Consider the following 141,568-nt stretch of genomic DNA (forward strand, 5'->3'; position numbering starts at 1 on the left):
AATCCATGAGGTTGTCCTTATTTTTTGTATTTTGAGGGAACTGTGAAAAAACTATCAGTTGCCAAATGCCCTCTCTGCCTCCAAATCCAGAGTGCTGTTGCCTCTGCCAGACAAACCACCTGTAAGGGCTTCTGCTTACTTCTGTGGGATCTTCATCAGTCTCCAGAGCAAGAGAAATGGTCCAAAAAGTCTTTTGCATGCTGGTGATATGGCAGAGAATGAATGGTATAAATGTCAAGATTATGAGCAGTACTCCAGCCAAATGATGACTGCTTGGAAAGAAAAGAGCCTACAGAGAACACATGGGTTCTCTCAAAGGCAGTGTGGCTCAACTGCTCAAGAGAGCCATTTTGAGTTAAAAGCACTCACCTTTATGTTCAACGTTGTTATCCCCGTCCCAGTCACTGCTGGGAGGCCACAGAGGCCAATCCTGCTTCTTAAGACTACACTGGGGTTTTTTTAATGTCTAAGATTTTAGTATGTTTAAGCACAGAGGTGTGCTTCATAAACTCCTTTGCTCAACCTGAAACCCCTGACAGTGTTTGTGATGAAAGCAGAGCTCCCACCCAAGGATGGACCCTGCAGGCAATGTCTAAGTGATGGGAGATTGAGCAGGATTGAGAGTTACAGAGGCTGTTGGCCAAGAAGGTGTTGGCCACAGATGTGCACTTTGGGGTGTGACCAGGGGAGACATCCTGAGAGAAACTATTCACTGCCACAGATACATGGTATGTGAGCAAGCTCAGATTTCTCAGGAACCTGAACTGGATCTGTTTTGAAACAGACAACTGTCCATCTAGGAAGGGATAGGGAATCAGCTTTTAACACCATTCACGGTTCAGACAGAAATTCAGTATCCCCAAGCCTCATCTAAAATTGAAAAGCGCCTCCAAAGGAATTGTTTGTTGCTTTGTTTGCAGAAAGTGCAAACAACACATCAGAGAAGCAAAAATGCCTTGGTGGATTGTTTGGCTGCATACTTAGTCAGGGTATATTGTAATGAGCCATATGCTAGCTTTGCATAGTATTATGGGGTAAGCCAGCTGCAACGTGCAGCTGATTAGTCTGGTTGGAAAAAATCTTCATTTTCCATAACAGGGGGCCAGCAAAGGCAAGCATTGTGGCAGATACTGTCAACCCTCTGCTCCTGTCATCTTGCTGTGGACCAGATGAAGATAAGAGGTCAAGAGAACCTCTGCTTCATTTTCATCCTAGAGGAGGGACCTCCTCTTAGCCCTGGGCTTGTTTAATAGTAATGGGTTTTATGAACCATAACCCTTTAATATTACTGTGAAAGAGATATCCACCACTCTTCCCACAGCTGCCATTCTCACTGCTGCAGTCAGAGCTCAGTCTTTTACCATTCAGTGTTCAGCATTCAGCTCAGCTGACGTGGTGGAAACCTCCTGTAAGGTAGGGGGATGGAGGCCACAAGGGGATGGGAACCTGATGAAGTGCAAGATCACAAAAGTGACTGTGCAACAGGACAGACAATGTCCTTTCTGGCCCAAATGCCATCTCTTGCTGTGGCCAAAAGCTAATGCCTCCACAGGAGTAACACAAGAGAGGTTAAGTATTTCCTTCAGATATCAGCTTTGCACATTTTGTGTCCTGGGGACTTTTCAGAGACAGAGGTGTTTCCTCTTTTAGATAAACCTCAGAGGAATTTTGTACTTGTTGGTACTTGTTGATCCTTCACTTGAACCCACTTATCTTCTGTCATCCACAGCAGCCTGGGCTACAGAGTTTCATATCTAACTCAAAATATCCACTCATGGATGACCTGAAATTTCCTCCATCAGGAACAGAACTTCTTTAGATCTCATCTGTGCTAACTGCTGAATCAACAATTTGTGTGGACACCCTTTGAATGGATAAGAAATCCCCAGCCAGAAGGTGGGAACATCAAAAGTCCTTTTAAGGTCTTTTTTGAAACTACTATTGCTCATGTTTCCAAAGAAAAATTACCAGCTGTTGTCAGAATCTACTACTAATGAATATAGAAAATCTGGAAACACAATGTCAATGAACTAGAATGAGTTTTTAGCTCTAAGGTATCTAATTTCCTCTTTTTTTTTTTTTTTTTTTTTTTTTTTTTTTTTTTCCCCCAGAGAGGAACATAGCTTAGGATTATCCCTTTGCATTTACATATATCTAGTACTTTGAATGCTCTGGGTCATCATTACATACAGACAGAAAAAGGCAGAATGTATCTGAAACAGTTATTTCAGAAAGGCTGAAAAAGAAGCCATGCAGCTGTCTCAGTTTTGGGATGCCCAGATGAATTTGATGTGTAAGCCTCTAATGGCAACAAACCCATGAAGCAGCAGTAACAGAGAGAGGGTTGGGAGTGATGTGGAAAAACCTAGGGGGCACCGTGTTTCTGGCTGAGTAAGAAGCCTGATTTGCTCTCATTAAAAGAAAAATTCCCCACAGACAGGATTATTAAGAGTATTCTTATTTGACATGGTTATTAATGAGGAGGGGGAGGGAGCAAATTGTACATTAATGAACTTCACAGACAATAATACTCTGAGAAGATCTGAGGGCTCCAGCAAGGACAGATCATTGGCTAGGTGGAGTGCTGTTGTTATGTTGACTGAAACCTCTAAACATTACATCCAATCCTCTCCAAAACCACTGGCCTCATAGGACAAACATCTTTTATTACCAGTGAGGTTTTTTTTAACTTGTCCCCATTGCCTCTTGTCCTGTTGGAAGGCAGCACTGAGAAGAGCATGGGCTCCTCCTCTTCATTCCTTTCCATCAGGTTATTTACACACATTGTGAAGTTCTTCCCTGAGCCTTCTTAGCTTTAGGCTAGACACTCCCAGTCTTAGCCTTTCCAGTCCCTTAATCACCTTCACGGTTCTCTGCTGGACTCAGTTTGGGAAGTAGCAGCACAAGAGGAGACAGCTCCCTGACAGCTGTCTTCCCCAGGCACAGGGCATTGTTGCACGGTTGACATGCTTAAGGCCAATGCTGTAACTTCCGCATGGTCAGGACTGGAAGCTGCGGGAGTCAGAGGTGTTACCTGAGCAGAGCAGAAGCATCATCTGGAAGGCAGCACCCCATGAAGGTGAATACAGAAAGCTGACAGTTCTTAATTGTTGCCCATATAGCAGGCAGAGCCTGGAGCTTGGGTGGCTGTAAGCAAGCAGGGAACATAGGGAGGAAAGCCCCAGGCAGGAGTGCTGGAGGTCCCAAGTGAGACAGAGATGAGAAGAGCCTGCGGAATGCAGGGTGCACACAGCAATTCGGGAGGCAGTGCCATCCCGACAGGGAGCCATGTACCACCTCCTTCCCTAGGGTCTGTTCACCTTTGCTCAAGAGTCAAGGAGGAGCTGGGTGTTGAAGGTAAAGGCAACAGCCCTCCCTGTTGCTGAGCAAGCTGGAATAAAGCTGTGGTTGCCATAGAGTGTGGCTGAACTGGCTTGGAGAGTGGGAAGGATGCAGGGGAGACGAATGCAGAGCTCCCAAATGCTAGAACATCTCCTCCACATCTTAGCTGAGCAATAAAATGAAACAAGCGCAGTTGGGTGAACAGCAGAAAGGTCCTGACATTTCAAAAATCCTTTGCTGTTTTGCCTTTAATCAATCTGTACTAAGCCTCAAATATGAAAAGAAGTGCTTAGGGCAAAGGTGAATTTAATTTTAAGAGTAAATTGCTTTGATGATTGTCAATTTGCCAAGATTTTTTCAGCCCAGAAATGGTATTATTTCCCAGGCTTCTGGCATGGTCCTAAAGGTCACAGCTCACAACAACTCTCTTCCTTTCTGTTGTTCATACAATAAAAGCTACAAGCATAAAGATGTTGCTGCTGCTTCTTGGTATCACTAGGTAAAAAAAAATCTCAACAATCTAAATTGTTTCATGTTCCTGGAGCTTTATTGTAAAGGTGTAATGAAAATGGACCATGAAAAGCTCATTGCCATTTTTCAAGATTACTATTTCACATGTATTTATCTCCCTTCCCTTCTCTATGCAGTAGAGTTCATGCTCCCTCCCAAACCAGTCCCATTACTTCTAAGTGAGAACTTCTACCCCATGTTCACAATGAAGGCTCTCCAAATTCTTTTCATAAAATACACAACTACAGTTTCATGGAGACTGGTGTAATGGAGAGAGGCATGTCCTCACCAGGCATCAAATCAAGAACAGTAAGATTTGTGTAGGTCCAGAACTGATCTCTAGTGGCACCTACACAATAGCCTTATACCAGATTCGGCTTTCCCCCCCAACTATTGGCAGGTAGAAGATGAAGTATCACTACAGAATATTCCACAGCTGAGGTGTGTCAGCATTTTGGCGTCTCTGTGAACTGACAGAACTTAAGCAGCGTGCACTATGTGTGTACAGCTTCCCAGACACAGGGCTAACCCCGTTCAGTACGGTGCAAACCCGCTGAGCGCACACTGTAACTCCACTGTGCTTGATGGACGAAACCTGACGATGAGAGCCCAGCTGCCATAAAACCCGAACACCTCGCCAGCACGGACCCAGCGCAGGCTTCTCGCCCAGCCCGCAGGGCCAGCGTGCTGCCTTGGTCTAACCGAGGGTCCAGAGATAGCAGCTCTCTGCCCTTTCCCCTTCCCAAGAGCTGTGACCAGGTGTGACCTGAGCAGGTGCATCGCCCCCCGCACCTGGCACGCACCTCCCCAGTGCCCAGCCCGCTCACTGTAAGGGACCCGGCCCGAGGCACCTCGGCGCTGCCCCCCTGACAGCGCTCTCACACAGCCCCATCCCAACCGCTCCACGCACAGCTCCTCACGCAACCCCATCCCAAATAATTTAATCCTGGGCCGTGCGCCTGCGCTAAGGTTGAGTGCGTTTCCGCTTCCCCAGCGGCCGCCCGGGAAGGAGGGAGGCGGCCGCATCCCGGCTGCTCTCCCCGGAACCTGCGCATGAGCACCGTATCTCGCCTCCCGCCCTTCCCTCCTCTTTCTCCTCCTCCTCCTCCCTCTCCTTCTGCTCCAGCTTCGCGAGGGCCCGGCCGCCGCTCCGCGCCCCGCCTCGCCCCGGGGATGCGCTGCTCGGCGGCCGCTCGTAGGAGCTGCGCGGCGGGCGGGGAGCGGGATGGAGGTGGAGGAGGCATTCCCGCTGGTGGGGCAGATGGGCCCTTATCAGGTGTACCTGTGCGTTCTGCTGGCCTTGCTCCTCCAGGTGAGAGGCCGCCCTTCCCGCCCGCTCTTGTCCCGAGGGGGAAGCGGTGCCGGGAGGGGGATGCTCTGGGTGCAGTGGACAGCTGTTCCCAAGGTGTTGGGTGGATGTCCATGCGGTGAGTGCTGCCTGGTGCGAAGGCTGGTGTGGGAGGGCTTCTGCTGAGGGCTGTTGGTGGCAGTAACAAGTCTTCCCCTCTGGGTCTGTCCTGCAGTAGCGTGCTGTGCTCCTGGGACACAGGTGGCCTCTGCCCAAAGGCAGTGCTCAGTTCTGCAGAGTGTATTTGGGGCAAGCAGCTAATGCTCTCTCTGCCGCATTGCCTGAGCGGTTACACCTTGTGTCACTCGTGGAACATGTTAGGAGCTGGTCAGGTGAAGGGCTGGGTGAAGTTCAGCTGAGGCTTTCATGACCTGGACTGGACGACATTGACTTCTGCAAGAAGCTCTGCTGGGAATCCTGCGCAACCTGGAGTTAATGGCCTAGACTGGGGATTTCTAGGTTGTGTGTGGTTTGATTGTCACTGATAAAGTGACAGGTGGCCACTGAGACCTCTGTGTGCAGAAGCTCTCATGTAACCAGCTGACAGGTGATGATTGCTTATGGTGCTTTGATTAGCCTCGACTTAACTCTTGGAATACAGGGACAGTGTCTCCATTAGTTATTTGGATGAAGCCCTACATTTTGGGTAGTCAGGTTTGGGAGATACAAATCTGGAACTCTCTTAAACTTTGTGATAAAAGTGGAGTCCAAAGTAACAGTAGAGTGCTAGAAGAGAGCACTCTTCTAGTGCTCTAGAAGAGACTCTCTTTGGAGAGAGTTTCAGAGATTGCATGAGCAAGTGATGTGCTCTGCAACCATGTTTGTTGCCTTTCAGTTTTGCTTCATCTTTGTGAGGACAGGGAAGGAAGACAAGAATAATAAGTATACCTTCACAGTCAGGCCTAGGACTGAAGTATGGTTTGAATCTGGCAAAAGTCTGGTTTACTCCATGTTAGCATCAAAATCTTCATTGTCATGAATTCAGCGAGGCTGACAAGTGCTGGGTTACTTCCACTGTGGAAGTTTAATGGTTGCAGGAAGGAAGAGGGAAACTTAACTTTCCTCCCACCTCTGCTGACCCATATTTTGTAGTAATCAAGAACTTCCAGTCGTGAGCTGTGAGACTGAAGATGTCTTCTGGCAACCCCTACTTCCCCTAGACTGACTGAAATATTAAGAAGCTTTATGAGATGACCAAAGAAATTTCAGATGCCCAGTCCTGTTGGATGGGAACTCTATACTTGGTTGTAAAGTTACGATGATAATCAGCAAAAGCTTTGTAGGTTTCTATTTCCTTGTACTGTTGGGGTTTTTTTTTTGTTTTGTTTTGTTTTTTTTTTTTACTGATTTAGCTATTTAATTCCTTAATATTAGACATTGCTTAGAGCTTGTTCTGCTGGCTGGCTGGCTAGCTAGAAAATGTATATGTTCACTGAAGATTAGGAATCAAGGAAGCAGTAGTTATTTTTTCTTCCAGTGCTGGTCATGTTCTGGAATGAACTGCAAACCCTGACAAGTGCTCTGTGTTTTCAGAATTTTAAGTAGTATGGGTCAGCTGTTCTGTAATGTTTGTGTTCGTTTGTTTTGTTTTTAGTGGATTAACTTGCATTTCTCATGGGAGAAGTAAACAGAAGGATCTTTGCAAATCCTGGAACTAATTCAGAATAACTAAAGAAGAAAAGATAGCAGGTTTGCAGGTCTGCTTTTTTTTCTTCTCATGTTATCTTTAATTCTTGAACTGTACCAATGAGGATCATCCTCTGACTGGTAGGTTTTCTTCAGATCATGCAGGCACAGGAGGCTGTAAAGAATTTACATGTGAAGCTTGTTGTCTTTCAGTTCATGAGTAGATGTGGACTTTTTCAGCTGGTTTCTGCTTGGGTGGTTGATTGCTTTTTGTGTTCCTTTATTGGGGCCAAGTTACGTAATGTGTCACTGGGATGTGTGAGAGCAAGACTGAAGGCAGGTTTCACAACTGGTGTTAGTGTTTTGTCTGGTCCAGCCTTTGGAGGATGGACCCGAAGGTAAGTAATGTATCTTGTGTGTGTGGTGTAGATCTAGGTAGTCGTGGGCTCCTTCAGTGGATTAGATGCAGCATATGGCAGCAGAATGAGAACTCCTGGTAGTCTATGTCACTGGCTGTGCCACGGACTGATTATTCCATTTTATTGCTAGTTTCCTTGTCCCTTTGCATGTGCTCCCTCAGTTGGCCTATATTTTCATATGGGCCTGTAGGTATAAAAAATATTTTTACATTCTTAAAGTTAAGAATACCTGATGTGTGAAAAATATTTGTCTGCTGTGTCAAGTCCCTTCATCTTCGTTGCCAATATCCAGAGCTTAGACTCTGTGCTTTCCCTTCCCAGTAAGATTCCCAGCAGGTGCACTTGCTTTCTTTGTGGGCTTTTGTGCTTTTTCATCTCTGCATGTTACTAATCTCTTTGAGTTTCATACTTTATAAGTACTTCCCCTCATTTTAGTGGGTTTTTTTTAAATATAAATTTCTACAGTAAGCTACTTCCACCATGTAGCCTTACTGATATGCCAATGTGTCTAGTCTCTGAATTCTAACTACAGACATGGTTTAGCTTCTTTGAGGCAAACTCTACCAAACAATTCTGTGTGTAGGGGTGAGACTTTGCCCATGAGTCAATTTTCACGTGGGCTTGAGTGAACTCGTTCTTAGTATGTGGAATGAGCTTACTGACAATTCTGACAAAAACCTCCAGGTTGCTTGTAATTAGAAAAATGTTCTTCTATGTTATCAGTGTAAAACTAGATTAAGTATGTCTTGCAGGCTCCTTCTTTCATCTTCCCTGATTTCTGTTATTCCTCTGCTACCTGCTGCTGTTATTTGTTAACCTGCTGAGCTGTTACTGTATTAAGGTATGCCTGGCTTATCCACTACCAACTTAACAGGAATTTGGAAGATCTTTCGGCATATTCTGTAGCAGTGGTTGCTAACTTTATAATGGACTGACAACAGCTAATGTAGAGAAAAAATTTTACAAATTATATGGAATTACACAAAGACCGGACTTACCTGAAGAATGTGAAGATTGACTAATGTGAATTTGAGGCTGGATTAGTCTTGCATTTCTAGTATACCTTTAAGAAAGTGAGGAAGAAACAAAGGGAGCTGATAACACTTAAAATACTTAGGAGTTTATTTTGAGCTAAAAGTAAGTACTTGATACCTGTTGACTACTGGTTGTCACAACCTTTTGAAGAAATTATGTTGAAGTATTATTAAAGAACAGTCTTGGTGTTTGTTGAGTGTGTGTAGCAACGTGGGACAAAATCTCACACCTTGATCAGACACTTAAGAGCACACAAACATATTTAAAAATGAAAAGTTTCTTTGTCTCTTGTGATTCAAAATATGTGGTTGAACGAGTCTGGCCTTTGCCAGTTAATCTGAGCCACAGGATTGCCCAAGTCCAAACTGCGAATGGAAATGTGCTCTTACTGTATTTCTACTGAAAGGCTTTTAAAAACACGTTTAAGTTTAAAAGGGAGTTCTTGTTTGCATAGCTGAAAAAGGCTTTGCCTTAATTTGAGTAATGTGCATTGCCCAGCAATATGGATAATTACCAAGGGTGGCTGTTCCATCCATCTTGGGAACTCCTTACTAACAGAAAGGAGGATGTAAAAACAGTTAAGATAGTTGTATCAAGTTGCTTGAATTATACCTTTGCCTTGAAACAAACTATTTGTGATGCAGTGCAGCTGTAATGAGTGGTGTTGCTAGCATCACTTTACCTTTGACAACAATATCATGTATGACTTCTATCATTACAATATTCCAATGCAGAAAGATGCAGAAAGGTCTTTAATCATCCCATCTGCACAAATGTGTTGAGGGAAAGCTCATTCTGGGGCATGTGGCTTAAGTAAGGAAGGCTTCCACATTCCAGATCTCTAGAAATAATTCAGAAGAAATAGTGTGTGTTTTGAGACAGGATGCAGATGTGATCTCCTATGTAGCCTTGTTTAATTGTTTCTTGACATTTCTTATCTACACCCATGGTATGAGACATCACGCTGTAGTTGCAATGACAGTAATGAAATACTTTGTCAGTGAATCTTCTTTTAATATTTACATTTGCATTAATCTCTTAAACTGTTCTTTGAACTAGCCAGATTTGATCTGACATTGAACAGCTCATTCCCAATCCTTGACGATGTATGCTATTCGGACTTTATCTGAGCAGGAAAAGCAAAACAAATTGGAAATGTAATGAACAATTTAAAATTAAGGAAGGAGAGGCATACTACACAAATTGCATTACAACTGATGGTGTATTGTGCTGCAGTTGTTACCAGGGGCATCATGACAGGTATGGTGTTTATCCAAAGTTACATGTGCTGTAACTTAGACACAGTTCAGCTACGAGTGTCTGTAAGTGAGTGAGCAATGTGGCAGGTAAAAAAGGATTTTCAGAATTTCTGTGTAATCTTTTTTGAGTTTGATTACCTCAGTGTTTGGGGGGTTTTTTGTATGTCTGTGGGAGAAGAGTTTCAAGTCCCTCTGATTCTCAATAAAGCAGTTGCAGAATGTGTGTCAGACATGTGCAGCCACTTCTGTGGGGGAAGGTTTCAAATGTGGCATGAATACAAACATAAGAAGTAGGGACCCAAATGTTCTTCTTGAGGAAAGCTTTGTATTCCCACGTCTTTTTGTGCTTTGTATCTTACTCAGAACATGCTTATGCTGAAGGATGGTGTTGCTTTCCTTGTAAATGTGATAAAGGCTTTTAGAGTACTTGCATCACTGCATATAAATCCTTGATCTGGTATAGCATACTTCTGTTTGGGAGGACAAATAAATGAGGTGGGTATGAGTATGTAAACTGTTGATGCATAAAGATGTGCTGCTACTCATTTAGCTAAGAATATTTCCATCTGAAAGTTGATGGAACTTCTAAGTGAAGACAAATCCTACCATTTACTTCAACTGGGTGGGGGAAATCTTTCAAGAAAAAAAGGTAGTACTTTGTTCACGTGTGACATTTGATTTCAGTGGTGCTAACCAACAATCCTTGGTCTCTTAGTCCTTTACTTCTTTCATATCCGTAACTAATTGTCCCTTACGAGAGACAATCACCTACCTTTAATGATACCACATTTATAACCTTAAAAACATGAATGCAGCCGATGCAGACATTGCACTATTTTCTGCAGAAAACCTGAACTAACAATGCTGGGCTGTAACATGCCTTATTAGGAGTGGGGTCCTTAACTCTCAGATACAGCACAGAAGTCTGGATGCTAACAACAGCTTCCTTACTGATTGCTTTGAAATAGCTAACTTGCTTTTGTTTGGTTTTTTTCCAAAATAATTCTTAGTGGAGGGAAGGTAAAAATACCTAATCAGCTGCCAACATCTTCATCTTCCCTCCAAGTTATGTTGTGTCTTAATCAAGCCAGTGCATCATTCACATATCTAAGCTTTACATTTATATGCAGGAGTATGGTCAGAGCAAGCTTGAGGTAGAGAAGAAATGTTAGTTATAACTCTAAGACCTTCCCTTCTTTAGCTGCATCTGAACATGCTCATATTTAAGTGTTTTTAAGTGTCATTTACAGTTGCTGGGTGTTCTTGCTCTTCTAATGACCACAACATTCACTCTGACACTAAACCACACGTTCTATGCATGGGTATCTGTATCAACACCTCTACTCAGCTTTTGCAATTTAACTTAGAAGGCTGACATCAGCTTCTGTGCAGTTCAGTCCGAGAAGATGCCTGTTCAATGTGCTGTTGTGAAGACCTTAACAGAATTTTTGCTGATGGGCATAGCAAGAAGCATGAGTTTTGGGAGAGGCACAGAGTAGGCATTCTGAAGGCTTAACAACAGAGGGAAGGTAGCAGAGTATTCTGCCTATTTAAAAAAAAAAAACAAAAGCAACCCCAAAAGCAAACCAAAACCCAAGTTTCTTTTTTATTTAAAGGAAGGTGGCTACATACTGTGTAAAGTGACGTTATCAGAAGGAACTTGCTGTGGGCTCTTTACTGGAGCTGTGGCTGAATGCCTTGATTTTTGCAAAGTCTTTTTAACAACGGGGAAGGGAAGGTGCCAGGGAGGCACTGTGCCAATAGTGATTGTCGTCTTTGTGTAGGCTGTGGGTAAAACATACGGGGAGATTTTTTCAGATTATTAATAATAAAGTTATTAGGTATAATGTTTGGTGCAATGGGATGGTATTTAGATTCAGTGGGAGCTGAAGCAATCCTGTCTTCTGCTATTTGCCTTTCAGCCCGGCAAACTACAATCCATCTAGCCAGTCTGTCCTCTGAGCACCCTTGGAAGAACAGCCTGGGAGTTAACAGGCATAATTCTACTATGTAGCAAACACTGTGGGTTAAAAATATTTGTATTATGACACATCATTTCCCATTCCTTCTTTCCTGCCTCTGTGTACACACAGTTTCTAACTTCCCATGTTTTGTAGGCAATAAATTACCTGTGTTTTTCCACTAGCAATATCAAGGCACTGCTCACTGACACGTCGCCATTTTAGAGGCTCTAATTTCCTTTCCTCTTGGGTGAGAGAATTAGTAGGTGTGTAATTGAACTCAGAATAGTTGTTTCCAACCTGAATGAGATAGTTGCTCCTTATTTCTGACATAGATAAAGTTTTGTGTTCTCAAATATCTTTGTTATTTTAACTGGAGCAGTTAATATAACTACTTCTGCAAGATAGTGCTTCATGTGTATTGTTTGCACTAAGCAAAACCTCTGTTTGCTTTTTCCAAGTGTTAGCCCAGTGGGACTGGAGTCCCTCTGGAGCAATAACATCTGTTTTTTAGGTCTCGTCTGTTTACTCGTCTGAGTTTGATCTCTGACTAAGTTTGCAATTTAACCTGGTTAAACATTGTGTTTACTTGGTCATTTTCAGGCTCAGGATGAAAGAGTGTTAAGAATTTGCCTTGGAAGGCTCAGTGAAACTTTTGAGATCTTCATATTGGGGAAGATAGAAAGAGTTGTATGTATAGCTTATCAGACTTTGTGATGTTTAGTTACTGGTGTCTTAAAAATAGATAAATACCAGAGTTCTTTAATGTATTTTAATTTGTAGACCCCTGATGGACTTCCTACTGAAGAGGTTAAGAGCTTTTACAGTAAATTTAAGAGTGCTGAAATTTGTAATTCTTAATTATTTTTCTGAACACTTTTAAGAAATAATTCTGGGAATTCTGAGGCCTGTAGGCTCTGAGCTTAAAATCAGTGGTTTAGCAAGTTCCACGATGAATCTGGAAAAATATATCTTTTCAGTTCTGGAGCATCATGTTGCTCTGAAATAGTAGTAAACAGAAGATATTTTTCACTTTAAAAAAACCCACAAACAAAACACAAGTAGATCTAATTGCTTACCTTCAGACATGTCCTTAAAATGAATAAATAAATCAAAGTAGCTTGTACAAATGACAGCATTGTTCTTTAGTCTGGATACTTAAACAAAAACTTTGGAAGTACTCAGTAAATTACCAAGTCAAATGCTTTAGCCAAGAATGTGCTCTTATAGTCTTAGGAGAACTGCCTCTGTGGGACCAGGATGCTCACCCAGTATTCCTTGGCAGTGTCCTGAAACAGCATGCAAAGATGAGGACTTTGATCTCTTAAAATACTGCCTGTGACTCAGATAAGTTCATAGCCAACACAGGCTGGAAATTATGGAAAGAAAGAGGGTCAAACATGAAATGCAGACAAAAGAATAATCATGCTTGTGGAAGCAGGACTAAACCCTGATACTTATCAGCCCACAGTTCCTGCTTTTTTTTGCCAGCAGTTGCTGACTTTTTTTTTCCTGTTATCCTATAATGCAATTGAGACAGTCCAATCCTGGGCTGCTTTGCATTGTATTCATAAATTGGAATAGAACCTTACAGCGCTTCCTTACTTCGTCCTGTTGTAAGTCCTTTTCCTCATAGGAAGAGGGGAGTGGCACTTTCAATGTGATATTGGTGAAACTATATAGAAACTATGTATTTGACTGCAGAGCCTTGGCACTTGAGTGCACATGAATGTAGTTTGACTTCCTTGAATATTCCTATTGAAGCAGAGGTAGTGTTAATAGTGCATTTTGTAGTTTTGGTTCATATGTATTGCCTTCGTTCTCTAGCTTATCTGTCTGTGAGCTTTCTTTTTGCCTTGTGTTTTTAAAGGCAGAAAAATAACACTTCCAGCTTCATTGTTCGTGTTCAGAGGCCTGTCGACCTGTGATGTGAGTGAGGGTGCTGGGTTCCCTTGGCTCTGTCGGACAGAGGTGTGTACCTCTGACTGAGTCACTTGGACTGCTGTTGCAGGAAGCTTGTGCAATGAAGGTATTTGCTCTTCAGATGCCAGTGTTTGCCCCTGGAAAGTAAACCAGCCCTTGTCTGTGTATGGCAGCAGTCGCCTGACTAATGGGCACATGCTCCTGCCAGGCTGAGCAGGAGCAACAAATCCCTGCTGCTGCCACTGCCCACCAAAATAACACTGAGCATGAAACAGAGCTGAGAGGTGTGTGTTTGGATATTTGGAACACGAAGGGGAAGCTAGAGGGATATTTTCCACAAACCTGTAGGAGGGGAGGCTCTAAGAGTTGGTGTCTGTTGTGCAGAGTTTGTCTTCATTGCAGATGTTAAAGAATTTCTAGAATGAAGTTATATAAGGTTTTGGACAGACTTTGGACTTTTTGCTGTGGATTCTGGAGGCCAGCAATTTCAGGCTGAAAAACTCTAAACTGTGTAGGTTTTCTCTGTGTCTCTGCAGAAACCCTAAATTCTTTCAAAATCTGTGTCTGCTCTGTCATGATAAGTCACAGGTAATAACCAACAATGGTTCCATTCTTCATGGGAAATATTCCCTGTCAGACTGGGTCTGGGCTTGGTAAGTAACTGAGATGTGATGTTCTTCTGCACATGGGGGTTCTTTGCTTTAACTATGACAGCCTTTCCTTCTGTCTTACAGTGTTCTCTTACCATGCCACTAAGAAGGGAAGGATAGTCTCATAGAGGAATATGTTGTCAGCAGCAAATAATAATTTTGCAGCAAGAAGACATTTTAGGGCTTTTCTACATAGGAGTTATTGAGGAGAAAAAATAATGTGAATTTAAAGCCATATCACCCTTTGGAAATGACTTGGAGCAGATGAGATCATCAGATTTTCAGAAATTAGGTTGCCCTCCAGCTTTTCAGCTGCTCGTCATGGGTTCAGAAGAAATTACTCTAATCCTGAACTGTAACCATGTCTTTATCAAAGGCCTCTACCAGAGCAAGGTCATTCATTGTTCTTCCTTAATTTCTGTCTTTCCTCAGGGTGCAGTTTTAATGTTTCTGTATTCCAAAGGTCAGAAGTTACTGTCTTACTCATTTTTTTGTTCAGCAGTGAATGCTTCAGCTGATACTTGTCTAGAATGACCAGGCTAGTTGGGAATTGCTGATGAGCTGACTAAAAACGTTGAAAGCTCCTCTTCCTAGAATTGAAGTCTTGCTTTTGTTTTTTCATTTGTGCTTCATAATGGGTAAATTCTGAGCACTAAAAGACTTTCTTAAATTATTTTTGTGTTCGTTTTCACTATACACAAGTGAAGCTTTAAATTCATTCTCCCCCTTCCTTGCTAGTCTTATTAGAGATTCTACATCTTTCTTGCATATAATTTATTATGAAAGCGAACATCAGGAAAGCTGGTCAAGACATGTCAGCCACTTCTATTAATAATAATTTTAAGTTAATTTCAAAATAAGTTAGTGAAATAGCTTTGACTGGCTAACTAAAATCCCTTCTACTTAACAGGGAATGTGAAAGTTCACAGGTTATTAGGGCATTGCCTTGTAATAAATTCCCTAACACCACAGTCTTCTAATTTAGGCAGACTATAAAATTATAACCTAAAGAGAATTTTAACAAACAGGAGGAACCTCAACTAACAGAACTCTAAGCATCTCATCATCAGTGACTGAGAGTGGCTGCCTTGTCCCCATGTGCTTGGTATTCATCTTGATTAATACAGATCAGTGTAGGGAATTTGGTAGGGAACTGTTAACATCCATATAGAGCCAATTAAAATGTTCTATGAATAGGAACTATAGACTAAATGACATATATTTGACTTGACTTGGGTTACAGAACAAATGAAAAATGAAGGGCTTTGTTTGCCGCAGTGCATATAATGTAGCCATTTTATACAGCTATTATATAACATTTCTATTTGATTTGTTAGTGTTTTGTGTTGTTCACCAGTCTGCACAACTATGTTACTGTTAAGTGCAAGCATTTAGAATTCTTAAAGGAGGAATCTTCAGATTCATTAGCACAACTCTTACTTAAATGAAAACTTTATTTTGTAATTAAGCCTAAAGTTTCCTTCATCATGTTTTTAAGATCACTTCTAGAAACTATTTCTGACCTTCAGAATTGTAAATGAATTTTTGGGGGTGTTTTGTGGGCTTCGGTTTGTTTCCACAATGAAATTAATAGGGTTTACTGTACCTCTTACCCAAAATAAAAGGCAGGTGTTCACTAGGAAGGAGAATTTTGTGTCAGCAGTGACTTAGTGAACTTAAGTATAGAGCAGTACTATTTGATAACATCAAAACACGTCTCCATCTTCATATGGTTTGCTGATTGCACAAACCAATTGAAAGTATTTCTATCTTTGTGATATCCTTGGTTGCTGCAGCCACTAGGATGCTTAAGGCTGATTGTTGGCTTTTTTAATAGAAAAAAGCCCTGTAGTGTTTCTTCATGTGCCTGCAATCGCTTATTTTTCTATTCAGTTTTCTGTAGCTAGAACGGGTTTCACCTAGAGCAAAAATGAAAAGTGTTACGATTTCCTTCTTTAAACCAAGCGCCTTGAGGACTTCATTTCCTGATCTACTTCAAAAGTATGTTTATTATTTCACAAGACAAAAGCAAGTATGTTTTCCCTTTGTCCTGACACGTAAGTGTCTGAGCGAGTCAGAGGAGGGATGCACCACACATCATGACCTGTAATTCTCATTTCTCAGTAATTTCAAGCTGTTCTTGAGAGTACCTTATCCACACATCCCTAGCAACATGGCCACTCAGCTTTTTAAAACCTCTTTTCCCATGTGATCTTAGTCCTTGCCTTCTTTCCCAGATGAGTTCTTTTACTTTTCATTGCTATTGATTTAGAAGTTGTTCTTTAGCTTAAATAAATAGCAGTTAACTGTTTTTTTCCCAATTTCTTCTGATATTTGATCATTTTAATGGAAAATGGAAGAAGAATTATTTAAAAAAATATTTATCTACCTGCTGCTACTAAAGTAGCAGTTTCTCATGTAGAATACAAAAAGGGGCTGATGGGGAAAAATGCTTTTCGGAGGGGTTCTGTTTCAGTTTAATAATAATCCTCATTTAGATCTGTGTGTAAGTCCAGCTGCTCAGCTGTTGTACAGAACAGAGCAGTATTATCTGGTGTTGCTTCCATCAGAATTTAGAGGTCTTCAGGCTGCTTTTTTTGTACCTATGGTCCTCCCGGTTTTGCCAATTATTTGTGTAGCAGTCTTCAAAGAGAACACACTTCTTGTGGATACATTCTTCCCAAGAACATGGGGAGGAGAGGCTGGGAGCAGAGCAGGGACTATTCAGGTGGTGCCTAAGTAGGGTTTGTAGAATGGAGAGGGTTGGAATGAGGGTTTTTTTGTGGAAGAAGGGTGGGTTTTTTTGTTTGTTTGTTTTGTCAAGAACCACTGTGCCGTGTTACAGTTCCTCAGTGAGGGCTTGAGACGAAGCAGTTTTATTTGAAGAGTGTGTGGCGTTGTTACTAGCAACTCCTTTCGTCTCTCTGAAGACTTAATGATCCGTCTTCTGTTGCAGAATTTGTGCCACTTCTATCTTCAAACGGGTCTCAAACCACCACATTTTAAACTGTAGTTGTAATGTGACCTATGAATGTTCTTCTGAGCAAGCAGCAGTAACCCAGCTCTACATCAGGCTTGAACTGTCTGGGTTTCCAGCAGTTTTATTTATTCTTTCCTAAACAAAAGGTGCTGTTGATCACTATTTAGACCTTGTGTGTATCTGTAAATGTGTAGGTATATAAAAAATGCATATGTGTGTTCACGTGGTTGTCTCTGTCTCTGTACTCTGTCTGAGAGTAAAACAGGTCCAGAGAAGATAGACAGCCAGCAAGGAATTAATTTTGTTAAAACTGGGAAAGATTAGATATGAAACCATGGGGAGGAGATCTATTCCAAATACCAAACTAGAGGGAAGTGAACAACACAGGTGGAAGGAGAGGATATAAGAGTAATGTACTTGCATTAAAGAATAGGGTTTTTTTCCTCCTTAGGACTTCTAATGACTCTTCCTCCATCCAGGATCTATACCTGCTGTGGGTGGGAGTTTGGGGCCCTCTGACTGAGTGAAAGGTGTCAGTAGGGGAACTTCTCTCAAATATCCAACACATAAAACGTGCAAAAACCACTTTGTTAAAGCTGTGGTTCTTCAATGTGTGCTGTTTGATAAGACAGGGGCTATACAAGACATCTCGTAGTGGTAGAAGGCAAATATAAAAATAGGAATATTTTTAATACTAATTTGATCCAGTGGAGGAAACTGCTTGGATGTAAGTTGAGCAATGATGTTTTTTGTCTTTCATGCCAGCTCTATGTGGCCACTGAAGCCATCCTCATCGCATTGGTGGGTGCAACTCCTCCCTACCACTGGGATCTCCAAGGGCTCTCAGCTAATCAGAGCCATGGCAACCATTCAGTGAGCGAGCAGAGAGCTTTTGGGGAATGGCTTCTGATTGCCAATGGCAGTGAGGTGCATAAGCACGTACACTTTGGCAGCAGCTTCACATCCATAGTCTCTGAGGTAAGTCTGAAATGTGTTTTGCAGCCTCGTGTGTAAATCTTACTGAGGTGGTTCTGGGGGACTCGTTGTACTGCTTTTGTCTTGCATACTAATGCGTGTTTTGATTAGCAAATGAAACACGTGCTACCTCCAGTTAGAGAACAGGTAATGTGCTCATGTCTTTACTGGCAACAAAAGCTAGCTTTATATAGCTCTGCAGATCTTGACCAGCGTTGTGCTCCGAAACTTTCCACCTTTTCTGTGTGGAAGTTACATATTGCATCCTGCAGCCTGGTTCCACGTTTGAGCTGGAATCATGGCATTCATTTTACTAACATGTTTAAAATGCTTTCTGGACCCTGAGCTTTTTCTGGGCACCTCTTGAAATTCCCCTGCTGAGCTCCAGTGCATGTACTGCATCCATCATGGAGTTAGCAAGCACTGGAGGAAGTGGCTCCTGCAGTCTTTGCAACTCCAGATATGAGAATATTGGCAGTGGGGAGTCAGGTGGACAAAGCAGCTCCTTCACATTCTGTTCCAAAACAAGCTTTAGCTTCGTTGGCACAGCCTCTGTGTGTTTTAAGCAATTTCTCTCATGATCTAGCCACAGTCCCTACAGGAATGATTCCAGACTCTGCATTGATGTGTGTAGCACCTGCCCTTCCTGGGGCTGTCAGTATCAGTTAATGTCAAATTGTTCTGTACAACAGCCCTGAGTGCATTGGTTACAAGGCCTGAATGTAGAGCTGATCTGTGGAGTCAAGTGTAGTACCACTTGATAGTTTGTGGCTATTGTCCAGAGGTATTACTGCTATCCAGATTACTCCTGTGAAGCACTTTATTGGTTAGGAGCATATTAATAAAAATGGCCAGCTTTGGAATAGTACCAAGCCATTGTGTACAAAAGGCATTGCTTTGTATTCTGGCAATAAAGAGGATGAGTACTTATGATACCATTTAAATTAAAATTTTAATGGATGGCGGATTTCTTAAGCATTATTTAAAATTCAGTAAGGTTTTTGAATTTTCTCTGGGGTTTTTCTTTTTTGTTTTTTTTTTTAACTTATCCAAGAATCTTTTACTCTCTTAAACTTGACAAGTCAGACATGCTGGTACACCCTAGCATATGACATAGATTTTGTATAGATTTTTATACATTTTGGTTGCATAAGTAAGAAATGGAGGTAAAGAACAAAACCTGCATGAGCAATAAAAAAAACCTAAAAAATCTCCCCAACCAAAACAAGCCAAAAACCCCAAACCCAAGGCAACTTGTGTAGATTCTGCTTTCTAATTCTTTAGCATGTGTTTTAGTAAAGGCCCATTTGAATAAAATCTTCTTACATCTTTTGTTTCCCTCTATTAAAATACAGCTTTTATTAATTTGTTAGCTGAATATTTGGTATATTTGGAAGTTATGTGCTAAGCACAACAAGATTTTGAGAGAGAACATATATATTTGGGGAATATTTCACCACTAATTCGTTATTAATCTAATTTTGTGAGTGATTGTAAAGAAGTTTTTTCCTACATTTGAGGAGGACGTGTCAGTGCTTAACCTTGTGGCATCACTGATAACATAACCATTACGAATTTACACTGAAAAATATTCTGATGTAAAAAGCTTGATTTGTGAATAAGCATAAATGCAGCATGTTTTTTGTAGAAGAGAAAAGCCTTGAGCTCTCTAAAGGGCTTAGATGTTGAGATAAATTTTCAGAACAAATTTTGCTTTGCAACCAAATTATCCCTTAATCCCTGAATGATTCAGAAAGCATCTCATGTCAACAATTTTCTTGTTGCCAGCTTTTTAAATTTTTATACAGAAAGTTAGGGCATGATTCTTGCAGCAGTTCTAAAACAAACTGACTGTGTTATTTCAGGATAAAATTAATCTCATATGCAATTATTTTACAAATGTATTTTTCTGAGAATTGTTTCTAAAGTCTGCAGAAGCTACAAAAGCTGGTTTATGGTCATGTTGGTTTCAGTTGAATTTTGTCAGTTTTGGTGCTTTAGGGGTGCATTTCCTACTGTATTAGTAACCACCTCCCTGTTAAAGTAACAATTCAAAATGAAGCAGTTTTAGAAAGTAAGCAAGTTATTTTCTTGGAGCTTATGAATGATGTTTTGTTAGCATCCTAATCTTTGTGAAGTTTAATTGCATCGCTCTGTTCTCCTGATGAGGTAGTTTATAACTGAGCTTTGAAATAATATAAGCTTTTCTAGAAAGGATATTTAATGGGATTTTGGTAGCGGAAGAGGAGATTATGAGGAGAAGATTAGAGTGTTATTCCAGGGATAATGACATAATCACCAGCTTACCAGCACAGGAAGAAGAGTTGGTTGTCACTAAAAGGAAACATTATCTCAAGGTGCAAGAGGAATAGAAAAAGAACAGAAGATGTGGAGTATTTAGAATACAAAAGGAAATAACTTTTGAACAATGAGAGCATGGCATATTTTCATTCTACACTTCTGAGGGACAAAGAATTTTGTGAGGTTCAACTTGAGACATTAAGCCTGTAAGAATCAAACATTTCAAGATCAGCTTTGTATTTGGAATTGAAAAGAACTGGAAATTACAAAGTACATTGTAAAAAAGATGTGTGTGCAGAAAACATGACTAACCTGTCTAATTCTACCGAAGTATTGCTCAGGGACAAGACAGTTCATAAAGAGGAGCTTGTGCAGGATTATCTTCAGACATAAACCACAACTACTTTTTTCACACTGTGTGCCTACACACTGAAGTGACACGTCAATAGGTAGAACTGAGTCTGTTTAGATTAATAGCTTTATGTGAAAGAAGGCAGAAAAAGGGAAAGTGGGAGAAAGCTGCAAAAATTAGAGTATTGTGAGGAATCTGTTCTTGATTTCAGATTCAAAGACTGCATTTGATTTGGGAGAACTGTGCAGTTGTTAGTATCCTGCAGTGACTTTGGGAGACAGCAGTGGGGACTGGTGATTTACTGAATATGATGCTTAGGAGATTTATGCAGAGTTTGATCTTCTTTAAAATATGTATCATCCCCTCCAGCTATTAGCTGTTGGTGAATTGTTTGGATTCTGGTTAATTTGCCTTTTTGTTGTTTTGTTATTCCTGGTTTTTTCTTCCCCCTCCATCCAGTGGTTTTTAATTGGCAATGCATCATACAAAGTCAGTGCTGCCAGTTCTTTCTACTTCAGTGGTGTGTTTGTTGGAGCCATCTCCTTTGGCCAGCTCTCCGATCGCTTCGGGAGGAAGAAAGTCTATCTCACAGGTAACCACTGCCACTCGACAAAATGAATGATGTGGAGGTGTCATGTCCCTGAAGATCAGTGGCAAGAGCCCAGTTTCTGCTGGGAGTTTGATATGCAGCTGTAAATCATGTGCTGTGATTTTGGTTTTTTTGGTATTCCAATATACTGGTGCCATATAAGTTGAGACAAATTAATATTTCACTATTCAGTTACTGTTTGAATATCCACGAGGTGTTCTGGCTTTGTGAGTCATGCCATAAAGGCTTTCACTCATGCAACTTCGTGCTCATGGGATCTCTGCAAGTTATAATTACTATTTTTAGTAGTTTTTTAACAGCATCCTTACATGTATAACCTGTCAGGAATTTGTTGCACCTTTTCTTTCCTGTCTGCATGATTTAATTTTTATGTATTTTTGATCCTCATACTGTTTTGAAGCTCATAAGCTTTCTAACTGTCCCTGGATCAAACAACATTTGAAACAGCACGTTTTGTGTTTGTATAAAGTTGTGTGTCAATGGATGAGCATGTAGAGTTTAAAAAATGTTTTATGTTTGTTGTTTTTCTTTTAAGGAACAACCTTCATTCAAAGCACGTAAAGGTGGGCCTGCTGTGCAGTGCAAACCCACCATGTATTGTCCCCTGGCAATCTTTCTCTTCTCCGGTCTCTATACACTGGTCTCTGAAAATGAGGAGAGATATTTGGTCATATATTTAACCTGTGGCTTCTGGATCAGGGATAAATATAAAGCCATCTTTAACAGGAGTCAGACAGTGGTTCTGAGTGTATAAAAAAAATTGTCTGCCATGAACTGAATTTAAAGGTTCAAACTGCAAGCTGCTTATCAAAAAAACACTCCTTTTGTGTCCCCTCCTTTTCTGATATTGACTCTGTGTATTTAAATTTTTTTGGAAAAAATACTACCTGCAATAGTATTGTTCACTGTGATGGCTTAGGACAGATGCCAGTGGGGATCTGTAAAGATATCAGTAAATGCTTCTGCTTCTTCAGGTACCCTTCTAAAATGAAACTTTTTGCCTTATTTTCCAGGTTTTGCTCTTGACATCTTGTTTGCCATTGCAAACGGATTCTCACCCTCATATGAATTCTTTGCCATTTCTCGGTTCTTGGTAGGGGTGATGAATGGTGGGATGTCACTGGTAGCCTTTGTTCTACTGAATGAGTGTGTGGGTACGGCCTACTGGGCATTAGCAGGTAAAGTGCCTTCATTGTCAGAATTCATAGATTTCAGTCTCACACACCATTTGAAGCACACAAAGCTAACACCATAGCAGTTGCAAATTCAGCTCCACTTGAGCATATCTGTGATCACAGTCTTTGAACTCTGCTTGTTTAATATGAACCATGGACAAGCAGAGTAGATGACGTGGGGCCATCCCGATCTCTGCATCACTCAAGCTGACAAAGATCCAGCTGAAATATCTCCCATGAATGTCACCCAGCTAAATACTCATCCAAAGGTTGCCACAGCTGAGCTGTATCAGACTGTTGGACTCTGCTAGAACTAAGTGTTCGTATGCTAAATATCAATTCTTTCCTTCCTGGCAGTTCTTAAAAAGAAATCAAAAGTGTTTTTATATCATAGGAGGATGAGACAACTCTTGCTTATATGTTAAAAAAAAAAAAAAAAAGTTGTCCCAGGCAGTAATTGCCCTTAGAATTTAGAAGGTACAGACACCCTTAACTGTTTCAGTTGCTAATGTTGGACCTGTCCTTCACATATGGTGTGTGTAACCTGTACTGCTACAGCTCCAGGGCCTGACTTACAGAGCCCGAGTAGTGCTATGCTGAGACTGTTTTAAACAGGGTATCTTACAAATCATGGGATCTACAAATGAATACTACATATTCCTAAAACTAGCAGTTTTTCAATGTTTTGTAGTATTTAGGTTTACACATAGAAAGCTGCATACTTATGCTGCATACATACACATACTCGTATTTGGAATTAGAAGACTTAATTGTTCACAGGGCTTTGTTAGGTGTGGAGGATGTAGAAGAGCACTTTTTGAGCTTTTATTGATCTTTCCAATTAGATGTAATACCTCTGCTCTGCATGAGTGAAGGACAGGGTATTCTTTGATCAAAGAGCCGTGGTTTTGCCTGAATTGCTGAATGAATTTTTGTTAATGAAGAGTTAGTTCTTGTCTGATCGCATGTGTTGGGATTTGCTAATGTTTCTTACAGAAGTGATAATGTTCTGTTTTGTTTTTAATTGTACATTAGGTTCTATTGGTGGCTTGTTCTTTGCAGTGGGAATTGCCCAGTATGCTTTATTAGGGTACTTCATTCGTTCCTGGAGGACTCTGGCTGTTGTGGTTAACCTGGAAGGAACGCTCGTCTTTCTTCTCTCTCTGTAAGTTGTTTTTCAAACTGAGTTTCATAAAGAAAGATGTCCAAAAAAACCCCAAGACAGCAAAACAGAGTAACCAAACTATTAAGTCAAGTGCCTTTCTAGGATGGCATGAAATGATGTAAATAAGGTATTTCTTTCAACTTGTAGCCCTCTCCCTCCCCTCCCCCAATGGTCTGTGGTTTCTTCAAATAGTAGTGCTGCAATGTTTGAGCTTGTAAGTCTATATTGTACTGTATGTGGAGTACTACTGTAGATGGGAACAGTCTCTAGAGTGGGAGAGAAGCACATCCTATTCTTCAGCTGGTGTATGTAGATGATCTAAACTGATGTGCTCCAAGGCACTATAAATACGTGGGAAAAGATACAGGAATTGTTTCATGGTTTTATGATAATGTGATGCTTCTCTTGTGTTCATATAGAAGGAACAGCATCAAAATTGCTTGCCTTTTCAGTCTTAAAGGTGGCATGCAAAAAAAAAAAAATTGGCAGCTCCCTTTAATTTTTCAAATGTGATCTTTTGGAAGATAGTAGGGACTTTGTGTTTGTCAATTTCAACACTGAAAGCTTTGTGACGCAGTGTGCTCCTTTCTTACATACTTCCTGACATCTGAATCACAGTAACTGAAAGAATGAAATTACTTTAGCTGCTGTTTAAACGAGAGGATTTTTCCTTTCCAATATCTATTTCACTTCAGTAACTCTTTGAATAAAGGGTTTTTTGCTTCTCAGAAAGTCCTCACACCCTTTCAAGGGAAGCATCAGAACTCAGGGAAAGGTCTTTGAGGCTGTTCTTGAGGTCAGAAGCAGAGATGACACATTAGATATTTCAAAACCTTGTGGTGCTTGGAACCCTTGGGGAAAAAAATTAACTTTCAGATTGATATGTTCAGCTTTTTAAAGTGAGTTATGCTTGCGACTTCAAAGCTGTGCTCAGAGGCCTATCTTTCCTCTAAGAAAAAGGTTTTTTCAATTCCAAACGTCACACTGCCTCCCTGCCATATTGCTTAAAAATTACTCTATGTAGAAAATACTATCAGATTTTTATCCTGGGGAAGAAAATACGTTCCTTTCTAAGCCTTTTTCTTTGGTGAAAACACAGAATCACATTCTTTTAAACTTAGAGGAAAAATATAATTTTTGATCAGAGGCGAAAATCTTAAAAAACTTCTGGCAAAAGGCTAAAGTTTAAATTAGTCCTGGAAGTCTGAAAGTAATAGAAGATTTGTTTAGTAGACAATGCTGGAGTAACAGACCTGTCAAGTCAACAGTGCACATAAGGAGCATGACCTTTGCAGAGTTTCTGCCTTCTTGTCTATGGGAGAGAATTTGGGAAAAAGCTGGAAAATGGGAAATGGAAGTTGGTCTAATGGAAAATGAGAAATGGGTCTTACAAAAACATCCTGTGTTACTTGTAGTAATGTGTCCCTCCTTAATTCTGAATTCTCCAAAGACAGGATCCTAATCATACTATATACTATACATACTTGTAATATTGTGCTATGTGTGTATATGTGTATACACTCAATGTAATTCCTTGGTATCTAAATTAGGTATGACATATGTTTCCTTTCAACATCCTTTGCTTCTGTTTCAGTAAGTGAATTTTATACTTGAAGGGTTGTTTGAAAAACTCTTTATTATACTGAAGTGTATTTCAGCCTTATTCCTTTAGACAAGTTCAGCTTCGTAGAGAAGAAAATCCCTAAAGGTGTCTGTGTGTGTGTGTGTTTCAGATTCATTCCCGAGTCTCCCCGCTGGCTCTATTCCCAGGGCCGTCTGAACGAGGCAGAAGATGCCCTCTACCTCATTGCAAAGAGGAACCGCAAGCAGAAATGCACTTTCTCATTAAAACTCCCAGCAGAGAGGAGCTCCAGAGAAGCTGGCAGCTTTCTGGACCTGTTCCGATACAGGATTCTCTTGGGACGCACCTTGATCATGATGTTCACCTGGTACTTGAAATACTTTGTAGGCCCAGCTGTGCTACTGCGACCTCTTTAAGTCTTTGAGAGAATATGGTGCTGAGAATTGGCTCGTCCTACAGATTGTTAGGGGCAACGTACCTAAAAAGGATCCTAACACAAAGCCGTTTTCACAGTCCAGTTCTGAGGTGTTTTGTGTCTGCATTTCTATCTTGCTTTTTGAGTATCAAAATAGTTGAGAACTACCTCTTCTGTTCTGACCCTCAAGGCTGCTGAGATTAGTCACACTGTCCTCCTCTTAGGCCCAGTGCTGTCAGTATCTTGTCACATGGATTATTCCTTGTTTTGTGAGTAAGGAGCCCATTAGCAGGTGGGTGGCCTACCTTGTCTAATGAGCATGTTTGTTTTCTTAAGAGAAAGTGCTGCCAGTGCTGGCAGTTGGTGTAGTGAGGAGCAGGAGCCTGTGATGCTCCCTCTAGTCACTAGCAGAAATTTAACTCCAAAAGCGCCTGGTTTTTTTCAGATACCTCGCTAGCCCTGAGGTCTTTTGGTGGTACTTTGAAGAAATCTTATGTGGTACATGGTATGCAGGTCCTCAGGCATTACTGCTCATATAGTTGCTTTTATAATGCATATATTTGGGAAAGATGTATTAAGAATAAAAATTATTTTGCCAGCATGCAACACTGAGCTGTTTTCCTGTTGCTTTTCCAAATGCTTACTACAGAATAAATAGCTGATTGTTCTCTTCCTTAAATGAGAATTGCTGATTTACTGCAGAATGAATTAGTGACCAGTTTCTTTCCTCTCTGTAAAGACAACTGCCTTTACAGGGGCTAACATGACAATAGGGTTACAAAAGAAAAGTTAAACAGTTGGAGAATGAGTAAAACTGGATCAGGGTGTAGAAATTAAAAGGTGGGTGAAGTGTTATTTGAACTGCTTGAGAAATTTGGTTTACGCACAATTGGAAAAAGTGTGGATGAAAGTGTAACCTGATAAAAACAAAAGGGACAAAGACATTTCTGAAGTCAAATAATACAGTTGTGATTGTGTTTTAACTGTATTCTGGTTATGCACATTCTTCTTAAGTGTAGTCTTAAGTTTTACTCAGTAGTAAGTCAGGAATTGGGTCTGTGCTGAGACATAATGGTTTATTTGCCTAGAAAGCATCATACAGAGAAACATTTTAGACCTATCTGCTGAACACTAAATATAGTTTGTCATATATTCTGCCAGACCAGTGCTTCAATTTGGCAGGCAGTGTCAGTTTTGATTTTACTTTTTTTTTTCCTGTCTTTTGCAGGTTTGTGTGCAGCTTGGTTTACTATGGTCTTACCCTTAATGTGGGTGACTTAGGTGGAAGTATTTATGCCAATTTAGCCCTGTCAGGCTTGATAGAAATCCCAGCGTACCCAATCTGTATTTACTTGATTAACCAAAAATGGTAAGTATGGAATTTATTAACCCATTCAGGATTTCATTATAACTTTTCTCAAAGATAGGTTTTCTGTGTATCACACCTCCTAGCTTATATCTGTTGTGTGGGGCTTCCCACTTCAATGGGAAAGTGCCACTGATTTATCTCTATTTCAGAGAGCAGTTTAACTTGTTTTCAGTTGCTCATCTAATGGTGAGGCATGTCCCTGGCTCAGATGGGGTTGATGTAGCTCGGTGGAAGCTGCGCTGACTGCAAGCTAACGCTAGATAGCGTCCTTCCCACCGCTGCCCCGTGATCCTGTCCTCTCTGCTGGGACCGAGCTATCGCCACTCCACTCTGCTGGAGCTGTGTGTGGTCTCCTGGAATAGCAGTACCTGTGTGAACTACTGTGTGTGGAGAGCAGACACTCAGCTTTTTCCTGAACCACGATACTCTGGACAATGTCTCTCAGTTTCTTCCTCCCAACCTCTCTTCTGTGTCTCCTGAGGAGGTTTACAAATGTCACACACAGCGGGAGGCAACTCCAAATCCTAGAAATTGTCAGTCGCTGTATAAAGTTGGCACTCATTTTGTTAAGTGTGCAGCAGAAGCTTGTTTAAAAACGGTGTGAGTGGAAGTGTTGGTGGAAGATGGTATTCAGAATTCCCAACTGCAAATAAAGAGTCAGTGTGAATTTAGAGGGTTCATTACTTTGCAACGCACAAACCCAATGCAGAATATAAACCTTTGTTATCTTTGCGTATCAGGTCTGGTCGGAAGCGAACATTGAGTGCATTTCTGTTCCTGGGAGGATTGGCTTGTCTTATTGTCATGTTTCTGCCTAAGAAGAAAGGTAAGTATTGTTTCATTTCTGGAGTATGTGGTAACAATTGGTAAAGGCAGCATCCTACAGCCTAAGAGTTTGATGGTTGCTGGAAGATTAGGCTCATACCACATGTGAGTCTCAATTTTTGAAGCCAGAGAAGCCAACTCAAAAAAAGAATAAGCAGTAACCTTCTAAGACCTTAGATAAAACTTGTATTAGAAAGGTTTGGATTTGAATTTTTGCCTTTGGATTCTGCCCTTTACTTCTGTTCACATCAGTTGCTCATTTTGAGTGTTCCTGATGTAATCGCAATGAACGATGTTTCTTGTGGTATCTCCATTAGCCAAGGGATATCTTAGTGTAAGTAGTACCCATGCAACTTGGATGTATCTCTCCAAATGGAAGATCAATGTCAGAGGATCAGAAGAACTGAGTGATGGGGCAAGTCTCCATCTTTCTCTCACTGCTCTGTAATGTTCAAGAGTAGTGTGATTGTTGTAATAGTAATGTGGCCACATAACTTACAGCTCAGAGAACATTCTGATAAACTTCTGAATTGGGGGGTTCTTTAAGAAATGTGAAGTTAAACTCGAATTGTTTAAAGATGCACTAATGTTAATTTTCAGATTATGTAGCAATTTTTCTTTTTAAAACCAGATAGATAAATTCACCTTGCTAGTAAGATTTGTGGATGTATATTACCTTTCATAAAGTGAGAGAATCTTTCAAACACTTGAGGAGTGATTCAAGAAATTAAACATCTATGACAGAGTACAGAAGTTGCTCTAGATGGCAGTGGGTCTAATAGGTAAAGCTTTTTTAAAGCAGTCCAACTCAAGTTTTCAGAAATATTCCAGATGCTAGAGCGTGGACACTTGGAGATATTCTGGTTTGGCTGGTACCAGTCATCAAGTAGTTTTTGCATTTCGTTCCAAACTTAACATGTGAAAAGAGGGGACAGGACTGTGAGACCCCAGGAAATCAGCTGTATACTGGACTGCCCAAGTCAGGCAAGGGTGAAGTGCCTTAGGAAGTGAAATGGCTCACTGGCCAGAAGGAGGCACCTGTCTTCACTGGGCATGAGCTCCGATTTGCCTGATATAAGCAAATAAGCACTGGCTGTTCTGACAAACGAAGCTGGCTGGGAAATTTGGTATGGTTCTTTACAGCATCTTCCTTTCAATGTAAAAATGTTAGAAACATGCTATCATCCTATAGAAATGACAGTGAACAGGACTCTTGTTAAAAAAAAAAGTGGTAACTTTTGGAAAATGTATGTTATACTTTTCTTCAACTTTCTGATAGAATTAATTTAGTATCTAAGTAGTGGTAGACTCTGAAAATACTGAGTTGTAGTTTCAGCTTTTAGATTCTTCACTAAATTCCTTTTCACACCATACTATTGTGTGATTGAAATGATTAGAGGTGTATTTGAGTGCTCAAAAGCCTTACAAGGGTCACATTTTCTCTCTCAGATACTGGAGTGTTTGCAGTGGTGAATAGTCACTCTCTGTCTTTGCTGGGAAAACTGACAATCAGTGCTGCTTTTAACATTGTCTACATCTACACATCAGAACTTTATCCTACAGTCATCAGGTAACACAAGTTAATTTTAAGTCTTCATTTTTCTGGTTCTCTTACATGATCATCTTTTATTTGTCTTAATTTTTTTCTATTAACAGTAATTTTTAACTTGAATTTTTCAGTTACATATAATGATTATATGTAGTTTTACATCTGAGAGTTCTTCCCTTATCCTCTTCTCACTTCTTCTTCCATCAAATTTGCAGTGTTCTTTTCAGACTAACCATGTTTTTATGTAACAGTAAAATAGACCTCTAGCTGCTTGGCCTGCTTACAACTCCCCTTCTAGTAATGAGGATAACAATAACACTGCTGATATTTCTTTTAATTAGTGCTTTATAAAAGCAGACAACTCTATCATCATACTTGCTAAACCAGGAACATTGAAGATGACTGGTCAGTAAGCTTTGTAAAAGTAACTTGATGCTTCTTCATAGGCTGTGTGTAAGCAACAGTAAGGTTTCATTCACTAGAGGCAAAAGTACCCTGTGCTTGTGCTGACAGAGCAGACAGAAGCTTCTGCCATATGGGTGCATATGATGGTCAGCCACCAGTGAAACTATACTGTGGTGTTTTTCACGAGTGGGTAAATCTGCTGATAAATAGGATTTGGATAAATACATTCTGCCAGAGTTTCAGACAGAGGCAAGATGCACGAATTGAAATCACACTTGTTCTGCCTCACTATGTGTGTATGTAAAAATTCTGAATGTAAAGGGGATTTTTGCTTCATTTTAATCACAAAAACATGTTTCATTCCTGTCCTCAGATGCTTTCAGTTGCATTTGACTTTTCTTTGCCAGTTAATGTGCTCAGGGTGATGACTGATGAGTCTTTTTCCTTGCTCAATAACACTTTGCAAAAGATTAATTATTTTTGGTTTTTTTCATAGGAATGTTGGAATGGGTGCCTGCTCCATGTTTTCCCGTGTTGGTGGAATCATTGCGCCTTTTGTCCCTTCATTGGTTTGTCTGAACTTCTGTTATGTATATTTTTGTTTTGTGGCTCTGGTGCATCAGAGGCTTACAGAGATGGGGATGTTTGGGATAAATGATATATATGAACTAAGATACATAAATTGCCTGTCTTAACAGTATCATGGTAGGCCAAAGGCATTGCAGTATCATCTGTGTGATTAGACAAAATCTCAGCATTATTTAATTTAGAAGGTATTTTAGCTCTGTTAGAATTTTGGGACCTAGCTGGGGACCTTAAAATATAATAATTTCAAATCACCAAGATGGTGATACCAATTTCAAACGCTACGTAAGCGATAGCAAAAGACCCATGTGGTTAAAAGAATTACTGCATCAAAATTAAACATATGGGCTCAATAACTCATATTTTTGAGAAAAAATGAGTTTTACTGTCAGTGCACTTCATTAAATATCCATGGATTATTAAATATCAGCCAAGCAGTTAATCTTTCAGTAAATGAAGATGATGTGGAGATCTGATACACTGGCAAGACAAAGAAGGATTCTGAAGAACAAAATGTGGGGATGATACTGTTACTTTCCTCAGCTTAGACTGTTAAGTGTATGCAGGTAAAAGTGTGCCAGTTTTTCCCAGCTGTTTGCTGAGGCCCAGTGATAATTCCTTTAATGTGACAGATTTCATCTCAGATAATTTTCCTCTCTGCCATTTGCCATCTTACATGTGAGGCAGAAGGTTAGCAAAAGGGCAGGTGAGCACAGGGAGCCTTTTAATCTGCAGAATGAAGCACTGGGCAGGTGAGAGCGTGAGCACCTCTAGGGAACAACAGGCAAAGCCAAGACTGCTGCCAGTCCACCAGGTGGATTTAATAGGCAGCTTTTATGTAGCAGTTGGGGCATCCATTATATTGTGTCAGAGATTTCATACTGCATGAGACACAAATCTTGGATCATAATGTTTGAAAAGGTTCCATGAAAATGAAAATAGTTCTGGTTAAATAACAAATGAACACTGATTTGAGAAAACAATCAATTATTTTTGTGTTTTGCAATTCCTTCCAGTATTTTAATACATTTTCAGTGTCTTTTGTCTGGAGCTCTCTCTTAATAGTAAGAATAGGAAAAGTTAACTGCTGAGATAAGAGATAAAATGTTGGTCTTTTAGTTGATCATAGCCTGTTATTTTCCTCAGCTTAGAATTGCTCTTTACAAGGTGAATTTTTGAAACAAACTGCTAAACTCTCCCTTTTTAAAAATAAGCCTTCTTTACTGTGAAAACAGGGGTAGTCATCAGAAGAAGAGTATAAACATTGCTTAGACTGTCAGAGGTGATGCCAGGAATGCCAAAGCTCAGTTGAAGCTAAAACTAGCAAGGAACATAAATAGGAATTCTGTCAGCTAAAGGAAATTCAGTGAAAATGCCTGTTGATGAATGGGATGGGCATCCATGCCATTGGTGGGTGACATGGAATTAGCTGAAATACTTGTGCTTCAGTTTTGAAAGACAAAGCTTGACTCCAGGACTCTCTGCCTGTCAGCACAGTTGAGGAAGCAGAAGGCCACCAAACAGTAGGAGGAGCAATAGGTTCAAGAACACAGCTGAAAGCTTTCCATTCCATGGGATAAGATTCTGTAAGAATGGTCGCGATAGTGAAGCCAGTGTCCATCTGTGATAAACAACTATTGTAGTGAAGGATCACTGGTAGCTGTGGGAGGAAAAAGGCTAATCCTGTGTGTGTCTTAAATATCAGATAGTGGCACCAGGAACCTCTGATTCAGTCTGTGGGAAGATTGAGACATGACCTCCCAGAGTCTGTTTATAAGCATGTGAAGGCAAGGAAGGTAACTAGGATCACTGAACATGGATTTATTAAGGACAATTCCTTCTCTGCCAATTTGATTTGATAGTCAGCCATTTCATCACAGAAGGCAATATGGATGAGGAAAGGGAGGAGAAGAGGGAAAGCTTTTGTAAGGCTTTTCACACTCACCTACATTGTTAGTGTATGTTTATCACAAGTTTTGGCTTGGGGGTTAGATAGGAAATTTGGAAAATAATGTTCTTGAGAGGCTTAATGCAGCCTGGAACAGTCTACTTGGAGGGGAAATTGCTGTCCTTGGCATTTTGTTGATATTTGATTATGTGGAGTGGTGACTAACCTGGTCTAATTGTGGCTGTAGTTGTGCTTAGAGTAGGTGGTTGGCCTAGATGACCTCAAGAGATTCCCGAGCAGAATGCCTGTGTTTCTGTGATATCTATTCCCTTCTACAAAGGGATGTTGCATTTGTTAAAAAGTATGTATGTTAGAGGCAAGAACTGAGCTCAAATTTAGTGGATATTTCTTTTAAAGTTCATGACAAAATCTGTGGAGTTGTAATAGTATTGACAAGATACAACTGACAATACTGGTAAAAAGCCCAACCAACCAAACAAAAAAGCCCACAGCAGAAGGATTGGTGACTTTTGTACTAAACAGGAACACAAACACTACCAGATGGAATGGTTGTAAAGGCTAGCTCCTTTAATATGCAATGTGAACTACAAGGAACCAATCTCCACCTAACTCTGTTATTTTTTCCAGAAATCTGTACAGTGGTCTCTGCCTTACATTGTGTTTGGAGCAACTGGTCTGTTGTCTGGGCTCTTAAGCTTATTGTTGCCAGAGACCTTAAACAGCCCTTTGCTAGAAACTATATCAGACCTGCAAGTGTGCTCATACTGGAGGCTGGGTGATGAAGCCATGTCATTGCAAGCCCTAGATGGCTCACAGGTATACTAATTTTTTTCCTAGTACTTTTCTGTTGTGTTTATTTCAGCTGTCAGCTTGAATCTGCCACTCTAAATAGATTAGGATAGTGATTCTTGGCCTGTGGAGTATAGGCCCCAAGGAGAAGATGGTGTAGCAACCCTACCATCATGTCTGAAATGTTTTCTGGAAACACAGGCTGAAATATAGCTGGATTAATTCATCCCTTCAAGGCCACAAGCTTACAACATTTCCCTTTAGGATAAAATGATGTCTGTGCGTCTCTAATCTCTAAGACTGATTGCTGCAGTTTGCTTCATCCAGAGCTGGACACTGAAGCTTGAGAAGCCTTAGATGTTAACAAAACCAGAAGCCTGTTCCTGAAGGGCTGCTTTCAAAGGCAGCACACTGCCTCTGAGCTGCCCCAGCTGTTCTGCAGTGCCAGTTATCAGGTCCTGCAGAGGCTCTAAATGGGTTAAAGCCACTGTTGACTCTGGGAAATGAGATGAATTGAAAACACGGGAACTACAAAATTTCCAGGTATAAGCATAAATAAAAGCAGGATGTTTTTCAATGAAGTTTCCTTGAATTGTGTTTTTCATATAGCTTTATTTTGTTAAACTCCTGGACACCTCTTCAGGTGTCTGTATCTTCCAGTCATGTGGAGGTTTTTTGACATGGTTGTTCCTCTGTGAATTAAGTGGGATTAGAAAGAAGTAGCTAGAGAGATGGAAGGGGGTGTTTGAATTTGGGTAAAGTTTTAAAGTTTAAATCCTGGTCCCAAAACTTAAGTATCGAGGGACATACGGAAATAGAATAAGTAGTCAGAAGATTTGAAGGGAAACTCATAACAAAAAATTTTAGTTGCCCCATTAGGCTGAGATGAAAGAGGATCTTTTTAACGCCTTTTACTTTCATTTGAATAGTTTTTGGCAAGCCCTACGAGATTCACAGGTAGTCATACTTATTTTCACAGCCATCACATATTTCTAGAATGGGGACATTTGCTTCCTATCAGAATCTTCAATATGTTGCTTTGTTTACCAAGTTTAGCTGTAATAGTTGTTGATAGGACAGCACCCTTGAAGGAAGGTTGAAAGAGGCAGCCCTGTAACCATTAATTTTGTACTTTAGCTACTTTATATGTGTATTTTATAAACATTTTCAACCATACTGGATAATGTGTTATGGCACCACATTCTTGCTGACTGCACAAATCCATCATACACGTTTACATCAGCCGTTATTTTGGTAATGACATGATTATTACGTCTTAATTGTGCAGATGGTTTACCAACAAAAGCAATTCTTGCAAGCAGTGCAGGTGTTCCAACTTAGAGATGGGAAGTCACATTTTTATTTTCTTCTTTAACCAACTGAGGTCGGTAAAACCTTTGAGGTGACAAATATTGTCTGTTAGTATTCCCACAAATTGGTTCACTTATGTTAGTCAGTCTTCTCAGGTTTAAATCTTCTTTGGTTGTGCTTCTTTAGGCTTCTTAAAAATTCCAACTGAACAGGACCCACGAAAGGAAAAAAAAATTGAATGTTTTTTAGAAACATTTTGCCCAGATGGATTAAAATTACTGAATCCAAATGAAAAAGTCATTGGTTCGGGCCTTAACTAATCCTGTAACTTCAGTGAAGTTATATCTGGAATGTCTGTGACACATTAGGGATTTATTTTAAAGCTTACAAAGAAAGTGCTGATAAAATGGAAAGCTGTTAAACGTTAACCCTATTTGACAAGGCCATGAGAGGTCTTACTAAGCTGTTGTGAGAAAGATTTAGAATTTATTTGGCATACCCTGAATTCCCCCTGTGGAATCCATTGTCCTTTTGTACGATTTTCAAGATAACATGTGTTCTGATTGCCCAGAATGGAGGTTTTGTTCCTGTTAACATACATGAATGTGATATTCAAGTTGGACAGCATCCAGTGATAGCCTGACTTTCCTCAAATAGTTTCAGAAGTCTAGAAAAAAGCCTAACATGATTCCCTTTACATCTTCTGACAGGTCGTAGTGCTCAAACTGCTTGAAATTCCTTTGCAGTTAACACACACTGCTGTAGCAAAGCTCCTCTGCAGAGAGATCTAAAGCTACAGATTTTGCTTGCATGGTACTGTCAGTCAGGAACACTATTTCCATTTCTCTATTTTTCACCTTCTCTCTCAACCTTCTTAGCATATGACTAGGCAGGCAGAAGTCTTAGGACAGATACAAGCATAGTGGGGAAAAAATCCTAAATAATCAAACTAGATGGAGTTTATACTAGCAGGAGAATCTTTTTTAACTGGAATCATTTGTGCCAGTTCCATGGAAAGATGCTTCACTGGCCAAATAAAAATCAATTAGCTGTAATAGCTGATTTTATTTTTGGATATGTGGTATAAATTGTGTTGTGAAAAGGACACGGTAGGTATGCCTGTAATAGGGACTTCACCGTCTGAAAATACAGCATGGTAATGGTTTTTCCCTTTTCCATAACACTTTCACTTAGTATTGCAGGGGGATCTTTTATTAAAACTTGCACAGTAAAATGTCTGTGCTATCCAGGGAAAAGTATTAATTCTGGATGGAGAAGCTTTTACCTCGTCAAGTAATCTGCATGTTCTGAGCTGTGGTGAGCTACTGTGTTTCCAGTAGCTCTCCACAGAGTAGGCACATTAGACTAAATTTAAGAAATTTTAGTAGATTATCACTTCAGAACCACTCTAGCCAGTCTCTCCTGCATATATTCCCTAGTGTACTGGTGGAGCAGAGGAAGTCCATCCACTAAACCCCCATCTCTTTTAAAGATACTTTGAAGAACCAAGGACTTAAAGAAATCTTAATTCATGTAATGTCTTTTACAAAGTTTTAATACAGTGGTTTGACCTGTGTTTTCTTACTTTTTCTCTACCAGCATTCCACAGAAGTATAATGGTTCATGTATGTTGAGATTGATTTAGTCTAACAGTCTAGTCTAGTCTAACAGTTTAGTCTTCAGTCTAACTAATGACTTCCTTTTTGCTTCTAGTCTGGAGACAAAGACAGTTCTACAGGGAGTGGAAGTGAAGATGAGGAGTTCTATGATGCTGATGAAGAGACTCATATGATCAAGTAATGAAAAGAAGAAGCACTGGCTTATTTTATGGTTCTTCTTGTCCAGTCAGTTCAGCTATATGACAAGTACTGGGGACCTTGCTTGTCAGGGAATGTAGTTGGGCAAGTGCCTGTGTTTTTCCTTATTAGGAGAGGGATTTGAGTACTGTTCAGACTGATGACGTCACTGATGCGCTCCATACGAGGCAGCCATTCCAAATCTTGTGGTTCAGAATGACAGTGCATGGACTGCATTTGAAGCCAGGTGAGACAGCAAGAGTGGGATGATGTATTTCAGAAGCCCAGGAAATAACCTAGGCTTAGACAGATTTGGACAGATCATCAGTGCACTTGTTGGTATTTTATTTTCAACGTGGTGGATTTTGTTTCAGTACAAATTGATAAACTTGGAAACAACCACTGTATTTTTCCATAGGGTGAAACTGGTCAGAGAGAGTGCTGAGTGCTACTCCACTGGGAACAATTGGCCGAAATTGTATGTTAAAATGGCCTTTGCATATTCAGTAGAGGAGAGGCAGCTATGAACATAAGGTTTCTTTGTGTGCACACCTCTGCAGAGCTATGTGCAGCTGGTTAGTCATGAGCTGGGCTTTAACTTAGTGATAATGGAAGGCTGGGAGGAAGGACTACACAAAAGATCAACCACAAAGCCTGCAAATGTAAGGAATGTTACTCACTTTTTTCCTTCTTTTCATACACAAAAGCTTTTTCTTGGTCTGTCTTGTGCATATGTTTGCCACGTGTTCCCCACATCTCAGCACGGCTGTTCATAGCTTTGCCTACTTTTACCTTGTCTTCACTTTTGCCATAAATATTGAAGCTCAGCAACTTCTCTGTAGAGTGAAATAATTCCGTGTCAGATATCATTTCCTGGGTGTGACAAAGGTGAGGTATTTATCGCATACCGTGTGTGTGGTGTGTTAGAATGTATAGCTCACTTTTTTGGACCTATCTGGGTCTTTATTTCTGGAAAAGACTTAACTCTGAAGTGGTGAGAGGAACTGTGGGGTGCTGTTATATTTTGGGCATTATTGTCAGGAAGCTGCTAGTGTTTATTTTAAAATAATCTTGTGTGTAGATAAGGTTCTCATTTAAAAGGAAAGCAAATCTCTTTGGACTTTTTTGGTTATTTCATGTTTTTAAATAGTGCTTGCTCAAGCACTTGGTTACTTGACCTTGTTAAGGAAAACAACTTCACTTCCCTGTTTTCACTGAACTTTCTGTACGTGCTTCATTCGAGGGATATGGAATCATGAAATATGAAACATGAACATTTGAAATTCCAACTACAAAAATGAGGCTTTACAAAGATTCAGTTTTCTTGAGGACATTGTCATCTTCATCCTCTAACCTGTGGCTTTCTCTTGTTAAGATTGGTTTCCATAAAATGTTTGTTAGTCTTCCTACTTGGAGTCCCTAGCAAAGTGCCACACAATGGCAGCAAATATATTTTCAGGCTCACTAGCCATTTTTGCAAATCTTAGAATTAAAAAAGGGGTATGTAAAAATCAAAAAGCTGTCTGCTGAATACTTCCTGGTTAAACTGGGAAGTTCCTTTACTCTGCAAGGAAGTGCAAGTAAACAGCATCTAAAGTTTGCAGCTAGCTGCTTGAACTTTGTTCACTGGGAACTGTAATGCTGAGCCAAGTGCAACTACCCTGGTTGGTGCAGAGGGCAGCCCAGAGTCTGCACATGCACGGTTCCCACTGGCTCTGAACTTGATCCAGGTGTTGACTAAAGAAAGGTGGGAACTTCAGTCCCTATGGACAGTGTATCAATATTGTTGTGATTTTTGCCTGTATTAAAAGCTTTACTAGAAGAATTCTCACCCATGCTCTTCACTTTTTTTTCCCCCCCAGAATGTTGAGTAGTTGTTGTAGATGTGGCACTTTTAAACGCAACTGGGTGGTCTTCCTGCCTTATTTGGCCCTTTTGTATATAAGAAAATTTCACCAAATAAGGTACTCAGAAATAGTTGAAAGGGTTGAATCTATTCAAATATTTTAAAATTTTTTATTCACATTTTAATTTATGGACAGCTGGGAAAATGACTTTTTGTTGCTGATGGCAAACAGCAGCAAGCCTGGCAGTATTAACATGTTGCCAAGAGCCAACAGTTGTTTTTAGGTGTTTCTTGCCTCTGTTCCTCCTCGGGTGCTGGGTGGTATAAGTCAGGAACTGTCATTATCTACTCCTGGCAACCCTGTGTAATGCCACAAGACACCTCAATATAATTTTCATTAACAGTAGGATGCTGTAATGGTTCAGGTAGAGAAGATCACTCTTTACAGGACCTGAGCTAGATTTGTTACAGTTTAAAATTAAATTTACCTCTCCACTCATGTACTTTTATATCATTGGTATACATATGTAAAATTGCAAAAAAATGAGTGAAGACAAAATTAGCAATTTTTTTGCATAGGAATTGCTGCTCTTTTTTTAACCTTGAATCTGTCCCATGTTTTCACCACTGGAATTTTAAAGTGAATATTTAAAAAGGAATATTACATCTTCCATTGTTACTTTCCTGTATCAGTTACATCAGAAAGTTTAGAGGAGAGAATCCCTGCAGGAGGAGCTCAGCAATGTAGCATCAGACTTTGCTCTCCAGCTTTGTGTTCTGAAGTTCAAATCCATTAGGTGCATTAAGTTTCTTTTCTGAGGCCGTTCATTTTTAATATGAGCTGGCCTTCTGGTACAGAAACGTGCAGGATCACTTTTTTCCTTACCCATAATATGTAATGCTTTACAATATTGAGATAGTCATGCTCTGTGTAGCATTCACTGGTGAGAGGTGCAGCACAGTGTTCTGTAGCCCCTGTGCATTTCCTGTGTCTAGGTGGAGCACCATTGCTGAGCAGAAGTTCCTCACTGAACAGTGCCTGTTGTTGTGGGTCTCACAACCATGGTACTTTAAAGCCCAAGTCAGAAGGTCAGAGAGAACTTGTGATTTTGAAGTCTGAGTAGGCTCAGACTTCAATTGAATTTCAGTGTCTGGGTAGTAAGTTTGCCATGAGGAGCTCCTGGAAAGCAGAGGGATGATACAGCACTGGATACATCAGTTTACTACATGTTGTAGTGCTAAGAGTCTGAGGCCCAAGGCCCTTCTATGCTTCAGTGCAATATGATAATCTCCCATGTTTTTTGCTAGAGTAGCTGGCACTGTTGGCTATTTTTGTGTTGTGCAAGCACTAAGATACCTTTTCCCAAGATGGAATTTCTTCTCTGGATTCCTTTGGCTGTGATTTTTTTTTTTTTTTTAATTTTTTTCAGGTAGCTCACTTAGTGGGATTATGTTAGAGAGAAGAGAGCCTTTCCCATGGTGCTGATTAGTCAGGTCTCAATACTGTCTCAGCAGAATCCCAAACATACCTCACCTAGCTGGGGACCTCAAGTGATGAGTGAATACAGCTAAGAGTGAAGGAGAGTGACAGGTCATGTGAGGCAGCATGGAAGAGAATGAGCTGGAAGAAGTAAATAGAATGGAGGATTCAGCTGAAACACTTTAGGGCAAGGGTAAGTGAAAACACAAAATAGCAGCTGGTGGGTAGAAATACCCTTCTTGCTCCTTGTCTTCGCTTGAAGCTTCTGCTTTCAGAGCTAGTATTGGTTCTGGGATGTCATACTGGGCATATCAGTTTCATAATTTCCTTTTTAATGTCAGCTGTGTCCAGCACTGCCTCTTTAGTGATGAAACATTTCTTTGGATCAATATAAAATGTGGCCTGCCTGTTTTCTTTTGGACTCAGCTTCTTTATGAAATGGCATGGCACCAAAATAATTTTTTGGAGAATGTTGTATAACTGGTCATTATGGCCTAATTTGCCAGCTTTCCTTTAGGACAGGAATGTTCTAATTATTTGATGTGTTTGTCATGCAACCTCTTGTGAAATTATACTTCAGCCTTCTAAAAGGATTTTACTACCTGGCTGTTTTTGATAGGCTGAAAAGAATACAATACAAAAATGATTAGACAAGTTTATTTTTTTAAACTTCCCCTGAAAACAAAGCTAGTGCTTTCTCTATAGGAATTGGGAAAGTGCTTCTCAGAGACCCCTGACATGCCAGAAACTTAGAAGCTCTGTGTTAAAGGAGAGCCAGAGATGACTCTCTGTTCAGGTCAGGATGCTGAGTGGAGAAGATGCCCACACCTCTCCTGAGACACCTAACTAATGTGAAGCAGGTTGTAGCTTGTTTCCACCATAGTTACAGTCAAGGCTTTAAGGATGGGATCCACATGCTCATCAGCTCACAGTGTGCAATCCATGCCAGGGTTTCCAAACTGTGTGTGGACGTACTGAGGTTAGTAGGGTATCATTTACAGAACCATGGGGAATGCAGTTGAGCCATGTATTTTCCAGTGTATTTCAGCTAAGCATATAAAAGCACTTTGCAACAGAATGTGTTTTTTGTACTGAGGAAAAGGGGAAAGTGAGGAATTTTTCCTGGAGTGTGTTAAAAGAAACATCTGAGCTAAAACTCTTGTTCCTGAGTCTTCTGCATAATCACGGAGATTATGCAGATTTGGTAAGTAGTATTTTGTTTTAACTGAAGCTATATCCCTTTTCCCACCCTGTTAAGAGTTTCTCTGGTCATGCTCTTTGACACAGCTGAAACTGTGACTGCAAACTGTGAGCCTTGCAGTAAAGATGTCAGAAAAGCCCAAGAGCGGTGCTGTCATTCAGTGGTGGAAGTTAGTCTGGCCTGACACAATGTCTGTGTCAGAAATGTCTATATTCAGCTGTTTACCAAACAGGAGACTTAGGGTATAGCTGTATTTTGAGTCTCATTCATTTTATCTTACTGAGAGATTGTTACATGGAAGAAAGACATCTACATAAGAAAACCTCTCTGGCAGATCTAAATGTAGAATTGGAGGGCAAACAAATTTATACATAATTTTTCCATGCTGTGTATTTTTAATGCCTTGTCTAGTCTGTTGTAGCTTTCAGATTTTTCCAGGTGCTACTGTTATTTAAGGCTAGAGGAGCTGGGTAAAACTTTTACCCCAACAGTCTGAATTTACTGAACTTTCTTATCTTAGTTTTAGTACTACTTTCTGTTTCTGTCATTCTGAAAAGTGCTCCTATATGTGCCTAATAGGGAACGGGGTTCTTTTTTCTAATTTGAAGTGCCTGTTTTATAAAAGCAGTCTTTAATTTCCTCAGTCAATTTTATATGGGACTATGTGTAAAGTAGCATCATAGAATTGGATTATTTAAGTGCCAAAGACAGTTTTTGCTGGAAAGCAATAGCCCAAAACTAGTTCTAGCTGCCTTCATTTAGAATTCTTCCATGCAGCCTGCCAGAACTGGTATTTACAAGCATCCCTGAAACTATAGGGACAGAGAGTTACCTTTGTTTGCTTGTCTTTCATTGCTCAGTTCACTTAAGTAGCTTTTGTTTCTGAGAAACCAAAGAAATTAAATGAAGGATTAAAGTGTTCATTTTGTAGGACATGCAGAATTTATACCATGGAGCTATTACAGGGAAATCTTCAGAGCCTGTTTGATTCTGAGTTGCAAATGTCAAAGTTTACTTAAAGACTGATAAAACCTGGTTAAAAACTACACACTGGAATTTGTTAGTTCATTCATCAATCTTAAAAATTAACATTGCTAGTAAACAGCTTGCCTGCAGCTTCATGGAATCTAGCATATTTTTATAAAATGCACACTCTGAGGCATTTGTAAATAATAATGTATAGATTTTAAATCCCTATTACAACTAATGTTGACTGCAAGTCAGCCTTGTCATGGCTGCATATTTGTCAGTAAAAAAGCAGGTGGATAAAACTTTGTGCAGCAAGGGCTGATTACCCCCAGAAGAAAGATTATTTCTTTTAAACCATTCTCTACTGCGTGTACAGAATGAAGGGGGACCATGGGGTGTCAGGGTATTCTCATGTGTAGCAAGATTGTAGGTTGGAGTATGTTCAAATACTTGCCCATCCTCATTTACTAAAGGTTTCTAGAGGAAATCTGTCTTTATCATGCGTGTTACTGCTTCCCACCAACAGATCTGAGGTGCTCATATTATACCTACCTAGTCAGGAGCCAGGCAAAAAGTATGGCAGTAAGAAAACCTTTGCCATTATTGAAAGTTGTATTCACTTAAACATATCCTGGGAGAGATATCTGGTACATCTGTTTTGAAACAAAATGTTTTCAAATTATGGAAACCTGATTGGGAGACAGGCATTTCTGATGTTAGTCTGTAGGAAAAATCAGTTTTGCAGATACTGATGAAAACTGTTATAGAACAAACAACTGCTAGGTGATTGTGATGAGAGTTGTGCATGCTGTGATTTCAAGTATGCCTCTAAAATACCGGTTTCTAATATTTGATCCCTTTCACTCCTCAAAATCCAAACCAAGTTTTATTTTGTTCTTGTTAAAATTTGAGTAATATGGAAAAGGGAAGTATATTTTTCATATGGATACTTTTTTTGCACTACCTTTGCCTCCTTAGTCAAATAATACTTTGATTTTTTTAAGCTACCTCTTTATGTTGAGCTTTTTTTGTCACTTTTGTATTTTATTGATTTTTGGGAAACTACAAAATATTTCCTTTTTTATTTGTGTGGGAATCCATGGCTTAAAGTCCTCAAGTCATCCTTCTCTTTAAAGTTTTTCTCAAAGGCCTTTTAAATTTAGCTAAAAGACTTAAGACTTTCAAGGAGCATAATAATTACACAGTTAGAACATGGCTTTTCTGTGTATGCTGTTTGCCTTTAAAAGGGCCAGAAAGCCCTTAATTTTTTACTAATGTCAGTTGAGGACATGACTTTTCAGGGGCAGTAAGTTTTGAACTGGGGGGCTTTAATCAATTTAATTTATTGCCAATTAGAGTTTTTAGTTACTGCTTTGGTATTTGAATTAAAAATGATTAAAACACTTAAGAAAAACACTGCTGCTTTTCTCCAGACACTGGTCTTCCTTCTCTCTCCCCAGGCCATCCTCAAATTCCTTTACTTCTTGTCATGCTCAATCCCTTCAGCAAGGCAACAGGCAGCACAGGAGACTGGGATCAGTCTGTTGTGTTTCTCTTTATTCGCTGCTCTTTGTTTCTTGTTCCGCTGCTCTCTTGTGGGTTTCAGCACCAGCCACAGTCCCTTTAGAGTTGTAGCTCCTTTTGAGTCTACTCTCAGCCTCTGCTCAGGCTATGATTTTCCTTTGGTGTTTCTCCTGCTCAGCTGTCTCTCAGTTTCTCTTGTGCTGGTGTGGGCTTATCCTTTTTTCCTCTTCGTGTTGCAGCACTGTAATCTCTTTTTCTTGGCATTTACAGCCCTGTCTTAAACATGCTTTTGTCAAAGTGCCAGCTGCTCCTCTGGCAGTGTTGGAGTGCAGTGGGTCAGTGCTCACTGGGCCCGAGAGGCAATGGGCACTATGTGAAACACAGGAGGATCCATCTGAACGTAAGGAAGCACTTTTTTAATGTCAGGGAGATGGAGCACTGGCACAGGTTGCCTGGAGAGGTTGTGGAGTCTCCATGTGTGCATACTCAGGAGTCATCTGGACATGGTCCTAAGCAGTCTGCTTTAGTAGTTGGTTCTACTTGAGCAGGGAGGTTGGACCCGGTGACCTCCAGAGGTCCCTTCCATCCTCAGCCATTTTGTGATTCCTGTGCTGGCTGCTGCTGAGCTGTCTGGGACCAGCACAGGCAGTCCCTGGCATCTTCCCTCCCAAGACACCCTGCAGCCCCCTCACTGCCGAGGCCCTGACAGCTGTGCTCATACACTGCTCTACAGGGTTTTCTTGCAAATCAAGTCCTTAGCTTGGGCTGACAGTTTGAGAGTGGTGGTTGGTACTGTATTGCCTTTCTGTGTTGCTGTTGTCTTAGGTCAAGTAACTGAAACTCCTAAGGATATAATCAGACATTTATAGCCAAGTTCTGTGTCTGTTTGCATTTACATCCTTGCTAATTTCAGAAGACAGAATTTGGACCTCCTCTTGACCAGAGGACCAGCCAAAGGGGTAAATCACTTTTTTACTGCTCCACCCTTCATCATAATGAAAACAAATCTTTGTATAGTCTCTATATCCTGTAGACTTTGCATTGTTTTTTTACTCCCATTTAATTTGAACTAACAATCAAAAGTCCTTGCCACTTGAGAGCTGAGTAACAGGAAATTGGTGGCGGGGGCACGGGGAGCAGATTCAGTTCAAAAATGAAGTTGTATATAGTTGATGTGTGTATTGTTGAATATTTAATTTGGATTAATGGAATACTGAGTGTTATGAGCCTTCCCATGTTAAAATGAGGACTGATATATTTCAGAAGTACTTTCTCTTCTTTAACTGTATTGGTGTGCTATTGTTAACTCAGAGCTGTACTGCTGAAAACTCTGTTGGTAGAATACTTCATCTGAGAAGTCACAACTAAAGACAGCATAAGCTTTTCCACAGTAGACCTTTTATGGTGATATATTCATATGTTCTGTGAACAGCTGTTGGATCCATCTTTTTAAGATGTTCTTTGCCATAGGTGAGGGGCCATAACAAATGTTGAAATATTCAGAATAATTGCACTTATCTATTCTGTTTTCTTAATGTATTTCATATGCATACTGCCTTACCTGTATGTATTGTACTTCACCGGAGGCACAAAAGTAAATATCAGGTTCTTAATTTACAATATGTTAATGAGTTTTTAAAATCATTCTGTAATACTAAATATTTTCCAGTGATCTCTGTCTATCAAGAGAGGGTGATGGTGGGTAAGCCCAGGTGAATTTAGTCAAAAGTTAATATTGGTGGTCTTTGCATTCTCTTTTAATTTCTGAATTACTTTGATAATTTTAAATACATCTTTTAGGAATTTTGTAGAGGCTGACCTATGTTAGTAAGCCAACTTTTAGGTGATTTGTAACAGCTCTGATACTGCCTCTGACTCATACAGTTCATCCAATGTCTTTGTAACTTATTTTGTGCCTTTTCTTCCCCTGACACAAAATGTCTCAATAAAAACAACTTATTTTGCAACACTCCAAACCTATCTTATTGTACTGATTTTTTTACTTGCCTGACCCTTTTGTTTTGTTTTCTGGAGGGGCATGAAGCTCTCAGAATAGAATAGATATTTATAATGGACTCTGCAGAAGACAATTGACAAGGTGGAAAGCAGGTCATTTTGGAAAGGCAGTGCTACAAAGCGCCTGGGAAACTGGGACTGTCAGTACTAATCAATATATTCCACCATATCTATCACAAGTCATTTCTAACAAAAACTGGCACCAGTGGAATGTGAGAATCAATTTACTACTGGCTTCAGTTGTGCTGATTGATGTTGAGAGACTGGAAACACTTTGGGGGGTTTAGCATAGCAAAATGTCTGTGGTGGTGTTACTAACGTGTACTGGGGGAGTTCCCACAAGCGCTAGTTGTCACTTAAACACCACTTCTTTAAAATGGGATGCAAATGCACAAGGCCGTAGTCCCTGTCCTCAGTGTTCCTGCCAAAACATCTTGTCGGGGAATGGCGGAATTTGAACATTTGTCTTCATTACCTGGCAATCAGGTGATAAATAGCTTGACTGCATTTCCTGTCCCCTGTCCAGTGGCAAAGAAAACATTGTCAGAATCTGGAAAAAGTCACTGTGGGAAATAGGGATCAGTACTCTGTTTTAAACTGCCATTTGATTGTTTTCTCTGGCAGCCTTTGCTTTGTTTGAGAGCAGTTCATGGAGTCCCTGGTAGAAGAAACTGAATAACTCTGTGTTCCCATGAATGCTGTTCTTGCCTCCTGACCCAAACTGCCCCTCTCCTACCAGACAACTGGTAGCATTATTCACCTCATTTTCCATTTGAAGCACATCTGCCCGTTTCCCTCCCTCCAGAAAAACCCAAGGAGCAGAGAGATGGCTTGCTCCTTCATGCACTAGCCTGGCCAAACAACTTGTTCTGCACGTTCCCAGTGGTTTTAGTCCACTGTTGTTTCTCCTCCGCCACTCCTGTTTTCAGTGCCCTTAATCTGCATTTAACTAGTTCTGGCCCTGAACATCTATCCCGTGGCCTGTCACTGCCTGGAGCAGATGCAGCACAAACGATTGACCCTCTCCCTTTGGCAGTTTGGCTTTGACTGCACAAAACAGCCAATAAACTGGAAAGGGCTGGGCAGCTGATGATGGGAATTAGCTTGAAGCCGTATACTTTTATGGGTCTGAGACGGAGGAGGAAGTGTTTGCTTAAGAATGAAATTGCATTCTTTTTTCTTTTTCCTGCTGCCTCCTCTTCAGGATGACTGTCGGCGACTGAATGACGGGCACACACTAGCAGGGAATCTCAATCGTTTGCTCCAGTGAGTGATTGGTTTTACACGCTTTTCTAAGGCAGCGTATTTCCTTATACGGCGTGACCTATCTCGTGTTGCCACATCAGCAACACACTTCCTAAATGCCTTTCTATGGGGTGGTCACTCGCTGTTCACCCGCCTGTCAGCTCCCGGCTCTTCTCTGTAGGGCTCTGCCGTGTGACACCTCCTCCCCCAGGGTCCGGTGGCGACAAGGCCCTCTGTGCCACCATGTGCTCTTTTGTTCTGCCATGTGCCTCTGTAGGCAGGTTTTACAGCTCACAACCCAGTTCTATCTTATAATTCCCCATAGATGACAAATTTCAGAAGTTACAGAATAAAAGAATAGCATATATATTAGCCAGACACAGCTTGGACTGGAGGCTGTTAGCTCATTTTCCAGTGACTGAAGCTGGATTGTGTAGCTATGCTGGTCATTATCTGATCTGCTTAGAAATTCTGTGAAAAGACTTGACTGAAGCCTCTGTAGAGATTCTTTCTCAGTCAAGGCTTGTTCTCACTAGTGTGCTGATTATCTTGCTCTGCTTTGTGGTACATACATCATGCAATTAATAAAAAGCAAATTTTTTCTCACTTTTGCTGGTGCTCTTATTGTATAGTAATTGTTCCCTCATGGCGATTGTTTCCCTCTGGGCCCATGCATTGCTGTGTCTCAGTGACTGTCCTCCCCTCCCTTCTTCCCACACAAAGCATGCAGGTGTCTGGGCCTTCCCCTGTGCTTTTCTTGAGACACTTCTACAGGTACACTGGCAAAATCTTCCTTTATCCTCATTGCTTCTTCAGCTTCTCCTTTCCATCCTCTCCATCATGCCATGGTAGCCCCAGGACACAACACAGTGTCCAAGTTGGCATATCCTAAGGATCACCTAGGAAGTTTGGTATCTCTGACCTTTGTGTATAGGGTGGCAAGCTGAGGAGTTTGGTCAGACAGCTTTTATAGTAGATTGGCCATACTGCTAACCAAGATCATACAAAGACACATCTGCTTTTAGAGTGGTTCAGACAGAATGTGGTTGTCAGCTGTCTTCACTCTGTTGGGGGCTTTTTGTGGGTTTTTGTTTTGGGTGGGAGGGGATGGGAATTTTTGCTTTGTTGTTGGGGGTATTTTGTTGTTTTGTTTGTTTAGCTTTGTTTTTTTTAATCTCACTCTCCTCCCACACCAGTATTTCTTCCAGCACTCTGAAATAGCTCCTGGGGACCAGGCTTTCTTGGGCGTGGAGACCCTTCTCAGTTTGCTTGCTGACACTGACCTGTTTGTTCTGCCATAGTTGTATTTTGATCAAGAGAAAGCAATAGATCTTATGGGTGTGTAACTGCTATTGGCCTGTGATAGATGAGACCTAGTTTCAAGCTCTGGCTCCAGTAAATTCTTGCACATTTTTAGTAGTCAGTGACTGGATGAAGCACATAAACAGGGATGCCAGTCTGAGTCTTCTCTATCCCAAGTGAGTTTGTATTGGAGTGACTATTTTCACTTAGCACTGGTAATTTACTCAATTTGCTTCAAACTGCCATAGACTCAAGCAGTAAGTTCTGAATCAGGTCAATTTGGACATAACAGCAAAGTGTAAAAATAATACGAGCTAACATTGTGCTCTGGAGAGCAGTCATGAAAAAAAAAATACCAGCTCCTGGAAATGCAGTCATCCAGTCTCATTCAGCCATTCATGTTGACAGAACATCATTGCAAGCATGCTTCTTGGTCTGGCTCTTTTAAATCTTGGGCTTGGTCTATCTGTCCCAAAGTTACTGTGCCTCTAGATTTAAAATCCTTTTCTTGACACCTGAAAATAACCAGCAAACCTATGCTGAGATCAAAAATGAGGCAGCTTTTTCTCACCTGAAAAGACTTCCACTGCTAGAAGTTTTCCCAGTTGCACTGTGCTCTGCCAAACACATTTTTTCCAGATGCTGTTTTTCTAACCATGTGTTTAAATCGGTGGTATTGAGTATTTCCTTTCTGGCATGCTGGCTGTTTACCTAGGTATATAAATAAAAGTGCTGGAAGGCTCCTGTTTTTGTGGATGTTGGCTGCAGGTAGGTTTTCAAGATGGTTGGACATCCTGATTGAAACAGTAGAACAGTAGTTGTAGTTTAGTGATGGATAAAACATGGAGAGGAAAAATATCCTTAGAAATGCCTGGAAATGGGCTAGTAGAATATTTTATGTTTAAATTATGATGCACTGAACTTACACTATTTCAGTGAACTTTCAGAGGACAGTACATGGATTCAGAACTCAAAATGCCAATTTCCCTGCCCGACATCTCGGTAGACTGTCCTAGAACCCTCAGAGCTGATGCAGCCAGGGCTCCCAGCTTCCTGCCTCTCCTGCCATCCTCTGAGCTGACCATTTTAAACTTGGAAATTTCCACACCCTGAACACATCACCAGACTGGGTCTCAGTGATCTTGGCAATACTAGAAGCACTGCTGTATGATTTATATTTGCTGCCCAGTGGCTTGATGTTTAACAGCAGCTACAAAATGGACTGGATTCTTACAAATTTCTTGGTTGAGGCTGGTCAGTGGTGGGTAGCAGCATTATAATCTCAGCATTTTTCAGAATTTCCCATATCCTCAGACAGCGATCCTGGAGTGATCAATTTCTTTGGAAATACTACACTGCAGCATGAAAAGGTTCAGGTTGTAAATAATTCTGGGTTTCAAATCTCTTCCCAGGTTAAGAGAACTCACTTCTAGCAAAAGCTATCTGCCTTGTTCTGACACGTCTGGTATGACCACGAATGGAAGAAGGATATCAGGTTTTATAAACTACTGGACCTGATCCAATGATGAGCTTAGTTTGGAAAGGATATAAACCTTTAACTTGCTTGATATGAAGTGCAGGCCCAAGGCTAATGTGAGAACATGTGGCAGCGAGAACGAGCAGCATAGGCATTCGGAGCATTTTTGAGCCTGCCAGGTATTGATTGGTAACGGGAGGGAATGAGTGGAGAAGCATTTCAATTTGGCACCCATATGTGATTTTGATGCTGTCACAGTGAATTAGCAGCACTTTCTTTTCCCTTTAGTCCATCCCAGGCTTTTGTCATTGAAGTATCCCCTTTGCTCATATCAACTTGTTAAAAGACAAAGTGGAAAAAAACCCAAATAAATTCCCAGAACTTTTGCCCCCAAAAAGCCTGATTATGTTATGCTACTATCCTCTGAATGGAGGCTGAACAGTACTAACGACTGTCACACATAAATGTTGTAGGGGATTCAAGCTACAATTACTCATTTTGTACAGTCACTTAATCCACTAATGGGGAGAAATGGGACAGCAGTTTAAGAAGGCAAGAGAACTGTCAGAGATTATTAAATCTGTTGGGATCATTTGGTTTAGTAGTCTGTCTTGACCCAAGTACATGCTTCAGCTAATGCAACAGACTTAATGCCTCTGGTAATTAGAGCAAGAAGAGATGGGTCATCATTAGCAACTAGAAATTCAGAGCTGTATTTCATCTGGAAGGCAGCATTTTCAACGGGGCTTATTTGTTGCCACTGCAGATCATCGGTGAGTCACAAGTGGTACATTGGACTGACTCATTTGTGTGATTTAGTAGGGGCTTTTTAATACATGCTCACTGTTCCGTATGAATAGTTTTTCTAAATAGTTGCCCAACAGAAAAAGGCACAATATTGGACAATCCTGTGCAGTTAATACTACTGCTCTTATTTATAAGATGTTGGTGATTTCTTTATTGTTGTGCAGTTCACAGTTCAGATTACTTTTGATTGTAGGTTTGCAATGTCTTTGTCATATCTGTGAAACTGAAGAGTGAAGAAAGGAAAGCCAAGCAAGTATGGAAAGCATCAGTAATTGGCATCTTCAGAAGATATAAGAGCCAATCTAATACCATTCAAGGCATGTATTCACAGAATACTTTTACAAGGGTTTCACAGATCCACAATCATATTCAGTCCTGCATATTGCCAACAGCATGAATGAAAATGATATATCACAGATTCAGAGTTTTTGCAGATACTAGGAAATTTCTAAATTCTCTTCAAAGAGTACTGATAAGTAAATGTATCTGCAGGTACAAAGGAAATCAGCCACGATGTGAACTCTGTTACAAGGTACTATGAAGTGGGAACTGAAGTAATATTAATGGGGGGATGTAATACAGCTGAATCATTTCCAATGACCTTATGCAGATCAGCAGGCAGGGAACTGTGACTTGAGAAGACCGAAGTATTAAAGTATGGCTTGAAAATGCTTGAGAGAAACGAGATAGATCAATGGATGCTAATCAAGCAGAATTTGGGTGTCTGTGCTTGGCTAATTACGTAACTGATGCTGAAAACCTCCTCAGGGACGCCACCAAAGAGGGGGGGAAGGTTGCAGTGCTTCAGCAAGAACTGCCTGGAGAAACTGTCTCTCAGAAATATGCCCAGACTCCAGTGGGGGCTTAAGGCACTTCTAACAATCAGTAGAAAAGAAAGGGATTCAGAGGTGTCTAAAAGACAGGCATTCTCAGTGTGGATGGGAATTCCCTTAGAAACAAGTATACTTTAGAGTTTAATTTGCCAAATCAGCAAAGTTCAAAAGCTCTCAACAGAGCTCACATCCATGATATCTGATGGATTGTGAGCTAACTAGAACTGAAGAGACCTTTTGTGGTTTTGTCTTCACATGGTTGCATGGCTTTGGCAGAGTGCTTTTTGTCTCCATGAAGCTGTTGTGAGCTTTTCACAAAAGAATGGGTAAGGTTGCAAGACACCACAGTTGGGTCATCTTTCCAACCTCCCTGCTCAAGCAGGGTCCTCCTAGAGCACATTGCACAGATTACATCCAGACAGTTCTGGAATATTCCCAGTGAGGGGGCCTCCGCAACCTCTCTGGGCAACCTGTTCCCATGCTCAGTCACTCCTGCATTTAAGTTCTTTCTCATATTCGGGTGGCACTTCCTGTTCATCAGTTTCTACCCATTGTCTCTTGTCCTGTTGCTTGAAACCACTGAGAAGAGCCTGGCTTCATCCTCTTGACACCCTCCTTCTTTACTTCTGTGCTTCTTAGAGTGAGGAAGAAATAGCCATTCTTCACTCCCTCTTGCTGGTGTGCCCAGGGAATTAAGTTGTTGTAGGCTCAGAGGAAATGTTTTTTCAGGAAATTGTATTTATCCGCCTTTGGAGCTTGGATCCATCTCAGGTTTTCTCCGTCTTAGTCTTACTTTATACAAGCACTGTCATGATAGAAGGTTCCTGAGAGGGACCAATCTGGTGGAGGTTTCACTGCAGTAACACTACATCAGCTCAATAGGCCTCACTGGAGAAGCCTGGATTCTTCCCAGTGTGTATCTACGTCCGCTTTTATCTATGCAGATGTTTGGATTTCTGCACTCTCCTTTGTCTTGTCTCTTTCCCTCTGATGCAGGTTTTTCCCAAGTAATATTCCCTCCTCACACATGGCCATCTGCTGCTACTTTCTGCTGGGTTCTGTGCTATATGGTCCTCATGTGACAAACACAAGTTCTTGTGATGTCTGTTTTCCTCAGTGAGGTCAGGACTGGCTGCTGCCTCCCTTACCACAGTAATCTGTATTTTGCTGGTGGTATAAGGGCCTTTATCAGTTGTAGTATTTTCTGTCAGCCAAATAGCACTCTTCCCATCCTATAAGTAGTGTAATATGTGCTACTTACAGGATGAAAATAATGGATGGATTATAATAATAAGGATTATGAACATAAGGTATATTATTATATAAAAGAAAAATCACCAAAACTACTTCATTTCTCTGCCAGTACCATGTCTCTGGACAACTGTCATGAGGAGAGACCTTATAAGTGCAAGAAAGACCCTTAATGTCTCCTTGCTTCATAATACATGTCTGAGATGTTCTGGGTATTAAAGTAATGTGTGGTGGTGTCAAGAGCATTAGGGAAGTTGTCTGCTGTATGTGCAACTGGCTGTCTGAGGGGGCACAAGGGAGTTAATGTTTTAGGGGCATGCTTTTAATGGAATCTGACCATTTAAAAGGCTTAATTCTCCTCCTTTGTACGCCCTGCTTGGGTATGATCCCATCCAACCTGATCCTAATAAGTCCTTCTCAACCTATTGTTCCACTCGACTTCTTTCAGACCCTGCCTTTTATCTGGCTTCCCTAGCAGAGCTCACATGAACTGCTGGCCTCTCAGGGGAAAGACAGCCAGTAAGTCTTGAAGTGGGCAAGAATGTGGTATGAGTCTCTAAACACTGGGGAACCAAGAAAATCTTTTTTAGTGCCCAGCTCTCATGGAAGCTGGTTTGGGAAGTAAATGCCTCCATGTCTTTGTGAAGGAGTCCTCACGTCCCTCAGCAAAAAGACAATGGCAGATGTCTGGCAGAGAAAGATTTGCTTTGTAGGTGCTGGAGAAGCAGATGTCCTGCAGGTATTGGTGCTCCAATTAATTACTTAAATTAATGTACTTAGTATTTGTTAATGAAGGACATCATGAAGGATAACTAGCAACAGCAGTGCCTGTCCTGAGGTAGCATCTAGTGCCCACCCAAGTGCTGTCTTTTGCCACCTGCTGCAGAGGCAATAAATCAGTCAAGGGATGTGAAAGTTCATTTTCAAGGGGGAAACTGATTTTACTCAGAAGTGGAGTGTGTCTTCCTTAATAAGGAATGCTTAGCAGCATGGGATCTCATCTCTATACTATGTCACTCCCTTCCATGTGCTGATGTACCCTTCTTTCTAAACACCACCAAGCCTCACTGGATCAATGAAGCCTGATCAATTGTTTTTGCCTCTGAGTCATCCATATGGGGTTGTTAGCTGAGCTGCTGGCAGAAAACGAGAGGCAGCTTTCTGTCTGTTTACTGTAAAGAAAGCAAAGCAAGCGATGGGAGGGGACAGGCTGCACAATATTTACTGTCAATACAGCCGGAGAGAGAGAGGACATATAAGGAGAGGAGGGGAGGAGAGGGGAGCAGGGGCTGCAGACTGCAACCCCAGCAAATGATCTGAGTGTAAAAATACCCATGCATTTTCAGTGGAAAGAGAGTGGATTAAAGTCAGCAAGGGATAACTGAGAGCACTTAAGGAAGGGTGTAGTGAAGGTCTAGCGAGGCAGGAACATACCAGTGGCATGCATGCAGAGTAATAATGCTGTGCACGAGTGTACTGAACCTGCACTGCAATCTGAAAAGCACTTTCAGATCTGCCCTGGGACAGAGCAGTAGCTGGGATATTTTTGTGTACTCCTGCATGCAAGATCCACCATTTTAAAGTAATAAGATTAATAATAACAATTGAACTTGGAGAATAATATTTGGAGCTAGTTTTCCAAAGCAGCTGGATGTCACCATTGTAGTTCAGACCACAAGAAGAAAATTGTTAAAAATAGACATACTTCCTTGCTTCTCTCTCCTCTTATTCATCCACAGAGGTATTAGGTGACCTGAGCTTCACAGGGCAAGAAGGCTCTGAGCAGCTTTCTCTGAGTGTTCCTCTACTTCCAGAGGCAGGTGAACAAGTGAAGAGTGAATTCACACTTTAAAGAGCAGCGAAGACCATCTTGCCATGAAACCATTCACAGATGAAGATGTAGAAATCTACATCCAGAGCAAGGTAAGACTTTATCTGACCAGATTTTCTGTCTCCCACACTAGGTGTTGATTCTGAAGGGTGCCAAATTTGACAGTTAGTTGCTTGCCTGCTGTCTTCCTTTTTGAGACAAGATTGGGTGAAGTTTCATGAGAACTGTATTTCTAATGAGATTTCTAGGTTTCCGTTGCAGAATCTAATCAGCTGGTAGCCTAATTTTTCAAGGTGCTTGTCCTCTTCTTCTTGGTGTCCTGAATTTTTGTTCCTGATCTGGAATTTCAGATGTGAGACTAGCTGTAATTGCCAGCGTTTAAATCTAAGGAAAGATCCTTGCCTCTCTCCCTGTTTGGTGGTCTTGGCTTGACCGAAGCAAGACCAACACCAGGCATTGCCTCTAAGAAAGATTCATGTAGGAACTGCAAAGACAGACAGATATTGTTAGAATTCAGTCATCAGTCTGTCACCTCATCTTAGGATACTCCTCTATATACCGTGATTAAAATAACATGTCTCATTAGCACATGCAGACTGGAATCACATTTTCTCTTTTATGAGATATTCCAGCACTCAATTTTTCCCCCATTATGAAATGAAATAAAACAGAATAAAATCCTCTGTGAAACAATACTGTTTAATAAAACCTCTAAGTGAGCCATAACATTTTTTTAAAGCTGCTATGTTTCATGGCAATACTTAGCTAAATCCTGTTTTATAGTCTGCTTTCCCCAACAAAATGCAAGATACCAAAGTGACAAATAGTTTCAAAATGGAAAAGTTTAAGGCTTTACGTAAAGGATTACATATTCTAGTACAATGAAGGGGCTGGTCAGAAAGGTTTGTTTTCTCTATGGAAATGTTTTGGTGACAAGTATGAAAGTTCTCACAGAAATACACCTTCTTCAGCCGTGCAGTGTTGTGCACAGGAAAATTATTCCATGAGAATCTGTTCAGTGAGCTATAACAGCGAATGCTTCTCTGAAGATTTAAAAAGCAGAGCTACAAAGGAGGGAACAGAGGGAAGCCATGCACAGGAAGATGCTCATATGACAGCCATAAGTACAAGGAACAGAAGCAGAGTGTAGTTAAGTGAGGCTCATAGTTGCCAATATTTTAGGTTATACTGAAAGTCTGTTTTCTAGCAGCTCTCCAGCTCTGATGGATTCCTAGTTTCTGCCTGCTCCTGAGTCTCATGTCCAAGTGAGGCTGCCTAACCTTCAAGCAGTTCAGCTTGTCGAATGCTGCCTGGTTTTGGAAATAGGTCAATCACCCTGGTGCAATGAATCTCTATAATACCAGAGATTTCATCCTTAAGCCACTCATCAAAGGAAAAATTCAAATGCATATGGAGCGAATGCAATAAGAGAAAACCCAAGTATTCTTAACGGTTCCTAATAAATCCCAATCCTGCTTGTTTCCTCCTTAAAACCTTAGTTTACCTTGTTGTTCAGGGTTTGTGCATTTGTTTTGGCTTGATTCTCCAAGTTAAGACCTGTTAAGGGGAATGCCAGTAAATCATAGAAGTGACTGTCCAGCGAAGACCTTACGATGTCTCTTCTCCCAGTGTGTCTGTGCTGGTGCTAGAGGCATCTGAGATAAATGTCCTGGCTCTTCAGAATTATGATCTGTTTTCTGATTTTTTGCCCTCCCTTCTATTGGAAGGTTGTATTTTCCAACAGCATGATTAGGGAGCTAATTATGGTTAGCTAATTATAGTGAGCACCCTCTGTCAATCATATGCCCATTGTTCTTTTATCCCTGCTCCAGTGAAGAGGAGTTTACATCGAAAGAGGTGTTTAGTGGTATGTGGATACAAAAATACTGCTAGAAAGGATTTTCTTGCTATTTTCTAAGCCCATGAGAGACTTTTCTCTCTCACAGAAGAGGTAGCAGAGTTATGTAAACAATGAAACACCTGCAGCCTTGAAAAGTCTTGTTTATGGTATAGTAGAAAAATATTTTGACAATGGATGTTTTAGGATTTTAGCCAATCACCCCCAAGGGGTGGCTGATCCTTTGTCTAATTAGACTATGAAAAAAAAAGTCTATAAAGGAGTTGGTAAAATAATTAAATAAATCAATCTTGCTGCACAATTCCTGCCTGCTGGATCTTCTCTCCTCCTCCCTATGCCTGCGGGACACGGTAATATACCATAGGGCATTTTTTTTTTTATTAGTGGTACTCCTTCAATTGGTTTTTTGAGAGTGTACTCTTAAAAAGAATTCATGATAACTGCTGTAGCCTAGCCAATAGGTGATGAAGGCAGAATTAAATGAGGCCAGGCTGGATTGGATGGCCTCTCCCAGGATACTGGAGGTAGCAAAAAATGTTTCCAGCAGGTGCTCCTTAGAGAGAACAGAGCATGAGCAATGCATACAGAGGGCACTGTAGGTCTCCATTTGAGATGATCTACTGTGAGATTGTATACTTTCTACACTTTTCAGTACAAAAAAGTCTATTTTTTTGTCTAAAAACTCTTAGAGATGGACAACTTTCTCTGCCACTCACCATTCACTTGCTGGAGAAACCATTAGGTATCTTGTTGAGCAAGACAAGCTTATTGGACTGTTCTAAGGAGTTGTTCTGGATGAACAAAAATAAGGTGGAGAAAATAGCTATAGATACAGATGGAGAAGTGCCGTAAATGAAAGCTGAGGAGGTGAAAATGAGTATGGGCTAAACTCTTTCAGTGCTAATTTATTTTTTATTTTAAAAGTACATGTAAGCTAGCTAAAACTGTTCTTAGAGAAAAGGATGAATTGGAATGAGGAGTAGGGTGACTTACCAGGGAAATTAAAGGGTATTACATAAACATAAAGGACTATGTGGTGTTAAGATAGCCAAAAAACAGGATGTCGAGGGTGGATGAGAGCCCAGTGAAGGGAATGTGGTGCTGCTAACCTGATGTATTTCCCACTTCCAGAAGTTATTCAGCCTTAGTAAAAGTACTGTTAACTTTGTTGTCTGAGGGAGGCAGGTATTCAAACTCTGCTGATCTTCATGTTCAGTATTAGTCAATTGCTGTTCATTGGTTAATGGATGTGAGGCGAGCGCTAGTCCACTTTAGTCCATTGAATGGTCCCTTGTTGTGCAGAAGTGAATCTATTTGTCCCTGCCAGGCCTGGAGACACATTTCAACACACTTGAGTGTTTTTGGCTGATGGTTGAACATTTGACATAAAGGTGTCCAGAAGGACTTATAAAGAAGTTCTTGTCAATGATATTTTTTAAGAGAAAAGAGTTGTTTTGATGCTGAAGAAGATGCTGAGTAAACAGGACACAGGAATTTTAGAAAGTCATAGGCTGGTTTGAGTTGGAAGGCACCTTTAAAAATCATATAGTGCAATCTCCCTGCCGTGGACAGTGACACCTTCCACTAGACCAAGCCCCATCCAGCCTGGCCTTGAACTCTTCCAGGGATGGGGCATCCACAGCTTCTCTGGGTAACCTGTGCCAGTGACTCACCACCTTCACAGTACAGAATTTTTAACTTACGCTTTTGCTTCCTTTTGGTCTTCAACAATAACAAAAGACTGTAACAATTATATTTGACTGTGGCAATTATGCTTTATCATTCACTTTAGCCATGTGATGATCTCTGTTTCTGATTTTTTTTCTTGCCTGCAAGCAATAAGATTTAGTAGAATATGGTGAGGAAAAAGAAAAATCAATAAGAAAGCAAAAGCTGCAACCAAATGAGATGAAGCCTAGGATCCAAAGAAGAACAGTAAACAGTCTTGATATTTCACTCCACATAAGTAATTCTGGTTGTATAAGTAATGACAAATACGTTAATGAACTTCATTAACAGTAGCTGAATCTCCTCACTTTGGTATGTGTGTAAGGATATTTGGGAAATATTAAATGTCCCTTACTAACATGGTTCCTTCATGCTCCTCCTGTTGAATCTCCTTGTTCAGATTGTGACCATCTCCTTATGCCCCCTTCATTTTTAGTCATAAATGAAGGTTAAGGTCCATTTTATATTCTTCTGAGTTGTCCACCCCTCACCTCAGTCCTTCCAAGACTCAGACATTTCACTGAAATAATTTTCAATAATTAATTATGCTACTACTACGTGAATTAAAGAACTATCCTTTAAGCCACACAAACACCTAGTTCCCAATGAGACCAGCTTTGGAAAGATGTTTTCTCACTGTCTAGGAGTAGACTCTCATCTGTACTTCAGCCATAAAGATGGTGTGGATACTTTCAGTGTATAAGGCAGGCATCTAAATGATGTCACATACATCTACCACCTGACTAATGAACAGATCTGTAACTCTTGATGTCCTGTCAGTTCTTGGAATGAAACATATCCTGGCTTTGATAGTGGCTACTGTATGCAGGGGAGTAGCTGGTATTCTGCATCAAATGGATAAAGAATTGAGACTGTAGCTGTAGTTGATAACACATTTATCCATGTAATGAACCCTTTTCCTTCCATCCAGTGGTGTTGGCATGGAAATATCAATTAATGCTCAGTAGTTTGAATATTGACCCTTTGGTGTTCACAGCTCTGTCTCATGGTAAATTAGTTGCAATACACAGGGAACAATTTTTATTCCCAGTGCAGCACAGGCACAAATGTTTCAGGATGCTTTAAGCTGATTTGTCTGCTTCTCACTGGAGACAAAGACTGCAATTACCTGTAACATGAAGTGTCTTTCCTGGAACTGACAGGTGGAACAGCGACATTACCTGGTTTCCAAAGCAGTGGAGGAGGTGCAGAAAATCATCCAGCAGCTGACCACTGAAATCAGCTACAAGGCTGTGAGATTCCAGGCTATCTCCAACTCTGGCATTCACAATGAGAACATTAAGGTATGGACAAGAGCTCTAATGTACTCTCTGGCAGCCTGTAGGCAACCAGTAAGTGATTTCTCCATTATGTAAGTGTTTGTATGGGCAGGTACCTCACCCAATACACCGCAGATGATGTGCTGACACTTCACTGTGGAGTTCTAGTGACTGGGTCATTGGCACTTACTCATGGACATCTCACAGCCAGAGGAGCATCGAAGAGAGATGGATAAATCAGGCAGAGCCTCTCTTTACAGCTGCTGTGTTTACAAAGAGCATCTATAGCCAGAGCTGTCAATCTGCAAGCAGAAGCCAGAACTCTTTGGGAGACAGAAAGAAAAACTTATGCAGCAGTAACATAAGAAAAAATGCTCATGCCTTCATGAGCTATGACTCATATTTTTCACAGGTGGAAAAGCAGTCAACTCACTAAAAAAAAAGGAAAATCTAACATCTTTCTTCTGCTATGAACATTAGAAGGCTCCTTCAGAAAAATATGTTTTTTCTTCATCATGGATCAGAATTGTGGGAGAAGTGAAATGCCTCCCCATTTTAGACCTTCAAACATGAAAATAATAATGTCCTGTCCCAGCTGCGACAGAAGGCTGCTTATTTCTTGTGACTCCATAACACAAAAGTAGCTAGTGGATAAAGACACAAGAAACAATCACAGCAATGGCAGCTTCAGATGAAAACAATCTTTTTCATCTGAACTAGTTTAAATACTCTAATGTCAGCCATTATACTAAACCACAGCCAGTTACAGATCAAAACACAGCAAATATGTAAAAGCACGAGGCACCTTTTGCAGCTCTCTAGGACTGAAAGGGAAGAAGTCTTTGTATCAAGCCGCTGGAGGGGTATGGATGTGGAGGCAAAATATAATCACCCAGTCTGAAATGTGGCTATTGCCCTGGGAACAAAGACATTCAGATTCATAGCTTGTCTGGAATTTTGTGTATCCCAGAGCATGTGGTCTTGTCAATAAGTATGGCCACAGTGACATGAAACAGTGCCACATCCTGGTCCATGTTTTCCTTAGAGCCAGAGTCTGCCAGCCACCTCTTGTGCTGGAACAAACCTGCTTGGCTAATGAGGTCTGACAGGACCAGGGTCAGGGTAAAATTGTTGCTCTGGAAAGCAAAGCAGAACAAAACCACCAAGGCAATCTATTGTGAGCAGTAACTTGGAGTTACAGTAGGCTGATATGAACGAATTCTGCTTGAAAGAAATCCTCAAAGTACATTTCCTTAAAAGGGGCAGATTTGTTGTTCATGCTTAACAGAACCCAGTGTTATAAATCCGTGGAAGTAACACTAGGAGGACTAATTGTCCTGTATGTATGGGGCATCAAAGAATGGGTTGATGAGAAATTATTTTGGTTTGGGCTGTCTGCTTTCAAAAACTGGAAACTTGAATATCACTGCTGACATAATTCAACATAGAGTAGACTTGTGTCAAGGGAAAGTCAATGTATTCACTATTCTGTGTTTAATTTTGCAACATCTTTTTTTTTCTGTCAGTTAAATCTACAGTAATTTTTCAGAACTTTCAGCTTCTGGTTAAAAGGAATCAATTTACCATGGTGAGAGATCCAGATTTGTTGAGAAGCCTCAAGCTCCCTTCTAAATATGAAGGGCTGAGTGGAGAATAGTTAAGAAAAGTCTTTAGGTATTCAATGTTTTCCTATAACCCACATAACAAAAAGTCACGCTTTAATAAAAAACTTGAATTAAAATTCAGATGAACAAATCAGATTATTTAATTTTTAAAAGTTTTAAGTGTTTGTTTTTGTTGTGGCCTACCATTTTTGGAGCTGTCAACTGTGCAGGGCTGATGCAAGAGCTGTGGAGGCTGCAGTAAAGTTATAATGAAGAGGTCCAGACTAATCACTGGTACTGTACTGCCCAGTGGCATTGCCAAGTGTTTAATCAAGGTGAGGGGAAGGAGGGGATTTTCCTTTAACAAACTCCAAGCATCCAAGGAATCTTGCAGCTTTGCTCTGTGAATGAATGAATGAATGAATGAATGAATGAATGAATGAATGAATGACCTAGCCCATGCTTTCTCTCTGTTCTGCGTACTTCTTGTTTTCCTTTCTGCTTCTCTCAGGATCAGCCAGCTTTACTGGCCAAGTGGTCAGCTATGCTTCGGAGGAAGCGCCCATTCCACCCATCCATCCAGGTACAAAGCCCTCCTGCCACCTGGTGCCTGAAAATCCCTGTGCTTGCTTCCTCCTCACCCACCATCTTCTCCAGACAACTTCACCCACCAAACTGATCCTTCCATGACTATTTCATCCTCTGCACAGGAGACTTGTTTTCTTTTTTCTCAAAGCACAATTATTATCTTTCTAACCTAATATTTCTGCCTCCCTGGAACAGCCTGGCCAAGTTCACAAGAATGAGGTTGTATTTAATTTGCCCAGGATACTTTAGACAGGATTTTAATACAGCAGAATTGGCCATAATTTATACCCCCAGAACTGCAGGCTCTTGCTCAAGCCTGTGACTTGCTGGGGCCCATGGTCTGCACTTAGCATGTGAGACCATTGTGTGACAGAGCATAGGTGTGGGACTGGGATTTGTTTAGGGCAAGAAGGCACCAACTGCCAAGCTTTACAGTGCTATTCCCAGCCTTGTGTATCCTGTTGTTTTCTGGTAAGCCCCAGGTGGGGGACCCTTGTGGCTTGGATTTACAGGCACTCACATAACACCTGCAGCTCTTCCCTTTGCAGTCTGTTGGGTGCCAGTGCATACAAGACGGTATTTTGGTATGGGTAGGAATGGTTGTTTACCTGCAAATGTGGCTGAGGCAGTGAGAGGAGCCACAACTGCATGACAGCCATTGTATTTTTTCCTTATGGAGCCCAGTACTCTGTTTCTGAGCTGCTCACAGAATTTCTCAGCCCCACCAAACCTGATGTATGCAGGTCAGCTTGATCTGCAGTGTCATCCTTTCAGCATCCTCCTGCCTTTATGGTTTATACTTGACAAAAGAGCAGCTTCCTGGTGTTTTGTTTGCCATTTCTGTGCTTCTTGCTGGCCATCTTTTGTATTCCAAATCTCTTCCCAGGGAGCAGAGAAGACCAGCTGCTCCATGTGGGAGAGAGAGAGACAGGAGGTGAGCGTAGCAAGGCAGCCCCTGCCCTGTGGTCCCTGAGTGAGACAGACACAGGGAGGGCAGCTGGGTCAGCCAAGAGTCTGGATCATCAGGCAAGTCCACTGATTAAGTCAGGTCTGAGGTCAAGCCACTCCCCCACTCACTGGGGTCAGAATCAGCCTCAACAGTAACCAGGGCCAGACGTGGTCTATTGATTCCAGGCAAGTCCAGAGTGGCCAGATAGGTCTGAGTCCAGGCTGGGAAGGCATTCTGCAGTTAGGACAACAAGGTCTATGGCCAGGCACAGGCACAGCTGTCACAGAGTTTGAGACCAGCACTCCTATGGTATAGCCCAGGACTGACCTGAAATGGGGGGTCCCAGACCTGGGCAGAAGGTGTGGGTAGAAGTCCCAGAAAGGCTGCTTTGGGACATTGCAGCCTATGACTGCCCTCGGGGCCCTGGCACCTCTGTGATAATACTTTCAATCAGCTGAGCTACGAGGAAGGCTACCAGAGTGTTTTGGATTATTACAGGAGAGTGACAAGAGTGTTTTGTTCACTCTGGGTGTAACCACCTCGCAGCAGCAGCTGTCACTCCACATCCTGCTCATGCAGCAGCTTCACCTTACTTATGCCAGAGTAAGTTAGGCTTGGTAGCAAGTGGACTTGAAAAGCTCCTAAGCCAACATGGTAAAAATTTGAAGGAATTTGAACACCCCTTCTAGAGCCACAGCTGCCAGATGCTTCCAAAGTAGCACCTGGACATATCTGGTTATGCTCTGGGCCAGTGTGATGTTTTGTGGTATTTGAGTCACCTTATTCTTTCCTTGCAAGTACTGTCTCAGAACTGGTTTTTATTGGGAAATGGTTGTTCCCCAAGTGAGGCAAATTAACTGGCTTGCAAACAAGCCTGTTTAAGGCTTCCTTGTCCATTGGTTGCTCCTTCTATCCTTACACTGTTTTTGTCATGCTCAAAAGGAGATGCAGTTCCATACATTACAGCTGGCCAAGAGCTGGGCTTATTTCCGAGAGTGCCACTGCCTGAGTATGCTCAGGCATGTCACTTGCCTTGTGTCTCTGTCCCTTTAAAGGCCAGTCAAACAGAGTGAAACACTTGTAAAATTAATGGGCCATAGCCTTATTTTGCTACTGTCTGTAGTGGACTTCGAAACAGATCAGAAAGGTTACAGTTATTACTAGTATTGGACTCTAGGCTTATCTCAAGTAACAATTCTGCGATAATAACTAGCGCTATTTGGGTTTCCCTTGGCTGGATCCCAGAACACATTCTCTGATGCCTTCCTGCACCTTGGAAGCTGCTGGTTATTACATCTCTTGCAATTGCAGGCTAAAAATAACAAGCAAAGGGGGAAACCATGGCAGGCATGGTGGCAAAACAGCCAGTGAGCTCTTGTCTTTGAAGAGCTTCACATCAGACTCCTTCTAAGACAATTTCCTTTTAGTCTGCATGCCTCCAAGGTAGCCCTTACACAGCTCTTGGCTGTGTTGAATTGGTCCCATCATACCACAGTTTTTCCTTCTTTTCAAAGCCCCCAGTTCTACATATTACTTTCTCAACCCTGTTTTCCTTACTTTAGCTCATGGATCTGTCCTTGTCTCCTCTCTCAATCTCTCTGAACTCTCCTAGGTCTTAGCACCCAGCCAATTCCTCATCACAGTTCCTCTGCGTGGCCTGTCCGGGTACAGGGAGTGCCAGGTACGGCACTGGCGCTATTACACTGTGAATGGGACCAAGCTCCTCTCCTCCGTGCGGGACCCTGAGGAACTGCATCAGTGGCTAGAGGTGGAGCAGTTCTCAAAAAGCCTTCAGCAGTGGCATGAAGAGGATGTGAACATCGAAGGTGATCTGGTTCCAGCCAAAGTCCTTATTGTCTTCCGGGAGCTGGTGGAGAAATCGATTGTCTCCTGTAACCTCTCCAGTGAGTTGGTGGGGACACGTGTAAGGGAAACCATCACACACACAAAGTGTTTGGCTTGCATGCTCAGAATCTGAGCAAAACCCTCCAAAATCAGGAAGCCTTCAAGTGATTGCAGTGATGTACATAGACCTGCATTGAAGATAGAATTCAGTAGTTCTTGGCTTCTTCGTACCCAAGATGTTACTCCTTTCTTAGGGATTTGGGTAGGGTCTCCAGCAACATCACCCTCACAGTTCAACTAAGAGGCAGCCCAGATTTTTAGAACATTTAAGAGTTTGTTTCGGAAAAAAATCTTTCTCTGCTACAGCACCTGCAATATATTTAGATTATCAAGGAAGGTAGTATAGGAAAATTGAATACCAGGAAGATATGTAAGTCTGAGGAGAATGTGTTTGAAGATATTTATAGGGCAGATAATGTTCTAGGGAAACCTTAGCTGCGCACAGCTTTCCAGCATGGGATGGTGGGAACTAAGTAGAAGGACTTCTGCTGAAGGAAAGTGTGTTGGACAAGTGCTCTTTTCCCTAGTGTCCAGGCTACTCCTGTGGTGCCTGTTCCCATAGTATGTTTCCAGGATGACTTTACTTATCAGCAGCCTAATGAGTCTTCTGTATTTCAGAGCAATAGAAGCCATGTCCACTCATCTGATCGTACTCTGAATTGTAGTCACAGGAAAAAAAAATGTGTTAAAGTCAAGCTCTGCTAGATAATGGCATTTTTTCAGAAAATACTTGTTATCATAGCAATGGAAAGGTGGATAGGAATGAAATTTCACCATTGAGGCTTACAAGACCAGCTGGAATGTGCTTGCTTCTGAGGCTTTACTTATGTGAAAGTTACTGTGTTGAGCAGCAGTCACATCAAGCTGTTGAGTCAGGAAGGGTACTTGCAAGGACCCCAAGAGTGATGTTTGGGTTGATGATTCTGATGCCTTTTTTGTAAGGTCCGCAGGGAGGAGATGAGCTAAGATGAAGTCAGGAGAAGCAGTTACCATTTTTGTTAGTTTCTGTGAGGAACAGACTTCCTTCATCTCCCACAGTATGGCTAAAGTTACAGAAAAACTGCACTTTCATTGCTTCCCTGTTTTTTAATTCTTTGAGCACCAGCGAAATCAGTTTTTGAGGTGTCTCACTTTTCATTAGTGGAAAAATAGGTATAAGCATTGCAATACTTTCAGAAATACCATGAACATATTTACATGCTGACACAGCGGTTGCTGTAACATTTTTCAGCTGCTAGGGATCCTTGTTGGGAACTTGGGAGCAGGACAGTTCCTGTTTTGATGCCAGGTTTGGCTCAGCAGGGAAATAGTAGATTTTCTGAGGCTTGTGAAGTTCTGGTTGGGATGGACTCTGCTCTTGGCAAGGTAATTCACCCCATGAATTGTTCCTTAGCCCATGCCAGTCAACATGAGGTGGGATAGCACACTGCTCTTTAAACTGCTTATGTTCATCTGCTCAGGCTGTTACTTCAGTGGGTTAGAGGATGAACATGCTCAGATGGCAGAGCTGAAGGGACAGTGATCCTGCCAGAGTTACAGGGACAGAAACTTCTTCCATGAACATAACTGGACCAACAAGAAATATCTCACAAAGTCCATTAGTTGCAGCTTTCTTTTTTTCTGTACTCTTAGATTGTGTTGTTCCTGGAGATGAGTCACTCTTCTTTTACACTGAGGAAACTTCTTTCCTCCAAATCACCTTGGAACTAACTCTTCTTAACACTCAGCACTCACAGTGATGTAGCAGTTAGCCTTTTCTGTGTGACTTCTCGGCACAACAGACCGTAATTTCTGGTATTGTCATCTGTGCATCTCCAGAAACAAAACTTACAGATACCCCACAAAATATTCTGAATGACTGGCAGTGGTAAATGTGATCTGGCAAGGGTCTGATCTCAGGTTCTCTGAAGGAAGAAGAACATCTTTAGATAGGAAGCGTTAATCTGGTCCTCTCTAACCTGCAGTGATTTTGTGCTGTACCATTAGAAATGTTAGGTTGCACCACTTGTCTTGCTTTATTTTTAAGAAGCTGATCCTAGGATTTAAGAGGACCCACAAAGGAAGAAAAAAGCATGGTAATTGAGTATAAAGTTGAGAACTTAGTTGTTCTTTCATCTTCTTCCTGTTCCAGTTCCCTGGGGTAGATTTAGGTGGATTTAGGTTTTTCTTATATTCTGCTTGTGGCATTGAAGAGGAAGTGTTAAGGCAGACCAATAGAACTGCAAGGTCCTAGACAGCCTCTTGCCTGGCTTGTGGAAAAGGACCTTTTTATCTGTATTATCTTCTCTTGTTGTTCTTTCACAGATAAAGTGACAGTGCTGGAGAGCTTCAGCTCAGTGGTCCGGGTGGCTGTGGAGACATCAGAATCCCAGGTTGAGGTGGAGCTGGTCCCTGCTGTGGAGATTCCAACTTGCTGGCCCGAGAAAGCCCGGTGGCCTCGTTGTCTTAAGCGTTGGCCTTCTCAGGAAAAAGTGCAATGCATCAAGGTAAAAAGTGTAAAAAACACCCTTAACTCTGGGATGGACTTTACCTGTCAGGTGTCTGACAGTGTTTTCCCAAAGGAAGAACTGCATGCTGATGGGTTAGAAGATGTATTCTTTAAAGAGAGAAGCAATGTTTCAAAATATTCAGTCAGATTTTATTTGGATTTTGTTTTCCCCCCGTTACAGTGGTGAATTCTATAGAAAAAATCTGAGTTAACTTTTTATTGCACGAGTCTCTAGCAAACAGTTCTGCCTCCATCATACAGCTCTGACATGCATCATTGTTGCTGTTCTGCTCTGCCTCATGGAAGCCTTCAGCAAACGGGCTGCTGTCTTGCAGTTTTTCCTTCAGCTCAATCCAGTCTTTCCCTACAACACTCATGGCTGGATTCTGGCACTTCAGCTCAGCCCCAGTTGCCAGGTTCCTGCAGGACCCATTCTGCCTTCCAGTCCTGCTGCCCTCTCATGCACAACCTGCTGCTGCACAGCAAAGTGCCTGCAGAGCTGCACCTCCGCTTTAGTGGCACTGCTGGTACTGTGCCTGATGGCTCTAGAGCAGGATCTCCCAGCAGTAACTGATACCAGCACACAAGGAAACAATGCAAAATGTGTGTTCATTCAACTAAGAATTAAGATGGGAGCATGCCTCATGTTTGCTGTCTCTGCTAGCCCTGTTTAGAATAGGCTTTGAGAGATGTCACACATGCTTTTGTAACCTCTCTCTGCATTGCTGGGAGAAGTTTTTCTCTGATCTGCTGTCACGGTTCCCCTGTTGTTCACAGTCGCTGGGTTTTGACCTCCTGGCCCGCTCTAATTATCACTGGCAGCTGTGCTTCTCCCGTGCTGAGCACATCCTCATGGAGGGACTTGATGAAGATGGTGGTTGTCGCATGAAGTGCTTCAGGGTCATGAGGCAGATGAAGGAAGATGTCTGGTGTGCTGGAAATAAGCCTGTCATCACAGCTTATCACCTTCAGGTAGGCATCACCCTGATACCAACATGCAGTCACGGGATCTGTTGCAGTGGCTTCCATCCAGTAATGTCAGAATGTTGTGGTGTAAATCACTGTAGCATCTGTGTCACTTCTAAGGTAACTGTCAAAACTGCTGTACCTTTTCATTGCTTTACAGTGGCAAGGAGTGCACTAAATATGTGTTCCAAACTTCACTAAGAAACTAAGGCATGTGGGAACATTATGATTGCAGCAACATAAATAATTTTAGCATCTTCATGTTGTACTCTTGTCTGTAATTGCACACTTACTTCCTGCTTCTTGACTATCTCAGCCATCTATATCCACCTGTCTCTCTGGTGGAAGATGGGGCTTTTTTTCTTTGTGGATATGCACCAAACAAAACTGTCTTAGGTGAGCATTATTAATGAATTAGGTGCAAACTACAGTTCTGGTGGTGTTTCACCTGGGGTAGGAAGGGAAGAAACAGGTAAAGGGGTGGTGGGATTCTCTCTGCACCTACTTCAGGGTTCAAGATGGCTTCAAACAAGATTTGTGAAGAAGAGAGAGAAGACTCTGCTCTGACTTGTGTCGCCACATCTGACAGCTGCAGACACTGACGGGCCACAGGCAGCACCATTTATCAGACTATTGAGCAATCCTGTTTTCTGGGACTTCATCCTCCTGGAGTTGCCAGGGGAGAGGCTGTACTTTTCCCGCCTTGAAGTCTCAAGCCACTAGGTTCCCACAGTAGTTACTGATCTTTTGGTGTCCAAAGCCAGATGTAGTGCTAAGATTTCTCCTAAAGAAAAAGCTGGTGACCATCAAATGTTGTTACAGTCATGGCACTACTCTTAAGTCAAGATGGAGTCAAAAAGAAATGATGAGGCTGATTATAGCTCAGCTGAATGCAAAACTCCTCAGTGCCTGTAAGAACAATCTGGCAGGAAAACTGTCATACGTAAGACAAAGTGGAAAACCATTTAACCATTAGTAACTTTTTTTTTTCCCCTGGCTGAAGGAGCAGATGTGCAGGAAGTGCTGTTGCTTGGACTCTTGATCAAAGTAAAAAACTATTTGGAAGCTCTTCAGTTCTTTACTGTAACTGTACTTCAGGCTTTTATTGCAAGAGAGGATTGGTTTATCAGACAGAAAGAATTTTTCAAAATTACTTACATTAAAAAGAAAAACAGTAAAAAAAGAAAAGAAAAATGAAAGAAACAGTGGATAAACCAGCAGCTGAGCAGAGGCCTAGTGTTAGGTTTCTTCGTGTTCTCAGGTTCCTCCTGTCAGAGGTACCCAACAATTAGGATTAAACAAGACTCCATATGAGAAAGACCCTCTATGACAGAGGAACTCTGCCTCCCAGAAGCTGAGAGAGCCAGAGAGGAGCAAGTAACTGCACTTCTTCTGCTTACCTCCATAGGAATGAAGTTCAAGATCTGGAAGTTCAGAAATACCTAGGTACATTCTGAAAGCCAGCTCTATGCTGTTGGTAGGCAGCTGGCAGTTAGGGACGTAAGTGCTGGGGATAAATCACCTGTTTGGCACCTGACTGAAAAAGCAATGCTGTTTTCCTCGCCTCCAGAAACTTCATTGCAACTGCTGCTCATGGATCTGAAGTAGTTCTAGTGTGTCAGAATGTAACTGCTCTGCAAGTCTTCAAGGAGCAGCTCTCAGAGAGTTACAGCTTGAATTCCTCACTATGTCTTTGTTCCCTGGTGACATTCAAAAAAAGGCTTTGTGGTTATTTCAGCTGTGAACAAAAAAATGTTCACATTTGAGAAACTGTTTGAGAAGAAATTTGTCAGCAGTACACCTATAGATGAAATTCTGCCTCTGTAGAAACAGACAAGTTGAAGGCTGTGGTTCCACCACCTCTCACAATGTCTGTGAGTCTCTTTTTGAGTAAAATAAAATTGGGATTCAGAGGACAGTTAAGGGACTTAGCAGAATTACTGAACCCAGGATAGGTGATTTTGTACTTAAAAAAAATTATTTCAGGCTGACCAAGGCAGTCAGTATGGCTTTTTTGGTACAATAAGTCTAGGTTCCTTCAGAAAATTCTTCTCAGTCATGGGAAAGTCTGAGAATTTTCCACATGGGCAGTGTAAAAATAATACTATAAGAGCAATAACCATATGTATTTTGTTATTTTAACTATGTATTTCTCAAACCTTAAATTGCATAAAATACTCTTGGGGGAATAGAACATAAGGCATGCAGTAGGTATCACATGTCAGAAAAAAACAGGCAGCATCTGACCAGAAAGCAAGCCTTGCACCTGCAATAGCTTCTTGGAATCTCAGTCTGTTTAGGATGCAGATCTTTGTGCGTCTTCAGCACAAATACAGCTGAAGCTAACAAATAATTATGTTAATCTCATTATGCTCTGTCCCTCCTTGCACCTACTGGCTTCTACACTTGCATAATAGGCCATTTTCTACAGCCTAGAATGCCTGGCACATCTACAGAGGCTCCTGAAGGATGGAAAATAGGCTGAGATTATTTTAGCAAGATCATTTTCCTTGGGCTCCTGGCTCAGTGGAGAGTGGGTCCTCTGGGGAGAGATCCTAACCAGGCACCTCCAAGCTGCTCTGCCTGGTCCCCTGAGGAGACTTTAGCTGGGATCCCTCCATTGCAGAAATGTTAACATGGGGAGGTAGCAGCGTGAGTCTCTGTGATTTCCAAGGCTGTCAGCCATTCACCAGCACTAAAACTGCCTTAGTAAGCTGTGTGAGCCCTCGACAGAACCTCTAACACATCTTCTCTCCCATCTGCTTCTTGCAGACAGTGCTATTCTGGACGTGTGAAAAATACCCACGCACCAAGGATTGGCGCTGCTTCCATGAAGCCTTTCTTAGGCTGGTACAGAAGCTGCACAAGTGTGTAAGCCAGCACTTCCTCAAGCATTACTTTCTCAAGAACACCAATCTGCTCAAATATGCCAACACCAGTGACCTGGACCTGGTGGCCAGCAAGCTCGCAGTCTTCTTGGAGAACCCCGTTTTCTGCCTGGACTAAGGCATGCAAAGGTCTCACCCCAACCCCGAGTCGATCCCCCAACTCCTCTCCCCACCTGTGGTTGTTCTCCGTGTCCTTCCAGTACTGTTGCAGCTGGTTTTGTAAGACAGTTGGCACATGCAGCGCGAAAGAGAAGTGTCGAGCTGGCAGCAGTGGGCGGTGAAAAGTGATGGGAGGTATCACTCGATGCCCAGCTGATCTAATTTGCTTTCAACAGTGACAGCCTGCCTGGAAGCTACAGCCAGCGAAACCCAACTTTGTGTGTCAGTCAGAGCAGGCAACCGCCTGGTTCTGTGTCTCTAGTCTTGTGGCACCTAAGCTGAAAGGCAGCGCGAAGGAGTCTCGCTCTGCTGCCTCTGTAACCTAGCACATGTATTGTTGCTGCAATCACCTTTCTCACAAGGACAGCGGGTTTATTTGCCCTCTTGCCTCACAGGCCAGCTCTGCAGAAGGGCAGAGGAACATTTCCGAGGTATTCTGAAGCTGGAAGCTTTCTCAGAGGCACTTTGATGCTTCCATCTCCAATTCAATGAGATCCTGCTCCAGTAGGATCCAGTAGGAATATAACCATGCTGCTAGTGTTGAAGAGCTCAATGGAAACAAGAGGAGGAACAGTGGGTTTTGCCTCTTCATTTTTCTCTCCTCCATTTATATTTTTCTTCCAATTGCTTCAAACATGTCTTTTTCATGTTTGCCTTTGCCAGTTGTGTTAGTGCCATACAAACAGGGGACTTTGGCAGGGCTCATTTCCCTCCCATCCCTGGCTCCATCCAGCAGGCTGGAGGAGGAGCAGGTCTTTCCCTCGTTGTTAGCACCCTCGTATTTTTGGGTGCCATGCAGAAGGAGAATATTTTTCAAAGGCTCTTAGCTTCAAGACCCCCAGTGCTTTTAATTTTGTGTGTTTCAAAAGAAAATGAATTTTAGTATTTCAAAAGAACAGAGCTGTAGAATTAATATAAAGAATGCTGGTTTTAATGCTATTAAATCACTGAAACGAAACCAAAATAGGGGGTTTTTGGGGTTTGGTTTGGTTTGGTTTGGTGAGGGTTTTTTGTCACACCTGTGCAGGAAAGTAAAGACGTCCTTTGCCAAGAGGGGTGGCGGAGATGGGATTTGCATCCCGCGCTCCCGGGAGCTGCGCGAGGCGCATCCGCGGCGCGGCGTCTCCCCCTCGTGGCAGACTGCGGTACAACCACAGGTCTCCAGCGCAGCCCCTGGATTGTTCCCTGCCGCTCGGCCTCGCCGCTCCACGGGGACGGGAGCGTCCTGCAAGGAGTCCAGGGCGTAGCAAAGCTGGTGGAAGGGCTGGCAGGCGTGTCCTGTGAGGAGCGGCTGAGAACTTTGGGCTTGCCAAGTTCAGAGAGATGGAAGGTGAGTGGGGACCTCATGGCCGCTACAGCACCCTGAGGAGGAGAGGAGAGTGAGATGCCTAATCCCTTCTCCCTGGGATCCAGTGATAGAACACATGGAAATGACTCAACGCTTCCTAGGAAGGTAGTCTATGTTCCAAGCATGTTTAAGAGGCATTTGGACAACGTATTTTAACTTTGGTCAGCTCGGAAGGGCAGCTGGACTAGGTGAACATTGTAGGTCCCTTCCAACTCAAAGAGTCTGTTCTGTCCTAATATCTGTTCTAAGCAATCTTTTCCTTCACCCAAGTATAAGAGCAGGCTTTCTTCTACAATTCTTGAGCAGAGTAGATATGGATCAGGAAGGATCCCAACTGTGTGGTCCTGGTCTCCTGCACCAGATCCCACCATGTACAAACCTGATCCTACCATGTAAACCAGCACCCTCTTTGCTCAGATCCTCAGAACAGTCTCCAAGTCACCTTTCCACGTGGGTAACTGCATTGTGTGGAACTGTTTTGAACAGTTCTCTTGCTAAGCCTTTGTTCTCCAGGCTCCCTAAATGGGACACAAGTGTCAGTTTCATGATGACACCTCCTGTTGAAGTGTGGCTTTCCTGTCTCCTGTGAGCTGAGCTGTCTTGGTAAAGTGCAAGGAGATGCCAATCTGCCAGGCAGAGTCAGGCAGCTGTGGTAATGAAGTAATGTCTCCTGTTTTCATCTTGGTTTTGTCTTGTGGTTGAAGGGCTAGCTTCTGAAGTTAGAGGAGGGCAAAAACAATTCAGACTGTTCAAGGACAGTGAAAAACATTCAGAGCTATTAATCCCAAATTTGATATTTTACTGCTCTGATGTATGATCCTTTTGGGATTTAGTTGTAGCTATTGAAGAATTTATCTCTCCTTATAGCTGGGTGAAAAAAATGTTTCAGTGGTGATACCTTAACTTGGATGCAGCTGTGTATCAGAGTCCTCAGCTGCTGTGGTTCACAGCCTGCTGTGAAGCAAAATCATGGGCATGCACCGTGTGCTGCACAGCCGTGACATGGAATGTTCTGCTGCTCTGCCAGAGTGGCAGCCTCTTACAGCCAGGAGTGACTCAGCAAAGCCGGGAAATAAGTACAGAATGTGATGGGCCCCTGCTTTGAGCCAAGTCTGATCAGTTTGTGCTCTATTTTCTTCTTGTTTACACAAGCAAGTGCATCAGCTAGCATATGCTGCTGCAGAGAATATCCTTGTCACCACTGAGACATGGATGGTACATTACTATTGACCACAAAGACACAGGAACAATCCCCCAGCTTTTTCTCTAGAACAGCAAGATGTGGTACAGCTGGCCACTAGCAAAGGCAAAGGGCTTTGAGGAAAGGACTAACGTGTTCATGGAAGTAGCTGAATACAATAATTATTTCCTCTCAGAGACATCTTTGAGATACTGCCTTGTATCGTCTTGTGCAGGTCTGCCTGGGTGTGTGGGGGGTTTGTTGTGAGGCAGTTTTTTGTGGTTGTAGGAGAGTTGTGCAGGAGGCCTCTTATTTAAAAAACCAAACTTGCCAAATATATTTATCACATTTCTTACCATAGTAAACTTTCTGCAGATAGGTTTTCACTTATACACCAAGCCTGATTGCAAAATCATGGCCTCATCCCAAGATTTTCCTCCAAAAAGAGATACCACATTGTGTTTTGGCTACAGAGTAAGTATTATGTTTCATATTTACGATTTTTCTTTTTAAAAGGTGAGCATCTGGACAAATACAGACTTTCTTGAAATAGGTTTAATCAAAAGTTTTGTCTTTGTTCAGAGCATCTGGAAGGAATGTGATGACCATTTTCTCTCCCTCTCTTTTTCATTGCTTTCATGAGTATTTGCTGCATTCTCAGCCCTCACCACAGTCAGCATCGCTCTGTCTGTCAGAAATTTCAGTTGAATGTGTTGCTCTTCCATATAAAACCATACAGAACTCCTGATGTTTTAGTCTTTTTACACAGCCTGCCTTCTAGTCACTAGAGGGCAATGTCTCTCTGAAGCACAAACGTGGATCCAGCATCTCGCTCTTAAAATCAGTGTCTTACTATCATCGAGCTGAGACAAATGAGCTCGTATAATTTAATGCTGAATTCTGTTGCCAAAAAGGAGAGAAGAGACCATGGGAGAGGTTTCTAATAAATAGCAAGACTTCGGTAAAAAGTCTCTAAACTCTGGAAGTCACTCTAAGAGCCGGAATGTGGACTTATTGTCTCTGATGGTCTTGCAGTAATTCCCAACAGCCTTCGATTGGGAAAGCACTAACAAGCAAAGTGCAGGCAGGGTTCTGGGAAGGAGGGAATTTGCAGGAATAGCCACTGCCCTGCTCCTTTAAGGTCCTGCCCTCTCTCTATGGAGCTAGGCCATGACTCTGATGTGTGCCTACCCCTCAGGCTCTGTCTCCCTCCTTTTTACTCCCTCCTTCAGAAAGAAAGAAAGAAAGAAAGAAAGAAAGAAAGAAAGAAAGAAAGAAAGAAAGAAAGAAAGAAAGAAAGAAAGAAAGAAAGAAAGAAAGAAAGAAAGAAAGAAAGAAAGAAAGAAAGAAAGAAAGAAAGAAAGAAAGAAAGAAAGAAAGAAAGAAAGAAAGAAAGAAAGAAAGAAAGAAAGAAAGAAAGAAAGAAAGAAAGAAAGAAAGAAAGAAAGAAAGAAAGAAAGAAAGAAAGAAAGAAAGAAAGAAAGAAAGAAAGAAAGAAAGAAAGAAAGAAAGAAAGAAAGAAAGAAAGAAAGAAAGAAAGAAAGAAAGAAAGAAAGAAAGAAAGAAAGAAAGAAAGAAAGAAAGAAAGAAAGAAAGAAAGAAAGAAAGAAAGAAAGAAAGAAAGAAAGAAAGAAAGAAAGAAAGAAAGAAAGAAAGAAAGAAAGAAAGAAAGAAAGAAAGAAAGAAAGAAAGAAAGAAAGAAAGAAAGAAAGAAAGAAAGAAAGAAAGAAAGAAAGAAAGAAAGAAAGAAAGAAAGAAAGAAAGAAAGAAAGAAAGAAAGAAAGAAAGAAAGAAAGAAAGAAAGAAAGAAAGAAAGAAAGAAAGAAAAGAAAGAAAAGAAAGAAAGAAATTTTCTCTGAACAAGTTTTCTGCTGCCACCCCTTTGGCTCTGGTGGGAATGGTCATTCCTCAGTACACATCAACTCTCTTTTAGTTCATGGAACCCAGGTATACCCGGAGACCATTACAGACCATCTATTCACCCTCACTTATACTCCATCCTTAGTTTGAAATGGTGCCCAGCAATGAAGTTAGAGCACTTTGCAAACTATGTTCCCAATGGGAGCAGCCTGGCTTCTCTGACCAAAGCTGGGACATAGACAGTGATAGATAACAGGATCATTCGGCCTTCACACTAAATACCAATGCTAGGATTTCTGGTTTTGAGGAGAAACATATTTTTTATTATACCCCACCCCCACTCATGTGAGGTCCTTGCAATGTTGCATGAGATAGTGACACAGCAGCCAGTGCTCAAGTCATGGTAAGAGATCCCACTCACTCTATAAGGCCAACCTGTGCCATTACTGTAGGAGGTGTGTGGTGCCCTTGACCTCTGTGGGATCTGACTTCTCTGGCTGGAATAATAAGCACAATTTCAAAGGCAATTAAACAGCACCAGATAGCAAATGTGTTTTAGCCTGTTCTGACCCAAGCCATTGCAGCACAAAGAAATGGACAACACTTCCACCGTGTTACAGGTACTTGGCAGTTCTGCTCCAAGCAACATCTTTGAACTGAAAGAAAGGACAGGATCAGCACCTGGCTTTGAAAGCATCTCCTGGATAGGTGATGAAGAATGCAGAGATGCCACCAGACACCAAGCCTATGGAGAGTGCAGAATGTATTTTTCACAGGAAAGATTCTCTAACTTACCATTAGCATCTTCACAAATACAAATTACAAGGAAATGCATTAAGGAAGAATTAATCAGATTGAAAGGCTTTGTAGTAATTAGAAAAAAGAATGGCATCTTCATAGGCTCCCCTGGGTGATGGTAATTACCAGCTGCACAACTGTGGTTCGTGCCACTTAAAGATTTCTGGAGTAAAAATCTTAGTATCTTTTAGTTTCCATTCTTAGAGAAACCACTGTTGGAATCAGGCATCAACACAGGCCAAGAGCCCCGAGAAGCATGAACTGAGCCTCCTTCAGCCTGGGAGGGCACCATTTTACATGCAGGGTGGTCCAGAGCCTGATCCTCAACCATGGTTCAGTTGCATCTGGCCCAGCACGTTTTTCCTCCTGCCTTGGAGGAGATGGATACCATTTGTTACCCAGCAACGTGAACAGCCAAACCTCTTCTGCCCCCGCTGCAGGCAGCCTTACACCCATCTGCTTCTGCAGCACATCCTAGCAGCAGAGGGCAGGCCATAGCCCCTTCTGGTGCCAGTATTGTCACAACACAGGCAGGGGACACGAAGGGCAAGCCTGCATGCAACCAGGGAAGAAGTTTGGTTAATTCAGGAGAGCTTAAGAAAGTCCAGTTCCAAGCTAGTAGCAAACCAAAACAAGAATGCAGCTCAGAGGAAATCTTTAAAAATCCATGATAGAAATTGCTAAGGAAATGAGCATCAATGTTGAATTCCTGGGATCCCATTTTAAAAGGGTGAGGACATGTAGCTGGGAGGAATATCATCAGCCACTGAATTCATCTGCTGTTCTTCCTGGTCCTTTCCCCCAAATTAACCAAGAGCTGTTTCAAAGGTAGGTAAATACTTTGGCCCTGGCTCCTGAGGCAGGCAGATTATTTCAGACCCACACAGATCATTAGGAGCCGCCTTTGAACTTCCAGCCTAGATGTGTCTGGCAGTGCAGTCTGGCTTGTACAGATCAAGCTGCTGCTCACCTTCCATAGGGTTTGCTGTCTGTGCAGCCATCACAAGGGTAACCATAAGCTCCCCTGCCTTCAGCTGAGCGTGACTCGATGTGCCAAACTCTGTGGTCTCTTTTTCTCAGATAAAACCTCTGTTCCAGTGCTGCTCTACACTGAGTGTAATTCATCTCTGCACAGATAACCAGGGTGGTTTGCAGCCTTCCAGATGGAGCCTCACCAGTATCTGCTGTAATGGCATGTCACGTTGATAATACTGATCCCTGCACTATATCCCCTGTGCTGAAGAGGAAAGAACACACAAAGGTCAAGTTCCCTTAAAAAATAACTGCAACTTCAAAGGAGGAGCAAGTATCATCAATTATTTCCTTTGGCAAACCAGGTTAGGCTGGTTGAAAGGCTTGCTGTGGCCTGGTTGTCTTGGAAGTGAACCATATTCCTGGGGCTATGGGCCAACAGCTTCATCATCTCCATAAGACCTGAGCTCAGGCCAGAATCAATGAGTCTGCTCTAGCCTGTTCCTCTCTGCCTTCCCCAGGCAACAACTGGCTCTGGCCTGTAATTCTCCCACATTTCTTCCCCTTGAGTTAGTGGTAGACACCATTCCTCCTTGTAACACATACCCAGCTTTTACCACTAAGATGAGGAATTCGGCTGTTTTCTAGCTGTGTCATTAAAATGCCATAGACTGGAGAGGCAACAGATCAGTGACCAGAGCTAATAGCAGCAAAAAGGATTAAATGAACAATAGATCTTGAGTGTAATTTATGAATGCCATTAGCCACTGACAGGGAATTATGTTTTGGCTGCAGTTCTGAGGGGGAAGGGTGGGTCTTATCTGGGCAGGAAGAAAAAAAGTGTCTGATTACATTTGGATTAACAAACAACTATATTGATTTGCCATGTGATACATCTTGGGCTTTTATGTTTAGATCAGATGTAATAACATCTGGCCAAAGACAAACTGTATTTTCTCTATCTTGTATTCAGACCCTCATGGCCAGACAACGTTGTGGTCACATCTCACAGCTGCCAGTCACCGAGCATCTGCCACCCTGCCTGACAGAACACAGTTCTCCATCAAAACTCTTGCAGAAAGGCAGGTCTTCTCTTAGAGAAGAGACACAACTTTAGTGACATCAGAGTTTCCTTGTAGCCCATGCCCCACATCCTGGGGATGGGACTGAACAAGCAATGCCTTTGTTTGCAGTGTGTCTTCTGCCTTTCGTTTGATAGCCGACACAGTATCTCATTAAACTGCTTAGCTTGGCAGCTGGGGCCATTTGTTATAGTGTGATATGAAGGATCATAATCAGATTAAACCTCGGGATCATATTGTGGAGACAGAGATTAGACTGGAGAAAAAAGAGAAAGTTTAATTTCATGTGACAGTGCAGAGTTACCTCTGCTTGGGGTGGTAAGGAGGGTAAAAAGTGATTGTGGAGGCTCAAGCCTGAGGGGATTTTTTTCGATGCCTCCCTGCTCAGTTTTGAGCAGAAGGGTTTTAGCACCCACTTTGAAATAGGGAGTAGCTCTGCAGCCACCAGCCCCTCACTGCTTTCCTTCCCAAATGAGGGCCTGAATAGGGGGCTTGCATGGGGAAGGAAAGCTCAGAAGGTGTAAACGATGCCAGAAACCAAAGCTGCATGTGCACAGAAGCGTGGTACTTCTGGGAGGGGGTTGCCCTTGGGATGCAATGCACTTAATTATCATTATCTCTGTGCTGGAGGCCCAGGTCCTTGACTTGAACTGCTGTTCCCCAGTTCCTTCCTGTTCCAGTGCATTTAGCACAGCATCCTATGAGTCTCCAGCAATCTGGGGACAGGAGACACTATCCAAAAGTCAGCAGGAGCCCCACAGTAAGAATATACATCTAGGAGGTCTTCTTGTGATCTCCTCTGAGCTGGTTTGGCTAGTATTAGAAATAGCAGTAAGAGAAAAGTTGGCAGGTTGGGAAAGGCAGCATATAGGTGGATTTCTGGCATCTGTGCCACCAGAGAGAAATGACCACAGGTCAGAGCAGCTCAGTCTCTGTTGTGAGCCCATTTAACAGACAGGTCTCAGGAAAGACCCCAGCTACCACCAGCTTTAGAATCAAACTCAGACCTCTGCAGTTCCATCCATGGACATCCCATCATCACCAGTGAAAACAGTGGGAATATATAAATACTCACATTCTCAAAAATGGTGTCTAGGCAGAGTCCTATCCCAAATGAAGTAAACAGATGTCAAAAAAAAAGGAGAAAAAGGTGGGTATATAAATTTTTTACAACTGTACCTAAGACCATTGTAAGTTCTGTTCCTGCACTCCCTCTGTTACTTGTTCTGGAGATATACTTAATGAATAATATATTATCTCACTGTCTTGATCTTTTGCTCAGATATTGTACCCTCTTTCTTCTCTTTTGTCTGCTCTCCACTCCCCAGAGACTAAGTACTTAAGGGCAGGAGCCTGGCATACAAAGATCTTCAGTTTCATTGTGCTTCCTGAAACTTAACACAATGCAAACCCTTAGCAAAACCTCAGAGTAACAAAGGAGATCCTGATCTGAACAGCTGGAAAGACAACAGAGCCTTTCCAGCCACCCAGGATAACTCCTGGGGTGATAAGGAGGTACCTGGCAAGGAGCAGATGGATGAGTGCTCCTTGTGAGTGCCACAGCCATGCAGATCGCTAATGACATCCCCTGGTTTAGGATGATGAAGTGGCAGCATGCAGGGGATGGCAGTGCCAGATGCTCTATATGGCTTCGGGGAAATCACACCCGACATTAACAACCAAAAAAAGACGGCAGCAGACTGTCTTCCCCTCCTGGTGCCTGACAGAAGGGCACTCGCACAGTGGGAAAGCACACACCTAGCTGTGACACTCCTCAGCCTTGCAGCAGGGTGGAGTGATTCTCTCTGCTTCCTCCGGGACAGACATAGTCCTGGGCTGTTCCCGGGACTTCCGCACAGCATGGTAACTTTGGGCAAGCTCCTGGACCCAGGAGGAGCCAGGGGAGCTGCTCAGGAGGCAGAGCCTTTTGACAATACTTGGAGGTTTTTCTGCTGAGCCTACAGCCATGGTGGGAGTGAGGCAGGAGCAGAAATCCTGCTCTGACTGGCCAAGCCCACCCCGGGTGTAGTGGAAGCCTGAGAAGTGTTGTACAAGTGGGCTCCTGTGTGCCCCCAGGAGCTGCTCCTGCTCTGGCACCACATGCTCCCAAAAGCATCCCTGATGATGAACGAGGCTGCTTCCAGCAATGGCACCTCGAGTCTTGATGAAGATTTTAATAAGTGGTGATGATCATATGCAATATGCATACGATAGGTGTTCTATAATGTATGCACCAATCCAGCCCGACCTGGACTGTGTTTTCCTTCATCACTCTCTAGAGGTACACAGGCAGCATGAATTTGGGGCAGAGCCCAAGCTCTCTCTGCCTGTGCTTCCAGCTGGAACTGAAGGCAGCTCCCCCTGTAAGTACAGTGCAAAATGAAATGCCCAGAGGAGCAGACCAGTCAAATGTTGCCTTCCTGTTGCCCTGGTGACTTTGTCAGCTAAGGTAGCCTGTGCTCAGGTGCTGTCCTTGTGTTAAAGGCTCCTAAATGCAGTGATGCCGCTTGAGCCCCCATGCAGAGAGGCCCTGGTCCTTACTGTGCCTCTTGGAGCTGCTGCAAAACAAGAACTTAGGTGGAAGTGTTTTCATTTAGGTTCCTCCAGGCACTGAGAGAGGGGAATCTGAGGCACAGTGGTGAGACATCAGAGCTGACAAAGTCAAACCACATGATACACATGGATTTGGGACCTATGGCAAGGGAACACCTAAAAACACGGGTACCAACGCTCTGGCAAATTGAAATACTTCAAGAGCTGTTAAAGAAACCCCAAAACATGATCAAAGACCTAAGATGATCACTGATCTTTCTGTTGAAGTATGGAACAGGTCTTCCTGTTGTGTATGAAACAGCCACATGGCAAACTGGACTGATGGAGGTTGGGATGTGACAGAGGTCAGGATGTGGGGATGGCTGGGGTTTGGAAGTGGCAGCAGCCTCATCATACAGCCTGGGCAAAGCCATTAATGTGATCCCAGCATAGAGAGGCTGTAGCAACTGGTTGCTTTCATTTGCTGGGATTTAACAAGAGCAAAGTTTGTCCATTCAGAGTGGAGGACCACTTCCTTGTTTGTGTTCCAGTACTTAACATTCCCCTTTTGCTTAGGAAACCACAGCCAAGGCTGCTCCTGGTGTCCTAAAATTTAATCTCTGAACCTTCAACCTACAGTCAAAACAAGAAAATAGAAAATGACATTTCAACAAATAGTCACTGTTTACATCCAAAATATATGTAATTTATGAAAAGCATGCTAGCGTCCAAACCCAGTGTTTGCTTCCTGAGCTCTGTGTAGCACCTGGTTAGTGAATAGGAGGGCACTGGGGGCTTGGGGTGTTTCTCTAAACAGGAAACATCTCAGAAAACAAATAGAAGTTTTGGCAACACTCAGTAGTTGTTGAAATACAGCCTAAGGCAGTCAGGGACAGGCCTAATACTCATTTCTGTTTTACCCAGGGCACTTCAGGCATACCTCCTTGAGAGGCTGGTCAGGTACCCACAAACTTGCTGTGCTAAACCTTCACTGGAATTTCACAGGAAACTCAAGGGTGTGAACAGGTGCATCCCTTTCTCAGTTCACAGAGAGACTGATCTGGTCTGTGACCAGTAATAAAGGAAAACTGTAATATGTGCCAGAGTCTAGGCCTTAGCAGGCAGAAGCACCAATGTCAGCCCAGCAAGCATCTTGTACTGCTGACAGCAGGGCTATGTGGGAACAATACGATGATTCTTACCTACGTACACTGGACAACAGCTCAATCTAGACCTCATTCTATTAGAGGCTGCAGTTCAAACTTAGCTTTTATTGATTTTTTTTTTCCAGTGGTCTGCTCTTACAAGCTGGAACAGCCATATAACAAGGCCTGGTCAAATGAAGTGCAGGGGCTGGGGTCTCATTTGAAACACTTGTAAAACAGACACATGGTAGTGCTTTGAAAGATGACCATTAAAATCAAGAGGACTCCCTCTTTTTCTTCCTTCAATTTATCACTACAACATCCTCAAAGGCATCTTCAGACCCTCTCCCTGGCCTGGGCAAGACAGGAACTGAACCCATATCAGCCCATCTTGAGAACTTGGAAGAACTGGGTAAAACTTGAGCTGGATTTAGCAGGATTTTTAAGGTGAGGGATCTGTAGTTCTTCCTTCCAAGCATGACTATTTGGCACAGGTAGAAGTGCGCACCATTTTGGGAGGAGGGAGGGAGGTGTAATTGTGGTGTTGCATATTCCAGGCTTCTCCTTACTTTTATTGGTGCATAGGGAAAAAGGATGGCCTGTGACTTGTCGAAGGTGGTACACAGACTTGGACCCAGCTCTCCCAGCCTTCTGGCCTGACTCCTTAACATGTGCTGAGCTGTGAAAGTCATCTGTGACTGCCTGGCTGCTCTGTAGGCAGAAAAGCTGCTGCTGCTGCTAGTGAGGCTGTGTTGTTTTTCTCTCTGTGGATATTTGATACCGTTAATGGTATGGTTTCCTTTCTGTTTGTTTGCTTGTTTAAATCCTTCTTGGTGATTATAGAGCCACCTCTTGCCAAATTGCAGTGCTCTGTCTGCACATTTTTTGTGCCTTGGATGTAAATATTATTTAGAATAGTTTCTGGCTGTAAATGCAGGAGTGTCATGAGGAAAGCTTTTTTTATGCCGCTGCCTCGGCCTCCGTTTGAAAAATGGTCCTTGCAACAGGGCAATACTGACTGGCAAGGTTGTATTCCTCAGACTGATCAGAAATAGCAGTATTTGCAGTAATTCTATTCCTCTGGCTTGGGCAGGAAGCTGTACAAGTGTCTGGACTACTGTCACTATCTGCCCAGAAACACAGGGGCAGGATGTCAGTGGATGCTATCACACTATTCTGCTGCAGGGAGGCTACACTTCTCTGCCCTCCCTTCTGCTGCCTGATCCAGCCAGCTCAGGTGGGAACCCTGCCATGTGTTGTCTGTGTCTCAGCTCCAGAAAAACACCAGCTGTATTTGGGGACAGTTTCTGCACTGCAGCTGCACCTCCAGGTGAAGGGGGTATTTATTTCTCCCCCATCGGGGGCAGGGCATCACTCCGGCCCCGCTGCTGGCAGCTGGGTGCTCTGGTGCCCATCACGGTGACAGTAGGTGTGCAGCTTCAAGCTCTGTTCACAGCCTTCCAGGGAGAGCCCTTCTTGCTCTCCTTCCGTGCTCCTGAGCTTGCAGGGTCTGGTGTGTGCGAGCTGGCGAGGGCGCAGGTCATGCCCTACATCGAACGCATGTCAGCTGGTCCCGTCTAGAGTGTCACAGTGCCATCCCCTCACTTCTTCCCCTGGATGAGCTGCAGGCACTGGGGAGAGGGGGCTGGGACGCTGCAGGTTGCCTCGGTTGTGTCCTCCCGTGTGCTCCATGTCTCCCTGGTGTGTAGGGAAGAAGGTGCCGCCAAGGGTCCTGCTGTGTTTCCTTACTTTACTCGTGTGTTGCTGTATCTGCTGTAAGCAGCTCCCCAAACCCTGTGCCGCAGTCCTTGTGCAAGCTTTTCCTCTGGCTGCAGTGTTACTGGAGGAAGACTGGGACAGAGGGGGAAGCACGATAACGGGAGGCACTAAAGTGGCTTTGTGACAGAGAGGCGCTGGGGAGGGCTAGGAGCTGTCGCAGTGGGAAGGCTGAGGACGGTCTGGGGGATGTGGAGGGAGCCCCGAAGATCCCTTTTCCCACCGGGGATTCTGTTTGCGGGAGCTCGGCGGCCGCTGGGGTGCAGTGCAGCCCCGCCATCCGCCCTCCGCCCGCGGCCCGGCTCCGGCACCGCCTGGGGCCGCGAGTGCCCGCGGCACTTCCCGGCTCGGGTACCCCTCTGAAGCCATCGGGGTTGCCGAGGGCTGCTTGAGAATAGCAGTCCGGGTACATATAAACCTCCTCCTTTCACCCCAAAACATGATGTGGGGAGAGTGGTCCTCTGTGAAGCATGCCTTAGGAACAAGCCCCACTCGTGGGGAGTGGCAGAAGGGGCTGGGGCAGGTAGAGCTAATTCTCCATCCCGTTTTAAGCAGGGGGCTCCTGGATTTGGGACAGTCCAGCACCTGGCAAGGCAGTAGGTACTTGCCCTTCCTGGGCAGAAGCCGGGGTGATCGTGTCTGCACCCCTGGGCAGACTTTGCTCACACAGTCAGGTAGTGCAGAGCATTGCTTCAGACATGGGTACCTCCACATGAATCTTCCTAAACAGTTTCTCGCGCAATTTAATTTCATCTGAAGGTGCACAGGTTTGGGCTTTTTTTCCCACCTGCTCTGATCCAAGCCTAAATTTTTCTCTGCGTTAGCTTTGCCAGGATGACTGAGCAGGCCCTCCCTGGGCAGCAAATGTGCCCATTGCTCCATGCCTGCCCCGTGTCCCTCCTTGGCCCTAGCCTGGGCCAAGAACATCATGTACCTGCTGGTGGGTGGTACTCATCAGTGATTCTGCTGCACTGTTATGTTCCTCAAGCCAACACCAAAAGTTGTCCATTTTCTTTTCTTTCTTTTTTTTTTTTTCCTTTTAAATGAATGCACTAGATTTATTGAGTAATGGAAACTTTCCATTCCAAATGACTCGAGTTACACTGGAAACTGAAACATTTAAATATTTCTCATCAGTCCTTTACACAGCTCCCTCACATTCCTTCTCTCTGGAAGGGCTTTTAAACCCACAGATGAACTGAGACCACTCACTGCCCCCTGCTTCACCAGACCATGGTGCAGACTCCAGGCTGCTGAGCACAGCAGCCGCCCGTGCTGGGATCGAGGTGCCCTGAGGCAGCATGGGGTCCAGATGCAGCCAGGCACTTTGGATGCAGTCACTAGTCCTAAAGCCAGACTTTTGGCCTGTGATGGCTGTATGTGCCTCCTTAAGAGTGCCTGCAATCAGATCCACTGGGTCCAAATTCCTTCCCACCCGCCCAGATACCAGCTCAGGAAGGCAGTGGGTGCTGTGCAGTCGAAAGGAAAGTCCAGGCGCACAGGTAGCTGGCGTAGGGGGATGGGGGTGTCCTTTAATTGCTTAGCATGGTGCTTCTACCCTCCTGCTCTGATTTGGGGCACCTCATGGCTCCCCTGGTCACACAGAGCAGTCCAACAAAGTCAGGATGATGTTGTGTGGAAACTGTAGGCAGTACCTTGGATCAGCTTTGAGCTTCAACCATCTCAAAAAGCTTGTCTCTAAATGGAGTTATTTCAGAGTAGAGGAAAAGCACTCACACTTTTTGCTACATGTGGTGTTACTTAGGCAGAGTAATTATCATGCAAATACTGCTTGCATCCAAATAAATTGCTGGGCAAGGGCATGCCCTGTGTCAGTAAGTCAGCCCTACCCTGGGTTACATGATTTTTGAAGATAGTGCTTCCTGGGACAGGCAACCAGGGCACAAAGAGCATTGGGCTGTTGGTGTGACTCCCTTCTGGCAGTCAGCACAGCTTGGCTCAGCCGTGGGGACAGCACCTGTGCCCCGTCAGCAATCCCTCATCCTGCCACCATCCCCAAACCTGCAGCAGCCCCTGGGTGCAGCTGGAGAGGGGTGGTCCCTGCAGGGATACCTCTCCTCCTGCGCACCCTTGCAGCACAGCAGCCAGCCCTGCCCAGTGTGTAAGGTGATGGGGTGTGGAAAATAGGATGCCAAGGGGGCCTGGCCCCTCCAAGTGCCTCCCAGTGAAAAGAGTCACAGTAAAAATCATGTTCCCCTGCTTCGGAGAGGACCTCTTGTGAGCATGATGGTGTGCCGCTGGTACACGTCTTCTGTCCCATAAGGCAGATTTCCAGTACCTAGAGGAGGCCTACAGGAAAGAGGAAGAGAGACTATTTGCAAGGGCACATAGTGATAGGACAAGAGGAAATGGCTTCAATCTGAAACAGGGTAGGCTGAGACTAGATACTAGGAAGAAAATCTTTACTCTGATGGTGGTGGGGCACTGGAACAGGTTGCCCAGAGAAGTTGTGGATGCCCCATCCCTGGAAATGTTCAAAACCAGGCTGGACAGGGTTTTGGGCAAACTGGTCTAGTGGAAGGTGTCCCTGGCCATGGCAAGGGGGTTGGAACAGCAACCAAACCAAACCATTTTATGATTCTCTGTGTCCTCATGTCATGGGCAGGTGCTTTTGGCTGCAGCCATGAGGACCACAGAGGATAAGCATGGCCCCATTGCAGCCAGCGGGCTGGGGATGGTCCATGCAGCAGAGCCAGCTGTGGGGAGCCCACAGTGTTTGGCCTTATCCTGGTGTGACCAGATGACTCATGTCCCCCTGGTTTTCTGAAGAACAACAGGCGGCATTGGCCAGCCAGGGTGGGGCTGAATCACTGTGGCCAGAGCAGCTGTATGCAAAGTGCACCAGGCCATCGCGGATCCGTTCGCAGCAGGAGTGCTGCTGCAGTCAAATCCCTGCGGCCGTGGGCTGGGTGGGAGCAGGAGCAGGGGCTGGAGCTGCGCCACAGCAGGAACAGCATCGGAGCAGCGTGCTGCCTGTTGCAGCGCGGCTGGAGACTTGGCTCTGCCCGAGAGGTTAAAACAATCCCTCCCTGTCCTTCGGGGGGGTTGATTCCCCTGTGAGAAACATCGGCTTGGACAGGAGATTTCCGACTGAAGTGCTGCTTTGCTGCAGTTCCATAGGCGATGGAGAGAGCGAGTCATGATTGATGTTTTATTTCCCAGCCCTCCCTTCTGGGCCCAGGCTCTGTGTATGCCATTTGCTGACTTCCCCTTACTCTGCACCCAGACCTTCTTCTGCATCCTGCTGGGGTTTTCTTTGCATTACATACAGGGCAGCTTTTAAATCTGGGTAGTTTCCCTCTGATAGTAATAGTTTAAAAAGACAAACCAACCCAAAACTCTTCCATTTGAGCTGTTTAGTACATCACACCTGTATCAACCATCACAATTATTTGTAAATTGCTTCTAGGGTTTTCATAATAAATATTATCTCTCAAAGCCTGAAAGAGAAGATGAGAGACCCTGCTCCTCATCTTAAATTTAATAGAAACCTTGATTTTGCTGCGTGGGTGGCTGCACTGGGCAGCACTGAAGAACACCCACAGTTACTAGTTATTCCAGTAAAGCTCCATATTTTAATTTAAAAATAATAAAGCAACTTTCCAGGCCTGGGCTGTGTGTGGGGGGAAGTGTGAAAAATGAACCTACAAGCCTCACATTTTTCATACTAAGCAGCAAATAAACCCCCTACAGATTAATCTTAAAATAAAATCGCGACTTTTTTTATCCACCTTCATGACACTTCAAACTTCACATATGGGGTTTTTTTATTAGTTATTTTCCTCCTTCCTGCCTCCACCCCACCCCAAAGCTGGGAAGCTGGCAATAAAAAGGCAGCCATTAATCCACCCATCAAGTGGTTCTGAAAATGTGACCTGTGGCCATGGAGCTGAGATGGATGGTGGTGCCGGGCTGGCTGTGTACATAGCCAGGGAGCAGCCTTCTATATTTAAAAGGCTCATATGGTGGTCAAAGCAGAAAATAAGACAAGTGAGTCTGTTAATTAGGAATAGAAAGCCTCAGTCCCTGCAGCTCTGGTACACATCACACTTTCCTCTAGCCCTTGACTTCCTCTCCACCCTGGTTATTCCACCTTTCTTGTTTGTCTTACATTTGATTACGAGGTCTTGGAGCAAAGGCTTCCGTGTCACAGCAGAGCAGTCAGCTGTAATGCCTTTTCTACTCCCTAGGTCACTTAGAGAGCTACTCAGTGCTTGATTCCTGACTCACATTGATGGAAAGCTAAAAATAGTGGCCTGAAAGACTTAGCAGCTCTGGTCAGCTCCTCTGTCCCTAAGGGCAGTTTCCCAGGGGATCTCATCCACTAATTCTTTAAACAGATAGAAATTCACTCTTCCAAAGTTCACTTTGCTCCCCACCTGACCTGTGCTCCTCAAGGTCATGGACTCACCCAGGGCCTGGCTGCTACAGCCCAGACAGCCTCCACTTAACTTCTCTGAGGAGCTCATCAGCACATGTGAGCACCAAGGCCAGCAACAGTTCTCTGGCTGGTTTGTCCACTACCTGGACCGGTAGGTTGTCCTCTAGCCACTCCAGGAGTCTCCTGGATTGCTCTCAGCCAGCTGTACTGCTTTCCCAGTCTGGATGGTTGAAATCTTCCATCTGGATGAAAGCATGTGGGTGTGAGGCTTCTGTAGCTGAAACAAGAAGCCTTCTCAACTGATCAGGCAGCTGGAGCAGACCCCACTCACAAGGTGTCCTTTGGTGGTCCCATCCTTGATTTTCATCCACAAGTTCTCAACCTGTTTGTGGCTGTTTCTCAGAGGCAACTCTCCACAATCCATCCATTCCTTAATCTAGAGCACAACAACCCTCCGTCCTTCCCAGCCTGTCTCTTCTGGAAAGCTTGTAGACCTCAGCTGTAGTGTTCCAGTTGTGCTATTCATCCCACTGGGTTTCTGGGATAGCAAATAGATCATAGTTTTCTGACTGCACCATGGTTTCCAGCTCCTCTTGCTTGTTTGCCATGCTGTGTGCATTGGTGTAGAGACACTTCAGCTGGGCTATCACATTCCTTACCTTTTGGGAAGAACCCTCTCCAACTCCTTTGGGATGATTTACAGGTGTAAATTTACCTAAATTTACCTAATTTAGAGGTGATGATTTACCTGAAGTGTTGGTGTTTCATGGTTCCAAATTTTGTAATTTGTGGCTCCATGTAAGACTAAAAGAGTCATATTAAAATCTGGGAGAGAAGGTGTTGCTGTGTTGTGTTTGGCCTGGTATTCAAAGCAGGAAGTGCCCAAGGTCTCAGGAAGCCAGTTTCCACAAATCCAGCCTAATTTTGACAAATTCAGGACACTTGAAAACAACAGCCAGCTCTTATATGACCTTAATCATGTGTAAGCATGCAGTGGTGAGACAGGGAAAGGCTGTTTTGTGCTCATCCAGAAAAAGCAAACGCTGGGTTTTGAGTATTCTCATGGAATGGGGTGGGAGGGAGTATCTCTCCATTGCAGGCTCACTGTAATACTCCAAAATGCTGCAAAGGACTACCAAACCCAGTCATTCCCTGGGGCAATAATGTACCACACTCACTCCAGCTGCTTGGGTTTGCTCCACAGCTGAGAAACCATTCTGTACCAATCAGGTGGTTTTCCATTAGAGGTCCATTACATTTAATATCATCCATTCGTAAAGCTCTCTGCTTCACCTGCAGCCTTAAGAGATCTCTTCTCTTTAATAATTCAGTGTCCTTAGATATACACAGTAACAATTTAGCTCCTGTCAGTGGGGATTTTACCTCCCAAGCAGCAAGCAGAGGTCTCTCAGTGTAATGCTGCCCTTTTCCCTCCGGGATTGGCTTCCCTCAGCAGATACCAGCAGCAGAAATGCAGCTTTCCCTTGGCACTGGAGAGCTGCCATGCCCATCTGCCTTCCTGGAAAAGCCAATTTTAGCAAAGCTGTAGTCCTCCAGAATTGCTGTCTTGCTGTGATTGCTGGTGGAATTCAACATGGGACATCCCAGGGCTTCCCAACAACAGCTGATGTGGGGCTGTGCCATTAGCTGGGGCTTCCTATGGCTGGTGGTGCTGAGCTGATTTATCAGCTGTTGTTCCCTGTGTCCCACAGCTGCTCCTGGCTGTGCCAGGGCCTGGAGTGAAAGAGCCCGTTGTTCCCCACAAGGGGTACAGTCTTACCAGGTATATCATGTCCTCATTAAGAGAGGGCTGCTTATCTCCTAACCTGCAGGGGCGATTGCAGTGTGCCCTTTTTTATGTCTCCATCCAACTGTACAAAGCAGGGACAGAGCCTGGAAACAGGGAGCACACACCCCCACTCCTTCCCTGCAGCTGGCCAAGGACTGGGAGACCTGCACAGCCCCCACACCAGCCTTCTGCCCTGAAACATGGTCATCTGAGGAAATTTAATTAGATAGCAAGGAACAAGCGGAAGGCATGGGGAGTTAAATGGGTGGTTGAAGGAAAGAAAAGTGATGAGTTTTGTTGGGTTTTTGGTTTGTTTTTTTTTTAGCCTTCTCCCATGGGCAGTGAAAATGTCCCCTCTTGCTGCTGTACCTGAGAGCACTGGCAGCTGCAGGCATCCCTCTCTAGACCTTTAGCTGTGGCTGCACTGATTTTTTTTAAATTTCTCTTAAATTAACTGGCATCCACATGCCCTGCCCCAGCAGAAGGAAGCCAAGAGGATGAGCAGGAGGAGAGTTGTCTCTGCCCAAGGGCTCGTAGCTCTTCTTTGCAAGGTAACCTGGAGTCAGACCACCTGGCCCAGAAAACATTGCACCCCTACGTCCGGGACATCCACCTGCAGTCCCCATTTTCATTTCAGTTATGGCTTTGGAGGGGAGTCTCTTTGTTAAGAGCATTCCTGGGACCTCACTTCTGCTTGTGGGGTTTGCTCTTGATGTGGTGGCCAGGCCTCGCTGAGCTGGGGGGTGGGGACAAAGCCTGGGCTTGCTGGCTGGGTAATGTGGCTCTGGTGGCTGTGACGTCATGGAGGATGTGTCAGCGGGGGCATCAGTAGGCAGCCCCAGTTCCACCACAGCTGGACTCATGTAGGACTCACGTGATGGTGAGGGCTCATGCAGAGGGAAGGCCGGGCTGGATGGAGGACAGGGCAGATGCCAGGGGGTTCTGAAACAGAGAGAGAGCTGAGCCCCTCAGGAGAGGGCACAGTACTGCCCTTGGGTCTGGGGGAGAGAGGCCCAGGGCTCCCAAAGATGGCAGGTACCCCCAGAGAGGCTTTGGGAATGTACTGGGTGCCCCCAGCTCCCTACTCTCTCCCAGTCAGACCTGATGAGCCCCCTTTCCTCCTACCTCCTCCAGGCCATGGCTGCATCTGCTCTCTTCCTAGCTTCGCTGGCCAGAAACATCATCCAGCCTGGCCAGAAGCAGCATCACCACATCAGCAGAGCCACAGCCAAAGAGATGCTGGAGCGTGAGGTGCATCTGCACCAGGAGTTGGTTCATCTGCTGCAGGAGATTGAGAAGAGCAAGGATGCAGAGGAAGCCAGGCTCTTTTCTGGGTGGCTGTTTTGGACCGCTGTAGTTGCCCTGGTCGTGCTTGCTGTCATCTGCTGGCGGGCCAGCCGAAGAAGGAAGCTTCAGGCATCTCCTCAATCGCTTACAGTCTTCTGTCCTGATCTCCCAGAAGACATCGCTGAGATTGAAATTGGATTAAGTGTTTATAAGCGCAATCGCCCAAGGCGCAACAACTTGACCTTGGATTTGCCCCGTTCTTAAGTTTGCCCAGGTTGTCTGGATGGCATCCCTTGCTTCCATTGTGTCAACTGCTTCATTAAGGCTTCTTTGGCTCCATATAGGACTAAAGGAGTAGTATTAAAATTTGGGAAAGCAAGCACTGCTGTGTTGGTTTTGGCCCGATATTCAAAGCAGGACTTGCATGGTAACTTCTGCTGCAGTAGTTTTCCATCGAGGCTGGGTATTTTCCAGAAAGTGAGACAGGAATGTTGACATCTTCCAGGACCTCCCCTAGTCATTAGTGGTACAGCTGACTCATCCTGTGCCTGCCTCTGTGCCTCTTCCTGTCTCCCTACCCCTGCGTCTCCCTGCACATGTGTACACTGCCGGCATTGCTGGTGCTCCAGGGCGGCTCTGGCCACTTGTGCGGCACGTGCCATGCAAGAAGCAAGAACCAACCTGCTCCATCCCTCCTCCCAGCTCTATCTCCAGAAACCTTGCCAGTCCCTCCTCTTCAGGGATTCTCACCTGACCTCTCTGCTTCTTGTAATTTGGCCCATGAGGGTCCTCTGCACTCTTCAAAGCCCACAGCAGCCACAGCTCCCCTGCCCTCTGCAAACTGTTTTGGAAAGTCCCAAAATGCCTTTGCTGCAGCATCCTCCCCCTGCACCACCACACCTGTGGGCACAGCACAGAAGCTCCTCATGCAGGTGGCAGTTCATCTGGTGTGTGATGTGGTGGCCAGTGTGTAGGGGACAGATTTTTAACCAAGGCTCAGCAGGTATTTCCAAGCTGTGCTGGCTGCCCTCTGCCTGTGAGGGAGGGGTGTAATGTTACTCCTATTTTAAACAGGCTTATATGCACAACCTGCATTTTTCAGAAATTGGAGGATTTTTGCTTTGAGACTGCATTTTCCAACCCCCTTGTAGCCTTCCCCTTTTGCCTGAGCTCTGATGTGCATCTGTGCCCCCCACCCTTGACCCCCATTAGCCCAAGAGGCAGCTGCCTTGGTTCATCCTTGTCCTTTCTTGTCTTGGAGAATGAAGGAGAGCTTCTCTTCACCTCCAGCTTGGTGGCTTGCAGGCACTAGGTCGTTATCTTAACGAGCAGGCTTATCTGAGGATCTTTTCCATGAGAGCAATGCAAAGGCAACAAGAAGCTGTGTTGTCCCCTAGGCCTTTTCCAATAGTCCTTTCGCTCCCCTTCACTTCCCCCGCCCCTCCTCCTCTTCCCTGTCCTTCGTCTTGGGTCTCAGCCAGCGCAGTTCCAGCCGACTTGGGCGCACGGGGCCTGGATGCACGTGCCTGTCCTGTTTACCAGGATAAAAAGAGCTACTGGAGGCAGATGTGCAAATGCAAGCAAAGACGCAGGCTGGCGCTGGAAGGCGGACGAAGGGAGAGGTACACGAGCGTAACTGAGTAGAAAAACACAGATGGACGTAGATGTGCAGGCAGCCCCGGGCAACCTGAGCCGTTCCTGAGAGCAAGACACGCACTGGGGCTACAGGAGACAGGCAGACAGGGCTGCACGTGCAGGCAGGCACATGGGGATGGGACACTGGCACACTGGCTGAGGATGACACAAAAGGACAGACAGACAAGCAGAGAAAAACCAGGCAGGTAATGAGGGACCAGGGCAGGAGGAGCTGCAGAGGCCTGTGGTGAGGGGAAGCAGCAGGAGCTGCTGTGCGGGGTGTGCGCCCTAGTGTGTGCCACAGCCCCTCTTCCCAGGAGAAGGGGTGAGCGGCTGGATGAATCTGGCCTTCTCTCTCCTCTCTGGCTGGATCCAGACCGTAGACAGCAGCTGCTTTCACTGCTGGGACCCCACCTGGAGCAGTTATCCTCGTTTATAGACAGTTGTGTGCCCTTGGCTGCCTTACAGACTTGTAGGGAAAATTATGGTGAAGGAAGTTTTTTGAATGTTGAATGCTGACCTGCACAAGGCCAAACCCAACAGCCCAGAAATGTGGGCTTATTAATGCCACCGTGCATAATGAGCAGAGAAAGTAAAATCCTTTCTCAGTCAGGAAATTTTGAGACTGTTTCCTGGCTGGAATAGTTGCTTGGCAGCTCCAGCCTCTTGATACAGACTTGACACGAATAATCCTTTTCCTCTTGGCTCCTTAATCTCCCTGACCTGTCTCCCCTCCCTCCACCAAGGAGAACAATAAAGTCCCAGTCTTCAACAAGATGGTTTATGGAGCCCCCTTGTAGCAGGGGCTCCAGACTATGTGGGAGGTGCAAGAGGAGCTGCCCGGAGATGTCCTGCCCAGAGCCTGCCTCACACACCTCCTCCTCCTCCTCTTGCTGCTCTGGCATTGCGGATGGGAAACTAAATCCCTGTCACTCGTTCTGAGCCACCAGAGTCTGCTGCAGGTCACTTCCTGGAGACAATGGCTTTATTTCTTGGACCACTGGACGGCTTTTGGCAAGGGAGCCAAATCAGTGAATGGAAATCTCCTCCCTTCAAGCTGCAGTGACATCCTGCTATTGTTGGCACCCCTTGGCAGGTTTGTTCAGCTGCTTTGTACCAGTTGACATCTCCGGGCTTTCATCAGTGCGTCAGCATCACCCTAAAGCACACAGGCTTCCTGACCTAGTGCCCAAGGAAAGCCCTCTTCTCCTGTTTATGGAGGATGCAAAAGTAAAGGAAGCTGAAATGCTACTCAGGAATCCAGTCCAGGCTTTAATCACCACTGTCACTGCTAGAAGATGTGGGGAATGTTGAAAAATAATCACTATGCTGTATAATAGGATGCAGATGTTCAGGTTGTGATCTTTGCAGACATTGTGACCTCCTGGCTACTGGAAGACAAACCCTAATCAAAACTCTGGAACTGAAAAAAAATTTTCGTGCAAGTTCCAAGAAATCTGGAAGACCTTTTTGTGTGATCAGTAGATGTACAATGGCTCTGAACACAACTTCAGTTAGGCTAGGACAGATCTCTCTGTTGACAGCACAAGAGAGCAGCATAGGGCAGACGGGGTTAACTGTGTCTGGAGATGGTTTGGAAAGGCTGTTGCCTGACAAGAAAATTAAAATTACAAGTGTCTTGTAAGCTGTAGGGTATTAAGGTACATACACACATTTGTACACATACAATATGTGTGCACTCACACCTCCCTGGGGAGGAGTGTGGGCTGATGAAGTCCTTTCCTTTCTGTTCATGGTTGGCCACGTTTGGCCCATGCTGCTCTTTCCCACACAGGAGCTGGCTGTCTGGGAGTTGCCAGTGCAGCTTTGGGAAGAGCAGAGGAAGTAAACTGCCTTCTTCTATGGACCATCATAGTCTCACCATGCCCTGGGAGGCAAAATTGTGCAGACTTTCTTCAGCTGCCATGAATTTTCCTGCAGCTACAAGAGTACTGGTATGGGAGAAGAGGTCGAACTGCAGCCAGTTGTGCCATCCATCCCAGTCTCCTTCTCCCCTCTTCGCCTGCCCTCAGCACACCCAGAGGGATCTGTGCTGGGGACTGCTGAGCCGCTGTGGACATCAATGCTCTCAGAAGAGGAAGAGGAGGCAGAGAGATGAGGGGATCAGAACTGCATCTTCCTGTGGTGCCCAGGTTCCCAGAAACAAGCACTTCACTGGCCAAAAATATCAGCCAAGCAGCACAGACGCTCTCCCTTCCACACACACCTCATTGGTTCAGACAGTTACGGCAAATCCCAAAATAGAGGAGTTAGATAAATACAGAGAAAAGGGTTTACAAATTTTCGAGAGGGTGACAAACAGCAGCGCTCACTAAGGAGGGGAACTCTTTTTAACTCAGGGGCTTTTTCTTTCTGAAGATCCTTTCCCCACACAGAACAAAAGATAAGGTACTTTTAAAACAAAGTGCCCTGTAACTTGAAGACTGACTGATAGGAAGTGATGCTGGGGGCTGCACTGAAGCAGAGAAGAAATTTTTGGCAAATACATGCCTGCAAGGCAGAGAACAGCCTGAGCCTCAAGTTTACTTTTTCACAGCTCCAATGCTTTCTGCCTTCTTAAAGCCTGAGAGAGTAGCTATTTACGAAGCGTGTAGGAAAATAAGTATATGATGTAACTGGATCTGGGAATCAAGTTGCCTGCTTTTTCACCCAGCTCTGCTGAATGCTTCCTGCATTACCTAGCTTTGATGGACTTGCATGGATACAGATCACGGTACCAATATCACTGAAGTCAGCAAGGCACATTCACCTGCCATTTAAAGGCAGCAGCTCATGGAAAACCTTCCCACACTGCAAATGACCTATTTTAAAATCAGAATTTTTAATCGTATCTGATCCTCATGCCATACCTGATGAGGATGAGGAAAACCTACTGCCATATGTTGCCTGCTGGGGATGCACCATCCTCTGCCAGAAGGTGCAGGGGTGCCACTGAGGTTGGGGCGAGGGGGGAGAGGGACTGGATACCATCTTCATTTTACTGTCAAAGAGGCACTGGGTGCTTGTGAACACCCCAGCAGAGAAGCTGACACTCCTCCCTGAGCTCCTGCACTTCCCATGGCGGGGGCACTGGGCCAGCAGCTGCTGCAATGTGTAGAGGGCAGCCCAGGGGATGCTCGCCCGGCTGAGCTGCAGCTGGGCTTTCAAACCAGACTGGGAGCACTGGGAGTAACGGAGACCCTGCCGGTGCCCCTTTCTGAAAGGAGCATTGTTATTCCACGGAAATGACCTTTGGAGTCCAAATGTATTTATTTAAAATGAAACAACACCAACCCTACCCGCTCTTTAGGCAAAAACAAATTAGCTGTTATTGCTGCACAGCTCTAAATATGCTGTGGTGATCTTCTACACTTCTCTGTGAATGCCTGGTCAGTGAATACACGGGGCTGCCTTAACTCCCAGCTCCTGCTGCTCCCACGCAGGTGAGAATGACAGGAAAACAGTCAGGTCTCCTCCCTCGCTTTGTATTTAATTTCACCTCAGTGAAAAGAACTTGAAATGACCAGAAAAAGAGGAAAGCAGTTGGGTTGGCTTAAAACTGTTGATCTGGAAGCAAAAACCACTGCAAGTCTGAAGTATATTATTTTATATTTTAAAAAAAACGCTGTTGGTTCACCAGGGCTCTTCTCTTTCTTCTGGCCCTGCCAGGAGTTGCTGGCTTTTTTCAAGCATCTCCCTTTGCCGTCACTCCAGGAGAAGTTTGCAGGAGCTCTGCTTCATCTGCCTCTTGACTGGGTAGTGAAAATGAGCTGTAAAAAACAAATTTGGAAATCAGTTTCTCTGGCTGCATGACTAGTTTGTTTTCTTTTTAGAGCACCTAACTCTTTTCTTGGACCTTTATGTCCAGACAGAGTGAAGCGCAGAGTTTCCCAGCCAAGTTTGCGGTAGCAAAAATGGTGTGTGCTCATATCCTTCTCTACCTCCCTCCTCTTTTACAGTCCCAGCCAAACATGGCTTGTGTTAAAAGTTTGTGACCCTTGCATGGTATTTTCTGAGCCTTTCCAAGCCAAACCCAGAGACTTTGTTTCCAAACAAACTTGAATTTTCCATTGGGAGCTAGATAATCACAGTGCAGAGGAGGACACTAAAACCAGAGCTTGTGCTCTGGAGTTGCATATTTCCATAGCATCCTTCACCCAGGAAAATTCCAGAAGCCTACTGAAGGGTTGCTAGCTGTGAGAGGTGGGCGGTCAAGCATCCTGCTTGCCTGGAGGACACTGGTATTTGATCAGTTGGTTTAAGAGGCAGGAGGGGGCTGCCCAGGGCAGCCAAGGGAGGAGGACTGACCCAGGAAAGGGGGCCTGGTATGACCGTGCTGCTGCAATGCAAGCACAAAGCAACGCAGACATCTCATGCCAGCACTGGAGGGCAAAGCCCCTGCACCTTGGAGGCAGCGGTACTGCCAGTGTCTGCTCTTGGGGCTTCTGCCCCTGTCAGGGGTGCAAGTCGAAGGGGAGCTGTGTGTAGGGGCACAGAGCAGGCAGTGGGTTTCTGCCCCAGCCCTTGCACGACCCTGCGTCCATGGCAGAAGAAGACTTCCCAGCCTGGGCAGACACGCTGTCTCCTCTCTCTAATTGCAGCCTTGTGCGTGTCCCAGAGTGGGAGCTGGCTCCTTCCCCTCCATTGCATTGTCTCTTCCCACAGTCCAGCTCCCACGGGGCTCACAGCTTTTCCTCTCCGGCTCCCAGCCCAGCTCTGTCTCACTGGCTCTGTCTTGCCCTTCGCATCTCAGCGTCATCTGCTCTCCCTTCCCCCTCCTATTCATTCAGTTTTCCTTTTTTTAGCCACCACCTTACTGTACTCCCTTATATCATCTTTTGCACAGAAGTCCAAAAAGCAGTGGGGCTGCACCATGGGGACATGAAGGTGGACTGCCTGCTCCAGAGGCTTGCACCCATCTCCTTCACCTTGTTGTCTGTGCTGCTGGGCTACAGAGGTCCTGGCTGTGCCTGCCTGGTGGGGATGAGAGGGCCCAGAGCCCAGCTGGACAATGGCAGCACTGTGCCAGAGAAAGCAGCTCTGTCCGGCTGCCACCGTGGTCCGCATCCACTGAACACAGGGGAGGGGAAGGGTGTCCCTCCGTGCCCCTGCACACCACTTGCTGGGCAAAATCAGGGAGAAGATGGAGGGATTGATGCCTGAGAGCAGCGTCACCCCGCTCCCCCACGCAGTGTGAAGGCTGATGCAGGGAATAGGGTGGCTCTGCATTTGCCAGGCACTGGCTGGGTCACACAGAGCTCGGACATTTGCTCTGCTGCAGCCTCTCAGGGGAACCTTGGGCAGGTCCTTTGGGCCATGCTGGTGCTTTGTGATCCCTGCAAGGCATGGAGGCTGCTCAGGCCAGCTGCACAGCTGGGTCCTTGCAGCTCCATGCTCGAGGTGTGGGCTGGGAGTCCAGGCATGGAGCCACATGGTGTGCCCAAAGCCCTGGACCAGCACTGCACACAGGGCCATGAGATGCACCAGTTCAGGGGTCTCTGAGGCAGCGCCCTGCTGTGTGGGTTGGGAAGACCCACAGACTATCCCTGTGTCCCTTGCCCAGGTGGCAGTGGAGGGGAAAGCAGCACAGCTCTGCATTTGGGGGCCACCAAACAGACCTTCAGATCCTGGATGCACTTCTGGCACCACTGCTGGGCTGCTGTAAAAAGTGACTTTCTCATCCCTGTTGTAATCCATCAGCAGCACCTCACAAAGCAATGAGTTACCAAAAAGGAGCGATTGCAGCATCAAAACAATATTGCTGCCACTGGCGAAGCTGTGGTGGCACATAGCACCCCTGAAGAGGGCCTTCCCGAAGCCCTGAGAGGGACAGGAGTGGGGAGCAATGCCTACATGAAGGCATTGCTATATGCCTCACCTAGAGAAAGAAAAGGTGGCTCTTTCCAAGCTGCCAGCAAGCTGCAATCACAGCTTGCTTCCTTCTGAGCTGTCTCTAAAGTGTAGTTTGTGCTGAGACAGATGCAACCTTGAACAGAGACTTTCCCAGCAGAACTATAAACCCCCTTCGAACCCTGGCTTGAAAAACACCCAGATTTCTGTTTCTTCCTCTAAGGTTGTCACCATAGAAAGAACCACATGGGCTCCACAAGCCCATGGCAAGAATGAAAGACCTGTTTGGATTTCCCTCTATGCCACAATTCCTTCCACGCACATTTGTGCACATACATGTCATGGGCAACATCCCTATTAGAAAGCCTCCCCACAAGATTTCTTTTAGCTCTTAGAGAAAGAGAACATTTCCTTTGCTTCAATTCATGCACTGAATTGAAACTGGGCCTTCCTTCTTCTCCCCTGCAGGGACTAGAAGATCAGGCTGGGGGTTAGGGACCAGGAAGAAGTGCGGGGTCCTGGGTGTTCCATCCTATCCATGGTGGCTGTGGTGGAGCCATCCCCTTGCAGCCACAGGTGTGCAGGGAAGCTCCCTCCTGCAGGGTGAGCACAGCTCATACTGGGACATCCCAGGGCTAGTCCTTCCCTTGGCCTCATCAAAATGAGTCCAAATCCAGCTGACTTCCCAACAGCAGAGCTAGGAAAGGCCTGAGCAACTGCCAGGATGCAAGCCAGTCACTTTGTGATGGGGACACCTGAAAAGCCTGGTTCCTCAGCTCCTCTGTCTGGGACCAAAGCCCTGAAACAATAGTCTGGCTTCCCAGCAGTTGCTGACCCAAAGGATGCCGTGTGCTGAGGTCGCCAAGCCCACAAGGATTAATGACAGCTAGAGGAAACCGCTCTCCGGACGCCTTGCTGTGGGATTTGGCAATACAATAGCCAGAAGGAGCATGCAGGCTCCTCCACTTTTTCTCAGGGCCTAGGTAAATAATCCCCTTCCATGGGAGCTGTATGGATTCCCATAAAGCTGAATAATAGAAGCAGTTCCCAGGCTTCTGGTTAATAATAATTTTTTGCAGGCCACATAATTACTATTATTTTGAGAGTCAGGGACCTGGGAGACAATGCACAGACGCAGTATTTCCCCAATCAGCTCATGGTGAGCAATTTGATTTCACTTAGAAGGACCCAGCTATGAAACAGTAAGTACCCCTTGACCCTCAGGAAAGGAGCACAGTTGGTACCTTCACGCTTGTGGACCCACTGCCCCTGCACTAGCCAGGCCTCAGAGCTAAGAGCACGTGACAGAAACCACATCTCCACAGCTCATGAATTTGTCTCCAGGTCTTGCATGCCACAAAAATGCTTTGGAAATTGCTGCAGGGCAGAGCAAAGAAGCAAGAGAGGAAGGAATGTGCTTAATCAGGCAAGGGAAAGCAAGGCAGCTTCTTGCAAAGGCTAGAAAGGAGCATGGTGCAGGACCTTCTGCAGCCAAGATCCAAATATTTTGCATGGCTCATGCAGGAGAATGCAGCAAGAAACTGGTGGACATTTGTTCACAGCTGAACTGGCAATGTTGGAAGCCAGGTCTCTCTGTCTGAGGGTGGGAGGGCAGCTACATGGACCTGGCAACTGGGGGGCTTTCAGCAGGGAGAAAAGGAGGACAGGAATACCAGCAGCTCCAGCACAGGTAGGTGGTGCAGAGCACTGGTTAGACTTCTTGGTTACCAGCAAATTGATTTGCATGGCTGGAGAAAAACATGCTGTGGGCAAAATCCTGCCTTTACAGGTTGGAGCAGCTGCCCTGGCAGCAGGGTTGGGAGCAGCCTCACACTTCACCTGAGGAGACAGGATGGCTCGAGGCTGTACAGTCCCACCACACAGTGCAGCACATGCCAGTGCAAGGAAACAGGATCCGTGCCCTGCTGCTCACATGTGCCAGAGCCAGCCTGCCTCAGCCAAACCCTGCCCTTGGGAGCAGCGGGGCCCGGCTGGCAGAGGAGCCAGGCATGGCATGGCATGGCATGGCATGGCATGGCATGGCACTGCACACTAACCAGGCACAGCATGACATGGCACACTTACCAGGGCCACGAGTGGCAGGTTGCACCCTGTGGGGGTGCCTGGCACCCTCCCAGCTCTGCCTCAGGAGCCTCCTGTGCTTGCACGCTCCAGGGTAGCACTGGGAGAGGGAAGACAGGATGCAATTCAGTGAACACGTGGCTGACTTGACAGCTGTGGACACAAAAGGGTGATACTTGAAACATGTTCACAAGGGTGAACAGCATCTGCACAGGCCTGCTTTCTATTGGCTTTTCAGATTAAGGCAGTCTGGCTTGTCTCTTTTTCCAGCAGTGTCTTCACCTTGTTGTCCAGATCTGTCCACCCTTCATGGCAGAGATGGTCTGGGAGAACAACAGCAAGGAGGGAGACAGTCATGGGAGTGGGGGGTTGGAACTAGATGATCTTTAAGGTCCTTTCCAATCCAAACCATTCTATGACTCTATGACACGTGTATCTCCCCTCTCTCAGGCTTCTCATGGGATGTGGTGTTCACCTCAGCAATTGGAGCCTCCCACTGGTATCTCCTTTCACGTACCCCTGCCAAAAGGGTTTTACCTCCTGCATATTGCTTAACTGCTTTCCAGTGCCAGCACCAATTTTGTCTGCTCAGGTTACAGGAGGTTTGCAAGAACCATTTGAAATATAGGAGCAGCATTTAAAGGGCCCAGGACACAGCTCCAGAGGGTCTACTTGGCCAGCTAAATGTGGAGCCTGGTATGTGCTGGGCTTGCAGAGGAATTCATGTTTTTGCAGAGTTACAGCAAGACCAGGAAAGGTTATTTTTAGCAGGTTTGAGGTGCAGGCAACCAAGGCAGTTGCCTGAGGCTACACTCAGAGGCAGGGTGTACACACAGCCTCCTCTCTGGCACTAGGAAGAGTATCCTAGCTTTGGGAGCCTACTTTTGGCTGCAATCTGGTTTCAAGGCAGTTCATGGTAACTGTGGTTCTCAGAGACATGCTATGGAGTGAAGAAATGTTGGCTTTTCTGTTTCCAGGTCTGAGTAAAGGGTCCTTCAGCTTCAAAACTTTTCCTGCAAGCAAGCTTATGATTGCTGTGAGGCTTTGGGAGCTGCAATTCCCTCAGCCCTTGCAGCTCTGCCAGTGAAGGGGGAGCCAGGTTCAGAGGTCTACCTTGTGCCCATTGCCAGTCAAATGTATAAAAATAAATACCTCTTCCATGTATTCAGTTCTAGGCCAGAACAGTTGTCATGGGTCCTGTGGGTAAGATTGTGGTTTAAAAGGGAATCTTCTCTACATAGACCTTCTCCAGAGACTTTCCTGGCATTCTGCCCTCTGTAAACCTTTCTCTGCAGCCCGTGACACTGTCATGGAAATGGGCAATTGAAGTTGCCAGACTGTTGGTGTGGAGCACGGATAACCCCTGTCCTCTGGCTCTGCTGCTGCCCGGGGATGGATGGAGGCAGGTGGTGTGGGAGACATGGCAGTAGGGAAGGGTGAAGCAGGTTCCCTGAGGGGCACATGGTGTCCCCGAGCCCAACACTGCATGCATTGCCTTGGGCAGGTAGGGCACAGCCCAGAGGGTGGTAGAACAACCCTTCCCCGTGCCAGTTCCTTTGCAGGACAGGACCTGTCTGGACCACTCACTCCTTGGACATTCAGCTGAGCCAGCCAGAAGAGGGGCTACGTTTGACTGGGTGGCAAGGGCTGGGTTTCTCTAGGGCAGGGAGATGCCAATGAGATTCAGCTTCTGCCAGAAGTGGTTTGGAGGTGGTACTGCAGGAGGCCAGCACCTTCTACTCAGTTTGAGCTTTGAGGTCAATACCTCACCAGGACGCTTGGCCCCTCTGAGCAGCCAGAGGCTGCTCCCAGCAGCTCAGATGACAGTAATATTCCTGTCACCTTCAATTGCTGTCGTATTTGAGCCATTGTATCTGTTGACAATATGCTGTGGGGAGAGCTGAGGTGCTTTCAAAAATGTCTCTTCAGGGCCAGCCTGTGAGTGATATAATTCCTTGGTACCCTGTCAAAGCACCAGCACAAACATCAGCTCAGCACCCTGAGAGGCAGTGGTGGTGGGATGCTGGAGAGAAAGCAGAGAGGGAAAAGACAGAGAAGAAGGTGAGTGGAAGGGTGGAGGCTATAACCCAGACCTTCTTGCTTTTGTCTTTTCAACAATGCTCACCTCCTGTAGCACTTATGGTGAGAGAACCCATTTATATTTTGTTTCTATTCTGTTTCTCTCTTTGGGCTTGATAGAAAAAAAAAAAAAAAGCCAGCAGATGCAATGGAAAAATGAAGTGAGAACAGCAATCCTCCCAGGTCACCCTCTTTTTCCTTTCCACTGTGCTTGCCAAGCACAACCCATTTCGGTCTCTGCTGACAATGCTCCGTGCTGCACTATGGTGTGTCCCAGCCCTCTGGGGCATGAACTGAAAGAGAAACTCCTGGCAGCCCCCAGGAAATGCTGCAGTGAGGAGCTCATATAACCTCCACAAGGCTCCTACCCTGACACAAAAGCTGTGCAGTGTCACTGTCCTGAGCTATGTGTCAGGGAACTTTCTGAGGGTTGCAAATGGCCTAGGAAGACACCATGTCCCGTGTCTGAACTAAGGCCCAGCTACCTCCCTGAGTGCGTGAGAAATTGCAGGGCAGCCTGTGATGAGGTTGTTGACAAGCCCCAGGGGGGTTATAGACCAATCTGTCATTGTTAATCAAAAAGATTGTTTTTTCTCTCCACCTGTCCACAGCCCCCTTGACACTGAACTGCTTGTTTTTAGGTCTGTTCCAAAGAAGAGCTCCAAAATGCAAAATGTTCCCTGGGAGCATAATCCAATCAGAGCCCCAGGCAATATCATGTTCAGATGCCTGATCCCTTGCACTTGGTTTTGAAGAGACTCAACTGGAATTCTCTTCAGCAAAGTGCCCTTTGACCTGTGGCCTGCAGACCCTCTATTCTGAAAGGCAATTAGGGAGAGCAAGCCTTTTGCTGACCACTTTAAATTCACTGTATGGGACCTGCATCTTCAAAGGGAGAAAATCATGGGAAGATCTATAGTCAGAGAAGTTGAAAGCCACCAGTCCAAGAAACTGGGGGCACTTACAGGAGAGATTGCTGTGCTGGCTGTGGTTTATCTTTTTGTTCCCACAGGACAAGTTTTGCCTGCATTTAGAAAGCACTGCAGGACCTGGTTCCTCTCACAGTCCTTCCTTAAGCATTGACTACGGAATAAATAGAGGATGTTTTCCTTCCCTGAATATCTATTTCCTTCCTAAATAAACCATGCATGAGTCTGTTTGGGTTTTTTTAAGTTTTTGTTTTGTTGTTGGTGGTGGTTTTTTAATGGAAGAAAGACAAACCAATAGGGATCTTACAAAGCTTTTAATAGCTGTATTTGGTCCCTTTTTACCATGAGGAACAGGGAAATCACTAAACACAGAATAAGACCTTGGGATCAGCTAACCCATCCTCCTCTCCAAGGCAGGATTAACTAAACCTAGCCCATGCCTGACAGATGCTTTCTGACATGTATTTAACAGCCCTGTAACCTTCCAGCCTACTCAGAAAGTGATTCACTCACCTTATTATTTAGAGAATGTTGATGGTATTGATGTGGGTCTTCTTACTGTGTTTAAGGCACCTAAGTTTGATTTTTCCCCAGTGGGAAAAGAGAACAGGTTCTTTTTTTTTTCCCTTGCCTTTTGCAGTGACCTTTCACCTGATTGAAGCCTGTTGCAGTGGTTCCTCACAGTCTCTTCCAGGCTGGATGAAAACACAGCCCATGCTTTCTCACCTCCTGCCACAGTCAGAGTGGGGGAGGCAACTGAGCAACCCTTTGTGCAATTCTTTCAGTGTCTGTGATGGTGGTGATAGAGAGGGAGTGGATAAAATTAGGACTGGTCAAATGCCATCTGTGGTCTGTACTCACAGAGCTCAGCTGAGAGCAGTTCTCGTGCATCAGCACTGAGGTGCCTTCTTCAAACCACCCAAAGGCCTGAAGCTGTCATTCTGCAAAACTGCCCTTGTCCTCATGAGTCACTGGACAAAGGAGCTGCTGGATTTGGACTCTGTTACCTGGCCTGAACCCGCTGCTGATATGAACCCTGGGATCTCTTCTGCTCTGACTCTTAACTTCTTACACCACTGAGCTTCTGGGAAGGCTTGGACTGAGACCCAAACACCCATTCTGCGTGGGCAAGTTCACAGGCAGGTTTTTGCAAGCCAGTCTTTGCTTCACCCATGGACTATTTTCATTTGGATGGTTTTCCTCCAGTCCCATCTGTTGTTGTGGCCTCACAGATGCAGTTCATGGCTTGTTCTTGCCTCTTACTCCTTGGCCTGCCCAAGTCCCATCCCTGTTGGAAACACCACAGCCCTGAAGCAGCCAGGTACAGTATTCCCCTCGTGGTACTGGAAAATCAATCCTTTTCATGCACAGAGAACTAGAACTGCATTTAACTATTTTCTAATTCAGCACCACTCTTGAAGCTAGTGAAATGTCAGGATTTGGTCCATGATTTCTGTGAGGCTGCGATATGGTAAACTTAGGCTGATCCCTTCTGTGTAGGTGAGGCCAAACTGTTTATGACAGGACATTGCTCCATACCTAACCTATTGCATGGGCACACTTCCTATCTTTAGTGTTATTGTCTAACTCTCTTACACTTAAAACCCAGGTGACCCCAACAATATTGCAGTGGAGACAGCAGCAATATTGCAGCAAGACAAAATCATGTTTGCAGGTAACATTTCAACAGCTCTCCTAAGACCTGAAGCCTGGGGCATTTTTAGGTGCCGGGGAGGTTCCGCCAATACGAGGCCCCTGCACTGGAGCTTTTGCTGGGATACAGATGTCATTGCACAGGAGAACTTGGTGATTCACCCCAGTGAATGTGCTCATAGAGGATTTCGAGAGCAGGTGAGCACTTTTCAATACCACAGCAAGTGAGTGCTGTAGGCCAGGGTGCACTTCATGTTGGTGCTGGGAGCCATCTCCCAATGAGAATTTTTGGTTGTTCACTGACGTGGGGACCACCCCATGACCTCACCAACCAGCACAGCAGTGCCTCTGGCAGCTCAGCCTCACTGTGCTCAGCACTGAATGGCTTCACCACTATCCCCAGAGCAGCTCTTTCACTGACCTTGGAGATTGGTCAAGTCAAATTCACAGGTCCCCACTCAGGCTGCATGCAAAAGAAACATCTGCAAAATCATAAAATATTCCTTCTGTTGAGGGCACGACACAGAGTCCCTGCCCTGAGATGGGAGTTTTCCAGTGGAGATCAGTGCAAAGAGATAGGGTCTGTGCTGGGTTTGCTTTCTACATGGGGTGGAAAAAGCCACATCTTGTAAGTCACACCTCTACTGCAGAAATGCAGATGCTGCTACAAACTCTCCTGATGCACACAGACCAAACATTGTCTTGTTAGGTTCCCAGCTCCAAATGATGGATTTTGAAGCTCCTGGCAGACTTTATTCTGAATTCATATTCTAAAACTGTTCATGCATTCCCTTATTCCAGAAAAGGCTGAAAAACTCTTGGATGCTGACCTAGCCTTTAAGGTGCTGCTTTTGTTCAAAGGGTTTCTTACACTGAAAGCCAGGTTTGGTGCTTGCTTAGCTGCTTTTAGCAGCATTAAAATGTTGTATTATGTGGATGTCAGAAAACCATGATGAGGATTGCCCATTTGTGAAATTTTAGGGACATAACTTCTTTGACTGTGTGAATTATGCTGGTGTAGCTAAACAGATGATAGACCTGACCACCTATGACATGTCATTCCTTAGCTAATACCATGCAAAGATTGCCCGTTGTGGGCAATACCCTGTTTTGATGTCTCTGGCCTGCATAGACTGTGGCTTCCTCAGACTGCAATCAAATCCCAAGATTGCACAAAGGTTATGGACTGCCTCCAAACTTCCAGTTTGGGACCACTGCTGTGTGCAGGAGTATAGTAATATCTAAACTATATAATTACATCTGATCGCATTCACTTCAGGGACTTCAGGACCTTCGCTACATCTGCTACCAGTTAGGGCTGTGCAAAAGCAGGATCTTTTGGTTACTGAGCTGTCAGCAAGCCCCTGCTGTGCTGTACGTGGAGGAGCTGAAATAAACTACAGCTGGTAGTTGCTGTAAAGCCCCCCATGTTTTGCTGTACAACACAGCAGTGAGCTACATTGAGAAGGAGTTTCTTAGGACAGACTTTGCAAGAGAGTGGCCAGCCAAGAGAATTTTGAAGCTGGCAGCCTGTAATCAGTCTGCATGAACAAAGGACAAGAGTTTGGGGGTCTGAAGGGCAGTAGGTCCCAAAGCAACAGCATTCCACAAATACAAGCAGTGCTCAGATCCATTCAGTGATGACAGCAAAGCCTAACAACTCTTTGTATCCTGCCTGGTCCTCCCTGCCTATGGACACCTTGCCAGCTTCACTACCTGCTGGGGGAAGGCTCCTAGCAAAGAGAATCGATAGTCCTCTTCCTCCCTGCTCAGTCCCAGGTCTCTTAGCCTGACCAGCCCCATCTGGATCCCGATAGCTCTGGAGATGGGCAAGACAGAAACACACTGAAGTAGAAATGTCAGACATCTCTTTTTTTTCCTGCAGCGAACAAGTAGACTCCAGTCTTTATCATTTGCTTATGCAAGAGGGATGATTAGGAAAGGGCAAAGCTGGGAGGCTGAGCAGCCCAGGTGTAATGGAGATCCACGTTACGCTAGCACAGAGCTCTGCACACACGGTGCCATTTGTTGTGCCGCTGTTTGGCCAGGCTCCTGCAGCTCAGCCGGTCACGCAACAACCTCTCACTCTCATTAATGCCAGATTGGGTTCCTGCCGCCGCTCCCCCGCTGCTTTTAATTATGTGGCCACCAGCCAAGGACTGCTGGGGAAAACCCTACCCCTTAGTTTGGGTGTCAGCTGATCCTAGCTGAAACATATGGCTCTTGGAGGGGGGAGAGGGCATAAAGGAAAACAACAGAAATGGGAACAATTCTTGGGAGCAAAAGGGTGAAGGTCAGAGGTTAAAAGTGCAAGAATAGGGAGCCAGGAGGGAACACAGAGCAGAACCCCACCACTTCTGCCCACCTCTCCCTACAAGCATCCAAAGTGCAGGGAGAGAAACAGCCACTGTGGTCCCCTCTCTTCATCCTCCTCCTCCTGGGGCTGTAGGTGGTCAGTCTGACCAGGACAAAGAGGAGGCTGCCAAGGTCCTGTGGCATGGTGGGCCTGGAGGTGGAAAAGGTGCTGGTAGAAAGGCAGTGAGAAAAACACTCAGCCCTTGGGGAAGGAAGATGGGAGAGGTGCTGGGGCATGCCAGGTGCACGTGTGCCAGGTTCTCTCTCATGCTGCAGAAGGGATTTGTGTCCAGGAACCCCATAAACCATGCCGTGACCATGCCTGTGCCTGCTCCTTCTGCAGGGTGTGGAGTTGGCCCATGGAACTATCAGTCCTACTGGTGTCCTTCAACATCTTCTAAGGGTAAGGGTTTATTCCCCTTAGGGGTTGGAAAAAGGAAGCGAGTGGAGTCTAATCACCCGTAGCTCAGAAAAGCTCCAATTTTGGTGACACCTGCCAGGACTGTTCTCTGGAGCACTTGAGTCTCTCTGCCACCTGCACACGAGATGTGGAGGATACACAGTGGGGACTGATCAAAGGCATCCCCCCTCTGCCCCTTGGTGGTTGCAGGAGACCTGGTTGCTTTGAGCTGGAACAAATCAGTAGCAGAGACAGTCCTGGGCACCCCGGTGTCCCAGGATAACACAGAGCATAGGCAAAGGACACACGTGGCTGGTGCTCTGAGCTGCACTGATGTGTGCAGGAGAGGCCGCCCTGAAGGTCTCCACACGCCCCAGGTCTGCTCTTTACTACATGCCAGGAGCAGCACCTCCAAGCCCCCCTCTCAGCAGCCACCTCTCCTCGCTGCACAGAGAAGCAGTGGTTCCTGGCAACTCAGAAATCCCAGTCTGGATCTTTCTCAAGGCCAGCCCAAAGGCACTTGCTGTACTGGGATATAGCACCAGTACTGGGTGGTATTTTCAGGGGCAATGACAGCTGTGTTCCCAGGCACTCAGACACAAGGTCAGTCTGACCCTGGTACTACTTCCTATTGCCCAGCCCCAGGCAGTTCCCCACACAGGCCCTCTGAATTGCTTACCAGCCTCCAAAGAATCTAAAAAATCCCTAACAAGTCCCTAAAAATCTCCACTGTCTGCACACAGGGTCTTGGGGAGGATAGAGGCCACCTGAATGACAGGTCAGTGGTGCGCTGACCATGACCAGCTGCCAGATGCCCACTCAGCCACTCTCATTCTCCCCACCCCAACAGGTCAGGGGGAGAAAGTTAGATGAAAAAAATCCCCTTGTGGTCAAAATAATTACAGTTTACCAAAAAGAAGCAATAGAAGCAAAGCAAAACGAGGAATTCATTCACTCTCTTTGGGAGGCAGATGCACTACACAGGCTGCTGTGAAAAAAGTTAATTTCCTAACTCCATTCCTCACAGACCCAGCACAGACAGTAGACATATCTTGTCTCTTTTGTACACATGCTTGCAACTGCTCACCTTTTATTTTTATTTTTCACACTCTTGCTATATCACTTGGACCTGGGTCTGCTTCCCAAGTGATACCCAGTTTTTAAATGCCATCACGTCAGCTCCATCATCTATTCAAGAAATGAACCATCCTCTGACATCCTCAATGACCTCAGGAGCGCTCCCACCCACAAATGCCCATTGCCGTTGTGCATGTTACCACAAACACCTGCAAATTGACCATCACACAGCTCTGTGCTCATCCACACCCATTTGTTCCTACCACAAGTACAGCTCGGATGTGAAGCTGAACCTCTGTGCTGGCAAGCTACTTAGCAACGTGAACTCTCAGCATAAATTAGGCTGACTGCACTGGTGAGCAGCTCTTACAATAAAAATCACGTTACCTTCCCTTCTGGCTTCCCATCCAGACAATGTGGCAGCCTGGGAGTCATGTTAGGTCAAGAGATGTAGAAGTCTGAACTAGCTGCAGCTGCCTCAAACAGCTCTGGAAGGATCTTTTTCTCTTTGTTCAGTTTTGATCCTGTTTTAATAGGCAAGAGTAACTGGTTTAAAGCAGCACACAGAGTCCCTGGGAAACCCACGGCTAGAGCAGACACTTGGCTTTGTCCGGTGCCTGGGCACCTCCTGCAGAATGGGGACTTTGTATTTGCTTTTAGAAGATAACCAATTCATATAGGAGGTTCATGAATATTCAACTTGTGCTTAGGGTTGGGGAGAACAATCCCTAAAACAAAGAGGCAAATTCTTTTACCCTTCATTTGGGGGAATGTGTTTTTCAGCCTAAGGGCTGCAAGTACCCTGCAATCCCTTTCTGTGCAGGATCCATTAATGACCGGTGTTTTTCCAAGCCTGAGCGTGCATCACTGCTGAAAAATAGATGCAGTCAGCGAGGGCTTGGGGTTAATGTTTCTGGATGAAGGAGAGTTTGGAGGTGAGTCCAGGAGCATAAGGAGCCAGGCTGAAGTTAGTCAATCTTGCTGTTGTAGCCTCTCTGGCTTTGTCCCCTTTCTGTGGCTGTACCTGCCCTGGGAATATGTAGCAGAGAAGTCTCCCAGCAGTGGGGAGACGTGGACACGTCTTATTCTGTGTAGCTACTGCAGTTATTCCTCTGTGCAGTGAAAAACAGCCAGTGAAGATTCTGTCTTCCCCAAAGAGGTTTGTCAATAGTTGCATGCTATTCCCAAAGTTGCATATAGCCTCCCCCCTCATTTCCTTGCACGGCACATATTTGAATGCTTAGACACACTGTCTAGGTATGGTAACACACTACTAATAAATAATGATTGTACCTTGTTTGTCTATCTGCAATGACCCTGCATGTGTTGTGAACTCGGATGTTCCACCCCAGGCAACATGCAGCTGATGAGCAGGAGTTTGCCATACCACAGTGACCTGGGTGCATATCTAGGCTCTTGTATACATTTGCACACAAGACAGTTGTTGGTGTTGTTTACAGGAATTTCCAAGTGAAATAAGCTTTCCTTTAAAAAGTGAAATAAGCTTTCCTATTAAAAGTGCTCCTTTGCAGTGTAACTGTACCCATACTTGGGTTGTTACTGCTCTGACAGAGTGCTGTCTTCCCTCCCCTTCCCAACCCCCTTCCAAAATTATTACACTGGTAACACTTTTAAATACAGCCTTGTTTTCCTTGTCTTCATCAGAGGAGGAACTCTTCCTGTAACTGTTCCGTGTTGTCCAACCAAAGCAGCAAAACAAGTTGGGTGACCACTGTGTGACTGATCACCACCCTGCCGTGGGGAAGACAAACAGCTGGGGCTGAAGCTGGGCAAAGTGGGCACTGTTTGCACCAAATGAAGGTGGTGTTACCCTTGTGGATCCCTGGCCTGGTCCCAAAACTGTTCCGGTGGTGTCAGGTGAAGAAGGTTGCTAACTGTGTGCATCAGTGCTACCAGGCACTTGCCTGGAGATGTGTGTGCTGGGAAGAAGGCTCTCTGTGACCTCTCATCTTTTCCCACTTGCCAGGAAATGTGTGCAATACCAGCTCCTACTGACAGGCCCTCCTCCATGCTTCCACCTGTAGCCTTTCTTTTGCAAGCATGTCTGTGCTCCTTTCTCCCCTTCCAGCTTTTACCTCAGGACCTCCATTTTGTCCTTCTGTTCAGCTCCAGAATTTCCATCCCACCCCCTGCAGCAACCCTCCATTCCCCCTGCCCTACTCCAACCTTGTCCTCCCCTCTATCACCATTCCTCTTTTGTTTTTCCCAGGTGAGAAGCCGTTCAAGCTGTCCACCTGCTGACCAAGGAGGAGGAACAGGGATTAAGGAGAGACACGATCCATGGGCAGCAGGACCTGGTGCAGCAGAGCTGCTTTAGCCCCCAGCGGTGATGGAGGGGGCTGTCAACGTTATTGTTGTGTTGGCATGGCAAAGGTGGGAGGAAGGAGAAAGGGGATGTGGGGGGGAAAGGATTTGAAACTTCAACTGCCCCTTTGTCTTTTCACCTCCTCCAGTTTATCTGGTGCCCTGTGGAATTTATGATCCTCCCCCCTGCAAAGAGCTGTTGTATTTCAAGTCACAGAGTGCCTTCCAGCAGGGTGATAGACCAGCTAGCCTGCTCTTTAACAACCTCAAAGGGCATAATGAGCAAAGCCAAACTTTCTCCCAGCAACAGTTTTAGGAAGACTGATTATCTCTCTTTTACAAGTGGGAGAACAGTGTCAATCCATTCCAAATCCCTGTGGTGGAGCGGAGCAATGGATACAGCCCATTATTTCTTATATTCTTATATTCTAAGGCTGCTAACAATCTCTTTTCCTTTCTCCCTCTCCATGCTCAGCTGGACATTTGCCCGATTTAGGGAGAATAAGGAGATTGAATCTTGTCATTTGAAGAGGCAAAGAACAGGTAAAGCAGAGGAGAATGGGAGCAAATATAGAAGTCAGACAGAAAACTCCCACCTCAGCAGCAGGACTTGCCATCTAGGTACTGCTTTTCAGATACCCCAGATGAGGGACTTGAGGAGTCTCAGCCTCATCTGTTTCTCACCTCCTTGCTTTGGTGTGTTGCAAAGGAGGCAGGAGACAAGTTTTCAGAGGATGCAACCCATATGACAGCCAATTAGAAAACCAGAGCTCCCAGAGCAGCTCTGCCAGTGATGGATTTTACAAGCAGAGCAGCCCTTCAGTGAAACCCCATTGCTAGCAAGCATGAGGGGCAGCTCCTCACTCCATTGCCTTGTGTCAGATCCCTGTTCGGGGTCCACCTTTCCCTCTCCTCCAGCGAGTTCACTGTGGGATGGGCCCCACATCAGCCCTGGCAGCAGACTCTTTCTGAGCACCTGTAGCTTTTTCTGATTAAGGGGCACCCAGCTGAGAGCCACTGGGAATTACAGATAAGTTCCAGCACTGGGAGTAGTTCTGACAGCCCTCTAGCACAGTTGGAGAAACAGATGAGTGCAGAGATGTGGATTTCACAAGCCCTGGACAAGGTCTGAGGCACACTCAGCTCTGGATGATGCAGTTGAACCCTGAGCACCTGGGGATGTGGCAGGCTGGCCAGAAGTCCTCTGAGGAAGGTACTGATGCAGTACCTTCCTGCATGCTGGGTGAAGCACCAAGTGCCCCAGCTCCTGGAGCAGGTGCACAGTTGCAAGGTATCACATGTTCCTGGTGGCTCCATGCCCTTAGCCAGCTCAGCCAGAGGTGGAAGGACACACAGACCTCAGACAAGCAGGATGCCTGGCAGGTATTGCTTTCTCCAAACATTGCCAGCCCAGTCTGCTTTGCCTGCGCACCTGGGATGGCTTTACTGCAGAGGTACAAAATGTGTGCAGCCTGAGAGCCCTTTGCTTCCCCAGGTCACCCCAGACACCCTGCAACCCTCCCTTTCTGTATGCAGCCTGAGGGCCCATCGATCCACCCTCCTCTCTGCCTGGCCACATCCTGTGCCTTCAGGCTGGGGTAGGAAGCTACAAGACTGTTAACGCCCTCCTCCCTGTCCCGAGAGATAAATGCACAGATGCATTCCAGCCAGGCAAAGCCTCCTGGCAGCTGAGATCCAGACTGGCTGCTTGACAGGAGTGGCTTCCTCTGTGTATTACCTGGCACTCCAGATGTGTCAGTCCTCCTCCTGGATGCTAAACTTCAGATGTCAAGCTGCTACCTGTGCGATTCAGCTCTTGCTGTCACTTTCTTACACATGCCCTCTCAGGTTCTCAGTGACTAAACAGGGACACAGAATATGGAAACTTATTTCATTTGCATTTATTTTTGTATTTATAATTATAAAATATGAAAGGCCTGTTCTTCAATAATCTCTGATACAACAGTACTGACATCCTCTCAGTGCGATTTGCAACAGGATAGGCTGGTGGGCTGCATGTTTCTTGGATCGATTTCAGCTTGCCTTCCCCATGGCTCTGCCATGGCTTCTCTGGTTACCACAGGTAGATGTGCTGAATCCCCGAGCAGTAATGCACACCGTGCCTTCTGCTGTCCGTGCTGGTGGCACAGGGAGAAGGAATGCCACCTGGAAAGGCTCCTCCACCTCTACTGTCATAGAGAAGTCACGCAGGCCTTGGTGCTGAGACCTGCAACTCAATCTGTCGATGTGACCTTTTGGTAAATCAAGCTGACTGTCCCAAGTTTCTAATTCTCCTGCATTATTAATATCTTGCTCAGGAATTAATGTGGGTCAGGCACTGTTTATGGGCCTATGTGTGCATTTCAAGTGTAAGCTTATTCAGGGTTCAGAGATGGCTAAAAGCAGGATTATGGCTCAGTCTTTTTTAAAAAAAGACTCTATGAAATAATGACCCAATGACAAGTATCCTCTTTGATTTTGTTTCTATTCCCTCATCAGGGAAATTGTTCACTTAGGGCCACAGTGAGTTTTATGTAGGGGCCAGGATTCAGACTTATGTTTGCCCTGTATCAGGATAAAGGCTTGGAGAGGTGAGCAAAAATTTTAAGAGAAAGCAGCAAGCTGGGCAGAGGGCTCAGAAAACACGACCTCTGAGGAAGATGTGGTAGACTCTGGTGTGTTTTCCTCTAGACACAACAACTGTAAAAGTTGCAATGCATTATTCCCCATGTCCATGGATGCAAGGCAGGCCTGCCTTGATTTACAATAAGGATGATTTATGGTAGGCATAGGGGGAATATTTTCAAGCTTTTAAGGATTGCTAGTCTTCCAGCAAGTACCTAGAGACAGTGCTGCTGGGCTACCACCCATCGGTCCTTAAAAACCTGTCTCCACAGCTGGGGGAGGGTGAGGTATCCTGGATCCTGTCCGAGAGCAACAGGAGGCTTAGATCACCATGAGCTAATCGGTGAGGCAACTGGGCATGGCCCGTGGCCTTTTTGGAAGAAGGCTTTTAGGAATGCATTCAGTCAGCATCCCCTTCATTCAGCTGGGTGGGGCTGGGTGACAAGAGCCAGAGATCGCACTGCTAAACTGCAGGAGAAAATGTGAGGGCACCTTGTATTCAAGTGCATGGTGCAGTGGGAAACTACAGTGTTCCACTTAGGATATAGCTGAAGTTTCCTAGGCTCCGGGATGAATCCTCACCAATTAGTACATGGTGTTTGAGACTTAAGTATGGCTAGAAGCAGGGCAATGCCTATGAAGTTTACAGCTTGATCTCCTTCATGGTTCAGGCCTAAACCCTACCCTTTGGATCAAACTTTTCTTCCTCTTTCAAGACTTTGGGTAGAAATCTAGTCTTGCAATCAGACTGGTGTAAAGATCTAGTAAGAGTGAGTAACATTGCAGCTACACAAGTGCTAAGAACAGAATTAGGTGCAGTACTTGGATTAACTTTTTTATTACACTACAATGTTCCTTCAAGGCATTCCCTTTTATAGAGGCAAACCCAGTTAATACTCATTAACTCAGATGGACTGACAGCAAGCAGCTTGGCTTTCCTGCCCCAACCACATCAGACAAACAAAAAACAATCCTGCATCAACAGAGACACAAGCACTACATGCCAACAGGAACCAGAGGTGTAACCTGCATCCACTTGCATGGTTGTTTTCCACCCCAGCCTTCCTGACCATTACATTTGCTAATGGCATTGCATCTGCAAGAGACACTTTGCAATCAACTGCCCTGTTCCTGAGCAGAGAAATGAGGCTCCACATGGCAACAGGAGAGTGGAAATTTAAAGAGTTAACTGCACAAGATTGAATACAAGTCATGTCCAGGTCCCTCTGCAGTCCTGAAGACCTTCAGGTAAAGAAAGGGAGCTGATATCTTTTAACTGTGCTCCAGCTTGCCACACCTGCCTCATGGCACTCTGCCTGGTGCCACCATCCCCATATCTGATCACACACCCTTCCTTGTCCTATGATCTTTTTTTTTCCTTGCTATATTATAGGCTGATTTCAGGATTGCTAGATGTCCACGGGGCATGAAGGCACCTGTGTTTTGCTGTCAAGGACTCTGGAATTGCTGCTAGAATCTAGCTGACCCTCCACTGCTGCCTGTGTTGGCAATATTAACAAAAAGTTATTTCCAAAACAAATGCAGAGCCAACTCCCTGATTGGAAGAGCAATAAAAAAATCTCACCTCCTCTTTTACCCACACAATTTTTTTTCCTTTTTTTTTTTACCCCCTCCTACTTCTCAGGGGGTTATGCCCTTTCATCACTATGTCTGTTCTCTGTCTCCTGGGAGAGGTAAAAACCCCAGCATGACAAATCCATCTTTCTTAAGGTGGAAGCTCTCCCAAAAGCCTCAGCATGCTGGTGAAATCCTATACCTCAGAGAACCACCCACCTCACTCATGCTAAAACCATTTCTTGAAAGATCACATAAAACAATCTGTTATGCAACTCTCAGAACATCAAATAACCCCCTTATTTATAGTATATACACTTGCAACAATAAACCTCCCTTTTGAACTGCATTGGTCAATATAGATTTAAAAGGCTTTTCCTATTTCAGTCAACATCTCAATTTGTTGTTTAAGCATTCGGTGCTTGGGCTTGAGAGGAGCTGGTCGCATGACTTCCTTCAGGACTAGGTGATTAGGTTTGCAAAAACTTCTCCACCGTGGTTCTCTGGGAGATGGTACTGCTCCAATTTTTTTAATGCCAGCTTCTTGCTCTATATGCACAGCCTATATTAGGAAGCCTGTTTTGAGTTTGGAATTATAGCTGGAAAATGTTGCCCAAAACTTAAGGAAGAGGATAAAGGCTATTTCTTCAAGCGGCTAAGCAAGATTTAAAAAATACCTGTGACATTTGAGAGGCCCTTTCTGCAATAGCTCCAGCCTATAGAGGCCAGCAGCAGAGCACCAACCACTTGCAAGCAATCTCCTCCATGTCCATCGCAGCTCCTTTGGTCAGTCAGCAGAAGTACTATTTTTCTGCAGTGCCCTGGGCACTATGTCAGCCCCCAGAAGTCACAGATTTCTCTAAGCCCTCCACGATGGCCAAGAGAACCAGGTGAGCTCAAGCTGGGTGGCTGGTGCTGTGCAGGTGCAGGGCCTGAGCCATCCCACTCCTGCCAGTCAGCAGCACCCTGAGCTCCTCCAGGGGCCACCAGAGCTGCTCAGCTGGGGGTGGACTGAGCCACAAGGGGAGCCCTCTGCCCCATTGCCCGGTCCTCCTGGCCAGCATGGTGGGTTTGGCTTCTCCGTCACACAGCTTCATGGAATCACAGGATATGCTGAGCTGGAGGGGACCCACAGGGATCATCGAGTCCAACCCCTGGCCCTGCACAGGAGCATCCCTAAGAGTCACACCCTGTGCCTGAGAGCATTGTCCAAACACTTCTTGAACTCTGTCAGGCTTGGTGCTGTGACCACTTCCCTGGGGAGCCTGTTCCAGTGCCCAAACACGCTCTGGGAGAAGAACCTTTGTCTAATATCCAACCTAAACCTCCCCTGACACAACTTCAGGCCATTCCCTCAGGCCCTGTCACCACAGAGAAGAGATCAGTATTCCTTTATTGCAGTGACGAAAACCGCAGACAATGTTCAAGGTCAGCCCCCTGTTATTTCAGCTAGGGACGAGCTGACCCCCTCTAGTTCTTTCCCACTCTTTTCCATCTCTTTATGGCTGGTGACTTCCTCAGGGCAAGGAAATACTTTCTTTTACCAGTTGGTACAACACTTAGCGAATGATTTGCATACATTTATGGGCGGTGAGTACTCTTGCCTGGAGATGCAGGAAAAGAGGATTGCATGGGTGTGACATGCATTAGCTCTTCAGAACATACCTCGGGGAGGGTGTCTGGTGAGTTAGGCAATGCCCTTGGAGAGGTTTGTGTGCACAGTGTAAGGGTAGTAAGCTTCAAAGAAGGAAGACAAGACTGGCAGTGTTTGTTACTGTTGTCTTCCTACACATTGGGGCATAAATAAGAGACAGGAAGCTCCCTCTGTTTATGTAGGAACTGGAAGCTTTTGTATCTATCCATTGGGATAGACTGGAGATTACTCAGACTGTTTTCTTCACCACCTCTCTGCAATATACATATATATTTCTATGTGTTTACTTCAATGATGTCTTACTCTTAAAATTTCCAGGTGTAGGTATTCCAGAAGAGCTATCCAAGCAAACCTTCCTTGTGGGAGTACTGCTTTTGCTGTAACAAGAGTTCTCTTGGTTTAGCTGGTTTCGATAAGTGAAACAAAAATAATTACGTATTGGCAAAAAGACTTTTAAGTGGATTCAACTGCATTGCACTAAGGTTCTTGTCATTATGGGAATTTCAACTTCTCTGCCAAAGGAAAAAAAAAAAGATGAAGTAAAAAAAAAAAAAAAAAAAAAAAAAAGCTGTTCCTTAACAATATTGTTATTCTGGCACAAAAAAGACTGTCACAGACATGCCTCAAAATTAATTTTCCCAGATATTCACTGAACTCATGATTATCCTCTCTCACTAAGCACTTTCAATTTAAGTGGAGACCAGGCTTGAAACAAGATAGTGCATCCAGCAGTCCATCGGAACATTCATATATATATGGGAACAAGATCTGAACTCTGCCACAGCCCTCAAATGAAAATAAATTCCTCAGGCTTTTTAGAACTGAGAAAATTCAGCTTAGAAAATGCTGGGTGTGGTTGGAGGTTTGTGGGGTTTTGGGTTGTTTTTTTTTTCCTTTTATCTGCAAGAGAGAAATCTGCTGGATTTGAGCACTAGATCAGAAGATCCTGAGGCTTAAGGGTGGATCTCAATTATCCAGCCCAGGTCTATCTCTAACCATAATGGGCTTTTTGCATCGTTTCTTGAGGACATGTCCATGCAGACAATAGCTATGTGCTGGCAAGCCAAGGTCTAAATGTATCTAAATACTATATAATCATTAAAAAAACCACACCGGGGGATGGGGAACGGGGCTGCTGTACTGCATGTTCTTGGCAGATACCTGTGCGCTGTGCGGAGCAGTGTCATTGGAGGAGCGAAGCACGTCCTCCTGGGACATGCGATTCCTCAGAGCTGCTCCCCCGCTCTGCCGTCTCCACTGTAATTGCCTCTTGGAGCGCTAGATGTTAACGCTGTGGCCCCAGGGAATGCTGCTTCTCCAGCAGCCTGTGGGAAAGAACAAAGAGGACAACAAGAGAGCGCCTGGAGCAAAGCACGCGGAGAGACATCTCGCACTTCATCAGGGGAAAACCCAAGCTCCAAGTCAGCAGATTTACCGCAATTTCAGGTGCTGTTAACACAGCGTTAAGGTCCTGGTACACATACGTGTATCACGAAAGTAAATCTGCATTTGCCCAAAAGCAGCCAGTGCGGAAGAACACAGAAAAGAACCATCAGCATCTTGTGAAGAGCAGATGATATATCCCGCTAAACAGCGGCTGGGCTTTCAGGTTTGCCTGGAACAGTGTGATCCTAATCAGAATATGGGCAGATCTTCACCATGATCTTTCCAAAGAGCTGAGCCAAGACAAGTTTTTGTTCAATTCACTGCCCCTAACTGTAGCTTACTGAAAAGTTTAGGTCTTTGAACAGGGCCAAAGTTAGTGGGGAAACATGGGGTCTTCCACAGTGACACCTCACTCTAGGATCAGTGATGGATGTCAATAGAATGAGTTGCTCTTTGGAGAGGTGCTCTCTAGTGAGTTTGGATACAGCACTAATTCAACCCTGGCCCTCTTGTGCTGTGTTTCTCTCTCCCTCCTGTTCTACGTAGATAATGACATGATGAGGTTTTTAGTGTGGGATTACAACTGGAGAGTCAGTTTAACAGCTGGGTAAATCCACAAGCGGCTAACGAAGTGCATCAAAGCAGCTAGGAGAGCACAGGCGAGCTCTCAGAAGGGTGTACCATGTGCACCTCTTCTTACTCATGGCAAATGGGCAGCATCCTGTCCTCCACCTTGGGCAGCCACAGGAACCGATGCACTATAACCCACATGATATTCCCTGGCAATAACTTGTTCCCATGTGTGTGGTATGTGCCCCTATCAGCTGCCAGCTCATACTTTTGCTAATTTGATCAGAGGACCAATTTTTCCTAATCTGGGTGTATGTCTTCAGATGGAGCTATCACTGCCTCTCGTCGATGTGCAACTCTTTTATCTAGAGCAGCCAGAAGAGTGTGACAGCTGCATGATAGTCTGCCTGGTACAATGGGTGGCCCCAGTCAGGAAGAAAGGACTTGGCAGCCTGCTCCCCTCAGATGCACAGAGGAAGCACTAAGGTGGATTGATGGTGCAGGGGAGAGCCTGGAGCAGCCTGAAAGGTATAACTCACCAGCACATCAGGATATGTCACTTGAAGTGGCCTTCTAGCCATCTCAGCACAGGGCTGTAAATCCCCTTGGCCTGCAAAGCCCCCCAAGGTCCGAGAGGGTGGAGGAAGCAATGGAGCAGCATCCTCCTCAGTGCTTGCCCTTGGCAGCTGGCTCTGCCCTGCCAACATGGAGTATGTGAGCTGCACACCCAGAGGAGATAATGCAGGTCCTTCCCTGGTTTTAGCCTGAGCCACTGCTGCTCTGCAGGAACTTTTGGAAAGGCAACGAGCTCCATACTGCTCTGCTCTGCAGTCAGACCATGGCTGTGCTCAGCACAAGGCCACGAAGGGGTGCTGGGCTGGCAGTGTCCAGACGTGCTCCTGGGAGTGTCATACCCCAGTGCCCATGGCCCATTCAAACCCTCTCTTTGCAACACATGCTGAAGCTGATTAACGTGTGAGAACCTCTGTGTCCTCTGGTCTTTACGCAGAGTGAGCAGCAATAGAGACAACCCTTGCTAGGACTTTGCTCTAATTTTTACAGATGTAGCGAACTTCATCCACAGTACAGGTGCAACTGCAGGTTTATGCAGGTTCTTTCTCAATTACCACTAGTTGAGGCTACTTTTTAAGGTCTCGTTTGGATTCTGAACATGTAGGCACAAAATTTTTAAAATTATATTTCTGTAAAAGCCAGTGTCAACTATGTCTGTCATCTGAGTTCTCACTCAGCAATTCTCTTCTTCTAATTAATTTTCTTACTTTTTTCCATGGGGTAATATTACATTGTGTTGATAAGCAGCTCTTTTCTTTTGCTCCAGAACAATGATCAGTGCAAACAGGGAGGTTTTAAAAACCTTGAAGAGAAAAATTTTCTGCAAACAGGACTTGTTGCTGAATTAAAAATCTGTTGCAGATAAGGAAAACTTGAAGCAAAAATCTATAGCTGGTCAGTGCTTTGCTTGCTCATTCCTATTTGAGTTGCTCTGGGCAGTAAGTACTGGGAATATAACACATCCTTGGGCTACAGCCCATCTTCACAGAACATTTTGCTGCTGAATGTGCACTTCTTAATAAGGGTAACTGCTCATCTTGAGACTATAATGATCCCAATGCACTCATGCCATGGACTGCAACCCACTGTTCTGGCAGTTCTCTTGTTTTATTTTCCCACCGCAAGAGCTGGAATGAAATGTATTTGTTGGTGAAGCTTATTTTTGCTGGCTTTCCATCTCGGGCAGTGGAAGATTTTATGGAGTTATCTTGTCCATTTCAAAACCTTTTTAAAATCATCCTTTTCCCCAAGTTACATTGTCCTGAAATAGCATATGTGCTTCGTGTTTCCCAGGGTACAAAACTCCCTCTGCAAACACAGTGTAGGAGAACTACTGTGAGCCCACACCTTCTAACCACCAACCTGGCTGGCTGTGGCTGGCATAGGTGACATTCTTGCTCTTTCCTAGATTCTTGTGCATCTCAGCTAAGATGACCACCAATTTATCTGCACATAATTCCAGGAGTAAGGAGTACTTCTGAGTGTCAGGGATTAGCACCATACTCAGACTGCCCCAAACTCAGACTGGGGCAAGACTTGTGTGTTTCGTAGCCCCTTCCCCAGCTCTCCCAGGGGGATCCTACTTGAGACCCTGCCTCTGTTCCACAGGAAGACAAGAGCATTTCCTTAGTAATTTCAGGTGGGCAGGATGCTTTTCCTAACAGTGAAAGACTTGGCCATTATAAGCTATAGGAACTATACCTGATTACCAGCAAATCTGGGGGCTCCTGTCTCCCACACTGTGGTGGCAATACCGGTCTGTGGCAATGCTGCCTTGTGCTGGCAGTGCTGTTTGTGTGGATCTGGTGTAAGAGCAGATCTCCAAATAAAAGACTTCATGGAAACAAAATGGGGGATGCTTTCTGCATGTTTGTTTCAAGTGGGACCGGTTCTGCAACCTGTTTCAGTGTTTGTCCATAGCACTTGAGCCCACGTAGCTGCTGGGAGAGATGGGAAGTGCCAAGGCAGCAAAAGGAAAGGCCAGGGGACTGTGGTGGTGAGACAAAGCTTTTGCCCTGTGAATGCTGATGGATGTTTTGGGAACATCCAGGCAGTCTCAGACTCCTGAAGGATGAGATTACCCTCCCTCTTTCTTATTGAGACATGTACCTGGGGGATACACCTGTTATCACTTTGATTTCTTCTTATCACATGGTGCTTTTTAGACCATTACACTTCAGGCACTGCTGAAATATCTGCTCTGTAGTATTTGCCTTATCACAATACTTGGCTTTGCAACTTCTGCAAAAATTTTCATGGGGGCTGGATTCTTACAAAAGTGAACCTGCATAACAAATTACTCCATTTCAGAGCCCAATGCTATCTATCTTTTCTCTCTTATTCTGAGGCTGTATAGAGGAATTTTCCTGGTTTAGGGAAAGAAAACCTACAACAAATCAGTGTTGAACAACCAATGCCTTCCCAAAGCTCAAGCACTGCCATGACAGTTTGATAACCAGCTGAAAAATGTGTATGGTGGAAGATCCAGAGTGAGAGTCTGGGCCCTAAAAACAGGGTCTTAATCCATCACCAATTACTGTGTGCAACACTTGTCCAGAGAACCCACACAGTGAGGTAAGACTGCACCATGCTCTCTCTCCTTCCTTGAATAAAAAGTGTCTGCTCTAATGAGAGGCAAGTCCCTGATTCAGCAAAGCACTTAAGTGTTTTGATGAACTGGGGCCAAACTGAACATCTTGTGCAGAACTCAGTTGTCTAGTGAACAATATCAAATATTTTATTCATGGATGCAGACTTAAATGAAAATTAAAGACATGGCTATTTAAGGCCTTAGGTGCCCAGACCAATATTGTTCATTTTTTATTATCTTAAAGTAATCATTTGTACAGGAAAAGAAGCAGCCACCTCCAGAAAATCCATCCCTGTCATGCTGGGAAGAATATTCTCAGTCTTCCCCCACCATCCTGTCAATTTGATGGCTTATGTGTCTTGCTTAGAAACTTGTCACATTCAGGCTATTTCAGATCAACAAGTTCCAGCCAGTATCATCTCTTTTCCTACCAGCAACACCCAGCTTCAGTACCCTATGCAGGTGTGGGGAAGTGAGGCACAGCCTCCAGTAGTCCAGATCAGGTATTAGAAGGGTCTTAATATTGTGCCATCACCCTTACTTGGCCTTCAGTCCCCATGAAAGGCACTGAGCCCTGTGCTGACCTTGGTCTCGGAGGCTGCAGCCAGCAAGGGTCCCTGTCAGGCTGCTCTCCTTGCTCCAACACCTCCTGCTGTCCTGCTATAAGGGTCTCTCCAACTCAGAGAACATCAGCCTTGGACAACGAAGCATTATGGCAGGTGAACACAAACCTCAGTCTAAGAAAGCTTTCGCTGAGCAGTGTTTCACCTGAAATGCTCGATGCAGCAGCATGCTGTGGCTGAAGGCTGCACCACAGGCAGGTGGAGAGAGCAGAGCTTGGACTTTGGCACATCCTGACTTGAGGGTGTTTCTCTTTGGAAACATGATCTTTTTCTAATGAAAATTTTCAGTAGAACATTATCTATGCCTTTTGTATATTTGAAAATATTTCTGTAGATAGTAAACGCCAAGGAGAGCTGTTTCTAGTATGGCAACACATACTTTTATTTTTTTCTCGTTGTCCACCCTAAAGCAACAATCTTCAACTCCCTTTTACTTATCAATACACCCACTTGTCCTCTCAGTTACGCAGAAAACAGTCAAAGTATGAATTAAAAAAAAAAGAAATCTGGCATTTTTCACCAGCCTGTCTATACTTAGATGCAACCACCTCCCTGCCATGGAATATAGGCAGATGCAAATGAAAGGAAAATGGAGGGGGGAAAAAAAAAAAAAAAAAGAAGCACATGGAGACATTTTTGGCTAAACCTTATGCTCTCTTAGATTTATTCCCATACAGCTACTAGTGCTCAAATGATTTCCAGAGCAAGCATAAATTACATGGCACTCGGTTTATCTGCTCTGGAATGGCAAAGTGCACACACAGATATACACTGTGGTTCCAGGGAGTCTAGGGATTTCAAAGGTGCTTTATCTTCCAGATAACTCACTGGCAGAGTGAATTAATAACAGTGTTGGTAACTAAAACTGGAATGAGTATGTGCTTTAAAAAAGATGTGTCACTTAAATGCATGTTACAGATTTGTTTAGAGCAAGATTTTATCCTCTATGCTTTTTGATTTCTGGATTCCTAAGCACTTTTCCCGGAGAAGCACAAATCCTTGAATTGTGTATTTCAATCTACTGGCAATGGCTTTGCTTTCTGTGCTCCCACAGCATCTCCCCCCTCCAAGTAGTCTTTGGGGATCTGTGAACCAGAAGTAAAACCCCATCTCCTAGCAGTTGGACAGGAACCACGCTCCCCTAAATCCCACACATTGATCTGATTTACTGCATGACTCTTGTAAGCCTCCATCCACCTCCTCTCTGGGAAAACACAAAAGATCCACAGTTTTTAAGTTCTCAGGCTGAGGCACTTTGAGCTCAGTACACAGAAAGGCTGAGTGGCCAGAGTTCCCACTTAGTTGGAAGTGCCAAGTGCACAGGAATTTTGTCCAGGCAAAGAACTGAAGCACTTGAAATGACAGGAATGCTGTGTACTTGTGCCCTTTGCCTCTGCAGCCTGTGACACCGTAGCTGTACAGGAAGGTGAATCTATTTATAGGCAATGGCAGAGGCTCGAGCCCTCATTTTCACCGGGCCTTTGAGAAGCCTTTGTCATGTTTTTGCAACACCATCTGAATGACTTGGAAGGCTTCAGGAAAAATACCAAATACTGTCAAAAATGCAAAATGTTTGTATCCCTCAGCCAGGGGGAGGTAAAAAGAGTGCCGGAAGCTTAGCCAAGCTTGACAGGGTATAGTGGATCTTGATCTTTGCTCACCCCATAGTTAGATATTGTTTCCCCCACCCCCCTTTTAATGGAGTCACTGCCTTAGCTCTGAAAGTGATCTCATTAAAGGCAGGGGACAAGACAGCAGAGGGTATGAGGCCTGTAATTACACATGGAAGATCGACAGAAATACCATTTCATACACCTTGTCTTCTCAGTTTCCCCTCTGAAGGTGGGTGGTCTTCAAAAAAGTATGAACCCCTTCTGACCACTCCTCTGAACCACACTGACAGAGAGTTCATGGTGGACTACATCTCGCTTTACCTGAGCTGTTGCTGCTTTTGTTGCCTCCTGTAGTTTGCTGTGGGTAACCCTGTCCTCTGGAGACTCTTGTGATAAGGTAGAAGTGGATGAGAGAAAATAGCTTATTTGGGCTCAACTCTGTTCTGGTTTTTTGGGGTTTTTTGAGTAAGTAGGAACTGCAGGAGCTTTTCTTCTCTGCTGGTAAGGGCACTGTAGTGTCCATAGGCAAACTGCTCCAACACGTACAGTGCCAGTCAAGAAGCTGCAGTGGTTTTCAAGGTGAACGCTGAAGAGTGGCTCTCATTGCAACACATCCAAAAAGCTGGTGAACATGGGAGATGTCACAGAAAGAAAAAACAGATGAGAGATGGCATTCTTCCCTATTCTGGGGACTATCCACTGCTGGGATCCTAGTTTTCCCAGCAAAGGAGGAAAGCCTTTTCCCTAGGCAGTGGCAGTTGTGAAGGGATAAAGAAGCTTTGCTTTGTGTCAAGCTACATGTAGTCTATAACTGGAAGCAGGAATATGCTTGAGTGGAAGCTGTCATATCTAGCAGCAAGAGCAAAGGGCTTTCAGACCCTTGGACTCTTAACTGGAACCTGCTAAAGCTTTTCTGCATGCCTGCCTTCCCTCACTGTGGCTGTTCTTCCATTCTGAAAAAGGCCATAATAAAACTCCCAGCTGTAAAATAATTCCTGCTTCTTAAAGTAAAAAATGTGGCAGGAGGGCCTTGTGATGTCCACAGCAGCAGGCATTCACACAATGCCCTGCACTGCTCAGCTACGGCTCATCCTTCTCCTATCAATGCATCCCATGCTACCTACCCTTGGAATTCGACTGCTGTGCAGCAGCCCACAGCCACACCAACAGCTGCTGTCTGAGGAGAAAAAGGATGTATGGTGGCAGATCTGCAAAGCAGCAATTCAAGATTACTCCTGGGATGACCTGAGAGGGACACACAGGCCAAAGAGCAGGAATTTTCAGGTATTAAAGCCTGATTGGGATTTCACCTGCTGGCAGGATTGAAGTTCCCTGTATCTTATCTTTGCTTCTCTCAGTCACCCTGCCAAGGTCTCAAGGAGTTTGTAATTGCTTGTAGATACTGAAAACAGAGCTCTCCTGATTTTTCTTAAGCTAATCTCACTGATACTGATTACAGAAAGAGAACAGGAGCATTTCCAATACAGAACATTACAATCCCTGCCTGGCTTGATGAAATAAAATTTCCTTTGATCTGTATGGATTTTTTCTCCGTTTAAATCACTGACAGTGACACTGAGACACTAATCCAGGTTTACAGTACCACAGCTGCATGCTACAATTTCCTGTTATGAAGAAATGACAATGCATCAACTATTCCAAGGAAAAGACGGGTCAAACTGATAGTCTGACAAATGAACCACACTGGTTAGGTAGCACTTCAAGGGGCAATGTAGTGCAGGAGTGGTCTGGAGGTCTTTTTTTAGCATCTTATTGATGATGCTTCTTCACTGCCACATAGAAAGAAAGTCAAGTTTGATATGGTGTATTGCTCTTCAGGAGTAAAATGCTGTTAAGGAGTGAAAATGAAACAAATAGGTGATTTCAGGCACTGGAATTTGTACCCAGTTCCTAATGGCTATCCCCTTCTCCCCACCCACTGGGAAGAGCCAAGCCTTTCATGGGAAATCTCAGAGGAAAGTCTCAAGGGTAAGAAATAAAAGCTATGTGAGAGTGTCACCCCAGGGTCAGGTGGTGCAGGTTGGTAGGGAGACAGCTGTCCAGGTATTTTCTAGGTAAACCAAAAACTTCAGTATTCCAGTCTGTCAACACAGTGCCAGATCTAATAAAGACCATGAGAGGCTCCAAAATGGAGCTTATGCAGACAACTAAAAAGTGTCTTTGAAATTCTGGCCTGCTGTCTAAAATTGCATCTGATCTCACTGCTGGCTTTTGCTTTCATGTTCAGTATGTTCTGTTGCAGAAGCACCTCAGAACTGAGCGGTCAAGATGTTTGTAAGTCCAGCTGGAGTCACAACAATGGAGCATCCCCCATGTCTGCAAACTGAAGCTCTAAAACCAGGTCTAGGGAGCAGAGACAGGGCCAAGCCCCACCATTGGTGTGGTGCCTCTACTCGATTGTTTAACTAAACATGATGGTTGCAGTGGCAGATCTTCCCCTAACAGACATGGTTCTGTGGGCAGTTTGATGAGCAAGCTCTTGTGCAGGACGCTTAAGGCTTGAGTTCAGTTCTCTTCTCCTGCAGAAGAGTTTCAAGCCATGCTAAGCAGGGAAGTGCTGTAGCTATGTTCCTCCTTCCCAAGAAAGTTCACAGCTATTTTGGGGACCCTCAGCAGGTGAAGCCTCCTGAAACACTTTCTCCTTTCCAAGTTTACACAAGGCTCCAGGGCTTCTACTAAGCTGTTGAGAATACAAAAGAGCATCAGCTCATTTTCTTTGCCAGAGAATCTAGACAGAAGTAAAAGCAAAGTCAACAAACTTCTGCAAAAAAAAACCCCAAACACAAACAAAGTGAACACACACTCTTAACTTCTGCATCTGTCTTTCCCAGAACTTGAAGCACAAGGGAACGATGACCATAGCCAAACTTGGTCCCCTAGGCAGGCTCCCCGAGCAGCAGACGGCACAGAAAGCTGCCCCCTAACTCTTCACCGAGTCCTGAAGCAGCAGAAGTTGTTTCCGGTAAGCACACGCACGTCTCCCATGGAACGGGGCGCGCTGAGGCTCCGACAGGTCGGCAGCACGGCAGGGACCATGCCCAGCAGAGAGCGTTGGGGTGGAAAGGGAGCACCGGGGGTCTTGCGCCTCTGAGCGAGCGGCGACAAAACCCGCGGGGAACCGGCACCTGGGGGCTCCGGGCGGCCACGGCGGCCACAGCGCCGAGCGGGCAAGGCGCCCGGGGGGCCCCGGCCTGGCGGCGGCGCCGCAGCCAAGGCGGGCGCCGCGGAAGGGGCCGTCGCTCCGGCGAGGCGCGGCCGGGGCAGCCAGGGCGAGCCCCAAGGTGAACCCCCATCCCAAGGTGCACCCGGAACGGCGGAAGGGCCCGCGGGCGCTACTCCCTCCCACAGCCCTGGCCGCTACCCCCTCCCCCAGGACCGCCCCCCGGCCTCTGTGCCACGGGGGCGGGGTGGCAGGCGGGCTGGGCGTGGCAGCGGAGCGAGGCTCTTTATGCGGCGGGAACGCGGCGGCTGCCGGAGCTGCGCGCGGTTGCGGCATCGGAGAGGAACGACTCGGGCGGGGGCAGAGGGGGGCGAGGCGAAGGCGAGAAGCCCCGGAGGAGGAGGAGAAAGAAGAGGAAGGCGAGCGCCGGCCGGGGTGCTGCTATTGTTCCGCACCTGCGCCGGCCGGGACACGTGGCGCCGCTGAGCCCCGCTTCTCGCCCCCCGCCACTTGACCCGCACGCAGTCGCCCGGCACCATGGGCAAGGGGGTGAGCGGCGGGGCCGGGACGGGACGGGAAGTGGGAAATTCAAGGAGCCGGACCGTGGCCGGTGCCCCTTTGCCTTCGACGAGGCTGCGCTTTGTCTGTGCCGGGCTGGGGCGGCCACGTCGGGTCCGGTGCGAGGGCGGCCGTTGAGCGGTGCCGGTGCCGCCGGCCCCAGCAACGTGCGAGGGCGGCCGCTGCCGCCCGCGGGAAGGAAGAGCCGGGCCGAGGGCGTGGCGGAGCCTGGGGCAAGGAGCCGGCGTCCCAAAGCCCCCGGCTCCTCCTGGAGGCCGTGTCCCCCCGGCTAGGGGCCTCCCGCCTGCCTGCAGCCCCCGGGGCTGCTGTTATCTGGTGGCCTTGCGGAGCTGGGGAGGGAGCGCGGCTGCTCCCCGGGCTCCTGAGAGTACTTTAGACTTTCCTTGAGACACGAGGGCCCGGCATGGGGGGGCCGGGAGAAGGGGAGCCGTCAGCGTTATTAGGGCTAATTTGCCTGTGAGGGGAGATGGTGGCAGGAGGGAGGCGGATGCCCCTGAGGGTTTCCTGTTCACTGGGGGGATAAATGCTCACAGAAGGCTATGTAGTGGTTTCTGCCCTGTGTCAGCATTGTTTCTACCTTATAGCCCGTTATAGGGCTACAGGGAGGAGAAGTCCTTAATTCACATCGTATCTTTTAACTAAAGAAAAGTGTGTGTGAAGGCTGTTGGATGTTGTGCTCAAGCACCCGTGTGTGGAGCAGAAACTACTCTTGGCTTGCTCCGATTTCATTTTATGTCAAAAAACTAGAGACTGGTTTCTGGGTTTTGTTGCTTGGATGTTTGTTTTTTTCCATTCGAATGCTTCCCTGTGTATCTTGTGTAGTTGGAGGTGTGTAGATTTGTGTTTACTTTTGGGTTAGATGCATTCCTGTAAAATTCCCAGATTTCACTGCTTCCTGAGGAGAGGGTGACCATGCAGGGCCATGAGACTACAGCAGTGGTGTAGCATGTTTCCTGCCAACAGGTGTTCTGTGCTTCCCAAGCGCTGTTCAAACATTGACTTGACTTTGTATTGTCCTCATCAGTTCAGTACAACAGCAGCAATGTTGACATAACTGCATGAGTAGTAGGAGAGCTGCAAGAACATGGCTGAATGGACAGTTACTTGGAAAAGGGGGTTGAGGAGTGCGGGGGGGGTTTCTTTCTTTCCCTAATGCAGTTCTTCTGATGCTTGGCAGCCCAGCCTGTTGCATTTAAGTCCAGTAGGCAGCAAGCAGTGTGGACAGTAAAAGCTCATCCAGGAGACAAAACACTGAAGAGATACTTGCCAGGTGTGGGCAGTATTCTGAATCTTGTTTAAGACATCTGAGCGGACTATGAGTTGTGTGTGCATGTAGGACTGCAATGCAAAACGCTTCGGGGGCTTAGCCTGCCTTGGTGGGACTAATAGGAGGTACAAACTCTTTCTAATGTAGAAGGCTGTCTTGCTCTATTTCAGATTTCATAGGTTGCATGGATAAGAAAGCAATTAGCCTGAAACTGAAGCGCCGCCACAAGGGATAATTCAGTAGGGATAATACGGCTGCCTCAGGCTTTCTGGTAGCAAGTCACAAGATTTGCTAGTTTAGCAGTGAGAATGCATGCGTATAATTAGGGACCCCCTGAAAAACAGGGATGTGAGAGAGTGAGGTAGGGGAGGGAGAGAATTTGGATGCAACTGCGTGTGCCTGTCCTGAGTTAGGGTGCCCAAAAAGGAAACTTCTTTCCCATGGGAGCATGGGATGGAAGAGAAAGAAAGAGCCTAAGTGTGAGAAAACAAGTTTATTCTCTCTGTGGCTGTGAGGAGAAGCTGAGCAGAGTGTCTGTTTTACTTTAAATGGTAACAGGGCGAGGGAGGGCCGTCAGCTGCCTGGCTATGCAGCCCAAAAAGCAGATTATCCAAGGGGGGTTGTGTGGTGGAGGAAAGCTCTCTGGATTTCATTCCTGTTCAGAGCAGAGTGGAAGCTGTTTGTAGACAGCAAGTTTCACTCCATCTCCCTTGCTCCACAGGCAAAGCACAGAGTCGGTGGTGTGTGCTTTGGGTCACATCTGGAGGTCAGCTCTGCCTTAGAGCCCATGAGAAGTCCTTAATTCAGATCATATCTTCTAACTAAAGGAAAGTGTATGTGAAGGCTGTTGGGAACAGTAGTGAAGACTTTTTGAAGCTGGATGCTGTGATCAAGCACCCGTGTGTGGCGCAGAAACACCTCTTGGTTTGCTTGGATTTCCCTGAACCCCGGTTAAGGGTTTTTTTCCCCTGTCAGAAATTAGGAAGGTTTACTGCATAATGGAACCAGCTGAGGGGAAATCATACAAATCAAAGCAATCCTTATCTGGTACAATTAAAAAAATCTTAATATATTACTTTACCCCCTCCCCCATCCTTTTTACTCCTTTATTACTACAACTATTTTATGACATTCACTTTTTTATTACTATGGCTAGGGGATAGTCCTTTTGCCAAAGAAAACCCTGGGCCTAGTCAATGCACATTTCTGCAAAAGCGGGGTAACAGGAACAGGGTTCTCTGGCAAGTGAGGTGGGCTGTACAACCCACACCGATCCTGACCCGCTGAAAACTGCAGCTCATGCTTCAACTAGGCCTTTCCAAGGGGTAGCCCTTCACCAGCTCATCCAGGGGAGAACTGGGTCCAGTCCACTCATCTTGATGCGTTTGTCAACTACTAGAGATGTCTGGAGTTATGGTGACTCTTGCAGGCAAAGAGGTGAGGAAAGTGACTCTTTGTAGTTGGCACAGCACCAGAAAAACCCAGGATGGGCTGCTCAGCTGTGCAGTGATGACATTTGGAAAGCCTGCTCTGCTCTTGGGTCTCCACACAACTCATGAGCAGTAGAGATGTTTGTCCTAATACCCGGAGAGGGCTTAAGGTGTGTGGGTGGTCCTGGTTGTATCCTGATGATTAAAAACCTGATTAGGTTTACATCTCTTCCTGTGGGAGAAGAGCTTGTTCTTCCATAATTTGGGGAGCAGCAGTCTGTGCACAATTAGCAATTACTAGCTGTTGAGTAAAAACTGCCTTGTACTATCCTAGATGCTGAGAGTCTGATCAGTTGATGCAGCTTAAATTTTTGGTTCAAGATAGGGGATTGAACACAGCTCTTGGGATGGAGTAAGAAGGATCCAAAGAAGCCAGTCCATCTTTTGCTAGGATTACATAGGGTCATGGAACAGAGTTTCCAGTCCAATAGGTGGAGTGTAGTTTTATGACTCATGTGGTTAATATATTTACTGTCTCATAAGGCAGCAGGACAGTAACTTTTCTGTTTTCTCTGCACAATTGATTGTAATGACATAAGCAGTAAAACAGACCAGGCCTCCAGAGACTGCATAATTTATTTTGGCTCTTACTTGACATTTCTTGTTGGATTAGGTGATCATAGAACAGGGTACTTCTGAGCTTGTCTGCTGATTTGTACCCCTCCTGTTTCCTGGTCAATCATGGCTTGTGTTGAGAACATCAGCCATGAATGGCTCAATTAGTCCAGAGCGGAAAATCATCAGCTGTATCTGAAAGACAATAGGATTTTCTGGGGGATGTCGAAAACTTCTTACACTCGTGTGTAGAAATGTTGTGCTTAAGCCAGTGGAAAAAAAAGAAATCTTGCATGGAAAAAAAAAAAAAAGAAGCTGCGTTGCTTTTTTTTTTTTCTGAGGCAGTTTTGATGAGTCAGTTCTTGGGCTAAGTCGAGGAACAGGGGTGACATGTCTAATGAGACAGACCTTCCTTTGTGTTCAGGCCATGTGATTAAATCGTGATAAGATGTGGATCTGGAGTACCATAGGCCTTCTTCTCTTTGTACAGCAGGAAAAGGAGGGGAGTGCAGGGAAATCCTACAGCGCCGAGGTGGGATGAAAACCTCTTCCCCTGGCAGCCCAGCCAGCATGAGGCTTTGTTGAACAGATTGGGCTCATCTTGCAGGAAGGGAGGCAATGGCCCTGGAGGCACAGAACAGGGGCAGGACTTTGACTCTGATGTGTGTGTCAAGTTCAGATTTGAATGATGGAGCAGGAAGTTCAGACTCTGCGTGAAATGATCCTGTAAGAAGAGCTGAAACTGATTCTCCTGACTTACCTTTTCAGTAAGGGTGGGATGTAGTAATAAAGCAACAGAAGGGAAAGTATTGTGCTTTTTTTTTTTTTTTTTGAGCTGAGGAATTGCTGAGCTCCTCTCTAAGATGGACTCCATTAAGACCCAAATACTTGGATGCTTAAAGAAACAAGTAACTCTGTCCACTCTTTGTTCTGACTGCAGCTGATTGCTGGGTTTTTTGGGTTTTGTTTTGTTTTTTTTTTCTTTAAAGCAAATCATGCTTGAACAAGGGCAGTGAGCCTTTTCATGTTTGCCCACTTGTAGATTGTTTCAACTGCAGCTGTAAAAGCTTAAGCACTCCTATATTGCTGGATTATTCACTACCCCCAATAAGCTGAGTAACTCTACTTCTCACAAGTTTCAAAGATCCAGGAGGTTTTTAAGATCACCTGCAAGAGCTTGCCAAGCTTTTCTTGGGGAGAAGGGGTGCAGCTGAACGTGATGGAGTGCTAGTCAAGCAAGGCACCTTGACCTTCGTTGGAAATCATTTTTCATCTCGAGCAGTAATGAAGAAGCATGTGTTTTGTGCAGGGCTGTGTTTGGACTTGTCTGCCATAGCTCTAGCAGAAGTCAAAGTTGTTTTCTTTGGAGACTGAAGGAGAGAGATGCTTCATGGTGGCTCTTTGTGAATTGCCCTGTGGCAGATTCCTGTGATGCTGGAATGCGTGGACTGTGCTTGTTTAAGTACTGTGGCTTTCACTTTTTTAAGAAGGGAAATGGGAGTTTAGGTGCAGGGAAGAGAATGTCAGGAATGCTGACAGTCTGTAGTTCTCTAGCCTTTTCCTGGATCAGTGGAGGCAAATAGCTCGGCTCTGCTCCACTTGTTAAAAACTGTTTCCATTGCACAGCTTCGTAGCAGCATGTGAAGCTTGCCTTTGCTGAACAGGGCAAGGGGAGACTTCTGTGCATGTGAAGTGTGTGACTATGGCTGCAGAGTGTTGCACACAGCTTTCTCAGAACAGTAAAAACCCTTGTCTAGATGTGGCTGACAGGTTGTTTCAGAAAAGTCATGCTCTTTCTTCTTTTTCATGCAGTTTCACTTTTGGTTTTGGTTTCTACTTCTCTCGAAATAGATGATAAAAATTTCCTGTGGTAGCTGCTCATCAGGACAGGTCTTGGATCCAAACAATAGTTCCTGTGTCCAGATCAGTCAGGAATCCAGTTCGTGGTTTGAGGTGTTCATGCAAAGATCAAGCAAGGCAATGCCTTTGAAACCTTTTCTTAATCTTGTTAAAGATTTGACTGGTGCCATGAAGTGCTGTTTCATCTTAAAGTTCTTCTCAGGGATCTTACTAGGTGGAAATCTCAGCACATAAAACTTGGCAGGGTGTAGGGATGTAGTAGGCCCTACACAGAAGTGAACAGAAGGTTGTCTTTTAAGTGATGTTTATGTGCACTAAGTCATGATTTGTTTGTCCTTAGATGCTTGTTTGCCCCATTATGACAAGATCTAAATCTTTGCATGATTTCATGTAGAATTAACCATAATAAAAGTGAATAAAAATCCTACTGAATAAAGAGGCTTTAAGCAAATCATCTGCTCTGTGAAGTGTAAGCAGGACTAAGCACAGATTGAATCTGCAAAAGTGTACTGCTGCTTTGTATACCATTCTTGCTGCTCAAACTGCCATAAATTGAAAGCAGATTTCTGTTGTGTAAACCAGCCAGCTAGTGTGCCAAACTGAGAATGAAAGTGTTGGAACTTAGCCCCCAGAATTGACCAGCCAGAGGTACCACCTCTTATTTATCTTTAGTTGATAGGCTGCTCCTCCTCACCAGAGGATGTGGAAGACTGGAAGGGGGAGGAGGAGTTAATGCCTTGAAGGGAACATACGTTTGCTCTCAGGAATTGGTTTCTTCTGCTCTTCATCACTTTTTCAGCTGGAGCTGGGGCTCACACGTCAAGACTGCCTGAATAGTGTGTGGCTTGCTTTCCTCCTAGCTAGACTTGCACAATGTCTGGCTCTAATCTGTGTATTGGGGATGATACTGAGCAGACTTCTCCCTTCACTAGCTCATTTTTATTATGTATTGAGGTGGCATAACTTTCATAGAATCATGTAGGTTAGAAAAGACCATTAGAATAATTGAGTCCAACCGTTAACCCAGCACTGCCAAGTCCACCGCTAAACCATCTCTCCAAGTGCCACATCTACACATCTTTTAAATATTGCTGGAGATGATGACTCAAATCAGTTTCCTGGGCATCCTGTTCCAGGGCTTGGCAGCCCTTTCCATGAAGAAATTTTTCCTAATAGCCAATCTAAACCTCCACTGGCACAAGTGGAGGCAATTTCCTCTTGGCCTGTTGCTTCTTGGGAGAATAAACCAACCCCCACCTGGCTACAGCCTCCTTTCAGGGAGTTGCAGAGAGCCAAAAGGTCTCCCCTGAGCATCCTTTTCTCCAGGCTAAACACCCCCAGCTCCCTCAGCACCTCAATGTCCTTTTTGTAGTGAGGGGCCCAGAACTTGTCATGGGACTTGAGATGTGGCCTCACCAGTGCTGAATACAGGGGGGCAGTCACTGCTGTGGTCCTTCTGAGCACATTATTTCTGACACAGGCCAGGTGCCATTGGCCTTCTTGGCCACCTGGGCACACTCTGGCTCTTGTGCAGCCACTGTTGACCAGCACCCCCAGGTCCTTTTCTGCTGGGCAGCTTTCCAGCCCCTCTGCCCCCTGCCTGGGGTTGTTGTGACCCAAAGGCAGGACCCAGCACTTATCCTTATTGAATCTTGTATTGTTGGTCTCAGCCCATGAATCCAGCCTGTCCAGATCCCTCTGCCAAGCCTTCTTGCCCTCCAGCAGATCAACATTCCTGCCCGACTTAGTATTATCTGCAGACTGACTGAGGGTGCACTCAATCCTCTTGTCCAGATCATTGATAAAGATATTAAACAGGACTGGCCCCAATACTTAGGCCCAGAGAACCCCACTGGTGGCCAGATGCCAGCTGGATGTAACTGTTCACCACCACTTTCTTAGTCCAACCCTCCAGCTGTGTTTTTTACCCAGCACACAGTGCACCTGTCCAAGCCACAAGCAGCCTGTTTCTCCAAGAGGATGCTGTAGGAAACACTGTCAAAGGCTTTACTAAAGTTTAGGTAGACAACTTCAAAAACTGTAATAATTTTGTCTGCTTGGCAGTCTTGTGTGTATAGTTCATGTCTACTGCTGTGGAATTTGACTGTAAGATTTTTCTAATGCTGCTGTGTCGTCCCTTGCAGGCTGGAAGAGACAAGTATGAGCCCACTGCTACATCAGAGCATGGCGGAAAGAAGAAGGGGAAGAAGGAGAGGGACATGGATGAGCTTAAAAAGGAAGTTGTGATGGTAAGAGTGTAGGGCACAGAAAGAGCAGCTTTAAGAATGTTTGCTATGCCCAAAGCCCTGTGCCTAATTTGACTAAAAGAGAAACGAGCTGGTGTGCTGACAGCATGATGTGGCTGAAGGCACTGATCTCCCTTCTCCTCCCCTCTGTCCCCGAGCCAGACATGCTGTAAGTGTTTCAGCGTTAAGATGAGCATGCAACAGAGCCTGGCAACATCACTTCTCACAAGGCACTTGACACAAAGCCTAAGTCTGTGCTTGCCTGCATTACCCCTAGCACAGTATAGATGGATTTCCTCAGCCAGGCAGGCGTTCTCTGCATAGCAGCATTACAGCCTTTATTGTGCTGTCATGTGAGTGGAACTGCTGTTTTCATTCCAGCTGAGGAGTTGAGGCTGTACAGCTCCATTTACTGCTGGCCTCTGCTCAGACTGACCTCAGTATTATTCCTTCTAATTGTGTTTGAGGCTGTGGGGAGTGTCTTCCGTCCTCATCTGTGAAAGCTGGATGATGCTATATATCTGTCTGTGAGCATCATCTGGCTTAGATCTGCTGTCCTTGAAGGTGATGCAGATTTTGTTTCTGTTCTGTGGGTTTGAGACTGGGCTTTCACATTTTCAACCCCTCTGTTAGGAAGAGTGGATTCTAAAGATTTCTCAAAGATTAGATTATGTGTTCAGTAGTGATGTGTACTTAAAGCACCTGCTCCTCCAGTACAACCTTTCAAATGAGGCACTGCTCTGAACCAACTTGAACCAGCTGAAAAATAGCCTGACTATGAAAAGAAGCCTCTGGGGGAAGAAACACTTCCCCCAAAGTAGTGCTTAATCTAGCAGCACTGCTTTAAAATGTGTGAAATTACAGGTTTAATCTTCTGTACATTCCTACCTTCCTTCCCAATTCCTTTTCTTTCCATCCTCTCTCAGCCTCCCAAAAAAAAAATCACCCATGGTGGTTTCACAGAATCTTCTGGGGGTGTAAAGACTGCACTGAGATAAAGTCAGAGTTTTTCAAAAAAGCCGTCACATACTCAAATAGTCACAAGAATGCAAAAGATGAAACTCTGCTGAATTCCAGAATGAGTTTGAGACCTCTCCACAGAGAGGATGAACTGGAATCCTGCTACCTCACCAACTGTTGCAGATAGGAAACCTGGGGTGGAGAGTGGAATTGCTGAGCTCTTTTATCAGATTCTTTTATTTTCCAACCATTTCTTGTCTTTCAGGATGACCACAAACTGAGTCTTGATGAACTTCATCGTAAATATGGAACAGACTTGAGTCGGGTAGGTAGGCATTGTATTCCCTCCCTGCTTGCCCTGATCTGAAAAGAAACAGTCTCTGCTCAGAGCATTTCTCAAAGGGAGATCTGGGTGGTCTGGTTTGGGGGTGTTTTGGTTTTTTTGTTGTTGGTTTTTTTTGTTGTTGTTGTTGTTTTTTTTTGTTGGGGTTTTTTGTTTTCTTGTTGTTGTTTTTTTCTTTCTATGTTTAATCTCTCCTCCTCCAGTTAAGTTTCCCAGGCTTTGGGAGAACCACTGAATTCACAAATACTTCTCCTTATCCTCCCACTGTACAACTTGACTGCAATACTTTAGTGACTTTGCTTCTAACAAAGTCACTGTTACCTGCCTCTGAATTGTTCAAGGTCAAGTTGATTCTTGGTTTTACTTTTTTTCCCGAGGAACATGTAATGAAGACACATGTTTGTTATGTTGCAAATGTAGTCCAGTGAGCTAGCACATGCCCAGAGACTTAATGATGGCTAGCAGCAGTTAAAATTTTGCCTTTCTGCAGTAAGAGGTGTGCAGATGTCCTAGGCTACCTCTGAGTCCAGTGCAGAAGTACTGCAGTGGTTTTACACTTTTGCTTCTGTTTGCTTTGCTTAATGCATTTCTTGCATGATTGCATGTAGAATCCAGTCTGCTCTTTATAACAGCACAGAGATTTGCCTTTTTGTGTCCCAAGACCTTGGCTTCTGAAAGCTGAACTTCCTGGATGGAAGGTTGTTCCAACATGTCATCACCTTTATGGCCTCCAGCTTTCACTTGTTCCATAATTTGATAAGGGTAGATGGCACTGTGCTGTTCCTCAGAGCTCAAAGTGTGTGGCAGTAGCTGTCTTGTCCTGTCCTCCTTCAGTGTTCATAAGCCCATGGCCTGCAGGCTGCTCAAGTAGCATTCAGCATCCCTGTAGCTCCTGTTCTGGCATTCAGCTCTCACATCCTGCACTTGTGTTGTGGAACCCTGGCAGCTGTGGACATCTCCATTACCTGTTGGCAGCTCCTTGTTGCTGTGGTAGAACTTGATCAAATTCAGACCTACCCTGCAGCTGGTCTTGCCTCAATGCCTAAAAAAGGAACCTCTCTTGTAGGGTTTGACTCCTGCACGTGCAGCTGAGATCCTGGCTCGCGATGGCCCAAATGCCCTCACGCCCCCACCCACCACTCCTGAATGGATAAAGTTCTGTCGGCAGCTCTTTGGAGGATTCTCGCTCCTGCTGTGGATTGGTGCTATTCTGTGTTTTCTGGCTTATGGCATACAGAGTTTGATGGAAGAGGAGCCCAACAATGATAACGTGAGTAAAAATGTCTGCTTTGCCTCAAAGGCAGGCCAAGCAGCCTGTTGGGCTCAAAGCAGATTAACTTCCTTTAAGCATTTAGTCCAGAAGCTTTTCCCATAAGCATGGGAAATTCAGTGTGTGAGCTTAACATGTTTTGGAGTGTTTCCACATAACGAAATGAACAGCCAGCTTCCTTAGTGTTGTGTTAACAGCACTAGCTTGTGGACAGCCTTTGTGTACAAAATGTACAGAGACTGCAAGTGCCTTCATGCTTGTAATGGGGCACTTAAATGCCAGGCAATTTTTTGCCAGGCAAAAACTGGAAGCCTTTCAGGCAGATTGTCCTCTGACTCACTTTCTCTGCTCTTTGTAGCTGTACCTGGGTATTGTGTTGGCAGCTGTGGTTATCATTACTGGCTGTTTCTCTTATTACCAAGAAGCAAAAAGCTCCAAGATCATGGAGTCCTTCAAGAACTTGGTGCCTCAGGTATGGAATAAATAACTTCCTTGAGGTCTGGCAAGCCATAGCTTGTTCAAAGGTATTAATGGTTTCAAACATTATCTCCAATTGCAAGGGCCTGGCTGTTAATGTGGGTTACTGGCTCTTAATTTTGAGGGATCTGTGAGACTGCTCCAAGTAACTATGCTAATAGTTCAAGGTAGTTCCTGGAAACCTGTGGGTTCCACCAGCTTATTAACAATCATAGGACACTCTGTCAATAGTCTGGAGAGTTCAGAAACTGGTGTGATAAGCACTTAAGTTTGGATTCCTTTGTGGATGGTCTGGATCATACCTAACTATCATACAGTCACCTTGGGAACAAGGAGCTTTAATGTCAAGAAAATGAAAAATACTTTTCTTATATAACATGTTTATCAGCTATAAACATCTTAGTACAAGTAGAAACCTTGTAGAATCATAGTATAACTATGTTGTACTATGACTATAGTCCTTTACTATTTTAAGGACTCAAATCTTTTGAGTCCTTTCTTAAGAGTTGCTTTTGCCATAGATTGTTTCTTCACTGTCTTTCAGCAAGCACTTGTAGTCAGAAATGGTGAGAAGATGAGCATAAATGCTGAAGGTGTTGTAGTTGGAGATCTAGTGGAGGTGAAAGGAGGAGACAGAATTCCAGCTGACCTTCGGATCATATCAGCACATGGTTGCAAGGTACAGTAATAACAGGCTGTCTGGAAACTTCATTCTGAAGGAGGATGAATTTGTCTTCTATGCTGTGAATGGGGGCTGGAGTGGAGGAGAAGGGTGGGGGAAGTACCTACTAAGCATCTGTCTGCTCGTGTATGACAAAGTACTCTCTTTCATGTAGGTGGATAACTCCTCACTTACTGGTGAATCAGAGCCTCAGACCAGGTCTCCAGACTTCTCCCACGAGAACCCACTGGAGACCAGGAACATTGCCTTCTTTTCCACCAACTGTGTGGAAGGTGTGTGTGTCTCCTACTTCCTTGCTGTCTGAGCAATGATGTTGAGCTGTATGGATAAGCAGTGTGGATACACCATGGCCTACTTCTACCATACAGGAACAGGGTGGAAGCTCCCATCAGAGTCTTTGCCCATTCCAATGGCAGTACTGTAGAATGGGCAAAGACTCCACTGGGTCTTTTTTGAACCCACAAAGCACTACTGGGTTTTTTGTTCTTGCTTCTTCTAGAGGAGCAGCTATGTGGTGTGTCTTCTAGCCTGCCTGCTTTGTTACAAGTAAAAAGTGTTAAAGTGCAGATAACATAATGTGAACCATGAAGAAGAGCTGTATGGAATACTACAGCTGCTGCAGAAAGCAGGAACATCAAACATCTCTGGCAGGACTTGTGTTGCAGCTCCGAGTATGGGGATAGGCAGTCTTTGTGCTGAAGCCCACCCAGAACATCTCTTCAGGATATTAACAGGATATTAAGCTGTGGCTCCTTTTGTTTTCTAAAACCCATCTCTCTTCCAGGCACTGCCCGTGGCATTGTCATTAGCACTGGGGATCGCACTGTGATGGGCCGTATTGCCAGCTTGGCTTCTGGACTGGAAGGGGGGAAAACTCCAATTGCCATGGAGATCGAGCACTTTATCCACCTCATCACTGGAGTGGCTGTGTTCCTGGGTGTTTCCTTCTTCATCCTTTCCCTCATCCTTGAGTACACATGGCTGGAGGCTGTTATCTTCCTCATCGGGATCATTGTTGCCAATGTCCCTGAAGGGCTGCTTGCAACGGTTACGGTGAGTGAAGCTGGAAAAAAGATTGAATTTGCTACATATGTGGTCCTTAAGGAAGTGGGGTGCTTTGTGCTCAGTGTGCATTCACGCAAGTGAACACTAAAGTAGTGGAAGATGAGTGTGTAGGGCTGGGCTTTATAAATTCAGTGTATTTTAACTACTTGCCTGAATCGATGTCAATTTCTGTAGCTATTTATCTAATAAAGATGGGTCCCTAAGTTAGACCTGCACAGAGGCTTGGCATCATACAGCTGGAGTGAGCAAGACTAGGAGTTCCAGTCTTGGCTTTTTCTGTGGCAAGAAGAGGCTTTCCTGCTACAACCATCAGGGTTTCTACATCCACATGCACACCAGCCCTTCCAACCCTTAAGGGCTGGCAGAGCATCCAGCAGGCTTCACTCTAGCCCCAGCTTTTGATCTGGGATCTATCAGGGGTTTTTATAAGTTTGGTTTCCTGAAGATGAGGTGAGAGTATGTAGGTGTGCTTAGGTGTATGGAGAGTGGTGGTGGACAGGACAAAATGCTTCCATGCAGCCTTAGGAAGCAGAGTGGCAACCAAGCCAGGGAGTGAACAGTTGGGAACTGGAACCAGATAAGAGTCTCTATCAAGAAAGTGAGCTGGAGCTGCTCACTTTCTACAGCAGCAAGTTGCAAGCCCTATCACCGGAGCTAATTTGGGCCATCTCTTATGTGGCCTGCCTTCACCTATTTTGAGAACTCCTATGATTAGGAGGTGGCAGCTTTGACTGAAATGTTAGTCTGGGGCATGCTATTTACTTCCTAATGCTCTGAGAAGCAGGAGGCTGAAGCCTTGACAGTCCTTTTCTGGAGGTTTTGTAATGAGGAAAATGTCATTTAAACCTAGCACCTGGGCCAAAGTGGTGGTGTTTGTTTTGCACTGGGAGGGTGAGCAAGGAGTTAGGGAGTCACTGCAGGGCATGGAAAGCTGGTTATCATTCTATGTGCACACTGAGTTGGGCAGCAGTGTTATTACTGCACAGGTGTATCTAACCTATCACCTTTCTTGTCCCCAGGTATGTCTGACACTAACAGCCAAGCGTATGGCTCGTAAGAACTGCTTGGTGAAGAACCTGGAGGCTGTGGAGACCCTGGGTTCCACATCCACCATCTGTTCTGACAAAACAGGCACTCTGACACAGAATCGCATGACAGTGGCCCACATGTGGTTTGACAATCAGATTCACGAGGCCGATACTACAGAGAACCAGAGTGGTAAGATCACTTTTCTGTGCTTGAGGCATTTCATTAAAAAATGGGTTTTTCTGGGGCTTCTTGGACACTGGTACTTCCAAGAATCTGTGTTAGTAACTCTCCAGTCCAAGTGAAGTTCTCAGTGCTGGGACTTCTAACATACAATCTAGAATGAGCACAAAAAACAGAAGTGACACATAGAAAGCTTTGCACTGTACCCTGGTTCTGTTTAATCCTTTAACTCTGTATAGCCTGCCTTTTGCACAGAAT

At 44.7% G+C, this 141,568-nt stretch overlaps 3 protein-coding genes and 1 long non-coding RNA gene across 13 annotated transcripts in view; 3 read left to right on the plus strand and 1 right to left on the minus strand.

Moving 5' to 3' along the window:
- The first annotated feature begins 4,836 nt into the window (after positions 1–4,836).
- On the plus strand, positions 4,837–53,986 carry SLC22A15 (solute carrier family 22 member 15). 8 transcript variants are annotated; one of them, XM_069020868.1, is made up of 13 exons: positions 4,837–5,164; positions 17,819–18,031; positions 21,141–21,273; positions 22,305–22,469; positions 23,502–23,631; positions 25,365–25,580; positions 26,857–26,997; positions 27,738–27,823; positions 29,272–29,392; positions 30,273–30,345; positions 32,898–33,086; positions 36,084–36,166; positions 36,299–37,018. In XM_069020868.1, the coding sequence occupies exons 1-13, from the start codon at positions 5,078–5,080 to the stop codon at positions 36,309–36,311; spliced, it is 1,650 nt and encodes a 549-aa protein (XP_068876969.1). In that variant the 5' UTR covers positions 4,837–5,077; the 3' UTR covers positions 36,312–37,018. The 8 variants fall into 8 exon arrangements, with proteins under 8 accessions (XP_068876969.1, XP_068876983.1, XP_068877010.1 ...); XM_069020882.1 differs by having other exon boundaries at positions 23,529–23,631; XM_069020909.1 differs by lacking the exon at positions 36,299–37,018 and adding an exon at positions 35,970–35,995 and having other exon boundaries at positions 36,084–36,105.
- Positions 36,355–74,109, plus strand: MAB21L3 (mab-21 like 3). 3 transcript variants are annotated; one of them, XM_069020946.1, is made up of 10 exons: positions 36,355–36,413; positions 46,407–46,468; positions 49,162–49,405; positions 50,227–50,350; positions 53,932–54,040; positions 58,698–58,838; positions 63,568–63,859; positions 66,165–66,346; positions 67,126–67,320; positions 70,087–74,109. In XM_069020946.1, exons 5-10 carry the CDS (start codon positions 53,993–53,995, stop codon positions 70,318–70,320), a joined length of 1,092 nt encoding a protein of 363 aa, XP_068877047.1. In that variant the 5' UTR covers positions 36,355–36,413; positions 46,407–46,468; positions 49,162–49,405; positions 50,227–50,350; positions 53,932–53,992; the 3' UTR covers positions 70,321–74,109. The 3 variants fall into 3 exon arrangements, with proteins under 3 accessions (XP_068877047.1, XP_068877039.1, XP_068877053.1); XM_069020938.1 differs by lacking the exons at positions 36,355–36,413; positions 46,407–46,468; positions 49,162–49,405 and adding exons at positions 49,958–49,999; positions 60,930–61,001; XM_069020952.1 differs by lacking the exons at positions 36,355–36,413; positions 46,407–46,468; positions 49,162–49,405; ... (1 more) ...; positions 53,932–54,040; positions 58,698–58,838 and adding an exon at positions 58,856–60,753.
- A 21,321-nt stretch (positions 74,110–95,430) lies between these two features.
- Positions 95,431–109,218, minus strand: LOC138119643 (uncharacterized). Its single transcript, XR_011155560.1, has 3 exons — positions 108,980–109,218; positions 100,103–100,252; positions 95,431–95,937 (listed from the first exon to the last, which is right to left on the minus strand). It is a non-coding gene; the product is annotated as an uncharacterized lncRNA (long non-coding RNA).
- Positions 109,219–127,624: 18,406 nt separating this feature from the next.
- The window catches only part of ATP1A1 (ATPase Na+/K+ transporting subunit alpha 1), a 27,083-nt gene continuing 13,139 nt past the window's right edge, over positions 127,625–141,568 (plus strand). Inside the window, exons 1-9 of the mRNA XM_069020965.1 lie at positions 127,625–127,856; positions 135,203–135,307; positions 136,530–136,589; positions 137,674–137,877; positions 138,236–138,349; positions 138,899–139,033; positions 139,191–139,308; positions 139,821–140,089; positions 141,121–141,319. Of these exons, the coding sequence (XP_068877066.1) occupies positions 127,845–127,856; positions 135,203–135,307; positions 136,530–136,589; positions 137,674–137,877; positions 138,236–138,349; positions 138,899–139,033; positions 139,191–139,308; positions 139,821–140,089; positions 141,121–141,319 (1,216 nt within the window). The 5' untranslated portion in view covers positions 127,625–127,844. The remainder of the gene's footprint in view (positions 127,857–135,202; positions 135,308–136,529; positions 136,590–137,673; positions 137,878–138,235; positions 138,350–138,898; positions 139,034–139,190; positions 139,309–139,820; positions 140,090–141,120; positions 141,320–141,568) is intronic.

This window comes from Aphelocoma coerulescens, chromosome 1 (assembly GCF_041296385.1).
Source record: "Aphelocoma coerulescens isolate FSJ_1873_10779 chromosome 1, UR_Acoe_1.0, whole genome shotgun sequence".
In the NCBI taxonomy this organism is placed as follows: Eukaryota; Metazoa; Chordata; class Aves; order Passeriformes; family Corvidae; genus Aphelocoma; species Aphelocoma coerulescens.

What these genes read in the sequence shown, in the direction of transcription:
- MAB21L3 (XM_069020938.1), top strand. Translation starts at nt 53,993, where the DNA reads ATGAAACCATTCACAGATGAAGATGTAGAAATCTACATCCAGAGCAAG. An exon ending in TTCACAATGAGAACATTAAG is followed by an intron (nt 58,839 to 60,929) that starts GTATGGACAAGA and finishes TGCTTCTCTCAG; the next exon opens with GATCAGCCAGCTTTACTGGC. An exon ending in TGTCTCCTGTAACCTCTCCA is followed by an intron (nt 63,860 to 66,164) that starts GTGAGTTGGTGG and finishes GTTCTTTCACAG; the next exon opens with ATAAAGTGACAGTGCTGGAG.
- SLC22A15 (XM_069020868.1), top strand. Translation starts at nt 5,078, where the DNA reads ATGGAGGTGGAGGAGGCATTCCCGCTGGTGGGGCAGATGGGCCCTTAT. An exon ending in CTTTATCCTACAGTCATCAG is followed by an intron (nt 29,393 to 30,272) that starts GTAACACAAGTT and finishes TTTTTTTCATAG; the next exon opens with GAATGTTGGAATGGGTGCCT. An exon ending in CGCCTTTTGTCCCTTCATTG is followed by an intron (nt 30,346 to 32,897) that starts GTTTGTCTGAAC and finishes TATTTTTTCCAG; the next exon opens with AAATCTGTACAGTGGTCTCT.